This window comes from Pagrus major, chromosome 11, assembly GCF_040436345.1.
Source record: "Pagrus major chromosome 11, Pma_NU_1.0".
NCBI classification, from domain to species: Eukaryota; Metazoa; Chordata; class Actinopteri; order Spariformes; family Sparidae; genus Pagrus; species Pagrus major.
Window position 1 is genome coordinate 35,259,863 of NC_133225.1, and position 144,179 is coordinate 35,404,041.

Consider the following 144,179-nt stretch of genomic DNA (forward strand, 5'->3'; position numbering starts at 1 on the left):
TGATTTATAAGGAGGGTTTATAATTCACTTACAGGAGAGTGGCAAGGAGTTGATATGGGGGATAATGTTAGTTTGCTTTGTTAGGTGCTTTACCGCATGTACAGGCTCCTTTCTCAGCAGCTCTGCTGCCATGTGGGGTTTATATTACCCTTTTTTTTTGGGGAGGGGGGGGCAAAGTAGGGAGTTCGAAGGGTATGTTCTATCAGTTTGGTTCACGTTGTACTCATTTTTTTTGTTTGAATACAATGGCATCTTCCTTTTTTATGTGGTAGCGGTGTCATGAGTGGCCCAACGAATGATCATAGGAATAACATTGTTAATCTAACTTCTTGGAATGTCAGAGGTTTAAACAACCCATCAAAGAGAGCCAAGGTATTTTCTCATTTACGTGACTTGAATGCTGATATCTTATTTCTGCAAGAGACACATATTAGACACACAGAGGCCTCAAAACTTAGGTGTAGCTGGATAGGACAAATATTTCAGTCAACCTTTTCAGCCAAGGCACGTGGTGTGGCAGTTTTAATCAAAAAGAATATTCCCTTCCAACACATTTCAACTAAATCAGATCCAAATGGTCGTTTCATAATTGTGACTGGCAAAATTTTGTCTGTTCACGTTACCCTCCTTAACTTATATGCACCAAACTTTGACAACCCTGGGTTTTTTCGAGGTGTTTTCCGGCTGATACCTGACCTAGCAACAACCAACTTGATTGCAGGTGGTGATTTCAACTGCGTCTTAGACACCATTTTAGACAGGTCCTCACTTCGCCCAGTTAATCCTTCGGACTCCACAAATATGCTGAATAATCTAATGAAGTCGCTTAATCTGCTTGATATCTGGAGGATTCACAATCCCACAGGGAAAGAATATTCCTTTTTCTCACAAGTTCACAATACATACACAAGGATTGATTACTTCTTAATTGATTCTAAGTTGACAGCATTTATTAAGTCATCTAAATATCACAATATCTTAATTTCAGACCACAGCCCAGTTTCTGTAGGCATGGACTTCGGATGGAAAAAACCACACTATAATTGGCGATTCAATCCAAATCTTCTTAATGACAAAATATTTTTGGAAAAATGCTCGCTTTCGATAAAGGACTATTTAGCTTTTAATGATACAGGTGATGTTTCAGATTCAACACTGTGGGAGGCCTTTAAGGTTGTGATAAGAGGTTTTGTCATATCCTATGAAACTGCACAAAAAAAACAGAGGAGACAGAGATTATCAGTTATAGATCCACAGCTTACCCTCCTTGAAAAACAGTATAGAGAGGCTCCATCCTCACCTTTATTGAAGGAAATCGTTAAGTTAAAGCATGAATATAACTGTATTCTCTCTCAACAAATTAATACTTTGTTGTTGAAAGTGAGGCACAAACATTTTGAATTGGGAGATAAACCTGGCCCTCTTCTTTCACGCCAGCTACGAGGAGCACAAGCTAGCAGGGCTATTCACGAAATTAAAAGTCAGACAAGCTCTATTGTTACAGACCCTGTTGAAATTAATAAGTGCTTCAGGGACTTTTATGAAAATTTATATAAATCCCAAACCTCCGCAACAGAAGGGGATACTCTTCAATTCTTGCGCTCCCTTTCGCTTCCTAAAATAGACTGTGATGCACAAAATGAACTCAATGCGGAAATTACTTTACAGGAGGTTATCACGGCTATAAAGGATTTTCCGAGTGGAAAGTCACCTGGTCCTGATGGCCTGGGCATTGACTTTTATAAAGCATTTATTGATGATGTGGCCCCTCTATTATTGAGAATGTTTAAAGAATCGATAAGGAATAAAAAACTACCAGACTCATTATATACGTCAAACATCTCTTTAATATTGAAAAAGATAAAGATCAGACTGATCCATCGTCTTATCGGCCTATTGCTCTTCTCGGGAGTGACCTCAAAGTCTTTTCCAAAATCCTAGCTAATAGATTGAATAAACATGTTGCAACTATTATACACCCAGACCAGGTGGGGTTTATTCCCAGGAGATTTTCTTTTTTTAATGTCCGTAGATTACTGAATATTGTATATAGCAAACAAAACAAGTCAAAATCTGCAATACTTACACTTGACGCGCACAAGGCATTTGATCAGGTAGATTGGAAATATATGCTTTTAACAATCAGAGAATTTGGCCTGGGTGAAAGTTTTAGCTCATGGGTAGAGATGCTTTATGCGTATCCAACTGCATCAATCCTTACCAACTCAGACAGATCTCACCCTTTCAACCTGCACCGTGGTGTTAGACAGGGTTGCCCCCTAAGCCCTCTGTTGTTTGCTTTGTGTATTGAGCCCCTTGCAATAAGTATTAGATGTAATCCAAAAATTATCCCTATACATCTGGGTAAATTAGATCATTATATAGCGTTGTACGCTGATGACGTGATCCTGTTCTTGTCGCAGCCTGAAAAATCTTTTCCAGCTTTATTGGATCAAATTAAAACCTTTGGTAAGCTATCAGGATATACTGTAAACTGGCAGAAATGTGAATTTATGCCTCTGAGTGAGGACTTAAATCCCAACTTTCTCAGAAATCTACCCGTAAAGGGGACCACCCATGTTAAATATCTTGGCACTACAATCCCCAAACAATTTGATCAGCTCTATACACTGAACTACAAGGCTCTGATTGATAAACTTAAAACTGATATTGAACTTTGGCGAACACTGCCCATGTCAATGATCGGCAGAATTAATGCTATAAAAATGGTGACCTTACCTAGATTCCTATACATATTTCAGAATGTACCCATCTTTCTGTCTAAAAAATTTTTTAAAACATTGGACTCAATCACTATGCCTTTCGTTTGGGGATACAAACCACATCGAATAAGTAAGAAGCACCTCTGTAAGCCAAAGGAACTGGGTGGACTGACGCTCCCTTTATTTCAACATTATTATTGGGCAGCTAATGCACGAGCACTTGTGTATTGGCAGCAAGCTTATCCGACAGAACTTAATGCTACTACACCATCATGGCTTGCCATAGAACAGGACGTCACTGGTACCTCCCTCCCAGCACTACTCAATACAGCAAAGAGAAGGCCTGGACCATTTAAAGGGATTGGGGTTATAGTAGAACATTCATTAAAGGTGTGGTACCAGATTAAAAAAACATTTAATTTAACTAACACTTCTATTTTTGCCCCCATTTGTCACAATCATGCATTTCGCCCCTCTCAGTCAGATTCTGTTTTCTCTTCCTGGAGAGGGAAAGGTCTGGTTACTCTGAAAGATTTGTATATTGACAATGTTTTTGCCTCATTTGACCAACTTAAAAGAAAATTTGATTTACAAGCATCTCACTTTTTCAGATACTTGCAAATCAGGAACTATACTAGAGCAAACATCTCAAACTTTGAAACCTATAACTCGCCAGATGAAATCTACTCTCTTATAACAAAGAAACCTGAGACCAAAAAGCTGGTGTCCATGTTTGTAAATGTGTTTGCAGTTCAAACTGCTCCAAGTACGCAATATCTGAGAGAGTCCTGGGAGAAGGATATAGGTACCACCATTTCAGAAGATGCATGGCGTAAATGTCTTCATAGCATACATACATGTTCAGTTAATTCAAGACATCAGCTAATACAGTATAAGGTTATACATAGACTCCATTATTCACGTGTTAAACTGCATTCATTCTATGCATCCACTTCACCATTATGTGTAAAATGTAAACAGACTGATGGTACACTGGCACACATGTTCTGGTTTTGTAACAAACTTGGTAGATTTTGGCATGATGTTTTCCATTTCTACTCTGAGGTTTACGGATATGATCTCACGCCAGACCCAGAGACAGGTATCTTTGGCTGGTCTCACCAGCTTGATACTCTTAGTCGCTGGAAAGCCTTATCAATACAGTATGGAATGGTTGTTGCAAAGTCTGGAACAAAGAAACATCCCCATGTTTTGAAGCCTGGCTCACTGAGTTCTCAAATATTTTATATATGGAAAAAATTCGATTTGAGTTATTAGGAAAATCAGACAGATTCCATCAAATATGGCAACCATTTCTTGATCACATCACACAGCTGAGAGGACCCTCATGACACCTTGATTTCTTGATTATGTCTGAGTATTTATTTGTCCATAATTTACACAAATGTATATAATTGTATACAGTCATGGATGGCCATAGAAACTGTAATACAGTAGAGTACAACTTTCACCCTTTTTTTTTTTTTTTTTTTTCTTTCTTTCTTCTTTTTTTTTTCCTTTTATCTGTCTTTTTTCTTTCTTTTTCTCCCTAACCTACTTTGGGGGAGGGGGGTGGGAAAGAAGGGGTAATTGTTTGGGTTGTTATGTACCTGGATGTTTTGAAAATGAATAAATAAAGTACTTAAAAAAAAAAAAAAAAAAAAAAACTCAATAAAAATGCACTTGTTATTAGTGAGAATACACTCATTTTGAGGTATTTGTGTGTTCATTGAGGTTAGATATTTTTACTTGTTTTGGAAAGTCTTGTTTTCTTGTTCTGTTGGCAGATAATTTTGCTCATTTTAAGTAATGTACACCTAATTTTACTAATCAAACACATCGATTGAACACATGTGCATTACATCAACCAGAGTTAAAAGTCCTGTGCTTAGCCTTGCTATGTTATGCTGTGTGCTATCTAGGCTCAGTTCAACGTAACCAGTCTTTGAAGAAAAGGTGCTGGTGGTTCCTTGTGTTGGAACACATCTTATGTGTTAATGCCTCTTCTCTGGGATATAAATTAAGACCTTGTTTCTCTGCAAGGTAAACATTTTTAGCAAGCTGACCCTGTGACCCCTTGTACCAGGAGGCGCCATCTAGTCTACGACCATCTCTCTAAACAGAGAAACTTTATTTTCTTAATAATAAAGACTTCACTTCGGACACTCCACAGCCCTGCTATTTCCCCTTTCGCATACATCTGGAGAGACCCTTGTAAGTTGATTTATGACTGCTCACCGGAGACACTCACCCTTTCCCTTTCGTTGATCAAGTTAGATTCAATTGATCACAATCGCTTATGAAATATGAGTTGGTGTCCTGAATTAGTGTCTTTGAGCTTAGGAGAAATTTGGTTAGGGCTCTGTTAGCATTAAAATTGTTCTCTTAATATTTAACTGCTTTCACCCTACCCACAATTTCACCATCTGCCCATATTTCATTCATGAACTCATTACATTAGCCATCACAGACTCAGCATCTTTCTGTTACCTTTTAATCTTTGTTTAATTTGCCATCTAATTTATTTATTACTAACTGTGTGTAGAAGGCACTACTTCAGTTATAAGATTGAATAAATTGATTTGAAATTTATTAGAATTGATTGATATTGATTTAAGTTAACCTTGTCTAGTCGAATTTGACTATTTTCCTCAGGATTAGTCAAAGAGATAAAAGAACGGAGGTGGTGCCCCTATTCATGAGTGCTTAATTAATCTCAAGTGATTAATAAATTAAATTATAAGTAGTGTTTCTCCTACACTTGGCTGATGAGCCACGGAGAAGGTTGTAATTCCAATGTTGAACAATGCCGTTCTTGCTGTGCAAGGTCTGATGAAAGACATGGAGGAAACTGGTTGCTCCATTCCTTTGCAAGAATAGCAGCTTGGTGCTAACTTGCTCGGTGTTCCTTGGATTGTGTAGTTAGCTGGTAATCTTTGCATTGCAGCTGCTGGTGCTAACTAAGCTGGAATACTAGCAGGATATAGTTCTTGTGGCCTGCTGGAAATGCAGCTGGCAACTCTCAGCAGCTGTTAGGCCCAGAAGAATCCAGGAGAAGAGAACTTGAGGGCAGGCAGCACCATGGGGAGAGAGGTGGAGAAGAGAGAGAACAAAGGAAGGAGCTGGAGTTTTGACTATCTGATCAAGGTTCTGTCATCCTGACCAATAGTAGCTCAAAACTGAATTTGCACCTAGGTGTGAAGACTTGGGAATGCTGGCAAACTAGGTTCAGAGTCCATTTTGAAATCCACAATGAACGACTTCATCTGTGGGTCATGTTGTTAATAATGTGATTTTTAGCACTGATAGATTAATTGTTTGCCAAATATTGCTGGACAATGTCTCAGCTGACAACATGAAAATGTCTTTTACTTAATTTTTGAGTTAAAGTCAGCAATACTACATTGAGAAGGTGACTCATCAATTTATGACAACTGTCAGCATCTATTTATTGGGCCTGACGTTCATATAGGGTACGTACGACTATCCTATCTTTTGAAGACAGAATGTCCTTTATATTTTTCTTCCACAACTATGATGTACTTTTATTGCATGGTTTTTAAAATAATCCAGGGTCAAAGTCCATCAGAACAGGCATTTTCCTCGAACTTTGAGGTGCAATAAAAATATTGTCCTCCATAAGTACTTCATGAAACCAATATTTCAGGAAGCAGTACTTCCTAGGCAACTTGCACACTGTCACTTGTCACTGTAAAGTACTTTTATTGTGTAGTTTTTAAGTATTCCACGGTCAGATTTCATTCCACAGGAATCAAATAGGCATTTTCCTCTAACTTTGAGGTGAGATAGAAATATTTTCTTCCATAAGTACTTTGGTTACTTGGACAAGTAGAATGAAGTACTTTTACTGCACAGTTTTTAAATAATCCAAGGTCAAAGTTCATCAGAACAGGCATTTTCCTCTAACTTTGAGCTGAGGTAGAAATATTTTCTTTCATAAGTATGTCATGAAAACAATATTTCTGAAATCAGTACTTTCTGGACTATTTGCACAGATACTATGAAGTCCTTTTACTACATAGTTTTTAAATAATCCAGGGTCAAAGTTCATCAGAACTGCATTTTCCTCTAACTTTTAGGCAAAATAAAAATATTTTCTTCCATAAGTACCTCATGAAACTGATATGTCTGGAATCAGTACTTCTTACACTACTTGCACAAATACTATTGTGGGAGAAAAATATAAATGTCCAGGACATTCTGTCTTCATAAGATAGGACGTCATACATACCCTATATGAACATCTGGCCCGATAAGGTATGGATGAGGGCATAGTGAAATCTGCTCTATGAGTTTAAATCTCTCATGGTCTTTGCAAACTTAGCGATTTGAAGCTGTGTAGAAATGTCTACAGAACAGATCCACGGACAAACCAAAGCAAACCAAAGCTGATTGTTTGTGTAAACTCCATTTTCTTTCTATTCCTCACTCGGCCAGAGGTGAGAAGCTCTGCAGTAACTTTTCCCTTGAGGTGTATGGGCTGTCGTCCTCGAAAGGTGTCGGCGTGTAGTATGTTGATAAAGAAATTCTGCGGAGGCAAGGCTGGGTGCATTTGACAGAGCAATCTTTATTGAAACAGATTTCAAGCCAGCGTCCGAACCAGAGTGTGGCCACTCCCTGGTATTCTCAAATCTTGGCAAAGTGATGCCCAAAATACTTTGCCCTCTGCTCTATCAGAACTCCTCTCCGACCCTCAGTCTTAGGAGATCAACCAAAATCACCCCCGTTCTCTGGTGTGTGTGTCTTTTTAGAGTCTATTCGCTCAGGCCCGCCTGTTTCTCCAATTGTTTACCTTTTTGGGGAACTGAGGCCCCTCTATCCTATTAGAAAAGGATGGGTCTGCATAACATCTCTCTCTCAAGGGAATATGTGTACATGGAGGTGTGTGCGTTACTATGTTGATGTTAGTCTCTGTATACTTAAATGGAAATGTGTACATTAAATCAACCCTGAACCTCTTCCTATCCTTAGATGGAAATGTATACACTGAACCTCTGAATTCCTCAGTCCTTGGTGTGGGCCTCTTCCTTTAGCTATTCGCTGAATCACACTACAGAACTAATGTGTTGTTATCCTGAACATGAGACCTCTACATTGTCTTCTTCCCAAATATACTTAAAGGAAAGCATTTGATCCTGTCCCATCCTGTCCTGTCACTCAGAGCTCAGGAGGTATAAGAAACACTCAGACACTACACCCTTCTTTGTTGTTAAACAGAGAACCATGTATGGGAGGGATGCTTTCTGAGCTGTAGATATAATCTAAATATTGGAGAGACTCAAGAGGATTAACATGACATCGCACTGTGCAGACAGATGTGCTGTTATTTTGTTCCTCCTTGCAAGTTTGTATAAACTACTTCAACGTAAGTCATCAGTGTCTCTGAGTCTTCTTCATCTCTGCAACAAATTGGCATCACGAAACAGGATTTCAACACAACAAAGACTGGTCAGTGCAAAATTCTTTATTTTTGCCCTTGCTATGTCTGAGTTTGATGAGATCTAAAAGAAACTGTGTATTTTGGCTGTAATCAATTCAAGCTTGCCGAAAGTAGAAATCAAACTGCAAATTTGAACCAAAAATGACTAAATTTTGAATATTGGAAATGACTAAACTGTGTAAAGCACATTGAATATTGGAAATATTCTGAAAAAGTTATAGCAATTGGTCTGAGTTGGGCTGAAAAGACTGGGGGTTGATTTCGATCACCACAGCACTCCTGCGGGGAGCATCAAGGCTGTGCCCGACACAGAGGGAGCAAACTGTGAGCCTATGTCGGTGGGAAGACATTCTGGAATAGATTATTGTGTAGAATCTATTTCGATATATAGGCAAGATCAGATGGTGTGTCCGTCGGGAATGTAAGACTCTATAGGTCAGTGGCCATAGAGCGATATATTAATGCACGCGCAAGATAAATTACTTTTGATTCAATCAAAAAAAAGAGCCTTAACTCAGAGGTGTATAAATAACAAACCCAATTGCTGTTCAAGACTCATAAAGACACTAGATGCTGTGAAGTGTTTATGTGTATGTTCGTCAAATGTTTAACATAATCTAATCTGTGACAAAAGTGATCATCAGTCCAAAACAGTCAAAAATAAATTGAAATTGGCTCCAAAACTGTCTAATAAACACCAGAAAAGAGCAAGAGTTAAAGATAAACATGAACAATGCTTGAGGGAAACTGCTAATCTAAAAAGACATGATTTGAGCTCATCACAGGAATGATGATTTGTGCATTGAGGTCGCTGCCCTCGTGGAGGGAAAAGGAAAAAGAGAGAGCCAGATAGGTCCTCACAGAGCGGTGTTCAGGGACAGCATGCAGTGAATCAGACACCTCTGAAAAAGGAGAAGGAGCCTTTGATCAATAATGTGAATTCTAATCAGGATTGTAGTGCTTCATGCAACATTAATATGGAGTTTTGGGTTAAATTTGGCTGTCAATAATAATTAACGATTATCAGGGATAATTATTAATTATGATAAATAATAAGATCCAATTTAAGATGTAAGAGGTTCCTTTATTGATCCCCCTTGGAAGAAATTTGCAGGTACCACAGCATTACAGAAGGAAATAAGTAGCAGCACAAGAGTAAGTCTCAAAAATAGAGACAATAATAAAGAGATATTGGAAAGAATAAAATAGCAATTTGAATAAAAAAATATAATAAAAAACTATTCGAATAAAGATAAACATACTATATACAGTAACAGCCTTGTGTGTACATGACGTGTGCAATATGTGATAAATGTGCCTGTGCAAATGTGCAATGTGCAGGGTTCCTGAGATAATAAATACAACAAGAACAAAAAAAAAAAAACAAAGTGTATGGTTGAGGCCTTAATCAGTGAAGAACGGAGGTGTTGGGAGCTGTGGTGGTGGTGTTGTGTAGTCTGATCGCTGATGGTATGAAAGAGCCCCTGCAAGCGCTTTGAGGCAAGTGGTTGAATGAGTCTGTGGCTGAACGTTCACCTGAGTTGCCTCAGCTTGGTGTAGAGAGGGTGAGAGGGATTGTCCATTATAGCTTGCAGCTTCACTCTCATCCTCCTTTCTGTCACCGCCTCCACACTGTCCACTTTCATCCCCACCACAGAGCTGGCTTTCCTCACCAGTTTGTTCAGCTTGATGGCACCACTGCTCCCGATGCCACCTCCCCAGCACACTGCTGCTAAGAATATGACACTGGCTACCACAGACTGGTAGGACATTCGTAGCAGCCTAGTGCACACATTGAAAGACCTTAGCCTCCTCAGAAAGAACAGCCTGCTCTGTCCCTTCCTGTAGAGGGCCTCAGTGTTGTTTGACCAGTCCAGTTTATTGTTCAGATGCACCCGGAGGAAAAACCTGTAGGTGTCCACCATCTCCACCCCCCCACCCGTTTATGAAAACAGGTGTTGGGGGACTCTTCCTGTGCCAGTCTACCACTCCTTGGTTTTCCCGATGTGGAGCTGAAGGTGTATCCTGCCACACCATCCTACAAAGTTCTTGAACTTAGCCTGCCTGGACCATGTTGAAAGCAATAGAGAAGTCAAAGAATGTGATCCTCACCATGCTTTGTGGCCTCTCCAGGTGCGTGTAAGCTCTGTGAAGCAGGTAGATGATGGAATCCTTCATGCCGATGTACGCAAATTGCAGTGGGTCCAGGCAGTCACGCACCAGGGGCCTGAGATGCTGCAGAACCAGCCTCTCAAAGGTTTTCATGACATGTGACATCATCATCATTGTGGTTTGGAGCACTGGGGCATCCCTTCTTCGGCACCGGGACTATGCCGGATGTCTTTCAGAGTGTTTACACCTTTTTCAGCCTCAGGGAGAGGCCAAAAATATGCGTGACACTCCTGCCAGCTGCTCCGCACCAACCTTGAGCACCCTCGGGCTGATGTCGTCCAGTCCTCTGGCCTTGTTGGTCCTTGTATATTAGATCACCTCGGGGCACCACCCTTGAAGAAGGGGAAAGATAGCCAATTCACCAAATCAGTCTCAGAAAAAGTTAACTTAACTGTCAGTTTGTAACTCTGATTAATAATTAACCTAATAACTACAACCAATATTACCATAACAGCTAGTAATGGTGGAAACTTTTGGAGTCCTTGAGTAGAGGTTGGCAACATTCACTCTTGTACAATATTAAATGGACAGCATGAAGGTTCAGAAGTCTTTTATTTAACGCAAAGATGAAAACACACAATCTAACTAACACGTACGATATACAGGTGTGTGTGTGTGTGTGTGTGTGTGTGTGTGGGTGAGTGTGTGTCTGGGAGAACAAAGAAACAATGGTGGTTCTTGCTTCATGTGCTCTCTGATATCACATGCGAGTGTGATGCTCCAGGCTGAATGAGTATGTGTGCATGTGACGTGATGCCAGGTTAGAGAAGATGTTAACTGCATGCTGTAGGAACACATGTCCATCGCCTCTGCATTTCACTGAGGTTCTGTTTCTTGCATTAATTACTCCTTTCATCTGCAAGCTGACTGTTGTCAGGAAAGAGGCCCTTGGAGCCTCTCCCCTCTTCACCTGGCAAGGAGGACGTTGTTGTCTTTACAATAAAACCATCGAATAGATGATTCCCAGGAGACCATCTACCGTTATTTACAACTTTTAACACCATTTGTCCTCCCCCCGGAAGATAGATACATTCCTTTCTTTCAGGTCAATCGAGGTTCATCATCAAATGAATCCACTCTCCACACATCAAGAGTAACACAGAAATGTGACAATCATGTGTTATAATCAAATGTCTTTGCAATTGTACATGAGATTAACAATGGCTGATTTGTTATGTTCTCTCCGGATCTAAATTAACATACACACACACTGTCATGACTCAGTGTCTGTTTTGTTTATTACTGTCATGATTCAGTGTTTCGTTTATTACTGTCATGATTCAGTGTTTGATTTATTACTGTCATGATTCAGTGTTTTGTTTATTACTGTCACGATTCAGTGTTTTGTTTATTATTGTCATGATTCGGTGTCTGTTTGGTTTATTTCCTGTTTTATTGTGAAATTGTTCCCTTGTGTGTCACATCCTACTTGTCACTTCCTCCTGTGTTTTTCCACTGATTCCCTCACCTGTCCGTGTCCGTGCTGACTCCACCTGTACCTCGTCTCGTCATTAGTGTCTCTGTGTATATAGCCTTTGTTCACCCTCATGTCTGAGTCAGATCGTTTTGTTTCTCTCCTTGGTCCATGTTGCTCCATGTCTTGTACTTCGATGTCCCGCTCCTGTTCCCGTGACTTCCCTACCTTCTTTGTGTTAGCCTTCGTGTTAGTTTGTAGCTTGTGTTAGCCTCGTCCGTCACCCTCCGTCTTGGTCTGTCTCCCCCCGTGTTTGCCTCCCAGCTTGGTCCTCAGTGTTTCCTCGTGTCTCCAGGGTCTCCTCATGTTTCCAGTTTTGGTATGTTTGTAGTTTGGTTTCTCTGTTGATTTTGTACTTTGCTTTTGTTTAAACTTTGCTTAGCCTTTAGTTTTTGTCTAGTTAGTTCCCCGTGTTTACTCTGTTGGTTTTTGGCATTCAGCTTATTTATTAAAAGCTCGCTTTTTGTTTCCCCCTATTCTGCCTCCTGTGTATGTGTGTGTCTGCATCTGGGTCCTCTCCTCTATTTAATAAATATCCCGTTAAAAACCGTGACAGAACGATCTGACCCAGACATGGACCCAGCAGACATCACTGCACTTAGAGGCATCATAGACACATGGTCTGCTTATCTTGCTGGCAGGGTAGGGCTTGAGGATGCGCTTCAGGTTCTTTTAGACTTTGAAGAAGAATTGTTAGATAGGCCCTCATTTTGGGAGATTCCGGGGACTGTAGGAATATTAGCTGAGGCAAAGAGACTGAAGGGGCTTATGGAGGAGTGGCAGGGCAGTGATCCCTATTTAGTCGCCTGCCTGTGAGCATCTCGTCAGCCCCGGGACTAGCTAGCCGTCAGCCAGCTAGCCTCCTGTCAACTGCAGGATCTGGCGGTGGTTCTCAGTCGGCGGCCCTGCCGGCGCCTGACCCTGTCCCTCGGCCGGAGGTCCGACCGAGTCCTGTCCCTGCCTCAGCCTCAACCCCAGACAAGCCCCCAGTGGATCCATTCTTGGGAACCCGCCTGGCATACAAGGTGTCTCCCCAGAGAAGGCGACGTTCTCAGCCACGTCATGGCTCCCTGATGTCTGGCGCCCTGTTCTGCGGTTTCTCGCTGCAGCCCGGGGCTTCGGAGCCGAGCCTGCCCAGAGCCCCAGTTCCGGTATCGGCGGCCCGGTCGACACCAGCCAGTGGCTCCCAGTCGGTGGCCCGGTCGACACCAGTTCCTGCTTCCCAGTCGGCGGCCCGGTCGACACCAGCCAGTGGCTCCCAGTCGGCGGCCCGGTCGACACCAGCTCCTCTGTCGGCTCCCAGGCCGACTCCTGCTCCTGCTCCTCTGTCGGCTCCCAGGCCGACTCCGGACCCTGCTCCTCTGTCGGCTCCCAGGCCGACTCCGGACCCTGCTCCTCTGTCGGCTCCCAGGCCGACTCCGGACCCTGCTCCTCCGTCGGCTCCCAGGCCGACTCCTGACCCTGCTCCTCCGTCGGCTCCCAGGCCGACTCCTGACCCTGCTCCTCCGTCGGCTTCCAGGCCGACAGCAACCTGTGATCCTCCGTTGGTGGTCCTGCCGACATCCAGGAGTGTTTCCCAGACGGCGCTTCGGCTTCCAGAGGGTCACAGCCTTCGCCTCCGCCGCCGGCTTCCAGAGGGTCACAGCCCTCGCCTCCGCCGCCGGCTTCCAGAGGGTCACAGCCCACGCCTTCGCCGTCGGCCTCCAGTGGGTCCCAGCCCACGCCTTCGCCGTCGGCCTCCAGTGGGTTCCAGCCCACGCCTTCGCCGTCGCCGCCGGCCTCCAGTGGGTTCCAGCCCATGCCTCCGCCGCCGGCTTCCAGTGGGTCCCAGCCCACGCCTTCGCCGTCGGCCTCCAGTGGGTCCCAGCCCACGCCTTCGCCGTCGCCGCCGGCCTCCAGTGGGTCCCAGCCCACGCCTTCGCCGTCGCCGCCGGCCTCCAGTGGGTCCCAGCCCACGCCTTCGCCGTCGCCGCCGGCCTCCAGTGGGTTCCAGCCCACGCCTTCGCTGCCGGCCTCCAGAGGGTTCCAGCCCACGCCTTCGCCGTCGCCGACGGCCTCCAGAGGGTTCCAGCCCACGCCGTCGCCGTCACCGACGGCCTCCAGAGGGTTCCAGCCCACGCCTTCGCCGTCGCCGACGGCCTCCAGAGGGTTCCAGCCTTCACCGACGGCCCCCTGAGGGCTTTTGCCGTCGCCGACGGCCTCCAGAAGGTTTCTGCATTTGCCGCGGGCCTTCTGATCGGCCCCTGCCCCATACCTTGACCTCCTGGTCTCCCCCTACCCTGACTTTGGCCCCCCTCCGGACCCCCCTCCACCCTCCCGGCTTCATTTGGACTCTCTTTTTTGTGGTTGTTGGGGGGCATCTGGAATCTGCCCCTTGAGGGGGGAGTACTGTCATGACTCAGTGTCTGTTTTGTTTATTACTGTCATGATTCAGTGTTTTGTTTATTACTGTCATGATTCAGTGTTTGATTTATTACTGTCATGATTCAGTGTTTTGTTTATTACTGTCACGATTCAGTGTTTTGTTTATTATTGTCATGATTCGGTGTCTGTTTGGTTTATTTCCTGTTTTATTGTGAAATTGTTCCCTTGTGTGTCACATCCTACTTGTCACTTCCTCCTGTGTTTTTCCACTGATTCCCTCACCTGTCCGTGTCCGTGCTGACTCCACCTGTACCTCGTCTCGTCATTAGTGTCTCTGTGTATATAGCCTTTGTTCACCCTCATGTCTGAGTCAGATCGTTTCGTTTCCCTCCTTGGTCCATGTTGCTCCATGTCTTGTACTTCGATGTCCCGCTCCTGTTCCCGTGACTTCCCTACCTTCTTTGTGTTAGCCTTCGTGTTAGTTTGTAGCTTGTGTTAGCCTCGTCCGTCACCCTCCGTCTTGGTCTGTCTCCCCCCGTGTTTGCCTCCCAGCTTGGTCCTCAGTGTTTCCTCGTGTCTCCAGGGTCTCCTCATGTTTCCAGTTTTGGTATGTTTGTAGTTTGGTTTCTCTGTTGATTTTGTACTTTGCTTTTGTTTAAACTTTGCTTAGCCTTTAGTTTTTGTCTAGTTAGTTCCCCGTGTTTACTCTGTTGGTTTTTGGCATTCAGCTTATTTATTAAAAGCTCGCTTTTTGTTTCCCCCTATTCTGCCTCCTGTGTATGTGTGTGTCTGCATCTGGGTCTTCTCCTCTATTTAATAAATATCCCGTTAAAAACCGTGACACACACATTCCCAGAGAGAAGGTCTGGTAAAACCCCCCTCTTCGTTACTGATCTGGGTCAACAGCTCAGAAATTTACGACCATGCTGGTTCTTATCTGTGGCATTCCAATGTTGAGTTCACTACACTCATCTAGATTTCAACAAGGTTCTAAATAGCTATTAACCCTCTAGGCGCCAGAGTTTATTTAGGAAAATATTCCGTTTGGATTTTAAGATTTCAAAAGGCTGTAGCTTGGAAGTGGTGAGAGATAAATCCATAGTGTAAATGAGAAAAATATTCATAATGACATAGATCCGGCTAAATCAATAATAAATGTCCGACACAATCCTTGTTCCCCGGTGAACTGTGCTGGCGGAGCCAACTTACTGCCAGATCCGACAATGGGTGTTACTGGAGTCGGTACTGCTGCTGCTTCCGCTGCTGCTGCTTGAGGCGGGGCTGTAGTGGTCGGTCGGGCCAGCTGGCTCATCATGTCTTGTAGCTGTGATGTGAGTTGACCCAGGTGTGACGCCATCACCGTCTGGAACTCCTCCTGATGAACGAGGCGAGCCTCTTGGGTCCGCAGTATCTCCGACAATTGCTCCTTTTCTGCTAAGTCCATACTGGCCAGAGTGTACTGTCAGGCCTGGACTAGGAAGGAGGACTCAGGAGCAGATTTAGAGCAATGAGGGCAGGCTTTTATTGGGAAATTTGATTTCTTCTCTTGAACTCTTAAACAAGGTGACAAATAAATAGGCTATGAATCTCAATCTAATCTGCAGGCTGGGAAAACAAGAAACGAGACTACAACTAAACTCAAGGCAAAACGACCTCAAAGCAAAAGAATAATGAAACAAAAAATCACTCCTGAAGAGGCAAAGAAAAAGGGCTAAGAACTAAACTACACTGGCACATACGGCTAAAAAAACTTGTAACAAAAAATCACTCCAATCAGAGGAAAAGGAAAAGGCTATAAACAAAACTACTCTTTCAACTGACTATGAAAACGAATGAAACAAAAGGAGGCACTCCACCGGAGGCAAACAAAAGGCTATGAATTTATCTTGAAACACACTGAAAACAATTACAAACAAAAAGTCACTCACTTAGGAGGATAAGTATTAGAAATACAAACTTGGAATTCGTGGCTTTGAAAAAGGCTGTGGACGAGAGCTGGGGTGCGTGACAAACACAACACTCTGGCACAGAACAAAGGGAGACGCAGACTATAAGACACATCAGATGAGGGAACACAGGTGGAAACAATTAGGGATTAGGGGAGACGTCAGACTGGTGGCACATGAGGAAGGGCAAGTGACCTGAAACGAGAGGAGAGTTACTTTTCAAAATAAAACAGGAAGTTCACGAGACAGAGAAACCCCAGGACAAGACACCCCTCACTGTGGTGTGACACCAGAGAAATCTGTTGCAAAGCTTGTCAAATCTTTTAAAATATTTGAGTGGAATTCTAACTCGGAGGGCCTGGAAAATATAATTAAACTTAGGTATACAGGTCATTTTTAAAACATTGGCTTTCCCAAACAGTGACAAATAAAGTGGAGCCCATCTATCAATGTCCACCTGAAGTTGGTTCAACCAAGGTTCTATATAAACCTTTGCTAAGCCATGAGAAATTGCCTCTCCTGAACAATGACTTGGGACAGTGCAAAGACAAGGGAAGAACCTCTGATTTCGACCAATTAACTTTGTAACCTGACAGATAAGAGAATGTGTCTATAATTTTGAATAGTGCGGGAAGTGAGTGCTCAGGCTAAGAGATGAAAATGAGGATATTGTCCGCGTACAACATAAGTTTGTGGACTGACTGGCCAATTTGTAAACCTGGATTTGCCGGTTCCAAGCGAATGGCTGTGGCCAGGGCTTCGAGGGCCAGGGCAAACAGGCCCAGGGAGATACCGTCGCCTTGCCTGGTACCTCTGCTAAGCTCAAGCCAGGGCGAAATCAGGCAGTTAGTTAACACTGCCACTCTAGGATGAGTATACAGCAGCCAAATACAGGTGATAAATTTGTTGCTGAAACCAAATGACTCCAGGGTGAGAAATAAATAGAGCCACTCAACCCTATTGAACGCTTTTTCCGCATCCAATGAAATGGCGGCTGCAGGAGAATCATTATTACACGCCCACATAATGTTAATCAAGCGTCTTAAGATAGGATAAAACTTTTTTCCTTTTAATAGTCGAATTGAGCCCCTTTACATTAAGGCTCAGCTAACACAGACACTTATTATGTGATTGCATATTTTGCGTATGACATGATCATGTATTCTTTAATCTCAACATCTGCCAAAAACTTACGTAAGCTACACACAACATAGAAAAACAAAAACACACCAATATAACATTTAGAAGAACATCCATATAATGCTGTGAGTGAACTGTGAGCTCTAACACGCACATCAACACTGCAATGAGCTTTAAACTAAACATACTATGGTCCGTGACTCATAGGGGAAGGCTGCCTTCATAGATCAAACCATCGTGGCCTGTTGCAGCCAGTAGAGCGACTCCCTGTAACGGTCAAGCCAAAGTACACATTGGGACACCTGCTCTCGGTTATGAAGTGAAAATACTAACATAAAGATTAACACACCCGTCCTGGGTCAGCAGGTGGAAATTGACATTAACATATTAAACAGCTTTTTAGTATACTGGCCCTAATAACTGTTAACACCAAACCAGCACCATGGAAAACTACATGCAATGTTGTTATGGATTACGTATTAAAAGAACCAAAACCTTTGAGGCTCTTTAGTTTATAACCAAAATCAGGGTAGTTAAGTGTGTAATACAGCAAAGCGCCAAAAATCTGAGCAAACTGGCCCGCACCTTCAGGACATATTACAATGGGGTAAATTTATATGCTTGTAAACCAGATTCATAGTGTAGGGAAAGACGGTTACCCATATTTAGTGCAGTAACTAACAACAAGATGGAAAAAAAATTAAAATAAAAAAATACCAAGCAGAGCTGAACATACCTTGACAGAAATATATAAAAAAAACGTTTGTTCGTCCTGGAGGGGGAAGGCAGAGGAAAACATTTCATATCCCTGTTATTATGTTTGCTCAGTGGATGGGTGTCATGGGAAGCATCAGTCACAATGTCCCGATATATTCCAGGGCTTTCTGGGGATCATTAAACTCCCAGCGCCGTCCACCCTCACCTTTGGGGTTGATGACCAACACAGCAGGGAAGCACAGGGAAAATCCTATGCGGCGTTCATGGAGCATCGCTTGCACTGTTTGAACCATTTGCGTTTATCGTTAACCGCCCTGGAATAGTCAGGAAAAATCATGATATGGTGTCCTCTCCATGTCAACTTTCCCTTGTTTCGGGCTGCTTGCATAATCCGGTCCCGGTCTTGGTATCGTCGGAACCTAGCCACTATGGCGCCGTCCGCTCTGCGTGCGGCAAGAGCCCGGTGGGCTCTGTCTATTTCCAAGCCCTTGGGGAAGTCGAGCTCTAAGATGTCTGGGATCACTCTGGCTAAAAAGGAAAGGGCACCAGTGTCCTCACAGGATTCAGGGAAGCCCACAAAAACCAAGTTGTTATGGCGGCTTCTGCAGTCAAGGTCGTCCACCCGCTCACGGAGAAGCTCTAGCTCAGCCCGAGTCGCAGGAGGGTCGGCAGTCAGCGCCTTATTGATGTCCTCCAGGAAGTCCAAACGGCTTTCAACATCTGAGAGGCATGTGGTTATAACAGTCAGTTTGGACTCCATGGATGTGGTGGCTCTGTGGATTTCGTCCAGCTTGTTGTTGTGTCCGCTTGAGATTTCTGAGAGAACGCCGTATATTCTAGTGATATCAACGGCTAGGCTGCCTGTCTAATTAGCTGCAATTGCTGTTACATTCGCGCAGCTGGCACGACCGGCGACATTGTCGCTTGCTATGTCTGTTGCCGTTAACCATTCTATTAGTTTCGTGCCAACAGCTCAGTCGGAGACTGTGTCATTCACCGTGTCTGCAGCGGACCTGGCGCCGGTGGTTCGGTCGGAAGCCGTGTCATTAGCTGTAGCCGCTGATAGCTTAGCGCTGCTAGCACGCTCTGTGATAGACACGGCGGTAGCCCTCGAACTCATGTTTCTTCCCACGGTATTCTTAGTGTTTGGCATTTTGGCTGAGTTAAGTTTGTCTTTGGTTCCTGGTGTACACGTATTGTCATGCTCTAATGTGGATTTTTTCAAAGATTATCTGCCACGATAGCTAGAGTCAATTTTCAGGCAGCCATCTTCCAGCGCATGGTCACGTGACTCCACTTCAAACACTTTTGAATGAATTCAATAAACCAAAAACAAAACAAAAACACCAGTAATCACTTGAACGCTAATGACACATTTTTACCATCACATTTTTTAAGTGTTGGTGTGTGTCATAACTGTTATTTTAATTTATTGTATTATTTTCTTTTAGAATTATGTAGTGTGGTGGAAAGTGAACAAATAATAGATGATGTCAACTTGCCCGAGCAGCCAAGGCGACCAAATGAGGAGATCCAGACAGATGATGTTCAGCACGTGGTTTTTCCTTTATTTTATGTTCAGCACGTCATGTTTTACCAACATCCTAACCCAACCTGATCCTCCTCCAACTGACCCGCTTAAATACCACAGCACCTCCTTTCACTCATTGGCATGTACCATTCCATTCTACACACCCACCTAAACATACAATAAATAAACAAATATTTACCTACACTTCCCTACCAAATACAAATACAATAAATATATAAACCCCTGAAAATCACCCAAATAATTACCCATAATAATTTACACATATTTACATTGAAACCCAGCAATTAAACTCCCCTCTACCTACTACCCACTTGGTATCTCCCGCTCAACCTAGTGGAACTAATAAAAGGTGTTCGCATCCCCGGGGAACTCTTTTGTCTGGTCACACCCTGGGATGTAGAGAAGCGGCAGAGGTAAGTTTATGCTTCACATAATTATACCCAATCAGTTCGCCTAACAGATCTTATACCTTCTTACATACTGCAACAGTGCCTTGCTGATCACTGGCTTTCTCTACTCGCAGGTGAACCTTGATGGCACAAGTAAACTGCTGATCCCGCAATCATTATATCAATAAACGATTTAAACTTAGCTGTGTGTGTGCATCTCATTTCACCTCCTATGTCTATATGTATATACATACCTACATATTCCCACATGCCTCCAATTAATCACAATTCCGTCAGCTGACTCATTACCAACGTAACGGCAGTCCGTCGTTACAGATGATTCACACAAGGTTGTTTTTGTGTAATTTAATAAAGTGGTAAAAGCAAAGAGCAAACAGAGTTAACCAATTTCAGTTGAAAGGCCAGCCTCATCCACCAAGCAAACCCTGGCAGAGACTGACAAAGAGTCACAGACAAAGTTACAGTTTATAGCACACTCACAGATACCGCAAAAGTAAGTCAAAGGGTTCACACTTAGGCCAGGTCATAATTCACAGTGCTAAAAGGTGTAATAAACCATAAGGTTATAGGTCAATACATGACATAAAACAATATGTGTGGTTAAATGCAAATGATACATTTCGCTGTCTAAATGCTTGGAGCATAACATTTTGTAGCATTGTGGAAATGTATATTGTGCTATTTTAAAACTCTGAATCAAGACACACCATTAACGAAACAGTTAATCCTACATGCTAGGTAGTCAATACAGTGTCACTTTAGCCACAGCAATGGAAGAACTCGCACAAATATAGCAACAGCACTACATTACCAAGGTGACAATAAGCCCTTAGCTACTGCCATCTCTCTGAAGTGGATGGCACATGGTTGCTCCTCTCCATTTTACAGTTCCCCAGTCCTCCTTGCCATGTCAGGTCCTCCTTATCTTGAAGTAGTCCCTTAGTAAAGCATGTGGTCGTAAAGCACAATCTCTTTGTAGTATTTAATTAAATTTACAACGTACACTCATCTTTGACAATTTTAAGAGATCTGGTTTAGTATTGTTTTTTTTTTGTTTTTTTACACTTTTTAGGCAAATCCACAACACCTTTTACAACATTTTATATTTAGGTTGCTGACTTACCATACTCTTTTTGCAGCATGTTCAGAGTCGGCCAGCTCTTTTGAATTTACCGCTGGATCCACCAAAAAGACTGAGCTTATGGCAGGAAAAATTTACTAAAAAAATTAGACATTTTGAACATAAAACATCAACCTTATAGAGATTAAAGTAAAAGTAAAGGAATTTTCTTACAATTAGATCATGGGGTTTCATTTAGTTTATTAAAATACATCTGAAAACCCTGTCTAAGTAACCAGTTACAACCTGTACACATGCAAGTCACCATTTCGCACTTCAAAAATAATTTTGGCTCTACAAGGCATCAAAACACACATTACCTTTGATAAACCATGCCGACTGAGCTGGGTACATTCTCCAAAAAGTATAACACCTGCTGTGTAATGGTTAAGAATGTAAATGGTGTTGGCAGTGTTGAGTTGGCTGGCAGAAAGATGGAAGAGGGCCTCAATAACTTAAATCCGAGAATTGAGATGAAGACAAAAATGTAAAACGTGACATTTCAATATGTGAGTGATTTTTCAGTAGTGTGGGTAATATTTTTTTAACCCCAAAATACCTCGCCTAGTAGCCACTGATGAGGTCTAAGTGAGCGTAGCTCGCTGGGGTGGATCACAAAATTGTTCCCTCTTATCTGGGAGGGGAGCACAGCAACTACAACTTCTGTATCCTTCTTTTTCCACAGTGATGTCAGCTGTAGAAGAACTGCAGAACAACAAACACTGTCTTAATAAGATTCTTCTGTTTTCTGTCTTACAATGGATTTACTTTAAAAAAGGAATTATGCACACAAAATCTAAAAATATATTACACAAAGTTATTCATAATTACAAAATATATATTATATATAATGTACATCCTCAAGTATTGTATCACTGATCGTATGCTTAAAGTACATATATGATAAAAAATTACCAACTGTGTATTGACATAGTGACATCTACATAGCAGGCCAATATACAGTATTAATGCTATTTCAAACTAATGTTATCAGTTATGGATGTGATTCCTATATGTATCTTTTCTGAGACCATCTGACTGGCTTTAGCAGTGGGTGGTGCAAGTATCTCTCTACAGGCTCTTTCCATTTCCTTGACCGATGGATTGTCATTGTTCACAAGGTGAACAGTGAGGTGTTCCTTTTTAAATGTTGTCTGGTCATGGAATTCTTTCACAGTGTAACCATAGAGTCAGCACACTGCGGCAAGGCGAGGTTGAATATGCCAGAACTTATAGCCAGAATGGTACAGACCGCAAACAATGAACAATGAAACATTCTACATAGGGTGAGAGAACACCCTATGTAGAATGTTTCATGCAGGGGCCACTGGAGATGGATTTAGTTTGACATGTGGGCCAACTGCCAATGATCTTCTTGCAAGGTAGATTACCAGCACTGGTTATGATTGCCTTTCCAGTTTTCCATTTTCCATGTTGTCGAATGTGGAGGTGACTGTCTGCTTGGATCACTAGCCCTCCTCAGTGTACTCAGAGCTAGCACAAAACCGCCACAATGCCGCAGGTACTCATTGGCAGCATTGACAGTACCATCAACGATGAATGTAGTTGGATCTGCCTTCCATACACATACTTTGAGTCTTTCAGACAGTTAAACTGACAATATCCTAACTTGGTCTTGTGTCCTTTTTTCTGCTGATGAAACCAGATCTTCTTTTCTTTCACTTGGTAACAACAGAGACGTGCATCTTCCACTGAACTGACACCAGACAGTCTCGTGATGCCAGTTTCTTCTGTATCAAACTGTACACATGTTATAAATTAGTTTATAATAAGTAATAGCATTTAAGATGCAGTGTAAGGCTAATATATATATATATGTATGTATGTATATATATATATATATATATATATATATATATATATATATACATATACTTGACCATATTTTCCTACACAACATCGACCTAAACATAACGAACAAAACTGAATTTCTCCAAGCACACAGAAAAATACACAAACCTACAGGACAACACTTAAGAGCTAAATATGGAATTTTATAATTCACCAGAGGATTACCTACAGCAAAGTCTTCCTCTGCCATGCCTGAGTCATCAGTAAGTCAACTCAACATTTTCACCACTGCATGGACTTGAAAACAGCAGAACAGCACTAACCACTATGTCATCAAGCTGTTTCAAAGAGGTGGCCTGGGTCATCAGCCCGATCATGTGCATACAGAGATGGTAGTGTTTTGCAGAATTGCCAGAATTAATATTATCAATTTGTCACTGTAGTGTAATTAAATAAAACAAAATCATATTTGGTTGAAGACATCACTCACTGTTTTTTGCAGAGGTCCTTTGCATTCATCAGAACATGGCTCAGGCACCTATGTAGGATAGGAAGTGCGCATTTTCCTTCCCTTGCCCTGTCACAATGCTGTAATACTGTGACAGCAGTTCATTGAGACTGAGGCCACAAAGGTTCTGAGCAATTGCCTGCATCAGGACTACAGAGCCATCACATATATGCATTACTGGTGTTCTGCGAATGTTTGTCCCATGCCATCTGATACAGTCAGTGGTGAAGGAGCCAAGAAAGTTAGAGATAGATGCTGTGGTGTGGTCACTTGTAACATATGTGGCAACAGGGACAAGGGAGCATCCTTTGGATGGATTTCTCACTACGAGTTCATAGATGTAAAAAGGTGTGTTCTCCCCTTTAGCCTTTTTCACAATGCTACCAGTGGTATCAAGGTAGACAATGTCCTCCTTGGATCTTTGATGAAATAAATATATAGTTTTGTTTGACCACAGCCTGACCCCTTTTGGCAGCAGGATAATCTTCCGGATCAACTGGTCTTCTGTCTGTTTTTCTTCCTCAGACATCAGTTGCAGACTGATCGTGTCATTCCTGTGCTGCCTTAGCTTTCCTTTTTCACTCCAGGATAATGACTTTAACAACCCTGTTGTCAGCACCTCATCTCACCTCAACAGATCTTCTACTTAGACGTTTACCTGAACACTGCAGTCAAGGTGCAGTGCCCAGTGCAGGTGGGCTGTTCCTCCTTGAGCCAATTGCTCTTTCTGTGTGCCGTTTAAAAGCAAAACTACAAAATGGATGGACACTTCCCTAGGCAATTTGTGAGTAAAGTATCTGGTAATACTGCTAGTCCTCTGCAAACACAAGTAGAAAAACAGAGGTTGATGAGAAACTGCATGGCACAGCACAAAATGTGCATTCATACCAATCACTTCAAAGATTTTTATAATAGGAAAACTAGTTTAAATTATTCACATAGAACCAACAGAAGTAATTTATTTATAATTGATATGTAAAAAACAAATCCATAATTCAAATGCATTGCAAATATCATCATACAATGTAAGGACAAGAAGACTTTTCTGTAAAACTATCCGTCATGACTTGAGAATGTCAAATAAGACTTCACAATACTCCTAAAATTCTTATGTTTAACAACAAATATATATATTCAACACTTTTGAAAACTGGGAATCAATAATGTAAGTGTAAAATGAATAGCTATGACATTATTGTATGTTTTAACAATTCAACCTAACCCATTTAAATGCATTCACTTAACTCATGGCCCACTTAAATATGAACTAAAGTTTTTATATCTATTACACATTTACCTCTTGGCTATCATCCACAGAGGATGATTCGTTGATTCCATTCTTTGAACCTTCCGAGCTACCTTCTGGTATCTTTTCCACCGAGGGCATACAGCTGTCAGAGTCAGTTTCATTTCATGATTTTTCAGAGCTGGCTTCAGTTAAATCACCCTGTGGGGAACATAGCTGGATGCTGCAGGCCCTACTTTGTGTGGCACGACCGTCAATGTGTATTGTACATTATCCAGTGGGGCACACAGTCACAGTTAGTTTAACTTTGTGACTTTTCAGGACTCACTTCTGCTGTTTGCTGCAATTGGGTGGGAGTTGTATGAGAAACACTACTTATAATTTAATTTATTAATCACTTGAGATTAATAAAGCATTCGTGAATAGGGCCACCACCTCCGTTCTTTTATCTCTTTGACTAATCCAGAGGAAATGAATCAAATTCGACTAGACAAGGTTAACTTGAATCAATATCAATTAATTCTAATCAATTTCAAATCAATTTATTCAATCTCATAACTGAAGTAGTGACTTCAACACACAGTTACCATTGGTTCTCCACATTAAAAACAAACCTCCACAGACAACGACGTACGGTTAAATATATTTATTTGGCTAAAGAGTTGAGAGTAAATAAATGAGATGACAAATTAAACAAATGACAAGATTAACAGGTAACAGAAAGATGTTGAGTCTGTAATGGCTAATGTAATGAGTTTATGAATGAAATATGAGCAGATGGTGAAATTGCTGGTAGGGTGAAAGCAGTTAAATATTAAGAGAATAATTTAATGCTTACAGAGCACTAAACAAATTTCTCCTACACTGCAGGAAGCTAATTCAGAGCCAGAGGTCAGCAACTCATATCTCATAAGTGTGAATCCAGCAGGATGAAGGAACGCGTAAGATTACTTGTCTGGAGCGTTGTCTTGTGGAGTCAGCAGGCTGCAGCTTTAGTCTCCAGGCTGTCTTGGCTGTCCTTCAACTGCAGGATGGCAGTCTCGATCCAATACCCAGCGGGTGGCACCGCTCTGTTTCGTTGGGGGTACCTGACAAGGCAGAGCCGGTTCTGCACCAAAAAAGCACCATTTCACAGCTTTGGTCGTGTCTAGACCACATCAGACCAGGCCCAGATCCAAAACCACTTTACTTAGACTGGTCAAATCTGGACCACAGTAAGAAGGAGACTCCAGAGACTGAGATTTGTGAAACCTAATGTTTTTCTAAAAAAATGAAAAATAAAAATTACACAATAATCTTAGATTTACAATTTACAACAAGGGGCGCTTTGAAAAAAGCTGGGAAATGGCCCTTTTTTGCATTTTCACAAATATAATAAAGGTTTCACAAATATGAAACTGTATTTTAAAGAGTCTTTAACCCCTCTGAGACAATGTAGTCCAGAATTAATGAGTCTAAGTATTGTGGTTTTTTGATCTGGACCAGGGGCCAAATGTACAAACCATGCATACACACAAAAAATTTACTTACGCCACTTTCTACGCAGGTTTCCAAATGTATAAAAATCTACGGGTGGTGAGACTGCATACTGGTACGTAACTTTTACACCGCCACTTTCTACGCAGATTTCTGAATGTATAAAAATCCACAGAGGGAGAGAATGTGCATACCGGAACACATCTTTAACACCATGCGTACCATGCACGCAGTCTCTTCAGTCTGATTAGTGTGAATAAGGGTGATGTTTTATTTAGAGCTGTTTTTTTCACTACATAGTGTTAGGATTACATCTATAGTTTTAAAACCCTTTACTCTGATGCCTTTACTCAGTGATGAGGACATTGCCAATGGCAATTTAGACTAGAGCAAGTTTTCAGGGACCACACTGATGTTCTGGCCCATGGTGATGACTGCTCATCAAGCGAAGAGAGCGCGGGGATCCCCTCTCCTCCTCCAGGAGCTCACACACTCACTGTGCACAGAGATGCACTTCTTGGCTTCTTGCTTGAAATCAGACCACTTTTCCTTAACTCCTCCAAAGTCTGTGGCTCTTAACTTGTGGTGTTCACTGCTTTTTTATAGTTTATATAGTACAATGTCAGGATGATTGAGATGTATGAGGAGAAGACACGTGGGAACAGACATACGTGGGGTTTTAAAATTCTGACGAAAAGGCTGCATATGCAGTTTTCCTGTTTCCTGTGTACACAGATTTCTACACCTTAATGTACAGAGTTTTAGACATTTGGGCCGTGATCTCATGTGGTCTTTTTTACATGAAAAAAGCTGTGAAATGGCACTTTTTTTGTATTATCACAAATAGAATAAAGGTGAGCAGGTAGAACCACGGCAAGGGAGGTAGGAATAGGAAGGAATAGAAATCAGACATTCAGTCTGATTTCTATTCCTACCTTCCAGACTGAATATCAGTTTACAATGAGCAAGGACAATAAGAAAATAATGCTATGTGGCATTCATTTCCCTTTTTTTGACCTGAGCATAAAATCGAATTATGCGAAAACAAACCGTTATTTGTTTTTTTGGTATCAGATTCATAAACAAATAACGAAATAACGAATCATTTATTCATTTTCCGATTTTGGATTCCCAATTGAATATTAAAAGAATGAATGTCACGCGGATTGGTTTCACTAAAGTCTTATAATAATTTTTTTACATGGCTCAATCATAATTTCTCCAATTCAGTAAATTAATTGTAACAATAGCTGCACCATTTGAAAAAAAAATATTTTAAAAAGTTGGAAAGTTGGACTTGCTTCAAGTACATGAAAAAAACACTGACAGTTGACAAAGACAGTATGCAGTTTTTAGATGTATACAGCCTGAAATTACATCTGTTTAAAGGTAACTAATTAAACTAACATTTATGATTAGTGAGCTACACTTCTTACTGGTAGTTATTTCAAAAGTTAAGAGAGTCTAGGGGAAAAGGTGGTTTTAGGGAATCTTGAAACTGTACAACTGTACATGCCATGTGTGTGTGTATTTTTCATGGAACAGTGGTGACAGAGTTCACGGGGATCTTGACACTGTCACAAGAACTGTCTGTGTTCCCACCACATTTGCCCTGGTTCCCACATGGACAGGCACCTGCTGGTCTTTGATGGGTCATGGGGGAATCTTGAAACAGTCAAAGAGTAAAACAGTATGTATGGGTGATCATGTATGGTGCACATAAGGAACAAAAGTCATACAGAGGTTAGGGTGGGGGTACCTTGACACAGACACAAAATTTGCACCTGCAAGCACAAGCACATGCAATGTAACAAAATGATCTAAAAATTAAGGTTCAACACCTAGTTCTAAGTGCTGTATTTAGAATTACCATGACCTGGATGACTGAGAAGCTTCATCAACACGTTTCACACCTAGATGTCACCTCTGGCTGAGCTACTTGTGGTCAGTGGTGGAGGACTTTGGGGGAGGGAGCCCCACGATGTATTGGTTAATTTTACTTTCATGTTACTAATAATAACATGAATGTGCAAAATAGTTACTAAAGTTGTCAAATAAATGTAGTGGAATAAAGGTGGACAAAAATGCACAACACAAAAAGACAGGACAAAAAAAGAGCTTTAGGTCAATTTCAAATCAGTTTTATTTATATAACACTAAACCATAACAAAAGTTATCTCAGGGCACTTTTCTTCTTTGTCCTTGAAAAACCAGACAAGTTGAACGGCAATAAAGCCAGGAAGAATCTCAAAAAATAATGATTCATTGAACAGATTCATGAAGAAAATATTTTTTTTATCTTACCTCGAAGTTGGAGGAAAATGCCTGTTCTGATTATGTCTGACCCTTAATTAATTAAAAACTACGCAATAAAAGTACTTCATATTACCTGTGCAAGTAGCCTAGGAAGTACTGATTTCAGAAATATGAGTTTCATGAAGTATTTATGGAAAATAATGATTTTATCTCACCTCAAATTAGAGGAAAATGCCTATTTGATTCCTGTGAAATGAAACTTGACCCTGGACTACTTAAAAACTACATAGTAAAAGTATTTCATAGTATTTGTGCGAGTTTCATGAAGTACTTATGGAAGAAAATATTTTCATCTCACCTCAAAGTTACAGGAAAATGCCTGTTCTGATGACCATGGATTATTTAAAAAGATACGCAGTAAAAGTACTTCATAGTATGTCAAGTAGTATAAGGAGTGGTAATTCATTAGCCTTAGTGTCTGGAAAGTATTTTCTGTGACATCTGTCCTATACCTGTGAGACTGTACTCTCTTACAATTAGGCTACCGTAAGTGTTACATAAATAGTGCATTCGAAATATAGGTGCAGCTCATTTGACCACGCAATCGCGAATGACGGCTGGCTTGACCGCAGTCCACACTCCATCCCATATTAATCAGAATGATAGTTCTTATGACCTGTCCTGTCCGATCAGAGGACTGAGATACGCGCACCACATGACGCACACAGAGACGCACCGCAGCGCCCCAGTTAATTTGAACTTGCTTCTTTCCTCTGTTCAGCACCATGCATTTTAAAATCCTCCTTACTGAACACATACAGATCACAATGTCACCACCATGCTCAATGACAGCAAAATCTCGCCCTGTCTCAACCCAAGAATTAAGTAGACCTTAATCAAATCATGTAAACGAGATATAATAACAATATAAATGATCACGTTATAACCGGAAACTTATCAGGTTCGTACAATGAAGTTTTCACAATAGTGTTTTTTCCCCTTGTGTGGCAGCAATACGCTTCCGTAGGCGATAAAAGAATGACAACGTGACATTAAATGTTAGACGCAGGAGACTTCGGGTGTGATGAAGCAGTGAGCCTGTGAGCAGCTTCTGTTTCCTGTTGACGTGTAGGTTACTTTCACTTTCAGTAAGCAGCCTCTGGAGGCTGCAGCCTCATCTGTCCGTGGAAAGGTAATGAGCTTTTTCGACACTTTCTCTGTGCTTACGGACTCTGCTCTTCTCGTTAGTGATGATGATCACTGCTGTTTGCTTACTGCAGTAAAAACAGCAGAAATGTTTCGCTTCTGACTTTGAGAACGGTCAGCTTAGGGACAACACCACTGGCCCTCCGCCATGTTGGAGGGAGTGATCGATGGAATAAGACAGGTAGAAATAGTATAGTTGTCATTATTACTGTGCAGTATCACCACTGATGACTGAAAGCAGCTTTTCTGCCTGTGCAGCAGACTTCGGTAAAGTTGGAAATATATTCATAGATTCGAACTTCCCGGATCAATAACTCATAAGCGAAACATTGTTAAAACAGAAACGACGACTCTTTCCTACCATAGTAAGGTAGACAACGAGCTACAACCGTATTTTCATCAAAACAAGCGGTCCTGCGGCCACCAGCGCTGGCTGGACAAATAACATTGGTCTCTGTGGTCAGCTGTCTGTGAGACGAGAGCGCAGGGACCGTCTACGAAGTGCAACACCGAAAAGAGATACTACAAAAAATATTCAATATCTTCACTAATATTCAGTGTAGTGTCACCAAAATCACTCCACACATCAATGGTCTCCTGTTGGTTATACTACAACTGTTAGTTCGGACAAATGTGGTTTGGCATAATTTTGAGGAATTTCTATTGGGAAAAATATTCAATAACTTCACTGTTATGCAGTGTAATGTCCTCAAAATCACTCCACACATCAATGGTCTCCTGCTGGTTATTCCACAACTGTTTGTTTGGAAAAAATGTGCTTTGACATAATTTTGGGGAATTTCTATTGGGAAAAATGTCCAATAACTTCACCCTTATACAGTGTAGTGTGCCTAAAATTAGTTCAACCACCAGGGGTCTCCCTGTTGGTTATACTACAACTGCTAGTTTAAGAAAGGAGGTTTTTCTATCATTTTGAGGAATTTCTATTGGGAAAAATATTCAATAACTTTACTCTTAGAAATAGAAATACAATCACTTCTGACAGGTGTTGTCCAATTCTCTTTGTGGTGAGGATTTCAAGTTACATTGGTATAAAGTCACATGATTTGGTCATACTGGTGCAACTGTGGAGTAATGATCTTCTGTATAATGTTGATTTATAGTATCACATAAATCATTTAATTGTCATGTATATATACACATATACACACACATATACGTATATAGGCTATGTACATTTACACATGACACACACACACATATATGTGTATATATACATATATATGTATATATATGTATATTTATATATGTATATATATATATATGTATATATATATATATATATATGTATGTATGTATGTATGTATCCCCTTATAAAGGCCTAGATTCTAAATTCACACAACCAAAAAACAAAACATCTGTGCAATGACATTCTGTCACTGAAAACAGTGGCCTTAAGCCATGAACCGAGACTGTGAAACAACCTTCTGATTACTTTTGATACAGTAAAATTATATGAAAATTTAAAAATAAATATGGCCATCTTACTTATTAATGAATAAATCCACAAGAGCATGAAGAACAAAAAGAAAATTTGTGACTACATTTATCGGTAAGGACAGAAATATTTAAGATCTCTATCAAGAATCTATCATTACATGAAAAACTTTTTGTTTCTGTTGCAGACATTTTGCAGCACAGTTTTTTTGTAGCTTTTTTTTTTTTTTTTGCTTCGCTTCATGCTTGTTTTGAGAAACTTTAGCTTGACTTATCCCTGTTTGAAATCACTTGTGGCTGGACTAGATTTTCCCTGACATGCTGTTTATAAGTGTAGTTAAAAATGCAAGATGGCCATTTTGATATAAAATAGGAATCTTGCATTTTTAACAGCTTTTCATTGCTACATAATCCAGACCTAAACCCTCCTATCTCTGGTAAGAGGCCTGTTTAGTCAGGGCTGTTGCACAACACACAATACCAAGGGGTATCTTTGTTTGATATTTGTGCTGTCATTCCAAGGCACTTTGTGTGAAACCATCTTGTACAAGTTCCACACTGAATCTAAATGGGGATAAATACATTAAACATATTAAGAAAGTTTAAACTTTAGGAAACATGTAATGCGTAAAAGTATTCTATATCTGATTACTTTATTGTTATCCGTTGAATTTCACTCCAGTTTATGGACAGATTATCTATTGATGTAAACAGCATCCACTGCAGTTCTGGGCTTCATTCAATCTGCCTTTTCAATGAAAGCAGCACATGAATGGAATGCTGTGCCAGTCCACATCAGGGAACTCACCACTTACAGGCCATTTTTTTAGTCAGTTAAGAACATGTCTTGTAAGCAACTAACTCTGTCAGCGCTAGTTTGGATGCCATCATCATTTGTATTCATTAATATTTCTCACACTATTGCAATTGTTGTGTTGTCTAAATGGGGTTTTTTTATAGTTGATTTCTTAAGTATCTTATGGAAGATTGATTCAAACAGAACTGTGTCCTGGGGTGAACACACCTTGGTTGTGATACAGCTTCCTCACTGATACTTAATGCTTCTTAATGCTTCCTTAACAATGGTGTTATAGCTCTGGAAAGTGTTAAGTGGTTTCAGGCCCTAAAAATTACAATTACTTGATTTTAATCAGTTTAGGGCATATATTTTATTTTAGTGATCAGCAAAAAACTACCTCTGTTGCAGGCTCGGACCCTTCACTTGTGAGGTCATTGCTGCTGTTCTTCTCATCTGTGCTCTTCGAAAGATCTTTGCCAGTGTTCAGAGTTGACTTTGCTCTCTTTGGAACTAGAACTGTGGTTGGAGCAGTGTAAAATTTGGACCTGGCAGTGTGGGGCTTTGCTCCTTCTCTCTTTGCCCAACCCTCCCGAGATTGAGTGATGTCTTTTGGTAGCATGGGTTTAAGGAGTAACTGGTCAGATAAGTTATGAGACATGATGTGTTCTTTGTATCTCCCCTGTAGAGAGCCGTACATTTTCCTGACAAAGGTCCCTGGCCTCAGTCGCCTTTGCTTTTTCAGAATTGAGTGTTTAACAATTCCAATCCATCTCTCCACATGGCAGTTTGTGTCCCTTGTTTTACTTAGGCCAAATGTGTCATCTTCTTTGTCAGATGCATACCTTTTCAAGTTCCCCAACAGCAGACCACTCCAAAGGGGATTAATGCCTAGGTAGTTCTCAAAAAGGACATCAACAATGCCTGGGCAGAAGTATGGATTTTCGTGGGGTCATCCTTTTCAAGCTCTCCCTGTACCTCCTCCAAGACTTTCTTGAATTCATATGTGAAGCGAGATTTGCCAACAATTGTGTGGGCATTTCTTCTATCTTCATCATCTTCTTCCTGAGCTAAGGGACTGTCTTGTACTTTGTCTGTTTCTTTCATGTCGGGAACCTTGCATTCTTTTATTAAGTCCTGCATGGCCTTCAGATTAATCTGGACATTATTGGTGTTGTGTTTGCCAAGCAGTACGGTGCACAGTGAGCGGAAGATTTTGAGTACTGTGGTCATTGAGGTAGTGTTTTGCAACCTGGCAAATGCAAATGTTGCAGGTTCCTTCAAACCTTTGTCTTTTGTGTTTCTCCCAATTAACTGAGTGACAGCTTTGAGCACGTATTCAGAGCATATGTGTAGCACTGTAAATATTCTGATATCCTTCCATGTCTTCAGTTTTGAACAGATAGCAAAAGCCCTGTCCAAGTAGCTGACAATGCTCTCCCTGTTGAGTGACAGAAGAACACTTTGGAATAGTGCCCAGCTGTAATCTGTTTCAACCTGATGTACTTGTAGTTTTGTGTACTGTGATAGTTTTCGGAGGAACTGCATTAGCCAGAATGTGATTGGTGGTATAGAGTGTTCATTTGACAGCATTTCACAGACTGGGAGGGGAGGTGCATTCTGACCACCTCCAGGAAGTGTGAGAGAGTAGTAAAGGAGTCTTTTGGTCTGACTGGGAACTTTGGATGCAACATTCCCTGTAGCATCTAGGTAAAAAGTCAGTGGGGTCTTTCTTTCTCAGGTGCACAACTATGCTTATTCCTGTTTCAGTATACATATGTACACCAAAAGGGTCAACTTGAAAGTGTTGTATGTACCTAGGCATTTTGTGAAATTTGGAGTCACATTCCTTCATGATGTTTTGAGTGAGGTACATCTCCATGAAAACATCATCATGAATTCTTTTCTTTTTTCTAAGCTCTGAACTAATCACTTTAAGAACATACTTCAGGTTATGTTTCCTGAAATCAGTTCTCTCTCTTCTCGTATTTGCTGCTGGTCTGGATTTTGTTTCACTTGTTTTGTGTGCCATTTTCCCTCTTTGTAGCACAGATATCTTAACCGGGGTGTCTCCCACTGGCTCACTTTGTCAGGCCGAGACTCAATACAGGACTCAATTGCTGAGGTGTCAGTGAGCAATTTTTATTGTTTTTAGGCAAGGCTCTCGAGAGAGTGATTTCAAAACAATATTGCTATGAAAATTACTCAAAGAGAGTCTATCGGGAGGGAAAAACTAGGCTAGAACAAAAATTCACTCCAAGGGAGGAAAAACTGGCTATCTAAATCAAAATCGCTCTTAAGGAGGAACTCGAAGTACAAAATCTATCTAACTCAAAATCACTCTTAAGGAGGAACTCAAAGTACAAAATTTATCAAAATCAAAATCACTCACAAAGAGGAAACTCGAAGTACAAAATCTATCAAATTCAAAATCACTCACAAGGAGGAAATAAAAAGGCTTCAAAACATTAACCATAAATACAATGAACAGAAAATCACTCACGAAGGAGGCTGACAAAAGAACAAATCTAACGACTATGAAAACTTAACAGAAAATCACTCACGAAGGAGGCTGACAAAAGGACAGAACTAACAACTATGAAAATTTAACAGAAAATCACTCTCACGAGGAAACAACAAAAACTCACGAAAACGCTTTGGCTTGATTCAGGACTATGGTAGGCTTCTGTGGTCGGACATGGAACGAGACACTTTGGCACAAGACAAAGGGGAACGCAGACTTTTAACCACATGAGGGAAAAGGGACACAGGTGGACACAATCAGGAATCAGGGGAGACGGGCAGGTGACACAAGAGGAAGGGCAAGTGATCTGAAACGAGAGGAGAGTTAGATTTTCAAAATAAAACAGGAAATGACCAGACAATAACCCAAGACGAGACAACCTCACCGCGGTGTGACACACTTTTCCTTTTGAAGAAGTATTTTGCACTGCAGGAAGGGTATGTACAAACTGCACTAATGTTTAAATAGGGACTATTAATTTTCCGGCTGTGAGGAGCTTTGATATGCTGGCTCTTGAAGGCAAGGGTACAACAGGGATTTTTCTTCCGAAAATTGTTGTACAACACGTTGCTCCATGGTTGCCTCAGTTTTGTTGAACTGGGGCGTGGAACAATTTTTTGCCATTTATTTCTATTCACTGTAATTGTGAACTTTTTAAAACAACTGGTAACTTTCTCCATTGTTTTTTGTTCAATGTCTTTCCATGTTCAGGTTGGACTGTCTGCACTGACATCTTCTGATGACTTTTCCTGTTTACTAATCAAATCCCTCACTCCGTTTCGATTTCTGGTCCATATGACCCACAGCCAATGACGGTTTTTCTTATGATCTTGACCAAATAGGGTAATAGAGGGTTCAGACCATATTTTTGAGGAATAACCTGTATCTCTGTTTATAATGTCAACACTCTTAATTGTTCTGACCAAAGCTTCCATTCCACCAGCCAGTGCCCATAGGTCTTTCTCTGAGCTCTGTTTATTTTTTTAACTCTTCCCATTTTCTTCAAAATGCCTCTAACCTGAGGGAAGTGGGACAAGCACAGCTAGCACCTTTTGTCAAGATAAAGTGAGTTTGTGAAGTAAACTCTTCTGGCAGTAAAAAAAGGTGGCCCAGTACCTAAAGCTAAGGCTGACACTTTAAATAACCTGTAATTGTACATATAAATACATAAGTAAGAACTAAAAGAACGGTAAAATCCCATTTCCAGTTTTACACAAATCACTATCCGTAATTTGTAATTAGAGTAATATTTAAACACATGGTTAATGAAAGGTTAGGCACATCATGTGTCTTTGTCTTCAATTTATACTATATTGATACTGATACTGTTCATGTAGAATGAATAATATATTTGGATATTTTTTTTTTGAACATTTCATTAAGTCAAATATGCACAAGATCCTACTATCCTACTATACTCAATTTTTAATTTCTTAGTCTGAACAGGTATTCAAGCATAGCTCAACAATGTTTACTACAATTAAAAGACAATGAAAGCAAAAGATAACTTACATATAACCATGCAATGGGTCTGGAGGCAAATTTTCAATGGAATCTGAAGCATTGAGTATTGAACATTTCGGTAACACTTTATATTAAGGTACACCTATTCACCATTAATTAGTTGCTTATTAGCACACAAATTAGTAACATATTGGCTCCTAATTAGTCATTATTAAGTACTTATTAATGCCTTATTCTGCATGGCCTTATTATACAACCAGTAAGCCATTAACTAAGAGTTTTCCCTCAATAACCTCAGAATTATTGCTTATTAGTAGTAAGTAGGGAAGTTGTTGTATATGAATTACGACCTCAATATGCTTTGCTTAGTATAGACTTTATAAGGTGGTAGTACCACAAGAATAGTTATTCTCCCTTAATAACACTTAATGAATATGGTCTGTTCTTACATAACAAAACACAAAACTACACAAGTGTTAATAGTGTCCAAATAACTCTAAATTAAGTCTTTGTTACTTAGAATATGTTCCCCATACTAAAGTGACATCTTGATCATTACTAATTCACTAGTAGTTGAACACTTATTAACCAACACATGTTCCCGAATCTAAAGTTGCCTCCTTTTCACACTTAGTTAATATATTATAGCACATAACTACTGCAATGAACAAGTGATGGGTTACACCTTTGAAAAAAATGGATCTATCTATAGGTTCCCTCTCATTCAGTGGTAGAATAACAAAGACAGCACAAGTACAAATACCTCATTTATTAAACCACTGGTTCAGGTTTTCCCAAGGCTGACAACAAATACTGCCCAAACTTGCTGTGTAGTTTAACTTACAGGTAATGGGGTCTGCCTGAAAATTCAAACACTGACAAGTATCAGTGTATATAAACATGTCATACAATATGGTATCAAATGTATAAGCAGGTCATACTGTATGATAATACAGGTACTCTATTGTTGAAAATCTGTGTGATCCTTTAACCAAAATCTGCCTGCTTACAAAAAAACAGCACAATATAAAATACTGCACAATATTAAGTACAAAAATACAAAAAATTGCACAATCTAAAAAATATAAAACCTGCATAGCTCAACATGAACTTGCTCTTTATCAGCTAAACGACACTTGTCAAAGCTTAGAACAAATGTACTGAACTGTACAAACGTTGCACTTTCACAACCTAAACTTGCTCTATAATTACTACATCAGGTGATTTATTTCCCCTGTGCACTAACAAGGATAAAACAAAATCTGCACAGGTTAATATTTCACGTTTCCAATACAATACAACCAATTTTTAAGTGAACAACGCAGCTCACTTAAGTCTTAATATTTCATCAACAAGGGGAGGAGTTGGCCTTTGGCCTTCAAGTCCTCTATAATGCTTTTCTTCTCAGGGGTAATGTGGGTTGCACACCTCTTAGCAAAGGACTGCAGGGTCTCAGTTGCAGGATCATACTTCAGGGTCTTGAAGGTTTCAGGATCCACAATGTTGAACTCTGCAATTGCAGCAGTCATCTTGATGGTTACCCAGTCCATGCCATTGAATCTGAAGGCTTCAGTCATGGTGCGGACTTTGCTTAAGCTTTTCAAGCCTTTTTTATATCTGCTGATAACCTCAGCTGGCCCTTTCGCTGAAAAATATATAAAACAAAAACAAAAGAACACGAGAAATGAGCACAAACAATGGCTTAAGGTCAGCTGAAATTGCTCAAACTGGTCACTTCTCTTTTGATAAAAGTATGAAGCATATTCTAGAATGGGACAATCTGCTCATCTCCTGATATGATTCCACGCACAATATGTGGTTCAGAATTCAATACAAAAATGATACTCTGTAAGATCTGTTTAGTTGGTAAGTCTTACGGTTCAGAATTATGTTTACTTCTGAGAGACAAATCTTTCTAGCAATACATTTGATGTTGAATACAAAATAAAATGGAGCTTTATTCTTGATGAAAGCCACATTTTTGACATTATTTTTTATCTATCATCAAATTCCTAGTATATTCAGAATCTAGAACTGAAGATCTGTATTTTTTTTTTTAAACTTTATTTTTAAGAAGTTTTACAATATATATGAAAGAAAGAGACAAGAAAAAAAAGAACAGTAAGGAAAGGCACAGATGGAAAAAAAAAAAAAAAAGTACAGAGGGAAAATAGATCCATATGATGTGTACATTTTAAGAGATAGGGCTAGGTCCAGGTTTTAAAGACATTTAATTTTTTTTTGTTTTGTTTTTTTGTTGTTTTTTTTGGTTTTATTTGCCCACAGTCTTTCCTTCGTATCATAAAGCATAAAGTACTCAAAAAAAAACCCAAAACATAGTCAACCACATTAGAGAATGCTAACTGTGTCCTGATGTGATGAGAGACCACTTATTCCAGATGAGTTGTCCATTTCCTCCAGTATGTAGAGAATTTATCCATGCGAAAGTTCAAGGAAAAAGTCAGTTTTTCCATGTCATATATTTCTTTCACAATTGCAGTCCACTCCTCCTTCGATGGGGACTCTTTTGATAGCCATCTCCTTGTAATAGCTTTTTTACTGGCTGCCAACATTATCTTAATCAAATATTTATCAGTAACATTGATTGAGGGGGAGATGTTACCAAGATAAATTGTGCAAAAATCGTGTTCGATCTCAAAGCCTATTACTGATTTAATTTTCTCCACTACATCCTGCCAGTAGGGTTGTATAATCGGACAGTCCCAAAAGACATGGAAATGATCCGCCTGGGCATTTCCACACTCTCTCCAACACCTTCCATAACTAGGGCGACCTTTCTGATGTTGTTTAATTTTGGGAGTAATAAAAAATCGAATCATATTCTTCCACGAAAATTCCCTCCAATGACCAGAACTAGAAGTGCTCATTTGAGTTTTACAGATGTTTAGCCAGTCATCTTCTGAAATGGTTATTTTTGCTTCTTTTAACACTTAATGAATATGGTGTTATGAATAATAACAAAACACAAAACTACACAAGTGTTAATAGTGTCCAAATAACTCTAAATTAAGTCTTTGCTACTTAGAACATGTTCCCCATACTAAAGTGACATCTTGATCATTACTAATTCACTAGTAGTTGAACACTTATTAACCAACACATGTTCCCTAATCTAAAGTTGCCTCCTTTTCACACTTAGTTAATATATTATAGCACATAACTACTGCAATGAACAAGTGATGGGTTACACCTTTGAAAAAAATGGATCTATCTATAGGTTCCCTCTCATTCAGTGGTAGAATAACAAACTTAGATTTGTATGCGTCAATCAAAATGTTAATTAACTCAGAACTACCTTCCTCTGTTGTTTTTATATCACAGTTAAAATGAGCTCTAACTTGAAGGTATCTGAAGAGGTCTTGGTTTTCCAAGTTATAGTTGTCTTTAAGTTTTTGAAAACAGTCTAGTCTCCCTTTATCAGAAATAAGACAGTACATGGTGATACCTTTCCACAGCCACTGTCTGAAACGCCCATCCATTTGGGCAGGTTTAAAATCCTTGTCATGTGCCACCCATTGTAATATTTTGGTATGATTTTCGAGTTTGTTTTTATGACATTCTGCAAACCAAATGTTTAAGGGTGTTTTTGTCCAATCACTTTTTCAGTTTTGTTTATGCAGTATATACAGATTTTTATCTCCAAGCAAGCTCTGAAGGGGAATGTCCAATTGGCTTAATTCTAGATTTTTCCATTTAGCATTATAATATGGGTCGCACCAATAAATCAGGTATCTAAGCTGAGCAGATTTGTAATAATTCTCTATGTTTGGAAGAGATAATCCACCTTTTTCTTTGGACAATTGCAATGTTTTGTACCTGATCCTTGGTTTAAGGCCTTTCCATATGAACCCAGACAGCATTCTCTTCCACTCCGTTAATTGTTTTTCAGGCATTTCTATTGGTATTGACAGAAAAAGAAAAAGCAGTCGCAGTAAGATATTCATTTTAACTATGTCTATTCGGTTATGTAAGTCTAGTGGTAATAAACTCCATTTATTTAAGTCTGTCTTTATCTCTTTGGTAATTGGCAAATAGTTAGTTGCATAAATGGTGGATAAATCCTTTGGAATTTTTATTCCTACATATTTGATTAGGTCATTCTCCCATTTGAAGTTGCACAGGTTATTTATTTGTGGTGAGGGGATATAATTAAACAAAATGATTTGTGTTTTATGAATGTTTAACTTGTAGCCCGAATAAAAACCAAATGTTTTCAAGGAGGACATTAATTTAGGTAAACTCAAATCTGGTTGTGAAAGGGTGATCAATATGTCGTCCGCATAAAGGCAGGTCTTATATTCAGTGTCTTTGAAATAAATTCCTTTATGTCTCGGTCTTCTCTAATAGCCTGAGCCAGAGGTTCGATAAATAATGCAAACAAGGCCGGACTTAAGGGACATCCCTGCCGGCAGCCTCTTTCGAGTGACACAGGATTGGACAGACTACCGTTTATTTTGATTCTGGCTGAAGGGGAATGATATAATTTTTTTAGATATGAGATCATTTTAATATCAAAGCCAAATCTTTGTAATGTCAAGTATAGGTATTCCCAACTAACTGAATCGAATGCCTTTTCGGCATCAAGGCTGAGAGCAATGGATTCATCTTTATCTTTGCTCATATACTCCATCAAATGTAAAGCCCGTCTTACGTTATCTTGTGTCTGTCTGGTTTTAAGGAACCCAGTCTGGTCTTCATCTATTATGTCTGGAATGATGTTTTCTAATCTTTTTGCAATTATTGACGCAAATAATCTGTAATCTAAGTTTAAAATCGATATCGGTCTGTACGAACTGCACTCAGATTTATCTTTGCCCATTTTAGGAATTACAGAGATAATGGCATGTCTCCAAGAAGCTGGTGTTTCACCTCCATTAAGCGTGAAGTTAAAACATTTCAATAATGTTGGGGATAATAATTCTCTAAATGTTTTATACCATTCTGCAGAGTATCCATCCTCACCAGGCATTTTATTTGTTTTGAGTCTCGAAATAGCATTATCCAGTTCTTTTTGTGTTATTTCATTCGTCATTATTTTGTTCTGTTCTGACCCAATGGTTGGTAGATCCAGTGAGTTAAGAAAATGTGTAATACTCAGGGAGTCTGCTCTTTTCGGTTGTGTGTACAGATCTTTATAGTAATCTTCAAAGGATTTTTGTATTTCTTTTAGTTTATGACAAATTTTTCCAGATTGCGTGTCCTTAATTTTATGGATGGATCTTTCTTCTTGTTGCTTTCTTATCCTCCAGGCTAACAGTTTTTTTTAGCTCTTGGTCCATTATCATAGTACCTTTGTTTGATGAACTTTGCCTTCATCTCCTCATAACTATCTTATAGTTTATTTAAGTTTTGTTTAATAAGTTTTATCTGATCTAATAATTTGGTATCATTAATTTCCAAATGTTTCAATTCTAGATTTTTTAGTTCCTGTAATAGGTCTTTTAGTCGCTTCTCTTTTTCCCTCTTTTTAATTGAGGACCACAATATAAGTTTTCCCCGTATTACTGCCTTAGCGGCATCCCATACAGTACCTGGAGACACTTCACCGGTATCATTTTGTTCTAGATATTCTTTGAATTCTTTATGAATAAATTGATTACATAAGGGATCATTTAATAAGCTTGTGTTAAGCTTCCATGTTGTGTTTTTAATTTCAGTGTCCAAATGTAGGGATAGATATATACCTGCGTGGTCTGAGATATCTTTGACCCCTATTTGGCACTTTAAGATTCTGTGTCTTTCCGAATGAAACATAAAAAAGTAGTCGATTCTTGAATGAACATTATGGGGATGGGAGAAAAAAGTAAATTGTCTTGCTGATGGGTTTAATTCCCTCCAAACATCCATCATACCTGCTTCAAGGAGAAGCTTCTTAACAGTATCTGTCTCAAAATTAATTCTCTTCGTTACATTAGTGGAGTCAAGAGAAGGCTGTAACTGGATATTCCAATCTCCACCACAAACAAGGACCCCATCAGCCTCTTGAGCAATCAGATCAAATATTTTCTTCATAAATGTTTTATCATTACCTGGGGGCTATACACATTTAAAAGTGTTATCTGTTTATGATCAATGTAACCTTTCACTAGAATGTATCTCCCTTCGGTGTCCTTTATCTGTTTAGAGACTTGGAATACAACTTTGTTAGAGATTAATATTATAACTCCTCTTTTTTCCCATGTTTATAGGATGAGTAGTATGCATTTTTAAAGCCCAAGTGTTTAAACTTCTCATGTTCTTCATCACTAAGGTGGGTTTCCTGCCAAAAGATAATATGTTGTTTTTCTCTTTTCATCTTAGTGATCAACTTGCTCCTTTTGATAGGATTTTGCAGACCATTAACATTCAAAGTAATCTTATATTCCTGATTTAGCATTCTACCTCTTAATTTTAAAGCACATATTTCCCACCTCCATTACTGTAAGCATGTAAATAAAAAACATCTGTGCTGGTCATGAAAATAAAACAAGAACAACCTCCAACAGTGAAGTAAAGTAACAACTTCTGAACAGGGAGGGGAAGCCTCCAAAGGAAGGGCCCCTCCAGATGTGTCCTAACATCATCCTATAAGCGAATTAAGTACGCACAAACAGTGGTTTGGTGTAGTTTAAGTCACCGGGTGAAACAGTCCAACCAGTATGTTTATAATGTTCTTAGCTTAGAGCTGTAACATTCAACAACATTCAACCGTGTTGAATCAAAAAGGAGATATCACAGTTTTACTTTCCTCTCATTGTCACTCACGTATGCACCTCAGGTCATACTCTCCTGAGCTCGCTGGAATCTCCGGAGCTTCTCTTTAGCTCGCTCAATGTCTGTGGCCCGGTTCCAACATCTTGGGGAGCCGCTGGTCTGCCATGCGTTTTCTCCCAGCTTCATGCGGAGTGTCACGGCTGTCTAGGGCGCGTCGCCAGGTGTATTGCTCGCGTTGGTTCCCTCGTCGGCTGTTAGTATCCCCTTCTTCAGCATATCCTCCGTCGCCTCATCCGCATTGTTGTATGTGGCAGGTCCTTCTGGATAAAAAACTCGGAGTTTAGCGGGTGCAGGTGTTTGGAATCTGAGTCCCCATTCTTTCAACACCTTTCTCAATGGCGCATATTCCTTCCTCTTTTTGATGATTTCTGCTGGGTAGTCGTGGTCAAAGTAGACTCTTTTCCCGTTGATAAGTATCTCTCTTTTTTTCCACGCCAGCTCAGCAAGAGTTCCTTGGTTTTGTACATGAGTTAATATGTGATCATGGATCTCGGGGCTGCTTGCGGTGGTGGTTTTGGTCCTAGTGACCGGTGGCACCATTGTATTTTGAGGTCAATGTCCGGGAGTTGCAACTCCGACTTAATGAATTTCTCCAGAAACTCACATGCGTCATTCCCCTCCTCTCCCTCGGGGATCCCGAAGATGCGGAGGTTGTTTCTGCGGGAACGGGTTTCTAAATCCGTTAACTTGGACACAATGCGCTCTTGCTCCTTCAAAGCCAGGAGAAGCGCGTCCTTCGCGATCACACTCCACTCCTCCACCTCGGCCACTCGGGTCTCCACCCCCTCCATCCTAACCTCCGTGTTCTTGAGTTCTGCCCCGATCTCGCTTAGTTTCTGGGTAACTTCTTCTTTAAAGTTTCCGGGCTCTTCCCTCAAGTCTCTTTTAATTGTCTCACAAAATCCGCTCAGTTCTTTTTTCATGTCCAGGTGGCTTTTATGTCAGCGCGGATAGCATCCAAGCTAGCTTGTAGGGGGTCCATGGGAGCATGCATGTTAGCTTCACCTGTATCGACATCTCCTGTCGCCATATGCTCGTTTTCTTCACCGTTTGAACTCGTTGTGGTCTTAGCGTTTCTTAGTTGGTATTTCCCCATAAGAAATCACAGATTTAAACAAAGTAGTTACTTTAAAACAGGGGAAATGTCGGACTGTTCAGGGAGCTCTCGAACTACACCACCAACCAGATCGCCGCCATGACCGGAAGTCGAAGATCTGTATTTTTGCCTCATAATTACTTCAGAACATATTTTTAACAGCTCTTCCAACGCTTTTATTAATGATTACTTTTCATGACCACTTGTTGCTAACAGGGCAGGTGGTTCAAGTTATGCCATTCTTACCTCTCACATGAGCTTTTCCAGGCACAGCCACAGTTGCAGAGGCAGGTGGCTGTGTCCAATGTGTCTTCCGTCTTTGGATGACAACATCACTGTCCAAGGACTCACTGATGTTTGGGGAAGATGGGGAAATGATGTCATCTTCATCCATGTTGCCATCGTCATCCTCGTAATCGTCCTCCAAAGTAAATACTTTTGGTTGAGCTTTGATCAAATAGAGGATAGATGAGACAAAGATCAGATTGTTATGAAGATATATCACACCTTTCATTACAATTACATTACATTTTTCAGATACAAGTTGCTCCCAAATCACTCACATGATTTCTTCTTTCCCATGATTTGCTCATGCAGGAAATTGCGCTCTTGCTCAAGATCCTTTATTATTTTTTCTTGCCATTGGATCTTGGCTTCTAGGAACTCCACTTTGGAGATTGATCCTTAAAAAAGAAAATGAGAGCAGGATACAAAAAAGATTATGATTTGACAGTATTGAGTGAGTGAGTGAGAGAGAGAGAGAGAGAGAGAAAGAGAGAGAGAGAGAGAGAGAGAGAGAGAGAGAGAGAGAGAATGACATGCATGCAACAAAGGTAGTGGACCAGATATGGTGTGTGCCTTAACTTGATTTGTAAGTACATGTATACTGACAAAATCTGCCAACAACTTTAATCTCAGGCAAAAAAATCACTAGCAATAAATGAAACTCTGTAATTTTAGACAACAAAGACACACTGCTAGAAAATGAGAAATCATTACCTGATCCAATGCTGCTTATGCTGCTGCAACTTGGAGCAGAGCTTCCTTTATCTTCAGGGCCTACAGTATGGCATAGGTACAACAAAATCAACATATGAATAGAGGACTTTAAATGTTTAAACACATTTGGACAAGCTAATTATTTAAGTATTAAAGTTACTTGAAAGTTGACAAAGAAAAATTTACCATCCAGATCATTTTTGGCCACCTCTGTCATCGAGTCATCTTTAGGGACTTTTAGGGACATTTCTTCTTGGCCTTAGGCTGTAAAAATATAAATAAATTCATGTCACTATAACCGGCAAAAAATGAAACTTAAATAATCTACACAAGATTCAAAAGCTCTTCTTGTTCGAATGACTGCATAGTGCATAATTTATTTTTCATTACAAAATGTGGTTCATACTAAAGCATTACATATGCACCTACATTCACGTTTTATGTTTATGTTACTGTTTCTTTCCTACTATTCACCGAGCTCAAGTGCACACTCACGCACTCAGCTAGCTTAACATTACATTAGCTAATTAGCCTACACACTGCATTAAAATAGGAGGGTTTACTACTTTTTAACTATGTAAACAGCCCGGGGACGGGTGTTATGATGTGCTTACAAAACTCAGGGGGGGTTTCAATTAACAGGCTAGCGCTTAATTTACCATTTTTGTTACACGAATTTCCCTCTTCACTCTCCAAGCGGTGAACGAAACGGCAAATAGCCACCTTCTCCAGATCTTTGACGTGACTAGTGGCTCCCTTTGGATGATTGGCTGAGGATGTCACATGACATGATTGGTAGATCGTTATGTCAATCATTACTCTACAAAGTGGGTCACTTTGCCCCATTTTTTGATGCAGGACTGCCAGGCTGTTTACACAACACCGTTTAGACATAAAAGAAGAAGGGTGCGCGGGGCAATATTATGATCTTTGAATCTGACATTATTCCATAGGTATACAAATATGTTGTTGTGTTACGAGTTTTTGAGTCGAATACATTTTAGACAGTGCCCCAAGGAAAACTACAAGTTCACCAGATGGTTAATGAAAGAAGGCCTACTTCGAAAATGGATGAAATGCCCCTCTTGCTCTCATGTTACGAAGTTGAAACGGCCCTACGGCAGAAAGGAGGCAGCATGGTGAGTAGAACAACTAGACATGTGCCTTATTTATTAATTTTCTATGTGTGTGTAAGCATAGGGGAGTGTGCAGCATGCAGCCATCCAGTTATATCTGCTAGAATTCAGTGCCAAATCCTATATTTTACGACAATTTTTTTAATACAGAAGCTATGAGTGGTGTACACACAAAATATGCTAAGTCACATCTAGAAAGTCACAATGCAAATCACACACAGCTGCAAATTTTAATTTTTAAGTAAGCTACTGTTTATTTGGTAGAGGTAGGGGTGTTAATGTTTCCACGAAGTTCTACATGTGTACAAAATCTGAAATGAAAAATGCCTTTTTAACAATTTTAGATCACATTCCTGGTCATATTGTTCACCTATTTAACAATAAATGCTACCAATCGGTTTGACTTTAAACTTGTACAAGCACAGGGATTAATTGAATGATATCACCCTTTTCATGCTGCGTGGCACGAAAGCACAAGTGGTGACAAGTAGAGTAGAGTAGACACAGCTAAATTGACTCAAATGTCTAACCCAATTTAAGGTGTAACAGTTGTACATATTAGTAGGCCTAGAAATGGGACTGTTCTGTTGTGCTTTGAGATTGCATGGGGGGAGGGAATCACAAGGACTACTAAGAGTACAAGTGCACCTTGTTCAATCCCAATCTTAGCTGTTTCAACACCTATACGTAAACATCTGTGTCCCCCTCTTCATCTTCATTTATGTTACATTTCTATTTAGTGAAATCAGCACAGTATCGTAGGTTTTTATTTTGTTACATTAACCTTTGGATTTAATCATCAGGATATGCCGAAATTCCTGTCACAAAGGGAAAGCGGTGTTGAGGTCCATCCGAAGTGGCTCCATGTTTGAGAATTCTCACATTCGACTGCATACGTGGATGCATTACATCTACAGGTGCGTGGTTTTACATTGTATAATAACAAAAGCCATCAAAGAGAAACTCTAACTTAAACCATAATGTTTTCTTTGAATGTTCTCACTATACTGTTAGTTGGGATGGGTCCTATAAGAGCCAATGCTTACGAGACATGAGTCTATACAGTATATGGTAAGAATTCTGAATATTGGTCGAATTTATCAAGTATGTGTAATTCTATAAGTACTGGGTTGTGAAGAGTCCAATGTAGTACAAAGGTCTTGTGGATTTTAAGGTTTTAGGTGGTTCCCGGAAATTGTCTCAAAAGTACTCAATTCATTGAAAAAAAAAACCCACACAAGTTCAAAAGAACTTAACTTTTCTAAACAGACACTTCATTGTGCTAATTTACTCAGCATCCATTTTTTCGGTTGTTTCTTAAAACTCTTCAAAGATACAGCAGATTTAATTTGTTTACACTCTTGTATTCAGGCTATGAGTATCTGCTGTGTCTGCAAATGGGACTGCAAATGAGAAATTGTGGTTATAATTATGGTTATAAAAAGACCAATGACAACTTAAGAAATTGGTTTTAACCCCCCACTTCTAAATTGTGTCATTGAAATATTTATCTGGTTGATCTATTACAGATTCGCCCAAGGCCTTCGACTGAGACAAGTGGACATGCTGCAGGAAGGAATTACTCAGAGTTCTACAACTCTGAGTAAACTTGCAGACAAGCTGCGGAGAGTTTGTAAATCGAGAATGAAAATAATGAGAAGAAGAGACAAGCAGACTGTTGGACAAAGAGCAGAGATTGTTATGATAGATGAAAGCAAATTTGGCCATAAAAGAAAGGTATGAAAGTTACTTAAACACTTATGAGTATTACTTTGATGCCAAATACATGTGTCTAAAATGTGTATTTGATGTTGGTTAAGTCTGTGCTTAACTCAGCTACTGAAAGTAGAGACAATATACATACATTTAAAACCTGTTTTTGCCTGAGGTGCTTGGAGGTGTATCTCCTTTATCTCGAGAAGTAACTACTGCATTATGGAATAAGATACATTGTAGTTCATTGATGCAATAGAGGGGAATGTCGGTTTTAGAAAACCACATTAGTCCTACACGCCAGAACAGTTCAATATTTGTAAACAGGCACCACTACTCCAAAGCTAGAGAGAACTTTTACATTTTTGACTTATGATTTATTCTCTCCCATTTCCCACCATTATTGCAGAATCATTGTATTGTGAGTGCCATTGTCCTCATTTTGAAATATTTGCTCTTGTGAATTTCAGTACAACAGAGGACGGGCAAGCAACAGGAGTTCCTGGGTGTTCGGAATGCTAGGGATTAAGGATGACAGGAGGAGACCCATTCTTAAGATTGTGCATCACCATTCAGCCAGGCATCTCTTGCCTTTAATAAAGAAGCACGTTCGTCGTGGAAGCTCAATCATTTCAGATGGGTGGAGGTCTTACCGCCGTCTTCAGGATGAAGGTTACAATCACCTGACTGTCAACCATCAAGACTTTTTTGTTGACCCTGTTACAGGTGCACATACACAAAACCTGGAGAGATTTTGGGGTATTTGCAAGTCAACTATCTGGAGACAAAGAGGGAACCGCACACAAAAACTGTTGAGGGATCACTTAGATGTAATTGAGTGGACTTATTGGCGTGGAAACCATCACAATAACAGAACACTTGGAATGCTTTTGCATGACATTAGGAAAAAATATCCAGTATGAAACCTGTCTGAAATGTAGATTCAGATATCAAGTTGATATTTATACTACGAGTCAAAAGTTTTGACACACTGAATGTACTGTTACCTCTGAGAAAAAGACTATTATCATGGACATGAAGGGCAAAGGCCAACTCCTTCCCTTGTTAAAGTATTAAAATGCAAGTGAGCTTCTTTGTTCAGTTAAAATTCTGTTATATTGTATTGGAAAAGTGAAATATTTGTGCACAGGGGAAATAAATCACCTGATGCAGTAATTATAGAGCAAGTTTAGGCTGTGAAAGTGCAATGTTTATACAGTTCAGTACATTTGTTCTAAGCTTTGACAAATGTAGTTTAGCTGATAAAGAGCTATAAAGTTCATATTGAGCTGTGCAGGTTTTATATTTCTATATTATGCAGTTAGATTTTTTTGTAAGCAGGCAGATTTGGTTAAAGGATCACACAGATTTTCAACAATAGAGTACCTGTATTATCATACAATATGACCTGCTTATACATTTGATACCATATTGTATGACATGTTTATATACACTGATACTTGTCAGTGTTTGAATTTTCAGGCAGACCCCATTACCTGTAAGTTAAACTACACAGCAAGTTTGGGCAGTATTTGTTGTCAGCCTTGGGAAAACCTGAACCAGTGGTTTAATAAATGAGGTATTTGTACTTGTGCTGTCTTTGTTATTCTACCACTGAATGAGAGGGAACCTATAGATAGATCCATTTTTTTCAAAGGTGTAACCCATCACTTGTTCATTGCAGTAGTTATGTGCTATAATATATTAACTAAGTGTGAAAAGGAGGCAACTTTAGATTCGGGAACATGTGTTGGTTAATAAGTGTTCAACTACTAGTGAATTAGTAATGATCAAGATGTCACTTTAGTATGGGGAACATATTCTAAGTAACAAAGACTTAATTTAGAGTTATTTGGACACTATTAACACTTGTGTAGTTTTGTGTTTTGTTATGTAAGAACAGACCATATTCATTAAGTGTTATTAAGGGAGAATAACTATTCTTGTGGTACTACCACCTTATAAAGTCCATACTAAGCAAAGCATATTGAGATCGTAATTCATATACAACAACTTCCTTACTTACTACTAATAAGCAATAATTCTGAGGTTATTGAGGTAAAACTCTTAGTTAATGACTTACTGGTTGTATAATAAGGCCATGCAGAATAATGCATTAATAAGTACTTAATAATGACTAATTAGGAGCCAATATGTTACTAATTTGCATGCTAATAAGCAACTAATTAATGGTGAATAGGTGTACCTTAATATAAAGTGTTACCAAAATTTCCTTCCTCATCATAGTGGTTTTGCAGTAAAAACTGAAAAATGAGCACTGCAGGTAGAGCTTAATTAAAAGTTGCTCCTGATCGGCTGGTGACTTAGTTACCCAATGCATCCTTCATTTGATTGGTTCAAAGGCAGTGGCCATGAGGTAGCCATGACATTATACAGTTGTAGAATAACCAGCAGGAGACCATTGATGTGTGGAGTGATTTTGAGGACACTACACTGAATAATAGTGAAGTTAAGCAGTGAAATGGGTCTATACGATGTGCAATTGGTAGGGGACTTATTGGGTTTCAAAATAAGTGTTATCTGCTCGTTCCTCAGGGAATCTGGGAGACGACCCTGTTGAAAGGCCTCCTCATACATAGCTAAAAGAGGTTCAATTAATTTATCTTTAAATATCTTATAAATATCAACTGGTAGACCATCAGGGCCTGCAGCTTTACCTCCCCTCATATTGGTAATAGCATCAGCGATTTCTGAGGCATCTAGTTTCCTATCAATATGTCCTTTAAAATCATCTGGTGTGGAAAGAATATAAAGATCGTCCAGGAATTCAGATTGTGTTTCCAAATTTTCTGTGGATTCGGATGTATATAATATTTTAAAGTAGATGGAATAGGTATCATTAATTTCCTGAGGGTCTGCTGATATTGCTCCACTATGAGTTTGAATTGCAGTAATTGCCCCCTTCTGCATCCAATTTCTTTATTCGCCAGGCCAACAATCTCCCCGGTTTTTCACCTTGATCATAGTAACTCTGTTTGAGCCGGATTAAACTAATTTCTGCTTTCGATGTGGACAATTCCTCGTATTGGGCTTTAAGTAACGTTAATTCTTGTTTTGCTTTTGTGGAGCCATCCAAAAAGGTCTCTCTTTCCAATTGTCTAACTTTGTGGTCAAGCTCGTTCATTTTTAATTTGAGTTTGTTTTTGAACTGGTATAAGATATGATCATGCAGACTTCCGGTTCCAGCAGGCATGGAGTAAGCGTGTTTCCGAAGGGCTCCACTCAACCCCAAACAATTTTATCAATAATTATCTGAATAGAGTCCCATATCTTTGTGTTTGAGGCATCCGAAGCTACATAGCGGAAAGCCAACTCAACAACAATGCCGAATAAACTGAAGAAAAGTGAGAAAATGACGATGGAGGGTGCCGAACATTTCAGAGCAGACCACGATGCTAGCGAGGGAGGCGGCAAAGCTAGTACCAGTCCACCTAGCATTCAAGACATCATGGAGACGTTTGTTTGATACTATTGCGCAGACCTTAACACAAGTGAAGGTGTCTTTGACTGACATCCCCGACAGACTCACTGAAACGGAACAGGCTGGGCGCACACGAAACCCAAATCGCTATCTCGGAGACACGCTACATGGAGCTAACAGCAGAATGCAAGAGGCTACGGGAGAAGACGTGCATTTTGGAGGCTCGCTCAAGACGTAATAACATATGTATAGTTGGCATCCCAGAAAAGTCAGAGAAAATCGGCTGACAGATTTTGTAGCAGAGCTGCTCCCAACACTCTTGGGAAAGAAACTTTGCCGAGGCTATAAAAATAGACAGAGCGCACCGAACATTACAGAAGTCAAATAATGAGAGACCAAGAGCATTTGCTGTGCGTATTCATCACTGCCAAGTAAAGGAGCGCATTCTGAGCCTAGCAAGACAGTTGACGTTGGATTATAATGGGAAAAGAGTCTACATATTTCCTGGCTGAGGATATACTGAAGCAGCGACATCGCTTTGACAGCATTAAGGCTAAATGCAAAACCAAGGGTGTCAGGTATGGATTCCGACATCCTGCCACATTTATTGTGACAGCAAAGGAGGGAGGAGAAGCCAAGATGTTTGAGACACCTGAAGCTGCGGAAACTAATCAGAATGCGAGTGGACCCCTGCCTGGTTGCTTGGATTTCCAGCTACCTAACCGACAGACTGCAGTATGTCAGGCTAAAGGACATCAAGTCTGACACTGTGGTCAGCAGCATAGGAGCTCCGCAGGGGACTGTGCTGTCCCCCCTCCTCTTTATTCTGTACACAGCGGACTTCTGCTACAACTCTGAAACGTGCTACATCCAGACATTCGCGGATGACGCAGCCATCATGGGGTGTATCAGAAACGATGAAGAGGAGGAACACAGGAGCCTGGTGAGGAACTTTGTTGTCTGGTGCCACACAAACAACTTGCAGCTCAACACCTGAAAGACTAAAGAACTGGTCATCCACTTCGGGAGGGACAGACCCAGACCGAGACCAGTTCTATTGGGAGCAGAGGAGGCGGAGGTCGTGGAGACCTATAAATATCTTGGGCTGTGGCTGGACAACAAGCTGGACTGGATGAGCAACACAAAGCAGCTGTACAGGAAGGCTCAGAGCAGGATGTACTTCCTGAGGAGGCTACGATCCTTCAACATCTGCAGGAAGCTCTTGTGTATGTTCTACCAGTCTGTGGTAGCCAGTGTTCCCTCCTATGCTGTGGTGTGCTTTAACTTTATTCTTACAGTGTTATTTCATATTTATTTATGTATACTTTTTTATTTATATGTATGCTTTTCTACTGTGTGTGTAACAGTGCTGTGAGTGACATGGAGCTTCAATTTCCCTGAGGGAACCTCCCAAAAGGGTTAATAAAGTCGTCTGAGTCTGAGTCTGAGTCTGAAAGCTACCTGTCTGCTACTGTTGACAATTGGCAGGCTGGACATAGAGCGATCTCGTATGACATAAAGGAGGAAAGTGGTATGGTTGCCGGATCCACGTCGGAAATAAAAGTGCAACGTTTTGGGACATTTTAATTACACCGTTGAAATATATGTGAAGGAATCACTTTTGGACTAACGGGGTGAGTGGGATGTGTACTGTGTTGCACAAAGGGGACGAGGAACAACGACGTTGCATCGGGCATAAGTAAACCAATGTGAACGTAAAATGGTGACGTTTTCACCCTTTGGAGTGAGTGTTCATGTTTATGTTCTTCGTTGAGGGGGTTCAGGGAGCACATTTCTTTGTCACAGATGTTCTCGTGGGGCTTAATTTTGACAGAGAGGTTTTGGATGTCACAGACTGTACTGCAGATGATACAGAGAATATCAAATGAGTGATATGAATAAGGCACACGGGGACGGCACAATACGTTTGCTCAGCTGGAATGTACGCAGATTGAATAATCCAGTTAAAAGACATAAGGTTTTTACCGATGCCAAGCGTTTACAAGCTGACATTCTTTTTCTTCAAGAGACCCATGTTAAACATACGGCAAGAGTGCTTATAAAACCAGTGCGGGCAGCCCAAGTATATCAATCAAATTTCACTACAAAGACGAGGGGAGTGGCCATTTTCATTAGGAAGCATGTTCCATTTATTCATAAACAAACTATATCGGACACAAATGGCAGATACATAATTGTTATTGGGGAAATAAATTCAGTTGATACTCTGATTAATTTGTATTGTCCGAAGTATGACGATCCTTTGTTTTTTAAAAAGGTAATAGACAGTATTCCTGACCCTACTTTGTCTAAAGTAATTATAGGTGGGGACTATAATTGTGTCCTGAATTCATTAAAAAATGCACATCCAAGTCGCACCGTTAAAAGTAAATCAGCAGCCATGTTAAATAATTATCTAAAGAATCTTAATCTGGTTGATGCGTGGAGAAGCTTACACCCGCTAGATAAAGAATACTCCTTCTACTCAGCAGTACACAAATCATACTCCAGAACTGATTTATTTGTCATTGACGCCAGATTATTGCAGTTAGTAAAGGCTGTGGAATATCATGATAGACTGTTTTTCTGACCATGCTCCCTTATCATTGGATCTCAACTTAAGAGTAGACAAAGGCTCATACAGTTGGCCATTTGATAATTCATTACGGATTGATAAAAAAAGTTTTTTACAGAAAACGATATAGGCAATGTGACAGACTCAGTCCTATGAGAATCATTTAAAGCTGTCACCAGAGGGGATATGATATCCTTCCGGATAAGAAAAAAAAAGAAGAAAAAAGATTAATGGAAATTGAACATCTAATTACAGATTTGGAGACAGACTATAAATCAAAATTGGACCCAGAAACGCTAAAGAAAATTATTTCACTTAAAGGAACTTGGGGCAGGATCCGTGAAAAAATAAACATGCATTTTAAGTTTTTTAATGCTAATGGGTGATGAAACGTTCAAAACCAAAAAGAATGAGCCCACCCATGTATTTCTCCATTGCCTTGAACAGGCTGTGTGCTGCATAATATACTGCAATTCGGTGTCCGAATTTTCCGCGCAGTCTTGTGGACGTGACGTCAGATGACGCTGAATGTGCATCCTTGGATACGGGAAGAAGACAAGCACGGTGGACCCAAACTAGTGTTTGGGTAGTAATGGATTCTGCTACGGCCAGCAAACGACCCACCACCACACAAAGTCCACTAAAAAGTCATACTAAGAAGAAAACAAAGGTTTTATCAGCGGCATGTCATGAGTCGAAACAAAATTATGACCAAAGCCGGGCTGGCACCCAAATAAACATTGGATATGCATTTGACTCATGGAGGCAGCTTCAACTTGATTTGGGACTGAAAACATATGCTGACATGGCTCATTTCCTAGTAACCAGGTAAGAAAACATTACAGGTCATGTTTAGAGCTTGATTTGAAAATCATATGAGATCACCGAGGACTCGGAGTGACCTAACGTGCAAAGTAGCGTTAGCTACAAACATGTAACTTAGTCCACCGCTACACACAGCAATCCCGTATCAGAGACGATAAATTTGTCCCCCAATATGCTGTCTTTGCTTTCGCCTGTGCCTTTCAGACTGCATCAACCGTAACGGTAAATTGCCGCGCTTGTGTGTCGCTACACACAGCGAGCTGGCTTCCCGGCTGCTTCGTGTGTGTAGGGGATAAGGCATCAGCTGCACTGCTGTGAAGAGTTTATGTGTGGTCCCGCTCCATGCTGCAGTTACCCTAATGGAACCAACGTCCGTCGTGTCACTATTGAGTCTTATTTCTTGATCCTGCCCCAAGTTCCTTTGAAAGTGAATATAATTCAATTCTTTTTAAGACAATCAAAGTACTTCATCAGGTTAAGCAAAAACATTTCGAATTGACAGACAAACCCCACAAATTAGTTGCCCGGCAAATTAGAAAATTACAGGCGACACGAGCTATACATAGGATCCGATCAAAAGATGGTTCTATTTCAAGCCAAAGCTTTAAATAATCATTCTGTTGAATTTTACAAAGTATATAAATCGAAAGGAGAGATAAATGCTGCTGCATTAGATACGTTTCTGACGAACACTGATCTTCCTAAGTTAAGTGAGGAGGCTAGGAATTTATTAGAAGGGGATATCAAATTGGAAGAGATAAATGAGATGATCACTCAGTTGCCTAATAACAAATGTGCGGGACCAGATGGTTTTAGTGCTGAATTTTACAAGGCATTCCGTGTGACACTCAGTGTCATATTGCTTCACATGATCAACCATTCCATACTCCAAGCAGAACTTCCACCAACATTATACAAGGCAAATACAGCTTTAATACCAAAGCCAGGAAGGGATAAGCTGGAGGTCGGTTCTTATCGCCTAGTGTCCCTTATTCCCATTGAAACTAAAAAAGTGAGTAAGGTTTTGGCAAATAGACTTAAAAAACATATATGTTCAATCATACACAATGATCAAACCAGATTCATGCCAAACAGACACATACAATCCAACTTAAGACATCTTTTCAATATTATATATAACAAACAGGACACAGAGGCATGTCTGATCTCGCTCGATGCTCAAAGAGCATTTGACCAAATTGAGTGGCCATATATGTTTTCAACCCTTGAGAAATTTGGATTTGGAGATAATTTTATGAATTGGGTGAAAATCTTATATGCAAAACCAGCGGCTTTAGTAATTACTAATCAGACTGTATCAGATCCTTTTAGGTTACATCGTGGGACAAGGCAGGGATGTCCCCTGTCCCCCTACTTGTTTGCAATAGCTAAGAAGTTTAAATTCAGCCATTCTGGGAGAAAATATTTGACTTTCTGTCTGTCTATGAAGCCAGATCCACTAATAACTGTTTTGGGGGCCACACTTAATAAAGCTGATAAATTTCAATCTCAAGCAGTTTTATTTATTATGGTATTGGCAAAAAAGGCTATTCTTAAGATGTGGAAAGAGTCGGTACCCACTTTTGAGATGTGGCTTAGGGAACTGAGCAGTGTATTACATCTGGAAGAGCTCAGATATCATTTAAACAAGAAGCCTGAGTTATTTACAAAAAATCGGAATCCAATTAAAACTTTTATGACTAGCAATGTTTGATAATCTTATAATTTACCAGTTATTTCTGTTTTCCAAATATAAATTTACCTTGCTCATGTTAACATCATTGTATTATTGTAGTGAGCCTTCTGTTTGCCTTTGCCCCATGTGCCTAAGTGCCTAAGTGCCTTTGCTTCGTAAACATAACCAACATGATACGTCTGACATCCAAATACCAAAACACTCTCTCGCTTTTTTTTTTCTTTGTTCTCTTTTTTTTGGCAATTTGACATCATTGGTTTACATGTTGGTGTTGTGTTCGTTTATTTTTAATGGTATGTTCTTTGTTAACTTAAAACAGTGTTAGAGGAAATTTGTATCGTAATGCAGAGGGTACAAGGAATCCTTGTTTTGTTTGTTTGCCTGTAGCTACCTTTTTCCTTGATAACCACTTGTACTCAGTTTGACATGCTGAGAATTTCGTTTATACAGTGATTGAGGGGTGGGGGGTATTCTGCAAGCACAATTTCTGTTTAATTTAGACACATTTGTGTATTTTCGTTAGTTAAGTATGAATATGGTTGGTCAAATAACTTTATTTGAACTACAAATTACAGGACCAGCCATATGAATGTTCACCCTGCTGTAAATGGTTGTTTACCCTTTTGTGAAAAAACAATGAACACGTTTAAAAAAAAAAAGATATGATCATGCCTCTGATGTACGCCTTAAAGGCCTCCCATCTGACAATAGCAGAGGTCTCATCTGTATTTGTAATTAAGAACGACTCAATTTGTGCCTCTAAAAAATTGCAGGAAATTCGAATCGGAAAGCCATCTGGGATGAAATCTCCATCTAGGAGTGCCTTTAACTACCCCTTGGGCTCTGAGTTTAATCTCCTCCAGGGGTCACACAAGTTCAAATCCTTTACATACTGTAACAGCTTCTTCCTACTTTGTATATGAGAGAAGTCCACCCCAGTTGACCGGTCCAATTTAGGGTCTAAAGTGCAATTGAAATCACCTGCTGTGAATAACAGTAAATTGTTTTAGGCTGTCACCTCAGCCTCTCTCTGTGTTGTGTCTGTTGAGCCAGTAAATGACCGTGGACTGCCATCTAATGGCCAGTCTTGGTGAGGGTAGCAAGGTATAAAAAGGAGGAGACTATGAGCCCCATAAGCTCCACCTGTGCGTATCCTCACCTGTGTGCATCTCCATCACCTTTCCCCTTTGTCTCTGCTGGGTTGGTGCGGCATCTGTGCTGCAGTCTCTTTGTTTGGATTATGCATGGTTCTCCGAGTAAGTTTGCCTTTAACCACGTAATGCAATCATGTACCATCTTATGTTGATAAGGTTGCTGCGGTCTGTTTTAAGTTTGTTTTATTGTTATTAGGAGGATGGTTTTCCAGACGGCACCTTCAATATAACAAACAATTAGCTCCCTTGGTATAGTGGAACGAGGTATGTGGACTCGAATTTTGGGCTACTACTTATTTATTTATTTTGAGGGATGCCGCCAATACTGTTTTGACATGGTCGATCGAGTTAATAATGATTTTAAACGTTTTCCAATAAATGTATCTTTATTTTTCTATTGAATGAGGGTTTGGAAATTGTAAATTAAATGTTTATGTATTTAATCTAATCTTTCTTTTTTTTCTGTATTTCTCTTTCATAGTTTTCACGGTGCTACAGCAGATAATAAAATTTAAGCACCCGTTCGAATCTCTCCGCCTCATTTATTGACGCCAAGGGTCCGCTACACCTGCTATAAGAGCCTGACGAATCACACAATAAACAAACCCCCCCACTCACAATCGGCTTAATGCAATAAGTGAATAAAATATATGTAGGCTATATGCGTATCTGTCTGGTTTGTGGGATTAAAACCACGTCAGCGTATAGTGACAATCAGGTTCAGCCTAAGAAAGCATTGTTACCGCGTGCATGAAACAGACAGTACCTTTCCTTAGTAGATGCAAAACATAGATCAGCTGAATGTTCACGCCGTCTGCTGCCGTTGAAAAGTTCAGTCACTGACAGTGGTCATCCCAGTTTAATCCCGCTAGCCGTGGCCAGCCCGCTAGGTTTCCAGTTCTTTGATGAACGACTCCACACCTGCAGGATCAGCAAACACACAAGGTTTCCCTTCGTGGAACAGCCTGAGTTTAGCGGGGTAAATGATGCCGTAGTCTATCTTCAGGTCCCGTAGTCATTGTTTCACACCGTCGAAGCCCTTTCTTTTCTTGTGCAGCTCAGTGGAGATGTCTTGAAAAAACATGACATGGTGGCCTTCATACATGATCTTGCCCTTCCTTCTAGCCGCTTGCATGACTTGGATCTTGTCACCGAAGTTTAAAAACTTCATTATCATGACTCGCGGAACAGAGGATTGTGGCGCACCTGGTAGTCTATGTGCTCTTTCGATAACCAGCGAGGCAGGGAAGGTCTTGGATCCCAAGACGTCGGGTAGCCACTTTTCCAGAAAAGCAGCTGCATTGCCCTTTTCAACTTTCTCTGTGAGATTCACCAGTCTGAGATTTGAACGACGGCTCCTGTTTTCCAGGTCATCCACCTTAGAGGTGAGCTCAGACACCTGCTTCTCCAGTATCGCTATTTTGGTTTTCTCACCAGCAATATCATCCTCTATGTCACCAATACGATCCTCTGCTTGTTCCAGTCTCCCTGAAAAATCTTTAAAGTCCGACTTGATCTCAGTTATTGCAGTCAGAACTCCGTCAAATTTGGAGCCGAAGTCGTTTTTTTCAGGGCTGCAATTGCCTCTAAGATCCCCGCTGCTCCAGGAGTTTGCACATCGGTGGTTAGCATGCTAGCATCCTCCCCTTTTTCCTCGAGTCGGTCTGTCTTATTCTGAGCCTTTTTCTGATGGCCCGAGGTGGTTTTAGGTTGTTTGGTCGACATGTCTTAGATTACAGATACACTTAACTTCAGTTTGATGAAGGAGTGTGTTCGCTTTTAACTCAGGATAATTAAATTTAGCCAATTCCTACGGAGAGCTCAAAAATGCGACCGATCAGCTCTGCGCCATAGCCACTCCCCGAACAGGTCCTTTCTGAATAATTGCACATCTCTCTCTGTCATTGAGATCTTTTGGCCACAGTGCCGCAGCTTCACATTTTATTGAACTCTGGTGTGTTGATCCTTTTCTTGTTGATAGCTGCTAGTTTTTCCAGCAGCTTCTGTGTCTCACGATTAAAAGGAGAATTTCTATCCCTGGTGGTTATTCTCTCAAACAGTATGTATGCGAGACCAGCCTCTGCTGAACCTGGACCTGAGCCCAGCTGTGTGTCCTTCAAGAGTGACCAGTCAATTGATCATTTCATTGATTTTAAAGGGGAAGAAGCCCTCGCTGCTAAAAGGTAAGCTGTTAATAACATTAAAATATCACTGATCTGTGTTTTAACTGCTATTTATCTAACCTGTATGTTTGTTTCAGCATTGATCTTCTTCACTTCACTTCAATTATACTAGGGATGTCCCAGTCAGGTTTTTTTTTTACCCCGATCCGGATCCGAGTCATTTAATATTTAGTATCTGCCGATACCGAGTCCCGATCTGATACTTAGCACTAACTAATATTTTCCTAGATAATACAGCTGCATTAACCCTCTAGGCGCCAGAGTCACATTATTGCGACAGGCAACATTGCTGAATAAAACAGCCCATATCTTTAAATCTATTGCCTTGTGCTGTTACTGCTTGCTACCACTAGATGGCCACTAGATTCAGCTTCAATCCTGACGTCATTTGTGGGTGTGTTTCTATGCAAAATATCTGAGAAAAAAAAGTTTGAAATCCGACACCAGCTGTCAGAGCGGCGGCTGAGCGGCAGATCGGGAGAGGAGAGAGCAGCGGAGCAGTGGCAGGAGCGTGTTGGACAGATACAGAGACAGATGGTGATTTTTGTAATAAAAAACAAAATGCCCAGAGGACTTTACAGTGCGGATGAGGTGCTTGCACAGATCTTTGCTGATCGCGATTCAGAAGGGGACAATTTGCCCTCTGATGACGATCGCTCATCAGAGACGAGTGACTCTGATGATGCTGCAGCTGCACACACTGACACTAGAGATGCACCGATTGCAAAATTCTTGGCCGATACCGATTTCCGGTTTTAGAGGGGGTCTGACCTGTCAAAACCGTTTTTTCCGATACCGATTTTCTATCTAAGAAATCATTATAATCATACAATAGACACCATATTTGCTTGGCTTGAGAATAAAACATCAAAAATAAGAAATAGTGAGTTTCAACAGTGCCCCCTGAGCAGATTTATTTTGAACACTGACCATAACATTCAGTCCAGTTTACAGGTCAATCACTTAACTTATATTCAAACAGTCAGTTCAAATAATATAGGAAAAAACTAAAATATTAATACAAACAAAAGATAAAGTGCACCATACGTACTTGAAAACTGGTTCTCTAAGTAAACACATCACATTTTAGGCCTTTGATTTCTTTTCACATTTCAAAATAAAAGTGCAGGATTACATATAGGCCTAGGATAAAATAAAGTGCATTACATGTTCTTGTCAATTGAAACTGGTTCTCATAACATATTTTTAACATTTGCATTTGACCTCTCTTGACATCTCTAAATAAAAAAATAAAATGAAATAAAAAATTTTTGAAATAAACAGGTAGCTTTCAGTTGTGAACAAAGTGCTCTGTACCACTCCCAGTGCAATCACTTAACCATCAATGGCAGGTTCTTCTTCACAAACAGAAGCATTTCTGCCTTCTCCCCAGAAAGCCTGTTTCTTTTCTCATCAATGACATTACTAGCCAAGCTAAACAAGCGCTCACTATCAATGCTTGTACATGGAGCAGAGAGGTAGGCTTGGGCTAGCGGGGCGAGTGCAGGGTAGTGTGTTTTGTTTTCATGCCAGTATTTCAGTACATCATTTACAGTTTCATCCTCAGATCTCTTGATGGGCAACTCTGAGAGGTAACGCTGTAACTGAGCAGATGCAGGGCGGCCCAGCAGGTGTTCCTCCTCATTGCTAGCATTCTCCATCAGTATCTCATCATGCACAGAAAGCAGTAGGCTTGCCCTTTTGGTTGGAGGTGCGATGGCAGGTTCCTCAGGAGGCTGATCAGGTGTGGGTCTGCTGGCACTGGTGTCCACTCTGTCCAGCATGTTCATAAGTACCCTTTTCACTTCATTTTTTGCTTCTGCTGAGAAGTAGCAAGTTTTGTATCTGTATCAACAGACAAAAGGAATTTTATTTTTATTACACGGCCACATTAGCCAGACAATACATAAATATTGTGCACTCTGTACATACATAAGCAGGCACTAAAATGGCAACACAAATTTTATGTTTTGATAAATCCATGCAAACATGAATCAAAAGCTTATGGACAAATGCTTATTGATTTAAGATTAGTAGTAGTAATAGTAGTTTATAGTAGCCCCCCCTCTCCTTTTTACCTCATTGTACATATGTTTCTGTGTTTATCTATTTTTATTTTTGCGTGTACTTTATGGGAAAGCTTAAATGTCATTGTACCTGTATAAAGACAATAAAGGCTTTCTATTCTTTTCTACTGGGCTAATAAACATCGTTAGTAGTAAGTTGTTACTTGCCTAGGATCCATAGCAGTGGCCACAGCGTACAGTGGATTCTTCTCGATGTCTGCAAACCGTCTCTGGACCGCTTCCAACAGCGTGGCCTTGGCAGTGCCCACACCACGGTCGGTGTCTGCTGCTCTCCCCAAAAGGCGCTTAAGTGCAGTGATTTCAGGGATGACGGCTGCGGCGGTGGCTGACGAGGAGCTAATTGTCTTTGTGAGTTCCTCAAAAGGTTGAAGGATGCTCAACACATTCTCAATTAAATCCCACTGGTGTGTGGTGAATATGGTCGGCAGCTCGTGTTCTGTTGCGTATAAGCCCAGGGCGCGTTTTTGTTCCAACAGCGACTGCAACATATAAAACGTGCTGTTCCATCGTGTGGGAACATCTTGTTGCAAGCGCTTCTTGGGTTGACCCAACTCCGCCTGGATAACGTGGAGTTTCGAGTAGGCTAGCGATGAGTGTTTGAAGTGCGTGACTAGGCTCCTGCCTGTTGCCACGGCGTCGGTGATGGCGCGTTGAGATCGCAGTCCCTCATTCACCGCTAACTGGAGTGTATGTGCCATGCACGGGAGACTGGGGAAGTTGCCATCATCCAGTGCCTTGGTCATATTCCGAGCGTTGTCACGCAACACGACATGAACCCTCTTCTTGTCGATGTTCCACTCCGCCAACATTTTTTCAAATTTGGCTCGTAAATTGTCCGCAGTGTGGGAACCGGGGCTTTCTTCACAGTGTAGCAGGACTTGATGTAGCTCAAATTCATCATCCAGCCACTGAGCGGTCAGACTCAACATTGACATTAAGCTCACGTTAGAAGTCCAAATGTCCGTCGTGAAACTGATAGGAGATTTGGTGGCGTCGAGTAGCTTGCGTATATGGCTTGAAACATTCTCAAACAACTCTGGCAGCGCTTTATCAGAAAAGTATCACCTACTTGGTAATTTGTACCGTGGACTCAAGTGTTTTATCCGGTTGACGAAGCCTTTATCCTGCACTACGCTGAACGGCTGGTCGTCCAGTGCCATGAACTCCATTATTTTTCGAGTGGTGGCTTTAGACTTCTCAACACTCGTGTCGAACATAGGAGCGATGGTGGGGTGTTGTTGTAGTTGCTGTGACTCAGGTACATCCCTCTTAGCAGCCGTGTCTTCTTTATATTTGCTAAACAAGCCCGGGTGCTTCTTTTCCAAGTGGCGTATTAAGTTCGTTGTTCCAAACGTCTTAGGCGTTGATCCTCCACGGCTTACTTTAGACTTACAACCATTACAAATAGCCTGTTTCGGTTCGTCCTGGCACACGGTAAAATATGTCCAGATCAACGACATCTTTTCGGCTGCTTTGGTTCATCTGTCCGCGTTGAGCTGCTGCGCATGCGTATCAGCGTGACCGGCCAAAAACCGGAAATTACGACAGTGACCAGCCGGTGACCGATTGGGCCGATTGGATAGAAAACCGGCGTTTTTAATCGGCGGCCGATTGACCGGTGCATCTCTAACTGACACACAAGCAACACACACTGATCACGGTGAGAGTTTTCTCCGCCATGGTCATGGGAGAAATCGGGCAAGGAGGGGACGTGGGGGTGGCAGAGGGGGTCATCAAAATAGGGCTGTAATTGATGGTGATGGCTGGGAATATTTGAAAAAAATCTACTGTGTAAATATGTTCAGAATTCCGTTTTAATGAATTTTACCTGGTGATATACAAATTAGATTAGTAAATTTACTCCAATCAAACTCCTGTTCCTTTATTTTGAGGATGAGATGATAATATACATTTTTTTTGTGTGTAAATATGTTCAAAAATCAGTTTTACTGAAAGTTACGTAATCCAATATGGCTGCCACCTGGTGACGTCACAATATGCAAATTAGATGAGTAAATTTACTCCCATCACAAACTTTAGGTCATTATGTTTTATTTTGAAAAGTAACTCTCCTCTCGTTTCAGGTCACTTGCCCTTCCTCATGTGCCACCAGTCTGATGTCTCCCCTAATCCCTAATTGTTTCCACCTGTGTTCCCTCACCTGATGTGTCTTATAGGCTGTGTCCAAATTCAGGGGCTGCAGCCCACGAAGGGCGCATTTGAAGGCCAATTACGTCACAACGCTGCGCGAAGGCTGTCCAAATTCGAAGGCTGCTCCACATGCAGCCCACAAAATGCAGCCTTCCCCACCCTCGTTTAGGACGACGCACCGCTACTATCCTTCGCGGCCTCACATATCCCAAGATCCTTTGCGCACCGCTGCTCAGTCCCGAAACAGAAGAGGAAGCAAGAGAAAATGGCGACATCAAGTGGCGCAGACATGACATTCAAATTTAAGTAATGGGTTTATACTCGGTTTTTACTCATTTGAACATCCAACGCCAGATATGTTAAACTTCAAGGGACTATAAAACCTCCAAATTTCAACTTTCAGTTAAAATACGTGACGCTGGTACTGCTATGGTAAATATAGTTGTTATTCACCAATGGGTTAATGTTTATTTTGTAATGTTGATAATTCAATTTAGATTTGACACATTGTACACACACAAATAAATGTACACGTTTGATAGATTTGAACCAAAACAGACTTTAATGCATGAACACCTGGTGACGCAACCAGGAAATGCTCCGAAGGCTGGACCGTCCCATTTAACAACGGTGGACGCGGCCTTCAAGGTCTCTCCGAAGGACCCGGCCTCCGTGGGCCGCAAAGGCCACGTCCTTGAAGGCTGCAGCCCCTGAATTTGGACACAGCCAAAGTCTGTGTCTCCCTTTGTTCTGTGCCAGAGTGTTGTGTTTGTCACGCACCCCAGCTCTCGTCCACAGCCTTGTTCAAGCCACGATTCCAAGTTTGTATTTTTTGTACTCATCCTCTTAAGTGAGTGACTTTTTTGGTAAATTGTTTTCAGTGTGTTTCTAGACAAGTTCATAGCCTTTTGTTTGCCTCCGGTGGAGTGCCTCTTTTGATTCATTCGTTTTCATAGTCAGTCGAAAGAGTAGTTTTAGTTTATAGCCTTTTCCTTTTCCTCCGATTGGAGTGATGTTTTTTGGTTTTGTTACAAGTTTTTTATAGCCATATGTGCCAGAGTAGTTTAGTTCTCAGCCCTTTTCTTTGCCTCCTCAGGAGTGATTTTCTGTTTCATTATTCCTTTTCTTTGAGGTCGTTTTGCCTCAAGTTAGTTGTAGTCTTGTTTCTTGTTTTCTCAGCCTGCAGATAAGATTGTGATTAAAGCCTATTTATTTGTCACCTTGTTTAAGAGTTCAAGTGAAGAAATCAAATTTCACAATTAAAGCCTGCTCAAATTGCTCTAAATCTGCTCATGAGTCCTCCTTCCTAGTCCAGGCCTGACATCTTAAAATCCAAACGGAATATTTTCCTAAATAAACTCTGGCGCCTAGAGGGTTAAGAATGGGGGTTTTTGTTGAAACAAAGTAAATACTTTTATATGGCTCTCTTATTCTGCATATCCCATTGGTTTTCATTTGTTTTTTTAACAAAAACAACCAAGTAAACAAAGTCAGTAACTAAACCCTGATCCTCTACCAGGGAGATGGGCTGGTTATCCAGAGCGATGAAGTCAATGACCTTCCCTGTAATATTTTTGGCCATGTCGCTGTCTCAAGGACATTTCTCCTTCCTTTTAAAAAGTATCCGTGAGTGTTTGTTTCGGTGCCTTTGCCTGTATTGCTTGAGTGAACTCGTTGTATTCCTTTGAGTGTTTGTTTTTTATGTGCCGTATTAAATTTGTAGTATTAAATGCAGCTCTTTTGTTACCCCCTCGCGAAACGGTCGTATTGCAGATGTTACATGTAGCCGTTGGACTGCTTTCGCTTTCTAATTTAGAATATTTCCACACTGCACACATTTATCCACAGCTTTGCCAGAGTAACGTTATGTGTGCGTCTGCGTTCTGCCACAAATTGTGCTACGGTGTTTATGACAGCTGACGTAAAAGTAATCGGGCTTGGGTCCACGTTCAAAATTGCCGATCCCGATCAGTGAAACAATGGCCATATTGGCCCCAATCCCGCAGATCGGCTCAGGTTCCTCCATCAAAGTAACGTTTTCAGTAATGTCACAAAATAGACGTGTCAGTGTTAACAGCCAGACTGTGATCAGCTGCCCTAAAACACGGAATGAACTATCAGAGGAATTTTGAGGAAACACACACTTGGTTTCTTGCTGATGCTGCTGATGGATTCACAAAAGTAATGTTTAACACTGACAGTTGTGTCACGACGTTCGACGTTCAGGCTGGAGTTCTGCCTCTGTGAAGATATCTGTCTATTTAGAGAAAGGTGTTATAGATAACTATACTATACTGATACTCAAAGAGGAGACAATGCACACCTCTACCAAGGCTAAAATATGTTTGGTGTTGAAGCAGCAAAGAAAAAAAATACATGTCAGACATGTATGAAAGAAACAGCCATACCAACTTCTATGAACAACACCTGTGCCTGTAGCCAAAAGAAGTATGCTCTTGAAGGCTGCACAGGAATGTAATCTGGACTGTTGATTCACAGTGCTATCAACAATACAACTGACACTTTAATGTGAGGGGAAACTATCTGATTTAGTATTGTAATCAACACTTTAACTAAAAGGACCTTTACCTTGTGTTTGTCTCTGTGTGGACAGATACAGTATAACATGAGCTAATTCTTCTTGAAACCTCCACAGAGTCGACCAGGAGAGCTCAAAGGTTTCCAGTGATCAGTCTTCCCAGCCGGATCAAACACACCTGGACTCTATATTTACGGTCTGTACATGTACAACAACTACTTTAACATATTTTCTGTTCCCAATAGTTTCTATTAGACAAGTAGATTGTCAGTCCATCCAGCATGGATCTGATATTTTTTTCCATGGTTTATTTGGCTGTGTCATATAATATTTTTTTTTCAGCTGCTGGAAGAGGACATTGTCACTTTTGTGAAGACTGAACTAAAGAAGATCAAGACGGATCTGACTTCAGATAAGTCAGAATGTTTTCAGAGTCCAATGGAGGATGAGGAGGTTTTGGATCGTGAGGATGAAGAGCAGAGAAGGAACAGCAGAGAGGCATTTCTGAAGATCACGCTCCACTTCCTGAGGAGAATGAAGCAGGAGGAGCTGGCTGACTCTCTGCAGAGCAGTAAGAACATTTCTCTACAGATGCTAAATAGACAAGATATAGACGAGACTTTATAATAGGAAATTAAAAAATTGTCATATTGTGTCATGTTTGAACTTTGGTTATGTTATTTCCTGTTTTATTTTGAAGTCCTGTCCTCACGTGTCATGTTTTGCTTTTCTTTTCCTCCCTTTCTCGGTTTTCGCACTCTTTGTCGCTCCTCAACTGCGTTCTATTACTTAAGCACCCCTTTGATCCTATGTTCCCTGAAGGCAACATGATAGGGGAAGGTCTGTAGCCTTTTGGTTAAGCTGCCTGTCATGATTCCACACCCCTCTCAGTTGATGCCACGCCCCCCACGCTAGATCAGGGTCAAAAGTCTGAAACTGAAAAAGAAAGATCTGAAACTGAAAAAGAAAGATCTGAAACTGAAAAAAAGATTTGAAACTGTAAAAAAACTAAGATCTGAATCTGAAAAGATAAAACATGCAACTGAAAGAAATAGGATCCCAAATATCAAAACATATGAAAGTGAAAAATGAAAATAAATGATTTATTCAAAAGAATTACCAGAGTTGATCATAATTATTTTTAACCTGAAAAAACTTTTTGTACATTTATTTTTATTTTGAATACGTTGATGTATTTTTCAAAATTCAAGATCAAAACTTGAAATTTCAGTTTCAAATTTTACTTTTTCAAATACAAAACATTTGACCCGATTTAGCTCCATAAGTGAACAATTACTTTTTATCCCTTCATCACTTTTTACTGTTTGTTTGTGAAACGTGCAGTAAATACAACTTTGTACCTGTCATTTTCATGTCCATTCAGTTGATCTTTTTTTAAGTGCCCTTAACTGTTAAATCAGTTGCTGTAGTTGCTGTGAAGTTCGCAGACTTTCCATTCAAAGACCTGTTTATAGCGAGCATGTTTCTGGAGCAAATGCATTGGAACGCTGAAATTCTGACTTCCAACTTGCAATGGAATGCACCAATGCACCAAGTCCTTTCCTTCCCCTCTTTCTTTGTCAGTCTGTTTTATTTTGCCCGTGTGTTCCTGTGTCTCCCTGTCCCATCTTTCCGTCGTGTGTTTCCAGTTTTTGGTTCCTGAATTCTCCTCTTATTTCTAATTTTGTTCTTTGTCTTTTGGTTTGTACTTTGCTTTTTTGGTTTATACTTTGTTTTGCACTTGTTTCTTGGATTTCTCCTGTTTTGTCATCTGGCTTAGATGCAACATTTTTGGATTTTGGATTTGTATTTTCAGTTTTAAGTTATTAAAGCTTGCTTTTCATTTGAATTACTAACCTGCCTGTGTGTCTGTGTTTGGGTCCCCTTTGTTTAACCTAACCTTGTTGATCTTAATTATTGTGTATTCTTTCAGAAAGTCACTCTGGAGATTGTCAGCTTAAACTAAAATCTAACCTGAAGAAGAAGTTCCAGCATGTGTTTGAGGGGATCGCTAAAACAGGAAACCCAACCCTTCTGAATCAGATCTACACAGAGCTCTACATCACAGAGGGAGGGACTGCAGAGGTCAATGATGAACATGAGGTCAGACAGATTGAAACAGCATCCAGGAAACCAGACGAACCAGAAACAACAGTCAGACAAGAAGACATCTTTAAAGCCTCAGCTGGAAGAGATGAACCAATCAGAACAGTGATGACTAAGGGAGTTGCTGGCATCGGGAAAACAGTCTTAACACAGAAGTTCACTCTGGACTGGGCTGAAGACAAAGCCAACCAGGACATACAGTTCACATTTCCATTGACTTTCAGAGAGCTGAATGTGCTAAAAGAGAAAAAGCACAGTTTGGTAGAACTTGTTCATCACTTCTTCACTGAAACTAAAGAAGCAGGAACCTACAGCTTCGACAAGCCTGAGGTTGTGTTCATCTTTGACGGTCTGGATGAGTTTCGACTTCCTCTGGACTTCCACAACACTGAGATCCTGACAGATGTAACAGAGTCTGCCTCAGTGGATGTGCTGCTGACAAACCTCATCAGGGGGAAACTGCTTCCCTCTGCTCGCCTCTGGATAACCACACGACCTGCAGCAGCCAATCAGATTCCTCCTGAGTGTGTTGACATGGTGACAGAGGTCAGAGGGTTCACTGACCCACAGAAGGAGGAGTACTTCAAGAAGAGATTCAGAAAGAAAAAGCAGGCTGGCAGGATCATCTCCCACATCAAGACATCTCGAAGCCTGCACATCATGTGCCACATCCCAGTCTTCTGCTGGATCACTGCTACAGTTCTGGAGGATATATTGAAGACCAGAGAGGGAGGAGAGCTGCCCAAGACCCTGACTGAGATGTACATCCATTTCCTGGTGGTTCAGGCCAAAGTGAAGTCTGTCAAGTATGATGGACGAACTGAGACAGATCTACACTGGAATCCAGAGAGCAGGAAGATGATTGTGTCTCTGGGAAAACTGGCTTTTGATCAGCTGCAGAAAGGCAATCTGATCTTCTATGAATCAGACCTGACAGAGTGTGGCATCGATATCAGAGCAGCCTCAGTGTACTCAGGAGTGTTCACACAGATCTTTAGGGAGGAGAGAGGACTGTACCAGGACAAGGTGTTCTGCTTTGTCCATCTAAGTGTTCAGGAGTTTCTGGCTGCTCTTCATGTCCATCTGACATTCATCAACTCTGGAGTCAGTCTGATGTCAGAAGAACAAGCAACCTCCCGGAAGTCTGAAAGAAGAAAAGATGAAAGTGCAGAGACACACTTCTACCAGAATGCTGTGGACAAAGCCTTGCAGTGTCAAAATGGACACCTGGACTTGTTCCTCCGCTTCCTCCTGGGTCTTTCACTGGAGACCAATCAGAATCTCCTAAGAGGTCTGCTGACAAAGACAGGAAGTAGCTCACAGACCAATCAGGAAACAGTCCAGTACATCAAGAAGAAGATTGAAGAGGGTCACGCTGCAGAGAGAGGCATCAATCTGTTCCACTGTCTGAATGAACTGAATGATCGTTCTCTAGTGGAGAAGATCCAACAGTCCCTGATTTCAGGGAAACTCTGTACAGATAAACTGTCTCCTGCTCAGTGGTCAGCTCTGGTCTTCATCTTATTGTCATCAGAAAAACATCTGGATGTGTTTGACCTGAAGAAATACTCTGCTTCAGAGGAAACTCTGTTGAGGCTTCTGCCAGTGGTAAAAGCATCAGAGAAAGCTCTGTAAGTTGGAATTATTCACTCATATATACAGTGCTATCTTTAAGTCCGGAAATAAATTTTCCTACTTGTTTTTTTACTGTCTCTCCAGACTAAGGGGCTGTAACCTATCAGAGAGAAGCTGCAAAGCTCTTTCTTCAATTCTCAGCTCCCAGTCCTGTAGCCTGAGGAAGCTGGACCTGAGTGACAACAACCTGCATGATTCAGAAGTGAAACTGCTGTCTGCTGGACTTGAGAGTCCACACTGTAAACTTGAAAGTCTCAGGTCAGGATTCATTCAACCAATCAACTGATGACCATTAAAAATGTGATTTACATTAGTTGATAAACAGCTGACGTGTAGGATTGTGTGAAAATTTGTTGAAAGACCTTCAACTACACTTGGCAGTAGTTTCTAGACCACACATGGGCAAAATACTGCCCGCAGAGCATCTCAATCCAGCCCGCGAAATCCTTAAAGATAATAGGGTCAATGAATCTCGGGGCAAATAATTACAGTGAGTCTGCATTGCTATTTAGCTTGATTCCAACAGAGGGCGCTGTCTACATTTCGATTGACAATAGACCTCAAGTTCACTTTGCTTACTCACCTCATGCGACAAGTTACAGTAGCGGTTGCATTTAATGTAACGTCCTTCAGCAGTTGTCAAGATGGAGACATAATTGAACTTCAAGAAATCACATTACAGATGATGACTGACTGATGAGCACCTGTCCTTTGTACTGTGCATTTCAACTTCAGACCGATTAATTGCTGTAGGCATTGCTATTCATTTTGCCATTCATAAATATGTACCAGTCATAATTCATTCTCATAGGTTAGTTACAGTTTCATATGTTAAACAGAAAAATGAGTTAATGTGGTCTCAAACATGAAGTATAAGACCAAATGTTTGTTCATGAATAGTTAAAGGAACTTGGGGCAGGATCTGTGAAAAAATAAACATGCATTTTAAGTTTTTTAATGCTAATGGGTGATGAAGCGTTCAAAACCAAAAAGAATGAGCCCACCCACATATCTCTCCATTGCCTTGAACAGGCTGTGTGCTGCATAATGTACTGCAATTCGTGGTCCGAATTTCCCGCGCAGTCTTGCGGACGTGACGTCAGATGACGCTGAATGTGCGTCCTTGGATACAATAAGAAGACAAGCACGGTGGACCCAAACTAGTGTTTGGGTAGTAATGGATTCTGCTACGGCCAGCAAACGACCCACCATCACACAAAGTCCACTAAAAAGTCATACTAGGAAGAAAAAGAAGGTTTTATCAGCGGCATGTCGTGAGTCAAAACGAAATTACGACCAAAGCCGGGCTGGCACCCAAATACACATCAGATACGCGTTCGACTCATGGAGGCAGCTTCAACTTTGCTGACATGGCTCACTTCCTAGTAACCAGGTAAGAAAACATTACAGGTCATGTTTAGACCTTGATTTGAAATTCATATGAGATCACGAGGACTCGGAGTGACCTAACGTGCAAAGTAGCGTTAGCTGCAAACATGTAACTTAGTCCACCGCTGTGTAACACTGAATAGTTACAGACTGCACGTTTTCCACGGTCCTTTAGTCTGAAACCGAATAGTTAGAAATATGTTCCTTTATATATGGGACCGAAAGCCCGACCTGTTATCCGGGAGGTGACATTAGCAGCTGGCTGTAGCCACAGGCTAACGGTTTGTTTGTGTCTGTGTAGCAACATTAGCCGCTTACACACAGCAATCCCGTATCAGAGACGATATCTCTGTCCCCCAGTATGCTGTCTTTGCTTTTGCTTTTGCCTTTCAGACTGCATCAACCGTGACGGTAAATCGCCGCGCTTGTGCGTCGCTACACACAGCGAGCCAGCTGCTTCGTGTGTGTAGGGGATAAGGCATCAGCTGCACTGCTGTGAAGAGTTCATGCACGCTCCCTCACTGGCTTGGCTGATGGCTGCAGTTACCCTAACGGCTGCAACGGCCGTCGTGTCACTATTGAGTTTTATTTCTTGATCCTGCCCCAAGTTCCTTTCATATAAGCCTGATCTTTTCTTCATTCAGTGCTGCATTTGGTACTGAGAATTAAATTAGCATAATTTCTATGTGTTTAATGTTTTGATGGAATTGTCCAATTTGTGGCCCTGTACTTGCATTTTGTAAGTCAGTATGACCCTCTGGGAAAAAAAATTACCTACCCATTTTAGACTCTGAATTACTATTCATGAGCCAGATGAGGCAAATCTGGTATCTGAACCGAAATTGACCTCAATAAAATTTATAAAATGTGTGTGTGTGTACATGTATATATATATTATTCAGGTCAATTTTGGTTCAGATACCAGATTTGCCTCAGTTTTTTCATATATATATACTGTATATATATCGAAGTATAGCAAAGTATTCACAGGAGTGTTCCTCAAGCTTTGGTTGCAAGCTGAAAAGCAGACTTGTTTCCTCTGGCTGGCGGCTACTTTGATATACTATGAAAGTTATATTTTTCTTGAGTGCACACAGCACTCTGCTCCAAGTACTTGCCTTTATTCTCCTTTCTGACGAAAGTTTAACTCTTCATAAACACATTTAATTTTTTGAGGCTAGCAGCATGGCCTAAGGTATGGTAATGTGACCAATCTTTTAGTTGGTCTTCCACTTTGGTCAAGACTGACATATCTCAGCAACTATTGGATAGATTGTGATAAAAGGCGGTTGACATCTGTTTCCCTAAGATGAATTGTAATAAGTTTAGTGATTCTTTCACTTTTAATCTAGCACCATCATCTGGGGCCTCATGTACTAAGACTTGCGTGGATTTCCTACTGAAACATGGCGTACGCTAGAATCCAGAAACTGTCATACGCACAAAAAAAAATCAGATGTATCAAAGTGTGCGTACGCATGGATCCAAGCACTTTTCCTTTGTACATCCCAATCAACGTGGAATTGAGCGCACATGTAGAAGTGCTAAACTCCTCCCTGTCCACGCCCCTATTTAAATATGCAAATTAACTTAAATAGGGCCTGCACCGGGGATTCCCCTCTCTGCACCATCAGATTTACACCATGAGTAAAGGGAAGAAGCGCAACTTCACCGAGTCTGAGCTCGAAACACTATTAAATGAAGTCGAGACATGAAGATCTGTATTATTTGGTAGCCTTTCATCAGGGATAAACACCAAAAAAAAGAAATGTGAGTGGGAGCGTGTGTGTGAGGCAGTGAACGCTGTGGGGTCAGAGCAGCGCACACTCACTGGAAAAAAAAACTAAAATTTATGCATAGATATATATATACATATATATATATATATATATGCATATGCTACCGTCAGTGGGAAACAAACAGAAGGACAAAACAACTTCATTACAAGGATTGACAGGACTGATCGCACTTATATTAACTGTACGCACGCATTTATTGACACAAATACTGAACACAAGGAGACAATAAAGGGCTTGTTAGATAGCTCTGCTGCTCTATTTTCACTAGGGAAAACCAATGCACATCTTTTGAATGCACGGGCCCAAATGGGCATTGTGCTGGTTTACATTCGGGGCGCAATTAAAGGGATACATTATTTACTCACTGAGAAGCCACCCATCGCGCACCGTGCCAGCCTCCAGCCTGTTACCAACCATGCTATTGGTAAGAATGAACGAGTCATGCGTTGAACAAGGCCACCTTGCCACGATGTTGGTGAGCTGCATTTGCGCATCACATATTATTTGAACATTAATTGAATGAAAATGTTTCCTGTTGACAAAAACAAATTCATCCTGTGATGGCGCTTTTATAGCAACATGTGTGTAGTCAATAGCTCCGATTACATTAGGGAAACCGGCTCTTGCTGCAAATTGCGCTTTAATGTTGGCCTGTTCAACAGCATTGTATGGGAATTTGATGTACCTGGATGACATTCTTATGATCCCGTCCCAGAACAGCTGGTATGGCAAGGCTCGGCTCAGAGTGGACTGGTGCACTCCTGACCGGTCGGCCAGTTCCCTCTGGAAGGCTCCTGTTGCCAGAAACCCCAGAGTGGTCAGCACCTGTGTGGGCACGGACAACCCCTGGCTCCTGGCTCTGTTTCGTTCTAGGGCCGGTCGCAGCTCTGCGCACAGCTCCAGTAACACTGGCCTCGGCAACCTAAAACGACTCATGAGCCAGTTGTCGTCATTTGCCAATGACAAATGAAGGGCTGTGGCTCAGGTGAGAATTTCTGAGCGCGGCGCTTTGCGGCGCTTAGGCGTCCTGTCTGAACCTGGCGTAACTTTGATTTTTTCCTTTTGTTTGTCGAATATAACTACTTACAAACTTGAATTGGTGGTGGGGTTGAATTTACTGAAATTGTGTGCTTATTTCACCTGCTCTGCTGTTGTTTACCACTGTGTTTTGTATTTAAGAAATGCATTTAGGGGTATGTGTGTTTTGAACACGTGTCCTTTCTGGGGTTTGATGTGGATAATTGCTTTAAATTTGATCAAACCGCTACAACTTAAAATTATTATTTTTTCCTTAACAGTGATATCTACCGTAATGTACAGCGCCAGTAAAGGAAGATGACACACATGAATCACACAATGCAGAAGGTATAGTGCGGCAGCAGCCATTTAGTGTAAACAGGAAAACAGGATATCAGGGCAGCGTAGGGCAGGGTTGTCCACATCCTCATCAGACGCAAGGTCCTCCGGGAGAGCTCCAGAGGCCAAATCAGGACCCTCCACCTTGTAACAGTCACCCAACCTAACCCTGTAGGAGGTACGACAGAGTTGAGTCCCCGTGAACTTCTGGATATTGCACCATGACCCGTCCACGCTTGAGACAAGGTACCTGTCACGTGCTCTCGACTTGTTCCTATCGCCGTACAGGTACACCAGGTCACCGGGCCGGCGACTGTTCAGGTCGGCCGTGGCGACAGAGAGTAACAGGGGAGTAACAGCCCTACAGTTAGGCTTGAGACGCAAAATCTCCCCCTGGATCTCCTGAATGGCTTTCTCCGCCACCGGGTTCATGCTGACATTCTTGGCATTCCCCACTTCAACAACGAACCTGTGAGCGGCAAGGCCCGTGTCCCCCGCCAAAGCAGCAAAACCATGGGCAGGGTCAGTCCTGACTACAGCAAAGGGGCCATTGAGAGGGCACAGGCCCACACATAAGCGGGTCAGGGCGTCCCTGAGAGTCTCTTTACATTCGTCGTCAATGAGACAAGACAGTGTGAACGATGTGACACACTCCCGGACAACCATAATGAGCTCGCGGTCCCGCCTGAACACATCAGCGGCAAACGAGGAGCCGACAACTTCCGGCGGGTCACACGTAGACTGGTCAGCCACAAACACAGGGGCTTTCCGCAGTGGTGGCAGCCGCTGGAGACACGTTGTACGGCAGCCAGGAGCTCTGGTTCTGGCGCAACTTCGCGCTGAAGTAGCCCGCGCCCCTCACAGTGTCCTTGCAGGTGATATACAGCAGAGCACCTAGGCCCAGTTCCCTGACAGCACCATCAGTTACAATCCACAGCTGGTCGGCAGGCCGTGGAAGTGTGATAGCACGCGCTGAGGATAGCGCTTTCTGAGCAGAGTTGAAGGCGCTATGCAGCTCGTCCGACCACAGGATCGCGTCCTTCGACTCACGCCCGGCCACCGCGTCGTCCAATGGGGCCAGCACTGCGGCGCAGTTCCTCAGTACGCGAGCCAACACTTTGTATGCGCCAATGAATGACCGCAAGCCCATCACAGTCTTAGGTGGGGGGCACGCAGAGATGCGGTGAGGGCTGGCCCGGATTGTTCCCTGGCGCCAGACCCAGCCCAGGATAGAGGTCTGTACAGGGGCAACAGTGGTCTTGGTTGCGGATAGGTTCAGATCACAGCATTGTAGGGCAGAAAGAACACGCCTCCAGACAGTTAGCAAGTCCTCGAGAGTGTCCGCGCTCCAATACAGGTCAACTCCTCCAGTGCCATCTCGGACCCTGGCATGCCCATAGCACTCCGCACGTACACACGGACACCCTTGAAGGGCGTGACGACCCAACAGTACTTCCATGAGTCTCTGGACAAAGGGATCTGGTAAAAGGCTTTGGTTAGGTCTGTGGCGATGATGTACTTCGATTGGGCTATGAGGCGCAAGGTGGAGTCAACATCAGGCATCAGGGAGGATTGGAGTTTACTGTACCGACCGACATCTACGAATGCTGTGACAAGGTGAAAACTACCGCCAGGTTTCTTGATGAGGAATGAAGGATTGACATATTCCACTGTGATATCGACATCCTTGGGCTTCCTGAAAACACCCATGCCCTCCAACACGTCAAACTGAGCCTGGAGCTCTTGCAGCTGACCCCTGGAGTGCTGTGGGACCCTCCCCTTGCATTGTGGGGGTAGGACAGGTCCCATGTTCACCCTGGCCTGGAATGGGCCCACGGTGCCATTGTATCCTTTAAAGTGGGGATCGAACACGCTGTCAAACTCTCTGTGTAGGGCGCGGAACTTATCCCTGATGTCAGGTGGCATGACGTCATCAGGGTCAAGAGTGACAGGGCCAGAGGACAAGGCTGATTTGGTTGTCACGGCCAGCTTGGGGGGGTTGGCTGGCGCAGCGGCGTCACTGAGTGAAGGGACATATGTCGCACGGACACGGCATAGATGGTCGCTCTTCTGAACCAGCTGTGGCTCGCCAGTGAGATTTGGGACACGGATCTTTCCTGATACACCCCGCAGCAAGGTAGGAGTAGGCCACTGGCGTGTGCCTGACTGGTCACACGAGAGGTCCACGTGAGGTTCAATAGCCAGTTCACAGTCCACATCACACAGTTCAGGCAGCAGCTCGAGCTCAATGTACTCCCCTGGCCACACACTATATTTATCCAGGGGACGGAGTACGTGTGCACGTCGCACAGCGTGCCTGTCCATTGGTGTCTGGAGGGTGCCATAGCTGTAGGTATCCTCACCCAAGCATATTTGGTGTTTGGCTGGTCTGATGGAGACTTCATTCTTATCCATGAAGGGAATTCCAGCCAGGATGTCAGAGTCGAGATATTCAACTACAAGACCCTCGAAGTAGAGGCTGTGGCCGCCTCTATGGAAGTGGGTCCGTGTCTCTCCCACAACCTTCAAAACGGTTGACCCATCTGCCTGGAACGCAGACTGCGTACTTCCTGTGATGGTAACGCCCAGCCTAGTTGCGCATGAGGCCTTCATAATGTTGCCTGTAGGCCCACTGTCAACGGTGAGACGCACAGGACAGTGACCATGGAATGCATCCAAGTAGGGGGACTGTTTGATAAGTACACGTTTCACGCCACTAGATGGTGCTGTCTCCTCACTAATGCACTCAACCACCTCATCATCAGTCTCAACCTGCTCACCCATCACTTGGCGTGTTTTAGCCATGAACATCCTGTCTTGGGGGGGCAGGAACGTGCATCTGCTAAGGAAGTGATTATCAGGCCTGCCAGCACATTTGCACAGGGGACATGACCTCCTCGGACAGGCAGGTAGGGTTTGCTTTGACCTGGGGAGCTCAGAAACAGCTGCACGCATAGCTCGGGCATCCTCTGAGGCCTGCAACTCATCCAGTAGTGAATCAAGGGCTTGTGAGATTTCTAGTTTAATGGATGCCAATGTGTGGGACCGCAGTTCAGTGCCATACCTTTGTTTGACGAGCTTCGGCAGATCAGTGTGTATGAGGCGAAGCTACATGAGGACAACAAAGTTCTCAAGTGAGGGCGTTAACTCCTCATCCTCAGTCACAGCGTCTCCCATGTGACTGATGCCGGAATCCTTACGCAGTAAGTTGTCGTCAGTAAAGGCCATCAGGCGTTGATATAAATCCTTGATAGCTGCAAAGTCAATGAAGTGGGCCCCAGTGCACTGAAAGCCGTAATGTAGGCGAATAGCTTGCCATATGCTGTCAATGGACGTGGAGTGTCTGACAATGCTGTGACGAGAGATGACAGGACAGTAATTAGCGATCTGTCCCAGCATGAGTTCTAGCATGGCCGCCTTACGTTCTTTAGTGCGACGTTGGACAGCTGGAACCGGGTCGGCGTCATCTGTAAATCCACGGCAATGGGATGTCTTGGATTTCTTCTCCCATTCTGCACCGTTGAGCAGGAACGGGGCAAACTCACCATCAAGTGACAGTGTGTACAGCAGGTTCTGGCGCCAGTTTTCAAAAGAGTTCACAGTTTCAATCTTGGATAGACACCACCTACGTTCGGGAAGCACTGCCACCACGCCAGTAAAGGATGACGACACACATGAATCACACAATGTAGAAGGTATAGTGCTGCAGCAGCCGTTTAGTGTAAACAGGAAAACAGGATAAACAACGGGACAAACTGGAGGTGACGCACGGTTACTATGATAACTACAAACAATACTGATGCAGTAAATGTTTGAGTACACATGAACAGGTTGTCTGCCTGACAGCTGTCTTTGTGTTCAGTCATAGTGTTATAAAGGACAATGTATAGATGTCATTCTTAGCTGAGGAGAATTCCACAATGTCCAGAGATCACTATCTATGTCCTTGCATTGATGACAGATTGATCATCAAAGTGTCATTTTAAAGATAGTCCTTGGGTAACAAACTATTATCTAAAGGAGATTTTGATGTTTCTAAAGATGGAAACTTCTGCAAATAAATGTGTTCTGATTTTATAGTCTACTTGCCAGGAATGTGAACCCAGAAATGTTGAGTACACCAAAGTTTTATGTTAGAAATGTACAGTATAGGTCCCCAGCATTAAGAAACTGCTGGATGCTAACTTGCATATGTTGGGCAATTTGCATAATTAGCATTAATTAGCATAATCACCTATATGGGCAATATTTCAGCAACTGCTTAGCCGAATTTGGAAAATATTGGAGTGGTTTGAGGGGTCATTGAGGATGCTGAATCCATTTCTGACATTTTCAAAATTCAAAATGGCAGTTTAAACCAAAAGTGGCTACATTTCAACTCCCGATGGACCGATTTTGGTGAGTTTTGAGTCAATTTAGAAGTTTCACAGGACGCTGAATCTATAAATATAAATTGTAGGATATTTATGAACACAATTATCCAAGTGATGCAGAATATGTACATTTTATTTCACATAACATTACACTCTGAGGTGACATTGGAGGTAACAAAGGCAAGTACCATATCAAACTAGAATACTATGATTATGGCTAAATAATACAAGAAAGGACTTGTATAATACAAGTTACAGGTAGAACACAAGAGTCCTGGAACAGGTTTTAAAACACAAGTATACCCAAAATTATCAGAGCAGAAAACTCTATATGCACTAGTTACACAAGGTGTTACAACTAGAAAACTTTCATCAAGCAAGAGTGCCTTGCACTTCTGCTACTCTGCACTATATAACCATATCTTCATCATCAACGTCATCGTCTGCTCTGTCTTCATCTTCTTCTTCAGACTCTACATTCTTGTCATCTTGCTGAGAATGTGGACAGTTTTAGCACCACGCCTGGCTGCATCCAACATGTATGAGATGAGGGAGATGTCAGCCTCGTCATGAGTGACAATACTGTCTGCTCTGCTGACCATCTCGATGTGATCTCCTATGTTGTGTATGCACAGGAGCTCGCCTAGCCTACGCTTGTTTGTCTTGTTCTTCATCAGTATATCGCGGCTAGGTAGGGGGATTGTCAGTGAGAGTTGGTAATCGGTTGAGCTCTCCCCGGCTCTTCTCTGCCTCTCGTGTTCTTTGGCAAAAACTTGCTCATACTGGTCAAAGATAACAAATGTTTAGGTGATGTAGCGATCAAGCCAGCGTCCCATGCTGGCTGCGAGGTCAGCCACAGTGCCTGACGATGGCCACACCATGTGGTAGATGAGCTGCGATGCATCAATGAGTACAACATCTGGTGGGTGGGGATTGGGAACAAGGATTCCAAGACAATCACAGACTTGTTACCCATTCTGAAGCATCCATACTCATCGATGATGGATGTAGGGACCGGGCCGAGCTCGTAGTTAAAGAGGGTAGAGAGCTCCACTCTTCTCTTGCTCCCCACCACCAGCAGCCGAGCAAACAACGCCTCAAGGTCACACATGATCTTTCCATTAACCTTCACTCCTTTTGTCTTGAATTTCATTGTCACCACCTTATTTGAGATGGGTGCATGAAATCCCCCAGGAAGCGATAAAGAGAACAGTGTGCTCATTTCCTGCCCGATCTTCAATGCATCTTGCACATTCACCTTTCCATCCGCCACCTGGCCATTTATGATATGGCGAGGGTAGTAGTCTCTGTGGTGAGTGGGTGAGAGCTTTCCCATAGCACTCTCAGGAATTTAGCCCGATCCTTAACCCAACTTACTTGCATTGAGATGATATGATCCAAATATAAAAAGCTCTGTTTTGTCGGTCTTTCCATCAAGCCAGTATTCTGCCTGACGCAGTAACCACAGCAGCAATGACACAAAGTTGCGCAGCCAAAAAAAGCGAGCAGACCGAAAGAAATTTGAAGAAATATTACGTCTCAACATTCACACCAATGACATTGTGCTCTCTTGATTCTGAAATGCAGGTCCAATGTATTAAGCATATAAATAACCTCAAAATCAACTCAAAATTCATCAAAATCGGCCCACTGGGAGTTGAAATATGGCCACTTTTGGTTTAAACTGCCATTTTGAATTTTGAAAATATCAGAAATGGATTCAGCATCCTCAGTAACGCCCAAAACCACTCCAATATTGTCCAAATCGGCCAAGCAGTTGCTGAAATATTGCCCATATAGGTGATTATGCTAATTAATGCTAATAATGCTAATTATGTAAATTGCCCAACATATGCAAGTTAGCATCCAGCAGTTTCTTAATGCTGGGGACCCATACTGTACATTTCTAACATAAAATGCTTCATGCTTCAAGATCAGCAGGAGGGGAGGAGTCAGATACAAACTCAGTTTGTTGAAGAAACCTGCCAGTGAGCAGGCTAGGTTCACAGAGTCAATTACCTCTTTCTGGAACGGAGACCCAGACACTCTCTCATCTCAAGCTTCACAAGTTTTCTCTATCAGAATCAGAAATACTTTATTATCCCTGAGGGGAAATTGTTTGTTACAGCTGCTCCCATTCAAAGTTCAGAATATGCAGAAATACCACTACTACTAATAATATAATAATAATAATAATGATAATAATAATATCAACAAAAACAAAACAAAAATACAAGAAATGTACATATATACAGAGCAATAATGCCACACTCAGAGCGAGGAATTAACCCTGTAAGACCCACTGTTGCAAATTTACCACATCACTTTTAACAATTCTAAAAAAATGCCTGCAAATTATTTTTTTTTTCTCAAGACCACATTTAAATAGTTAATGGGTCCTAATGTTTGTCCTCACAATGCTATTGGATAGAATAAGTGTTTATAGGTTCGGTCATCTGGCCATGAACTCACTCTACCTGCCAACTTCCCGCTGAGCTCATCTCCTTTTTTTGCATGACTGGATTTGCCAGGATTAAAGTAAAATTCCTTAGATATTTTTTTTTTGTGTTTATTACAATGTCTAGAACATGTACATATTTAGTTATTTTGGAAAACACTCATCAAATTTGATTTAGAGCTTTGTATGTCTATGTTGCAATTCTACAACGTTGGATCAGAGTGGTAGTCAAAATAGCCTGTGCTCCTTACACATTACATAAGGACACTGCACTTCTCACATGGTCACAAATTGAAAAAAAATGTAGTAGAAATTTAAAGTGTTAGATGATTCATTGTAACTAAGCTCTAAATGTGTTTTTCTGTTAAATTTTTACTTAGTTTAGCTTAGACCATAATTAAACACATGAATAAATTGTATGGGGTATTTGAAACTCCATCATCTATAGCACTATTTGAAACTCCCTGTATCTTTGTAGTTTCTTGTTTGTTTTTTAACTTCTAAATGATCCTGAGCTATTTTTCTCAGTGTTGCCCAAGTAGCAGTTTGTAGCATTAGGAGATAGAAAAACAGGTTCTGAATGTTCTGGATTTGTTGGGGGGGATGCCTGTTGCATTGTTCAGGGACAGGTGTAACTGGTCTTGAATGTGAACCTGTAAGTGCTCTGGGGGGATGCATGTGTTCCTTTTAGTATGATAAGTAGAGAGCATAATAGGCCAGCCAGACAGTATTGTTTGAATGTAGTGGAATTTTGATTAGCATTTGTATTGAAATGATAATACTTATGGACAAACTAATGGAAATACTTAGATCTCTACCCTCGACACATGGTCTACCACCCTGTCTATTCCAAAAGTTTGTGACAGAAGACATGATTGAGGCTCTGACAAGAAACACAAATGAGTACAGCTTGCAAAAAAAATGGAACATCTGTTAACACCAATAATAAGGAAATTGAGAAAATGCTTGGCATGCACCTGAAGATGGGCCTAATGCAAATGGCTGGAGTCCGTATGCATTGGGAGACAGACACACGGTACACCCCTGTTTCTGATGTGATGTCCCGCAACAGATTCCAATCTCTGTTGACTTCATTACACTTTACAAACAACTTGACTGTGTCAGAGATGGAAAAGAAGGACAAACTCTGGAAACTCAGACCATGGCTACTTAAATGTTCTGTATATCTGTTCAGACAAAGTGAGTACAAACACAGAAATTCTGCTCCCAACTATTCCCAGTATTGCAAATTTGGACATTTCCCTAAAAACTTACTAAAATGTAAAACATTTGAAAACTCTTTAATTTCTACATCAGAGGCCTCCTAAAACAATATCTGAGAGGTCAAAAAATGTTTTGCTCATTTTTTTCTATATCTGGGTCTTACAGGGTTAAACAGTTTGATAGCCTCAGGCAGGAATGATTTCCTGTGGCGCTCTGTGGTGCATCTTGGTGGGATTGGTCTAGTGCTGAATGAACTCCTGTGGCTGACCACCACATCACGGAGTGGATGAGAGCCATTGTCCAAGATGACATGTAACTTGGACAGCATCCTCCTCTCTGACACCACCGTCAGAAAGTCCAGCTCCACTCCTACAACGTCACTGGCCTTGCGGATCAGTCTGTTCAACCTTTTTGCATCCGCTACCCTCAGTCTGCTGCCCCAGCACACAACAGCATAGAGTATAGCACTGGCCACCACAGACTCATAAAACATCCTGAGCATAGTCCGGCAGATGTTTAATGTACTCAATTGTCTCAGAAAATAGAGACGACTCTGTCCGTTCCTGTAGAGGGCATTTGTGTTCTTAACCCAGTCCAGTTTATGATTAATGTGGACTCCCAGATACTTATAATCCTCCACAATGTCCACACTGGCCCCCTGAATGGAAACAGGGGAGAACGGCACCTTGGTCCTCCTTAGGTCCACAACCAGTTCCTTGGTGTTTGTCACATTGAGCTGTAGATGGTTCCGCTCAAACCATGTGACAAAGTTGTCCACAGTAGTCCTGTACTCATCCTCAGCACCTTCACTGATACATCCAACTATTGCTGAGTCATCCGAGAACTTCTGGAGATGACAGGTCTCTGTGCAGTAGTTGAAGTCCGTGGTGTAGAGAGTGAAGCGGAAGGGAGAGAGGACAGTCCCCTGTGGGGCCCTGGTGTTGCTGACCACTCTATCTGATTCAGTGTTGTAATCCACCTTCATTGCTGTCAGCTTCTCACCCAGTAGAGCCAGATGGATGGTGTTGAATGCACTGGAGAAGTCAAAAACATGACTCCTACAGTGCTCGCTGGTTTATCCAGGTGGGTGTAGACATGGTTAAGCAGGTATATGATGGTATTCTCAACTCCAAGTTTGGGCTGATAGGCAAACTGTAGGGGGTCCAAAAGTGGTTTGACCAAGGGCCAGAGCTGCACCAAGAAGAGTCTCTCCAGGGTCTTCATGATGTGGGAGGTCAGATCCACAGGTCTGTAGTCCTTGAAGCCACCGGGACGCGACATCTTTGGCACAAGGACAAGGCAGGATGTCTTCCACATCACAGGGACCCTCTGTAGACTCAGGCTCATGCTGAATACATGGTGAAGTACTCCACATAGCTGGGGGCACAGGCTTTGAGCACCTTGGGGCTGACACCATCAGGACCCGCAGCCTTGCCCGAGTGGAGTCTCACCAGCTGTCTCCTAACGTGATCAGCTGTGATGTTCACTGTAGAGGTGACAGGTAGGGGAGGGGAGGTGTAGAGTCAATTGGTTGTATTGTGTAGTGAGTTTGGAGACCAGGGGAGGAGGAGTGGGGAGGGATCTCACAGGAGGGTGAAAGGCTTCAAGGAGGGGGAGGAGGTGGAGAAGATGGTAGTTGGTAGACAGCAGTGGGATTGATGGTGGTGTTATCAGGGGTGCAGGGGTCTCAGTATCAAATCTGTTAAAAAAAAAAAATTGAGTTTGTTGGCCCGGTCCACACTGCTTTCAACTCCTCTATTGCCAGCTGACATAATTCCAGTGATGGTCCTCATTCCTCTCCAGACCTCTCTCGTGTTGTTCTGCTGAAGTTTCCACTCCAGCTTCCTCCTGTAGTTTTCTTTACCCTCCCTGATCTTCACCTTGGTGACCAGGTGTCCCTGTATAGTTCTCACCTCCTCCCTGTTGCCAGCTCTGAAAGCCCTCTTCTTTTCATTGAGGATTTCTTTGATGTCCTTTGGTACCCACAGCTTGTTATTTGGGTAACAATGCACGGTTTCAGCCGGAACAGTGGAGTCTATACAAAAGTTGATATAGTCCGTGATGCACTCTGTGAGCCCATCAATGTCCTCTCCATGCGGTTCACAAAGTGACTGCCAGTCCGTGATCTCAAAACATCCCTGAAGTGTCTCATAAGCTTCCTCTGACCATCTCCTCACTGTCCTTGTGGTCACAGGGCTCTTCACTAGAGGCACATAAACCTGCTTTCTTAAATAAAAGCCCAGTACCCTCAGATGATGTGCCATGTGTGTTATTCTGTGTGTTTGCAGGCTGTCAGGGTGTATGATCACAGAGAAAGGCTGTATTTCTCTGGCCTCAGCTGTGAGCTCCAACCCTTCCCATCTGAGAGAGTTGGACCTGAGCTACAATCATCCAGGCGTCTCAGGAGTGAAGCTGCTGTCTGCTGGACTGCACAATCCAGAATGGAGACTGGAGACTCTAAGGTATGAAGACGCCTGCTATAGCCATAGACAATCATTCTGATGGAGGAAGGAAGGCTGGAAACATTTTCTCTGTGTTTTTGATCAATGGATAGTGTTAAATGAAAAATTACATAGTAGGAACCTTTTTCTTTTTTTTGTGATTATATTTTTATTTGGAAAAGATACCATTTGAGCATACAGAGTTTCTACAATTTTTCATATCGCTCTTTTCCAGTTTTTGTTTCTTACATTTGTCTGCATATTTACAGGAAAATAATCTGGAAGCCACAGTCCTCACGAGCTGTAGCTCAGTCCTTAGAAACCATACAGTCCTTCTCTTCCAGAGATATGTATTCAAGAGAAACTCATCACATTGGCTCATCTGTTTACAACTACATAGCATCAAATATACATATATAGCTATACAATCATATATACTTTCACTGTCCTCTGCCAGGCATTAGGTGTGCCACTTTCATACATATGCTCATCCCTTATTCCAAGAAATTGTAACTATATACAACAGGACCGAAGGGAGTTTGAAACGTCAATGGAGTCATACAAAGTCTGCTCGCACTGGGGTGATAAATTCAATCCATTTGTTCCAAATTTGGTAAAATTTGTCTTTTTGAGTCCTTTAAGAGTAAGTCAATTTTTCCATCTTAAATATCTCTAAAATGATGCCATACCAATCTTCCACTGTGGGCGGTGTTGTATTTAGCCATTTTCTCGTGACTGACTTTTTGCTCGCTGGCAAAAGGGCCTGCAGCAGCTTTGTATCCCTCCTTTGTTTCAGAAACACAATGTGGCCTAAATAAAGTGTCTGCATGTTCATGGGTATATATATTTTGAATACCGTGCACAATATTTTGTGGATACCATTCCAATATGAACTCAATTTAGGGCATTCCCAGAATATGTGGGAGTGGTATGCCTCCGTCGATCCACACTGTCTGCAACACATTTTTAATATATTTTTCCTGGTGTGGGGTTTTAAAATATCTTTTTTTTTGTCAATGTATATTTATTGACCTTTTTTTTTAAACAGAAACAAGACAGCAAACCCTCAAAACAGGAAATAATTCAAGAAGGGAAAGAAAAAACAAACAAACACATTATCCAAATAACAAGACAGAAAAAAAAAAAAAACAAAAGAAACAAACCCAAAAAGTCCACAGTGGTCATACAAAAAACAGATGCAAAACATCTTATTCAGAGTCAAAATGCATAGTTAGTCGTTCTACATGGGAAATAAATGGACGCCATGTCAAATCAAACTTGGTCACTGATCCATTCAGTGTATATCTTATTTTTTCAATTTTTAAAAAAAACATAACATCACAGATCCATCTGCCAAACGAAGGGGAGCGGTCATTTTTCCAATTTAAAAGAATAAGCCGACGTGCGAGAAGGGAGGAGTAGGCCATACAGTTCAATTGCGGCTTCCTGAGGGAAATATTGTTTATTGATACACCAAAGAGTCCAATGAAAGGGCATGGGTGAATGGTAGCTCCAAAAACTGCTGAATAAACTTCAAAAATTGAAGACCAGAATGCCGTTAGGCTAGGACATGGAGAATTCAAGAATAAAATCAAGTGGTGACTTTGGTGGTATTGAGGGAAACTGAATAAAATAATTCTTTATGAAATGCCTGACTTGTAAATATTTGAAAAAATTATGTGCAGGTAAAGAGAATTCTTCTCTGACCTGATCAAAAGACATGAAAATACCATCCCTGTATAACATCTTAATATTATGAACCCCATTCTTCTGCCATAGATGGAACGCCTTATCTAGAAGAGAGGCCGGAAACAAGTGGTTGGCTGTGACAGGGGAATAAATTGACATGGGGGCTAGCCCATAATGTTTTCGGAACTGAGACCAGATTTTAAGGGAATGGCGTACTACTGGATTCTGACAGGCCTGAGGTGTAAGTAGGGGAATAGAGGAGCACAAGAGAGCTGAGAGTGAGACAGGACAGCAGGAGCTAGATTCAATTTGTAACCAGCCTGGAAGGTCTTGGGATGATGTGTCCCATCACCAACACAATAAGCTTTTTATATTGGCAGCCCAATAATAAATTTGAAAATTTGGTAAGGCCATCCCACCATCTATTTTAGGTCTTTGCAAGAACAGTTTCCTGATCCTGGGTGTCTTATTGTTCCAGATAAAAGATGAAATAAGACTATCAAGCTTTGTAAAAAATGTTTTTGTAAGGAAATAGGGGATACACTGAAACAAAAACAGGAACTTGGGAAGGATATTCATTTTAATTATGCTGATTCGCCTGGCTAAAGATAAAGGCAAAGTAGACCAGCGGGTGAGATCCCGCTGGGTATTCTCAACAAGCGGAGTGAAGTTAGCCTTAAAAAGTTGGGAGTGAAACTTTGTGATGCACACACCAAGATAATTAAACCTATCATTTGTCACTTTAAAAGGTAGAGAGTTAAGTGGGAGCTGACAAGCAACCTTAGTGATGGGCAAAAGCTCACTCTTGCAAAGTTCAGCTTGTACCCTGAAAAACTACCAAAAACTTTAAGGATTTTAAGAACATGTGGAATAGATGTGAGAGGATCTGTTACATACAAGAGGACATCGTCCGCATATAAAGAGATTTTATGTTCCTGGTTGTCTCTGAAGATCCCTTTGATATCAGTACACTGTCTCATAGTAGCAGCTAAAGGCTCCATCACCAAGGCAAAAAGCAATGGGGACAGGGGACAGCCCTGTCTGGTCCCACGCTGGAGAGGAAAATATGGTGAATAAGTGTCATTGGTTCTAACAGAAGCCAAAGGGGAAGTATACAACAATTTGACCCAGGAAATAAATGTATCCCCAAACCCAAACCGCTTAAGAACATAAAACAAATAATCCCATTCAACACGATCAAATGCTTTCTCAGTGTCCAAGGCCAAAAGTGCCTCTGGACACTGAGAAGAAGATGATGTATAAAGTATATTGAATACACGCCTGATGTTGAAAAATAAATGTCTGTTTTTTATAAACCCAGTCTGATCCGATGAAATAAGGGTGGGCAAGACAGATTCGAGACGAAGAGCTAGCACCTTAGCCAGTATCTTCACATCAACATTGAGAAGGCTAATAGGGCGGTAGGAGGAACAACTATGAGGATCTTTGCCTTTTTTAGGAGAAGAGATATAGATGCCTGGCGTAGCATTTGTGGGAGACATTGGGAATTTAAACTGTCATTGAATACATCTTTGAGCAAGGGGCCTAATTTTCCAGAGAACTTCTTATAAAATTCACTAGGAAAGCCGTCTGGACCTGGACATTTCCCACTTTGCATACATGAAATGGCATGGTTTTTTTCCTGCAAAGAAATGGGGCTATCTAAGGATTCCCTAAACTTATCTTCCACAGTAGGAATATCCAGACCTTCAAAAAAACTATCCATTAGCCTCAGATCAGTGGGAGGTTCAGAAGTATATAAATTAGAATAAAACTCACAAAACTGTTTATTAACATCCTCTGGGTCTGATAGCAGTCCTGACTCAGATTCAATTTGATCTATTACATGAGTAGTGGTAATATGCTTAAGACTGTAGGCAAGAGCCCTGCTTGGTTTCTCTCCGTATTCATATAACCTATGTTTAGATTTCAGCATAGCTCGTTCAGCCTGGCCAGTTGAAAGCATGTCAAATTCAGCCTGATACAAAACACGCTGTTTATACAATTCTGGGGAGGGGGCATTAGCATAGGCGTTGTCAACATTAGAGATGAGACCAATAAGTTCTGTTTGTCTAGCTCTTCGTAATTTATGAATCGATGCATTAAGGGAAATAATCTGCCCCCTCAAGTAGGCCTTTAGGGTCTCCCAAAGCAGGGATGGGGAAGTTTCATTATTTAAATTAGTTTGTAAAAATATGTCTATATGGGGGGGTTTTAAAATATCTTATTATGTTTTTCCAACTGTGCTCCCTCCACGCCATGGAATTAGTTGAAGACCACTGAAAGCTGCATATTTCCCCCCAAGCCTCCTCTGAAATCCCTACTCCTGCTTCTTTTTCCCATTTTTCTTTTAATATACAGCGCGTTTTAGCAAGCATGAGAGCATTATACAGCTTAGAAATTGATTTGCATGGAATTGAACTGAGGGATGACCTAAGGATCCCATGGAACTCAGATTATACTATTGAAAACTCAGTTGTTATGCGCTTCTGATTGAAATGATGTCGCACTTGGAGGTACCTGAAGAAATCAGTCTTCTCTAGTCAATGTACATCCTGTAAATATTGAAAACTCTGTAGTGTGTTTTTGTGTGTAAATGAAAGGAAAGTTGTAAATCCTTTCCTTACCCAGGATTCAAATCTTTTGTCCCCTCTGTTCGGGAAGAAATTCTGTGTCATAAGCACACCATCTAAAAAGTTTGAGCATATTATGGATTTCACATGATTTAATCACCTTTTGCCATATTTTCAACGTAAGGTTTATCCAGGGGTTATTTCTCTCGTCGAATTGAACCATCAGTCTTTTATCCGCAATTACGGCCTGCAAAGGAAAATTTTAACTGATTTCAGATTCTAGTTCCTTCCATCTAGCCTTATACTCACTGTTGCACCAATACAGCAAAGGGGTTAGCTGTGAGGCATAGAGATATTTTCTTAAACAAGGAAGTGCCATTCCTCCTTTTTCTTTTCTGAATTGTAAAGTATTAAATCAAATTCTAGGTTTTTTCCTTGCCAGATAAATCTAGAGATCCATTTATCCCACCCCCTAAATTGGTTGTCAATTATTCCCACTGGTAAAGTCCGAAAAATGTATAACAATCTTGGGAGACTGTTCATTTTAATTGCACTAACCCTTGAACTTAGACTTAGAAAGGGGATAAGATTCCATCGGTGCAGGTCTGATTTATCTTCAAGGATAATGGTCCATAATTTGCTTGTGATAATTTTGAAAGGTCTTTTGTTAGCACTATTCCTAGATATTTTAAGTTTCAAGTTTATATTTGTCTTGCAGGCTCTTTGGTGCAGTAAAATTTAAAGTCATAACCTGTGTCTTTGATATGTTGAGCTTATACCCTGATAGATTCCCAAAGTCAGCCAACAGTGTCTTTTCTGTGATTTTTCTGGCTCCCCCAAAAGAACTAAAACATCATCTGCAAAAAGTATTGCCCTCTGTTTAATCCCTGCCACCTCAATGCCTCTAATATTGTCACTCTGTCTTAAAAATTGGCCCAAGGGTTCAATAAATAAAGCAAAAAGAAGGGGTGATATCAGGCAGCCCTGTCTTGTTCCTCTCTAAAAGAATCGCAAAGGTCCCCGTTAATTTTCATCCGCCCTGTAGGCTTATCATATAGGGTCTGAATTACTCTTATAAATCTATCTTGAAAGCCAAATTTTCCTATAACCTTATACAAAAATAACCACCTAACTGAGTAAAAGGCTTTTTCTGTGTCTAAACCTACAATCATTGATTTTTTCTTATCTTTCTTTATCTGTTCTAAAATATGTAAAGTCCTCCTTATGTGGTCCAGGGTCTGTCTGTGTTGGATAAATCCCATCTGGTCTAAATGGATGAGGTTGGGTAGGAGTGTTTCTAGTCTTCGGGCTAAGATAGATGTAAACAGTTTGTAGTCCATGTTGAGGACACCGACAGGTCCTCAACATGGACCGCATTCTTGCTTGTCTTTTTGCTCTTTGGGAATGACTGAGATAATTGCTTCCCTCCAAGAGGGTGGAAGTTCCCCTTTCTGTAAGATCCAGTTAAATGTGTTAAGTAATAATGGTGATAATTGTGGCTTCAAAGCCTTATACCATTCTGTAGTAAAACCGTCGGAGCCCGGGGACTTACCAACTTTTAGTTTAGCATTGACTAAGTTCAATTCTTTTGCAGAAATTGGTTGTACAATACGAACTCAGACATGTATCAATATGGGTTTCATCGGAGGCCCGGGGTTGAGAGTATAGTTCCCGGTAAAATATTTCAAAGCTCTCTTGGAATTTGGGGGGGGCAACTAACCATCCTCTGGTTGGATAATAGTCCTATCAAGATGCTTGATAAAGGGCCTCCAAGTTCTGTTGAATCAACTGCTTGACTCTGCAAGTGAAAATCTGATTTTCTCAAGTTTGATATGGCTTAGGATCTCCTTGAGACAGCTGTCGTGCGAAAGGAGGGTGTGACTGTTTCCACCTGAAAAAGATGAGGCATCGCGCCAATAAAGTTGTGAAGGCTAAGACATGCTGCTTAGTGGCTGAGAGGTTGAGTACTCCAGGTGGTGGGACTCCAAATAGGGCTGTGAGTGGGTCAGGTTTGAGGGTTGTATCAAATACTGATCCCAGTGTATTGAAAATCTGTCTCCAAAAGTCTGTCAGGTGCGAGCAGGACCAGAACATGTGGGTGTGGTTAGCAGGTAATTTATTGCATCTGTTGCAGGAGTCCTCAATACTCGGGTAAATTTTTGCCAGTCTGACATTTGTATAATGTACTCTGAAAAGGACCTTGTATTGCAGTAAACCATGCCTGGTGCAAATTGAGGCTTTGTGGACAAGGGCAAGGCTTCAGTCCCATTGGTTATCAGAAATGGGCACACTAATTTCCTGCTCCCAAGTCTGCCGCAGATTAGCTGTCAGGTCTAGGTTGAGGGAGTCAATGGAGCTGTATATCACTGAGATGGAGCATTTCTGAGTGGGAACTAAAGTGAGCAGGGAGTCAATAGGAGATCCAGGTGTGTGGTTGGGGAAGTGGGGATATTTAGACTTAATAAAGTGTCTAATTTGAAGGGAAATGGAAAAAGTGTGATTTGGGCAGGTCCAGTCTGGTTGATAGCTCTGAGAAGTCAGTAAAAACACCTTCCTTATAAAAATCTTTGATGTTGAGTAGGCCCTTGTCTCTCCAAGCATGAAAGATGGGATTGGAGGAGGAAGGGAGAACAGGTGGTTTCTAAAAACTGGGGCCAGAGTCGAGGGTTCATCAAGTCCAAAATGTTTGCGAAATTGCAGCCAAATCTTAAGTGAAGGGCATGTCTCACCCCTGCTATCCAGCCAATAGCATAGTTTATCGATGTTGCATGCCCAATAGTATTGGATGAAGTTGGGTAGTGCCAGGCCGCCAGAGTTTTTAGGGAGCCGTAGTACAGCTTTCCTGATACAGTGAGGTTTATTGGCCCATAAAAATGAGGACACCATCTGATCCAGGTGTTGAAAGGGCTTTTTGATAAAAACCGGAATGTGTTGAAATAGGTAAAGAAACCTGGGGAGGAGAACCATCTTTACTAGATTGGCCCTACTGATGAGGGACAAGGACAGAGAAGACCAACGAGTCATGTTCAGTTTACAATTATCAGAATCAGAATCAGCTTTAATGGCCAAGTATATGAAACACATACAAGGAATCTGACTTCGTTTTTTTCTTAGCACCCGATGTACATAGATGTAAACATGAACATAAACATAAACATAACATAACAAACATTCAACTAGAAAGAACAAGAACAAAAAAGAACAGTAGGAAAAAAGTGTCCAGAGGTCTGGTCTATTATGAATATATATTTAAGTATACATATATATATATATATATATATATATATATATATATATATATATATATATACGTATATATATATATATATATATATACATACACATTATATTATTTACAGTGAGGATTTATGTATAAGGTTAGGGTTAGGGTTATAAAGTGCAATTTAGTCTGTAAATGTAAACTCATAATCTCGGTAATACTTTGGATCTAGTCTGTACAAAGGATATTATTGCTGGCCTCCCTTCTATTCTTCAGGTCCCGGTCTCGGATCACTCTTGTGTCTTTTTTAACCTTCTCACGCATGCAGACTATTCACTCTGAATCTAACCCTCACTCTTTTCGTTGCATTAACAACCATGTTAAGTCCCTTCTAGTTTAGTGATCATTTGCCCGATAAACTTGAGTCATTCTCCAACACGGCTATGTCTGTCAACAACCTTACAGATGGCCTAAACAGTGCACTGTCAGAATCGCTCGAGTCCTTTACTCCTCTTAGAACTAGTAGAGGCACTCGAACTAAATCTGTGCCTTGGTTCTCCGACCTCACTTGCTCTTTAAAACGGGCTTGTCGTAGACTTGAAGACAGACGGGGCACCTGTAAATCAGAGTCCTCACACCTCGCCTGGACTCTTAGCTTTAAACGTTATAAACATGCACTTTCTGCTGCCAGATCTTCTTATTTCTCCAACTTGATCGAAACCAATAAGAACAATCATCGGGTCCTGTTTAATACTGTGGCCAGGCTTACACACTCTTCACCTGTTCTGAGCTCTTCTTTCACAGCTAATGATTTTCTAGAGTTTTTCACTGATAAAATCTCCCAAATAAGGAACAATATCATTAGCCAGCAGCTCTCTAGTACCATGACCGGCCAGTGCTCTGTGTCCTGGTCCACGAGTTCACTCTCTCAGTTTAAACCCATTTCTGCTGAGGCCTTGGCCTCAATGGTTGCCGCCTCAAAGCCAACAACGTGTTCACTAGATCCCATCCCTTCTGACCTCTTTAAGGAACTCTTTCCTATTCTGAATGCCCCTATACATGCTATCTTGAACACTTCCTTCTCTGAGGGGTGTGTGTGGTTCTTGCCAATTATCGACCTGTCTCCACTCTCCCTTTCTTATCTAAAATACTTGAGAGAATTGTTGCTGATCAACTGACTGTCCACCTTTCTGCCAATAATCTCTTTGACAATTTTCAGTCTGGTTTCCGCTCCTGTCACTCTACTGAGACTGCCCTAACTAGAGTAGTTAATGACCTACTTGTCACTGGTCTGGTGTGTCTTCTTGTTTAGATTACTGTAATGTCCTTTTTTCTGGCCTGCCCATCTGTACTACTAGGAGTTTTCAGCTTGTGCAAAATTCAGCTGCCAGACTTTTAACAAAAACAAGTAGATTCTGTCACATAACTCCTGTCCTGGCATCATTACATTGGTTGCCCATTCAGGCTAGAGCCGATTTTAAAGTTCTTCTCTTAACTTATAAGGCATTAAATGGACTTGCACCATCTTATTTAACTGAACTACTTTCTCCCTACATTCTGCCACGTCCTCTTCGTTCTCTTAGTTCGAACCTCCTTGTCATCCCACCAATCAATAAAAAGTCAGCTGGTGGCAGGGCCTTCTCCTACCATGCTCCTTTTCTATGGAATGGCATCCCACTAGATATCAAAGAAGCTACATCCACTGCAATTTTTAAGTCCCGTCTTAAAACATACCTCTTTACTCAATATTTTGGTTTAAATTAATTCTTAACTGTTTTATCATTTTCCTGTGGTGTTTTAATTAGAGGTCGACCGATTAATCGGTTTGGCTGATTAATCTGCGCCGATAGTAGGTTTTACAAACTAATCGAATCGGCGGAACTTGGCTCCGATAGTGGCCGATGGCTGCAGTTTTTTTCCACAGCGCCATAAACCGCGTCTTCCCTGCGCTGCTCTCTGTCTCTCTAAAAAAAAAAAGTTCCCTGTCGCTCTGATCACTGAGGGGCATGGGAGAGAGAGAGATGGGCGTATGCAGTGGCAGCAGAGAGGGGAGAGAAGTGAAGAAGATAACTCGAGACGACGACACGTGTTATTGTAAGTGTAATAAAACCTTCACGAGTTGAAAGTCAACAAACATAACCTCCTTGGCGGAGGCAACAAGTACCACTTGTTCAACAAGCATAAATGTGCATCATATTTCAGCATAAACAGCGACATTTCCACCGGCATGTTTTAGCCTACATGACCGCAGTGCTGGTTAAGCTAACAATTAACAGCTTGTTAAGAACATGCTTAAATGAAAGCTGTCTGTGTGTAGTCTGTTCATCTTAGTTTGCCATGAATCTTAAAATTTGGCAATTTCTTGTAAACTTTAGCTGCTGGCTGAGACAAACCATCCCTATAGCTGGTTAATGGTTACAGCCTGACTATGGGAGGATGAGAAAATCACAGTTCAAATCCCTTCACTATACGCCTTGTTTAACCAGTGTTATTTTGTGATTATTATTTTTTATGGCACACAGTGCCATCACTCACAAACATGTGAAGGATCACTTAATTTCCCCCTATATTAAAGTGCAACTTAAATCATCCATGTAGATTTAAAGAGATATTGAATACATACAAGTTTAAATTAAATATATTAATATTATATAATATTAATTATATATGATCAGTTCTAGATTTATTTATTAACCACTTTGAGTTTGATGTTCAGTTCTATCCATCCATCCATCCATTATCTGCCGCTTATCCGGGGCCAGGTCGCGGGGGCAGCCGCCTGAGCAGGGACACCCAGACTTCCCTCTCCCCGGACACTTCCTCCAGCTCCTCCGGGAGGATCCCAAGGCGTTCCCAGGCCAGCCGGGCGACATAGTCACTCCAGCGTGTCCTGGGTCTTCCTCGGGGTCTCCTCCTCCCGGTGGGGCATGCCTGGAACACCTCCCGAGGGAGGCGTCCAGGGGGCATCCGATACAGATGCCCGAGCCACCTCAGCTGACTCCTCTCGATGTGGAGGAGCAGCGGTTCTACTCCGAGCTCCTCCCGTGTGACAGAGCTCCTCACCCTATCTCTAAGGGAGCGCCCTGCCACCCTGCGGAGGAAACTCATTTCGGCCGCTTGTATCCGGGATCTTATTCTTTCGGTCATGACCCAAAGTTCATGACCATAAGTGAGGGTAGGAACGTAGACTGACCGGTAAATCGAGAGCTTCGCCTTTCGGCTCAGCTCTCTCTTCACCACGACATACCGATACAACGACCGCATTACTGCGGCCGCCGCACCGATCCGCCTGTCAATCTCACGCTCCATCCTTCCCTCACTCGTGAACAAGACCCCGAGATACTTAAACTCCTCCACTTGAGGCAGGAACTCTCCCCCAACTTGGAGGGAACAAGCCACCTTTTTCCGGTCGAGAACCATGGCCTCAGACTTGGAGGTGCTGATTCTCATCCCAGCTGCTTCACACTCGGCTGCAAACCGCCCCAGGACATGCTGGAGGTCCCGGCTCGAAGGAGCCAACAAGACAACATCATCTGCGAAAAGCAGGGATGAAATCCGGTGGCTCCCGAACCAGATCCCCTCCGGCCCTTGACTGCGCCTAGAAATTCTGTCCATAAAAATAATGAACAGAACCGGTGACAAAGGGCAGCCCTGCCGGAGTCCAACATGTACTGGAAACAGGTCTGACTTACTGCCGGCAATGCGAACCAAGCTCCTGCTCCGGTCGTACAGGGACCGCACAGCCCTTAGTAAAGGGCCCTCGACCCCGTACTCCCGAAGCACCCCCCACAGAATGCCACAAGGGACACGGTCGAATGCCTTCTCCAAGTCCACAAAACACATGTGGACTGGTTGGGCAAACTCCCATGAACCCTCCAGCACCCTGCTGAGGGTATAGAGCTGGTCCAGTGTTCCACGGCCAGGACGAAAACCGCATTGTTCCTCCTGAATCCGAGGTTCGACTATCGGCCGAATTCTCCTCTCCAGTACCCTGGAATAGACTTTACCAGGGAGGCTGAGGAGTGTGATCCCCCGGTAGTTGGAACACACCCTCCGGTCCCCCTTTTTGAATAGAGGGACCACCCCGGTCTGCCAGTCCAGAGGCACTGTCCCCGACTGCCACGCGATGTTGCAGAGACGTGTCAGCCAAGACAGCCCCACAACATCCAAAGACTTGAGGTACTCAGGGCGGATCTCATCCACCCCCGGTGCTTTGCCACCGGGCAGCTTCCGGACTACCTCGGTGACTTCGGCTTGGGTGATGAATGGATCAACCTCCGAGTCCCCAGCCTCTGCTTCCTCTATGGAAGACGTGTCAGTGGGATTGAGGAGATCCTCGAAGTACTCCTTCCACCGCCCGACGATATCCCCAGTCGAGGTCAACAGCTCCCCGCCTCCACCGTAAACAGTGTTGGCGGGGTGCTGCTTCCCCTTCCTAAGGCGCCGGATGGTTTGCCAGAATTTCCTCGAGGCCGACCGGTAGTCCTTCTCCATGGCCTCCCCGAACTTTTCCCAGGCCCGAGTCTTTGCTTCCGCGACAGCCCGTGCTGCAGCACGCTTGGCCTGCCGGTACCCGTCAGCTGCCTCAGGAGTCCCCCGAGCCAGCCAGGCTCGATAGGACTCCTTCTTCAGCTTGACAGCATCCCTTACTGTCGGTGTCCACCACCGAGTTCGGGGATTGCCGCCACGACAGGCACCGGAGACCTTACGGCCACAGCTCCGAACAGCCGCGTCAACAATGGAGGCGGAGAACAAGGCCCATTCGGACTCAATGTCCCCAGCCTCCCTCGGGATCTGGTCAAAGCTCTCCCGGAGGTGGGAGTTGTAGACCTCCCCGACAGAGGGTTCCACCAGACGTTCCCAGCAGACCCTCACAGTACGTTTGGGTCTGCCAAGTCTGTCCAGCTTCCTCCCCTGCCAGCGAAACCAACTCACCACCAGGTGGTGATCAGTTGACAGCTCAGCCCCTCTCTTTACCCGAGTGTCCAAGACATACGGCCGGAGGTCAGATGACACGACCACAAAGTCGATCATCGACCTCCAGCCTAGGGTGTCCCGGTGCCATGTGCACTGATGAACACCCTTATGCTTGAACATGGTGTTCGTTATGGACAAACTGTGACTGGCACAGAAGTCCAACAACAGAACACCACTCGGGTTCAGATCAGGGAGGCCGTTCCTCCCAATCACACCCCTCCAGGCAACACTGTCGCTGCCTACGTGAGCGTTGAAGTCCCCCAGTAGAACGATGGAGTCCCCAGTTGGAGCACTCTCCAGTACCCCTCCCAGGGACTCCAAGAAGGCCGGGTACTCTGCACTGCCGTTTGGCCCATAGGCCGAAACAACAGTGAGAGACCTATCCCCGACCCGGAGGCGCAGGGAAACGACCCTCTCGTTCACCGGTGAAAACTCCAACACATGGCGGCTGAGCTGGGGAGCTATGAGCAAGCCCACACCAGCTCGCCGCCTCTCACCGCGGGCAACTCCAGAGTAGAAGAGAGTCCAGCCTCTCTCAAGGAGTTGGGTTCCAGAGCCCAGACCGTGCGTGGAGGCGAGCCCGACTATCTCTAGCCGGTAGCGCTCAACCTCCCGCACCAGTTCAGGCTCTTTCCCCCGCAGCGAGGTGACATTCCATGTCCCCATGGCTAGAGTCACCGTCCGGGGATTGGGTCGCCGGGGCACCCGCCCAGGACAGCCACCCAAATCGCACCGCACCGGCCCCTTCTGAACCCTCCTGCGGGTGGTGGGCCTACTGGAGGGCGGGCCCACGTCGCTCCTTCGGGCTGTGCCCGGCCGGGTCCCGTGGGCAAAGACCCGGCCACCAGGTGCTCGCCTGCGAGCCCCAACCCCGGGCCTGGCTCCAGGGTGGGGCCCCGGTGACGCCATTCCGGGCAACGTACACTTCCTCGATGTAATTTCAGTCATAGGGGGCTTTGGAACCGCTCTTAGTCTGACCTGTCACCTAGGACCTGTCTGCCTTGGGAGACCCTACCAGGGGCATTAGGCCCCGGACAACATAGCTCCTAGGATCATTCAGGTACTCAAACCCCTCCACCACGGTAAGGTGTCGGTTCGGTTCTAAATATTCATTTAGGTGTTTATTACTCTGAGACTGATGTTCAGTTATCCAGATTTCTTTATTTATTTAGGTATTTATTACTTTTATGTCCAGTTCAAGTTTTATATATTTATTTTGGTATTTATTACTTTGAGTTTGATGTGAGATTTGAGATTTTATATATTTGGATATTGGATATTTATATTTTATATTTTGCTAATAAAGTCAGATTGTTCATTTCCAACAGTGTTGATTTTTTTCGCGATTTTTTATATCGGCCTTTAAAAATCCACTATCGGTCGACCTCTAGTTTTAATATTGTTTTATTGTCTGTTATTATTGTTGATTGTTGATCTTGATTTTATTGTAAAGTGTATTGAGACCATGTACCATGGTGATTTTACACTTTAAATAATAAATTGATTGATTGATTGAATTGGAAGTGTTTATAAACACCCCCAGGTATCTAAACCCCTCAGGGAGAACTTTTAAACGATAGGAGGACTGGGGTATTTGCTTGGCTAGATCATTAATGGGGAGGAGCTAACTCTTATAAAAATTTTGTTTGTACCCGGAGTATTTGCCGAATTGTGTTAAAATATCTTCAACAATCTGAATAGATGAAACTGGATTGGAGACGTACAACAAAAGATTGTCCACATATAAGGACAGCTTATGCATAATGCCCATCCTAGTGATGCCCTCAAATCTCTCCTCCCCCCGGAGCCAAATGGCAAAGGGTTTGATGACTAGTGCGAACAGAAGGGGAGAAAGAGGGCACCCCGTCTGGTACCACGGCGAAGAGGTAAGGGGGAAGATCTAAAACCATTTGTGAGAATGCATGAGACAGGGGAGCTATAAAGCAGTCTAATCCAAGCAATGAAGTCAGAGTTGAAGCCAAATTTGTCCAGTATATAATACAAGTGCTCCCACTCAACCCTGTCAAATGCTTTTTCGGCATCTAGGGATATTACTACCTCAGGAGTAGCAGGGTCAGGGGTGCTGATTATATTGAGGAGTCTTCTAGTGTTATGAGAGGAGGCTCTGCCGGCCATGAAACCAGTTTGGTCTGTAGAGATGAGGGTCGACAGAACCCTTTGTAAGCGAGAGGCCAGAATCTTAGCGAAGATCTTTTGGTCTACATTTAGGAGTGATATAGGCCTGTAGCTGCCACAATCAAGAGGATTTTTACCTTTCGTTAATAATAAGCATATAGTGGTTTCGGATAAGGGGGGGGGAAGCTGACTGCTAACGAAAGACTCATTGTAAACCTTAGCTAGAAGCGGGGCAATGGATTTTGAGAATGCTTTGTAGAATTCCACTATATACCCATCTGGGCCAGGGGATTTGCCATTTTGTAATAGTCTAATAGCCTCTTGGACTTCAGCTGTTGAGATCGCTGATCCTAACTCATTTGTAAGGTTCGCTGGTTATTGTGAAATTGGCCCCACCTTCAATCCAAGACTTTTGTGAACCTCATACCAATTTTTTATCAGATGCCTCAATATAGGGTTATCTGTCCTGTTGTTTACAGTTCTAGAATTGTGCTTATAAATGAAGTCACTGCAGAACTTTTCATTCAGGGGGTGCAATCCGATTTGTGTCCAAGAAGGGGCGTCACTGCCCTCAAAAAAGGATGAGATTAACCTCAGTTGAGCTGCCAGGTAGTAGTTTTTAAAACTTGGCAGTCGAAGTCCCCCCGAGCCATAGTCCCATGTAAGCTTCTCCATAGATATCTGGGGTGCTTTACAGTTCCATAAAAATTGCCTTACGTATCTAGTGAGAGCTTTGAAGAATGATATTGCAATCTCGGTTGTACATTCATTTTAATACAATTCACTCTTCCAATCAAAGTGAGAGGCAAGCCCATCCATCTACGTAAATCATCTTCAATCTTACTGAGCAGTGGGAGGTAATTCAGTTTGTACAGGTTTTTGAGGTCGTTGTCTACAAATATACCAAGGTATTTTATACCACCCATAGGCCATCTAAATTGACTTGTTCGCTGGAGTTCGGAGTGGTTAAAATTTGTCAATGGAATAATTCACCTTATAGCCTGAAACACTACTATAAGTATTTAATACAGTTTCTAATTTGGAAAGAGAGTTATCAGGGTCTTTTAAGTACAGAATAACGTCATCTGCCAGCAAATTAATTTTATGAACTGCCTGACCCACCTGAAAGCCTTTTATATCAGGATCTTGTCTAATTGCTTCGGCTAAAGGCTCAATTGCTAAGACAAAAAGTGCTGGAGACAAAGGGCATCCTTGTCGACTTGATCTGCTTTAAAGGAATGTAGATGAAATCTGTCCATTGGTGCTGATTTTTGCCTGGGGTTTATGATATAGAGTTTGAACCCAACTAATAAATAATTGACCGAACCCAAACTTGGCTAACACTTTAAATAAGTATGGCCACTCTAGCCTATCAAAGGCCTTCTCAGCATCTAAAGCCACAGCTATACTGGGTTCCGTTTCAGATTTTGTTAAGTGAATAATATTAAAAAGCCTACACAGGTTATTAGCTTAGGAACGCTTTGAAATAAAGCCACACTGGTCTGGGTTTATTAGTTGTGGCAGGTATTGGCCAAGTCTGTTAGCCAGGGCCTTGGAAATTAATTTATAGTCTGTATTTAACAATGAAATCAGCCGATATGAAGAGCATTTCAAAGGATCTCTATTTTTTTTGTGAATAACAGTAAATTATGGCTGTAGAGAATGACTCAGGGAGTGTTCAAGTCTTAGAGGCCACGTTGATGACATCCATGAGAAGTGGGAGGAGTAAGTCCTTAAATTCCCTGTAAAATTCTGGAGGGAACCCATCTTCTCCTGGTGATTTGTTTGCTTGTAATGAGCCCAGAGCTTTTTCAATTTCTTTTTGTGTAAAGGGCAGATCAAGACTATTTTGATCTTCTTGGCCAAGTTTGGGCAGTTCAATCATAGACAAAAACTCATCAATGTCACTCAGATTCTCTGGTGGTTCTGATGTGTGTAAATGTGTGTAAAATTGTTTGAATGCATCATTAATTTCTGTTGGGTTATATGATACAGAACCTGTTTCAGTTTGGATTGAATTAATCGTCCTAGAGGTTTCTTCTTTTCTCAGTTGCCAAGACAGAATTTTGTGCGCCTTCTCTCCCAATTCATAGTATCTCTGCTTGTTTCTTAGAATGTTTTTTTCAATTTTGTAAGTATGCAAAGTATTGTATCTAAGCTTTTTATTTACCAAAGACTGGTGTACATCTTTAGACCTTGATTGTTGAAACTCCTTTTCCAGTTTCAAAATGTCTGCCTCCAATTCTTCTATTTCTGCCATGTATTTCTTTTTGATACCTTTGGTTTAAGAGATTATTTGTCCCCTTAAAAAGGCTTTTAGTGTGTCCCATAATATAAAACTATTGGGAGAAGAAGCACAGTTTGTCTCACAGAATAGCCCAATCTGATCTCTTACAAATTTGCAGAAATCTGGCTTTTGAAGGAGAGTAGGGTTCAGACGCCACCTATACATATTAGTAGTTTTTTCAGGCATATAAATGGACAGGGTCAGAGGTGAGTGATCTGATAATGTTCTAGACAAGTACTCAGATTCTACTGCTCTGTGGATCAGCTGTGTTGACAACAGGAAAAGATCAATCCGAGTAAAAGAGTTGTGGCGACCAGAGTAAAAAGAATAATCTCGGGTTTGAGGGTGCATTTGTCTCCACACATCAGTTAAGTTTAATTCCTTCATGAATTCTACAGTGATTTTGGCTGCTTTAGATTTGGATACCAATAGAGCTGACTTATCTAGAACAGGATCCAGGCAGAAATTAAAGTCACCCCCTATAAGAATGTTTTGCCGTCCTGCCGACACCTTCAGGAATATATCCTGAACAAATGACTCATCGTCATAATTGGGTGCATAAAAATTTAAGAGGGTCCAGGGTTCTGAGTAGATCTCACAATTCACTAAAACATATCTCCCCAATGTATCAACAATGGTTTCTCCAATTGTTACAGGTGTGTTCTTATTTATCAAGATGGCCACTCCCCTGGCTTTAGAGTTAAAGGATGATGATATTACATGCCCTATCCAATCCCTTTTCAATTTTCTATGCTCCAGGGGCGTCAGATGGGTTTCCTGTATAAAGGCAATGTCTATTTTCAATTTTTTCAAATGTGTTAGTACTCTCTTCCGTTTAATAGGTCCGTTTAACCCATTCACATTGAAGCTCACAAATTTCACCACCCTGTTCATCAATAGCAAATGATTTTACAGAGATATTGCCCCTTCCATAAGACAAATGTGTCCCCTATGACCAAGTAGTGTAAAGTAAAGCACTGACCATATGAAAAACAGTAAAAGACAAAAAAAAAAGAGAACAGTAACATCCCTCCCCTCCCACCCTGCCTTGTGCCTCCCCGAACCTGGCACATAGCATCCCGTATTCATCTCAAAGGAGCTACTGGGCAAGTTACTAGAATATGTTACCACTAGCCCCCTCCCCGTGACAATATAGTAACATTATTTATATGATACCGTGATATAAAGCAATTAAAGCAGTGAAAGTATAAACAGTATCAGCACCTCAGGTTGTGCAAACATGTCAGCAGTTCAAAGTGGACCGTTGTAATAAAGTGTATATAAGACAATATGCAAAAAGTCCCAGTGCTGCGAGCAGCTGGTCAGCTGCTTTGAACAAATAGTTGCCTCACCTCAGCGCAACCGTGAATTAAATGAAGAATGTCAGTGTATGGATCTACCCCCTTCTCGTACGTTATTCCTTTCCAGGGACTTCGCCGCTTCCTTCGGGTCCGCGAAGATCCTGGGTGCTCCGCCATCCCGGGGGTAAACATAAAGCTTGGCCGCAGAGTGTGCTTTATTCCATCGTTGCGCAGAGCCTGCTGCACTTCTCTGAAGGCGCAGCGCTGAGCTATGACCTCGCTGGTGTAATCCGGGAAGATAAGGACCTTGTCTCCCTTGTACTCCATGGACTGCTGTCTGCCGAGGCGAAGAATCAACTCCATCTCCTGAAAGTGATGGATGCGCGATAGGATGGTACGCGGTCTGGCGCCGGCAGCCGGCTTCGGTTGGAGGGAGCGGTGCGCCCGGTCGACTTTTACTGGATGCGGAAAGTGTTCTTCGCCGAGCAGTTTAGGGATTAATCTGGAGACAAATTCCGTGGGTCTACCGTCCTCCTCACCCTCTTGGATCCCCACAATTTTGATGTTGTGCCTCCGAGAGCGGGTCTCCAGGTCAAGCACCTTGGCGTGAAGCTGAGTGTTGCGTCCCATCACCTCAGTGTATTTAGCTTCAAGCACTAGCATGCGGACGTCAAGGTCGCTAGTAGCTTGCTCCTGGTTAGCTACACGGGCTTGCAGTTCAGCCTGCGAGGCTGCGAGTGACTGAAACTTAGCCTCAAAGGCGTCGAAACGTTCATTAATGCAGCGCAGGACTGACTCTGATACCTCTTTGCACAGCTCCTTACACATTTCATAAGTTTTATCTGGAGGCATGTCCAACCTGGTGGGAGAGTCGCCAGCAGGGCTGCAGCTACCGGTAGCACTAGCTCCAGCTCCGGCAGCTTGACTGTAGGTGGATTTGGCTTTGCTGGAGATGTTTGGCTTCAGCATTTTGGATTTTCAGCTTGATAGAGTTCTTAGGGAGTTATATACACACACACTTGTGGTCTATGGGCAAAAAAGACGCGGTATAAAGATGATTTTGTAAGTTGCGGAGAGGAGCGCAGACTAAACGCGTCTACATCCTTTGCATGCGCACTAGGGCCCCCGCTGTGTCCCTTGTTAGCAAATGCTGTGCAAATCTTGCTTATTAACCTGCCATCCCTCTCCATCCCACCGAGCCATTACTATGGATCCCATCACTGTTGGTACAAAACCCACCTTGCTCCTCTTCTGATTGGTTGGCTTTGTTGGTTGCATACTCTACACTTGACACAGTAGCTCTGGTAATGTCTGTTTTCGTCAGTTTCTGAGCTGTAGTTTAGCGAGTAAACACACAGACCTTTTCGGCCTCTCTCCCGGTCCTCTGCCGCTCCTGTCAGCGTCACTCATCCTCTAGAGCCACTCTACACTGCAAGAGTGTATCTGGGCTCGTTAGGTAGAGTGGACAGGTTGGGTGGCGGAGCAGCAGTGTGCTCTGTAAGGCAAGGCAAGTGTATTTATATAGCACAATTCAGACACAAGGCAACTCAAAGTGCTTTACAGGCGCATAAAAATTACATTAAAAGCATTTAAAATACATTAAAACAAAACATTAAAACAAGAAATCTTTTCTATGCCAGCTTCCTGGTTTTTGCTGGATTTACCTCCCATTGTTCTACTTATCACTCATCCCAGTGCACTTTATATGTATCCTTAAGACCCGGTCGTCACCGTGAATTCAGTTTGTTTAAGCTACAAATTCTGAAAAAAAGCAGCCAACCAGCGGTGATAACCTTAAGAGACCCCTTGTCTCCACCTGGTTCCACTCAGCCCTGAGTTGGCCCCCAATCCAGCGGTTAAACAGCTTAATAGGAAAAAACACCTTTTCTTCCTATTAGCTCCGGCGTTCCCAGAACCTGGTATTACTCTGCCCTGAATTGGTCGGAGTCGCCCAACTATCACAATGATCAACAGAAGTCCAGCAAAAATTACTATTCAATTATTACATTAAAAGCATTTAAAATACATTAAAACAAAACATTAAAACAAGTTAAGAAATCTTTCCTATGCCAGCTTCCTGGTTTTTGCTGGATTTACCTCCCATTGTTCTACTTGTCACTTGTCCCAGTGCACTTTATATTTATCCTTAAGACCCGGTCGTCACCGTGAATTCAGTTTGTTTACACTACAAATTCTGAAAAAAAGCAGCCAACCAGCGGTGATAACCTTAAGAGACCCCTTGTCTCCACTTGGTTCCACTCAGCCCTGAGTTGGCCCCCAATCCAGCGGTAAAACAGCTTAATAGGAAAAAACATCTTTTCTTCCTATTAGCTCCAGCGTTCCCAGAACCCAGTATTACTCTGCCCTGAATTGGTTCGAGTCGCCCAACTATCACAATGATCAACAGAAATCCAGCAAAAATTACTATTCAATTAAAAAAAAAAGAGAGACAAGAATAGAAAATAAAAGTCACAGTGCAGTTCAAAGCCTTAAAATTGCTTCAGTGAAAGGCAGTGGCAAACAGAAAGGTCTTCAGCCTTGATTTAAAAGAGGGAGAGTTGGAGCAGACCTGCAGTTTTCTGGGAGTTTGTTCCAGATATGTGGAGCATAATAACTGAACGCTGCTTCTCCATGTTTAGTTTTGACTCTAGGGACTGAAAGCAGACCTGTACCTGATGACCTCAGAGGTCTGGATGGTTCATAACGTGGCAGCAGATCAGAAATGTATTTTGGCCCGGAACCAGCCATTGCTTTATAAACCAACAGCAGGATTTTGAAATCTGTTCTTTGACAGGAATGATAGGAAACTGTGTAAAGATCTGAGAACTGGAGTGATGTGATCTACTTTTTTGGTTTTTGTTAGGACTCGAGCAGCAGCATTCTGAATCAGCTGCAGCTGTCTGATGGATTTTTTAGAGTTCTGTAAAGACACCGATACAGTAGTCAAGTCTGCTGAAGATAAATGCATGGATAAGTTTTTCCAAATCTTGCCGAGACATAAGTCCTTTCATCCTGGATATATTTTTAAGATAATAGTAGGCCGACTTTGTAATTGACTTAATGTGGCTGCTGAAATTCAGGTCTGAGTCCATGATTACCCCGAGGTTTCTTACTTGGTTTGCAGTTTTCAACATTACAGATTGAAGCTGAGCAGAGACTGTTAGTCATTCTTCCTTGGCTCCAAAAACAATTATTTCAGTCTAATCTTTGTTTAACTGAAGAAAACTCTGACACATCCAATCATTGATTTGTTCAACGCATCTACTTAGCGTTTGTATGGGATTATAGTCCCCTGGTGATATGGTTATGTAAATGTGTGTGTCATCTGCATAACTCTGGTAACATATTTTGTTTTTTTCCAATATCTGAGATAGAGGAAGCATGTAAATGTTGAACAATAGAGGCCCCAGAATGGAGCCCTGGGGCACTCCGCTTGTCGTTTTCATCCGTTCAGATGTGTAATTACCAATAGACACAAAGTAGTCTCTATCATTTAGATAGGATTTAAACCAGTTTAGTGCTGTACCAGAGAGTCCCACCCAGTTTTCCAGTCGGTCCAGTAGTATGTTGTGGTCGACTGTGTCAAACGCAGCACTGAGATCCAGTAATACTAAGACTGAAATTTTGCCACTCTCTGTGTTTAAATGAATGTCATTGATGACCTTGACTAGAGCGGTCTCAGTGCTGTGATGTGGTCGAAATCCTGATTGGAAGACATCAAAACAGCCATTTACTATTAAGTAATTGTTCAACTGTTGAAAAACAGCTTTTTCAATGATTTTACTTAAAATAGGGAGGTTTGATATGGGCCTATAATTATTCATTACTGATGTGTCTAGATTGTTCTTCAGGAGTGGTTTAATAACTGCAGTTTTCATGGCTTGGGGGACGATGCCTGAAAGAAGAGACATGTTGATAATCTGTTGCAGATCTGGAGTCAAGCAGTCTGAAACTTTTTTGAAGAACCCTGCTGGTAAAATATCCAGGCAGCAGGAGGAAGATTTCAAATGTTGTATTATTTCTTGCAGGTTTTTGTCATTGATTGGAATTAACTGTGTCATGGTGTTAGAGTCTGTTTTAGGTGGACACATGGATAACACACCTCCTATACCTGGTACGGTGGCACTGACCGCTTGTCTAATTTTCTGAATTTTGTCACTGAAAAAGGATGCAAATTCATTACAGGCCCTGGTAGATAGATGTTCTGAGGCTACTGACACAGGAGGGTTTGTTAGCCTGTCGACAGTAGCAAACAGGGCACGTGCATTATTATTGTTTTTGGTGATAAGGAAAGGATGCAAATTCATTACAGGCCCTGGTAGATAGATGTTCTGAGGCTACTGACACAGGAGGGTTTGTTAGCCTGTCGACAGTAGCAAACAGGGCACGTGCATTATTATTGTTTTTGGTGATAATGTCTGAAAAGAAGGACTGCCTTGACTTTTTCAGTTCTAAAAATATAAAGTCTCTGGTAAAATTCAGTATTATCAGTCTGGTCCGGTCTGAGTTAATATCAAACCGATTTGAAATTCTTTATCCACCCTTAGTCTTTGCTAAACAAACCAACGTAACTCAGCTTTAATCATTTATTGCCTCTGCCAAGGAGGTTATGTTTTCACCCGTGTCTGTTGGTTGATTGTAAGTGTCATATATTTACAACCAATGTTTGTTGTATATGTAGCATGTAGCATTTGAATGTAGCATTTCAAAAGTCCTGCCCTGGGGTTGTCAGACTCAAGTCCAATTTTTTAATTAATGTAACTACTTTGGAGGTATTGGAAGGTTTACTTTTTTTGTTGAAATAAGTTGAAATAATACAAGTATTGGTTCATGTTAACTATACAAAGTAGAGGGGCAAGGATGACGTCTAAATTTAAGGGTAAAAAGCCTGCTCTGGACTCCGGCAAAAACAACAAGGGGCAGCAACACGATGATGCTAAGGTTAGCTCCCCCTCGGCTAGCCATGACAGCAACAATACAGGAGGAGGGGAAGAGCCGGTGAACCTGACCCTGATCCAGAAAACAGTTTGAAGACATCAAAGGGGAAATCACAAAGACTAACTTGAGGTTGGACGAAGCCGAAGCAAGGATCACCTGAACAATAAACTGGACTGGACTGATCACACTGCAGCAACATACAAGAAAGGTCAGAGCAGACTCCATCTGCTGAGGAAGCTCAGGTCCTTTGGGGTGCAGGGGGCACTCCTGACAACTTTCTTTGACTCTGTGGTGGCATCAGCCATTTTCTATGGAGTAGTCTGCTGGAGCAGCAGCATCTCGGCAGCAGATAGGAAGAGACTTGATAAACTTATCAAGAAGGCCAGCTCCATCCTGGGATGCCCTCTTGACCCAGTGCAGGTGGTGGGAGAGAGCAGGATGATGGACAAGCTGTCATCGCTGCTGGTGAAGGAGTCCCACCCCCTGCAGGTCACTATCACTGCACTGGTCAGCTCCTTCAGCGACAGGTTGATACATCCCAAGTGTGTGACGGAGAGGTATCGCAGGTCCTTCCTTCCTGCTGCTGTCAGACTGTACAACCAGCACTGCTCCCAGTAGACCTCACATGTGCACTGTGCAATACTAAACTCTACACATATCCGCACACTTTCTGGTTTGCACTAATTGGACAATTTTTTAATACCCATATTTATTATTTAATGTTTGTAAATAAAAATACCAAACTGCTTATACTTACACTGTTCATATTATAAATACTATGTCATATTGTAAATACCAAGTTCATATTGTAAATACTATGTATATACGAGTTAATTCTATTTCTTATCTCTATTATATTGTTTATTTTTTACTTTTTATTATTGTTTAAGTGTGATACTGTCCTTTGGCTGCTGTGACTAAGGAATTTCCCCATTTGCGGGACAAATAAAGGATTTCTGATTCTGATTCTGATTCTGATGGAGAATGCAAAATGCGGAAGAGGCACTAGCAGAAATTCTAAAGCTACAGGAGCAGCTCCAATCGAAGTTGGCAGACCAAGAGGGGCGCTCATGGAGGGAAAATGTGAGGATATACGGAGTACCCGAAGGTGCAGAGGACATGCCCAGAGCAATGATTCCCTTCGTGGATAAGCTGCTTAAAGAGAACCTCGACATACCGGACACAAAGGATCTACAGATAGAGAGAGCCCACCGAGCATTAGCACCGCAGCCCCCGGCAGGAGCCCAGCCCAGGTCGATCCTTGTTAAATTCCTCAGTTTCAGAACGAAAGAAGAAGTGCTTAAAATAGCACGGCAAAAGAAAGGGTTCATGTGGAGAAATTGCAAAATCAACCTTGACCAAGATTATGCACCGTTTATCCTGGCCAGGCGAAGGGAATACACAGAGTCAAGGAGGCTCGAAAGAAAAAGATATAAAGTTCCAATCCCTGTATCCCATACTCTACACTTGACACAGTAGCTCTGGTAATGTGTTTTCGTCAGTTTCTGAGCTGTAGTTTAGCGAGTAAACGCACAGACCTTTTCGGCCTCTCTCCCGGTCCTCTGCCGCTCCTGTCAGCGTCACTCATCCTCTGGAGCCACTCTACACTGCAAGAGTGTCTCTGGGCTGGAATTGTAACAGCCTAAATGATTGGTGTGTTTACCAACTACAGCTCACAATCTACTGTATCACCTCCACTGCTGGCAAACTAACTGTGAGAAAAAAACATTAACACCAGACAGCTACTGAACATACAGTTAGGAAATAATAATGCATCTGTTCCATGGAAAGAGATAGTCATGGTCCTGATAGTCCGCTGGACAGCAGGAGGAGTGAGCTCAGTGGGCCATGATAAATTTAGTGTATAATTAGGCCATAGAATAGACAAGAATTAGCTATCTAGCATGCTAATTCCTAACTGTATGTTCAGTGGTTGCCTGGTATAAGTGAAGCACCCCTGAGGGCACAGGAAACTAAATATTTAATATGGCACTTAATCATAATGCAAGTTTGAAATTGTGAGGTTCTGAACCTTGGCATGGTTTCACTAATTTGGCCTATTTGATGTTAAATTTTCTTCTCTTCGACAAATTGCCGACTGATTATCAGGACACTGAGTGCACAACTCTCAACTCTAGTACAACATAATTGTAGACATATAGAGGCAACCCCCTTTAGCACTGAACTAATTGGCTGCCCCAAAGCACCTGCTAACTCACTTCATGCTGCTAGCTCTATCCACCGAAAATTAAACCTGACAAACACCGGTTCAGTCAGTCACATAAAATCAAACCTGGTTAAGCTCGTACACCAGACAAAAATAGGAAACGTACTCATCCCTAGTCAAGGGGGAGCCATGTGCACAAATTGTGTTAATGTGTATGAGAGTAATGTAATGACCATGTTTGCATTGAATGAGGATGTGCTCATCTAACCCCTCCTTCTTTCAGGATGGAGCCTGGTGGAGTCCAATGGTTGACACCAGGTCTGAGGAAGTGTAAGCATGTTTCTAATTAAATTCCTCAGAACAAAGTAGCACACATTCAACCATCTTCAAACTGGGACAACACTCATTCAACTCTCTGATGTCATCATCAAACTGTCAATAAATTAACAGATGACAGATTAATAACTGCAGCTGTGTTGTGTCATTTTCTCTCCATCAGATTCCTGTGAACTCGCAGTCGACACAAACACAGTAAACAGAAACATCAAAGTGTCTGACAACAACAGGAAGATGACGTATTTGGGGGAGGATCAATCGTTTCCTGATCATTCAGACAGATTTGACCCCTGTCCTCAGTTGCTGTGTAGAACTGAACTTACTGGTCGCTGTTACTGGGAGGTTGAGTGGAGAGGAAGAGTTTCTATATCTGTGACCTACAGAGGAATCGGACGGAAAGGAGACAGTGATGACTGTGTGTTTGGAGAGAATGATCAGTCCTGGAGACTGATCTGCTCAGATGGTGGTCGTTACTATGTCTGGCACAATAACAGTAGAACATCCATCACCTCCTCCTCCTCTGTCTCTAACAAGATAGCAGTGTATGTGGACTGTTTTGCTGGCACTCTGTCCTTCTACAAAGTCTCCTCTGACACACTGATCCACCTTCACACTTTCGACACCACATTCACTGAGCCTCTTTATCCTGGCTTTGGCTTTGGTTTCCAGGCTGGTTCTTCAGTGTCTCTGTGCTCTTTGTAATAGGGAAAGTCTTCACTTGTTAGACAAACATCATCACTGCTGGATAGATCAGTGGAGTCTGTACATCATCACAGTTACATACTGTAAGTTCAAAAAGTCTAAAGCCACTCATCAAAGTACTTCTATTTTGGAATTGTTTGGAATGTAATGCTGTTTTTCTTTTTTATTACAATTGATAATATCAGCTTAAGAGTTTGAGTGAAAAGTTGAAAATTCAAAAATATTCAGAAAATCTTAGTATTTGATATATCCCCTTTTGCTTTAATTACAGCATGTACTTGAGCTGGCATGGACTCCACAAGCTAGTGTTAAAGCTGCTGCTGATGAGGTTATCCCAGCATGATTTGACAGTGACCCACAAAGTTTCTTGGGATGTCATGATGATGGGGTGATTACACTTTGGAAAAAACTGATGCAGTTCCTGTAAACGTTTTAGAGTTTAGCACTTAGAAACATTTGCTTGCTGACCTAGTCATGCTTTGACACAACTTTATACTGCAGCAGGATAATGAGTCCAAACAGACCTCAAATCTTTGATAGAACTTCTTGAAGATCGAACAAGACTAAGGAGTCTTGACTGTCATGGACTTTCCTCCACAGTCAACTGACCTCAACCCCATCATCACAAGAGGCTTTGTGGAACATTGTCAAATCATGCTGGGAGAACAGCAGGTTTTACACCAACTTGTGGAGTCCATGCCAGCCGGAAGGGACTTTGGAAGTCCACCCATCAATTGACCCAGTCAATGTCTGAAATGGCAGAAGGGTTGGAAATTCAACAGCTGATGAACAAAGATACTGTTACGACTGAGATGAAAGACTTAAGTTTAAAGCCTACTGTATGGTGATTAAACAAAACATCAAAACAATAATAGAACAATCCAATAAACTGGAGAGAGCAGATAATAGAGTACATGACATTGAACTCAAGAGTTGGAGAAATAGAGAATCAGCAAATAATCTGAGAGAAAACAAAGGGGTATTTGACAACCAGGATCAAACAAATGGAGACACAGACGGACTGTCTTGAAAGTAAGTCTTGACAAAAAAACTTAGCATGAACAATATTGCAGAGAGTAACAACATGATAATAAAATCTTCAAGGAGGCACCAGGCTTTTTTGGGGGTGGGTCTCTTACGTGAACATAGACACGTCAGAGACAGATTTATTTTCAAATGGACTAAAACACGAACAGTTGCTATATAAACAATGAAACACTTAGTCTTCCACAGTGCACAGTGCTCTCCTCTTTAATTATTATGTTTAATGCTCTCATATGTATATATATTCACAGGACTTCCCTCCGGAGCTGGAGGTCATGTGGTATTTGTGAACAATGTGTGATAAGTGATTTATTTTTTATTTATGTAAAGTATGTACCTAAACGTAGGTAAATGACGTAACTTACATAACTTTACATATGTGAGTCCTAGTAACTGAAGTTACCAGAAAGAACATAGCTATTTTAAACTCAAAGTATGATCTTTTTCTAAACCTAACCAAGCAGTTGTAGTTTTGGGGCCTAAACCTAACCAAGTAGTTTTGGAGCCTAAACCAAGTGATTTTGGAGCCTAAACCTAACCAAGTAGTTGTAGTTTTACAACCATTAATCTAACAGGTTAACAAGTGAATGTAAGAGGAGGAAAAAAATGTATTATGTCTATTGAAATACAAATATATGCAAATATTAAACTACCAAATTACTTTATGTTTGTAGTTACTATTTGTTTGAATTTGTTTGTTTTTATTTTCAATTGACAGATGAGCTTATTTATTTTATTGGTTTACCTAAGAATCCATCTTTCCTCATTTTATCTTCCTGTTTTTTCTTTTTCTTTACCATGTTCATTTCAGTTATGACAAGACAAAATGCATATTTGGAGAAATAAGGTTTAACAACAATTGATAAAGGGAAAAGTATATATGTTGTTCCTTGAATAGACACGTGACACAAGAGGAACATAAGAAGTATGGCAGGATTGCAAATGCTCACATCTTTTCCTCCTCATATAGTTCACTAAGGAGAGGAGTAGCTACTCTTATAAAAGCTCACATGCCGTTTCAGAAGATGATGCAGTTGCATAGTATAGATGTTAATAGTCAGAACTACATCTATAGTATGCAAATGCGTCTCTTGAGTAAAAGCTATTGCCGTTTGGAGCTTTGTAAATTGGGATAAGGACTTGTTGGATTATTGATTATTTATTTATTTATTATGTTGGATTATTATCCAAAATTATGGATTATTTCGGCCCTTAAATTCCACATGGTAAACTGAATGTTCCTGTCCCACTGATACAAGATAGCTACAGTATATCTTATGATGCAAGTTCTAAAACAGCTACAATAGTCTGTTAAATTTAGAAAAAAAATTACCATAAACTGAACAACTACATGGTTTCTCCCCAGTACGAATTCTCGTATGCTGCAACTAAAACTTGCTTTACAAGTGAGCCATTGACTAGCATTTTAGGAGACACTGCTGGGTCTTCTTAAACTCTCCTCTCAGTTCACCAAACTTGGAGAATTGTGTATGACTTGCAGATTCCACCATAGCGATGGTTCAGTGTTACAGCAACATCTTAAAGTTGTTAAGTATGAGCACAAAATGAAGTTATTTGTCAAAAAATATTTAACAGTGTGGCTCATCAATATTGTCAGGAAAGCACTCAGACATTGGAGTGGGACTGAGGTCAAATTTGCACATCTTTTACCATAGGTAGAACACACACAGATAGAACAGCTGAAAGGTTTCTCCCTTGTGTGCATTCTCATGTGTTCCCTCAGGTTTGTCTTTTCTCTAAATCTTGTGCCACAGACAGAGCAACTGAAGGGTTTCCCCTGTGTGGACTCTCATGTGCTTCCAAAAATTTGCTCTATGTTTAAAAGTTTTTTACAAACTGAGCAACTGAAATACTCTAGAATCTGGATCCTGCAGGTTTGCCCTCTACAACATCTGCAGGATCCAGTCCTTCCTCACAAAGGAAGCAACGCAACTCCTGGTTTAATCGCTGGTCATCTCCCACCTCGACTACGGCAACTCGCTATTGGCTGGACTCCCAGCTTCTGCAACTAAACCGTTGCAACGTATCCAGAACGCTGCAGCACGGCTCGTTTTCAATCTACCCAAATTCTCCAATGTGACCCCCCTCCTCTGGACCTCCACTGGCTTCCTGTTGCAGCCCGCATCAGATTCAAGACCATGGTGCTGGCCTTCAAGGCCGTCAACAGAACTGCACCTGTCTACCTCCAAACACTGATTCAGAGGAACTTATTGATGTTTCTCCAGCATTACATTTCAGGTCACATACAGGTACATTGTTTTGCAGAAGGTTTGAAGCTGACTTAAGTTCTGTAGCACACTTGAATGGGTTCCCCCCGCGCTTGGAGTTGTATGTTGTTTTCTTCTGTAAACATAGACATATAGCAGCATTGTAAAACATGCACTCCTCTCTGAGCTTCATTGGAATAACACAATGCATGTATTCACTTGCTAACTTATTCAAACTTACATCAAGACACACTCTTAAATACACCAACACAAAAGTGTGGCACAAACCATCAAATTATATGAAAATAAAAGTATTGTGGCTCCTGCCTACTGGCTACATTGTTTACAGGTTTATAGTTCAAACAAACAAAACAACACACGTACTACTGTGGGGTCCTCTTAGCATGTTAGCGATTAGCTTAGCTGCCAGTGCGGCATAACTAACACCTATGACTAAACATCAACACAACAACAAAGGAGTAAACAGCCAACTTTCCTTACACTCTGACCCTAAGAGACACTAATTCATAGTTACAGATGTGAGTTTTTGTGGCTTGCTTACCTGCAAACATAGACATATAGCACCATTGTAAATCATGTGCTCTTCTCTGAGCTTCATCAGAACAACACAATGCATGTATTGACCTGCCTGTCCAAGAGCGACTATAAACCACAAACTCCCTCTTGTGGTGAAACTCTGGAATTACAATGCCTAAATCTTTTCCTTTGAGCCACAATAATTAGTTGTAAATAATACATAAACAAATTAAACAATTACCAAACAGTAAATATCAAAATAAATATGTAGGGGGGTGTCCTTTTAAGGCCCTGTCCCACAGTTCCCTGGTCTCCTGCCAATCAAAACTGTCATCCACCAATGAATGAATGAAATGAACAGACCAATGAAAAGATTTAGTCACATATGACTGATTTTTGGAGCATGTGGTTATGTGCGACCAAAGCAGTCCAACCTTGAAGCCCTGAAAATATTAAAGTACCAACAGTAAAAGTGCAGATTGGCCCTTTTGAGAATAATATATATATATATCATATTACTGAATTTTAATTAATGATCCATTTAAGTGTTAAATTAAAGATGGAGCTCATTTTAACATCTATATATGCTGCAGGACAGTTTAATCTATAATCCCACCCTTTAATTCATTTTTATTTTAGATTAATAATCCCAGGGCCTCTGGACAAGGGCTCTGCTCAAAAATGACATTGCTAAAATGAGGGGTAAACCATGTGATACCAAGGAGTGTAGAGGGCAGGAGGGAGGATGAGTACAGGCACCTGGTTGGCAATTTTGTTAAGTGGTGTGGTGAGAACCACCTGCAGCTGAACGTGGCGAAAACGAAAGAGATGTTGGTGGACTTCAGGAGGAACAAGCCCCCGCTTTCTCCAGTCTGCATTAGTGGGACAGATATTGACATTGTGTACTCATATAAATACAAATAATAGGTGTGGTGCTGGACAATAAACTGGAGTGGTCTACAAACACGGAGGCAGTCTACAAGAAGTGCCTGAGCCGGCTTTACTTCCTGAGGAGGCTCAGGTCCTTTAATGTCTGCAACCGGATGCTCCAGATGTTCTATCAGTCTGTTGTTGCGAGCACCATCTTCTTCGCTGTGGTGTCCTGGGGTGCGGGCATCAAAGCAAAGGATGCCAACAGACTGAATAAACTCATCAAGAAGGCAGGGTCTGTTTTTGGCTCTAAGCTTGTCTCCCTGGAGGAGGTGGCGGAGGACAGGATGCTGGCAAAACTGCTGGCAATCATGGACAATGTCTCTCACCTCAGGGCTCCACAAAACTCTGGACAAGCTTAAGAGCAGCTTCAGCAACAGACTCATTCAACCCCGCTGCCTAAAGGAACGGAACAGGAAATCATTCCTACCTGGTGCCATCAGATTTTACAACGCTCACCCCACAACACACAAATAATCTTAAATTATTATTAATGTAGTTAAATTATTATTACTGTAAATGAAACTGCACCTTATCCTCTTGCACCTTATGTTCCACTTACCATTACTCCAGCAGCGCCAAGATTGAAAAGTGGCTGAAGGTATGTCAATTGCTCCTCAGCGGCATATACCGATCCCTGGACTGGTATACCGATCCTTGGAGTGGTATGCCGCTGTTGTGCCGCTGGTATTCCAACGACACATGACAGTATGTGGCGCTTGAGACTGTTATGCCATTGAAAGACTGTTGGATGAGTACCGTCCCCTGATGAATATGCAAATATAATGCCACTGGGCTGGTTTAACAACAAGTACTGCTGTAAGGGGGACTTCCGGTATGTGCAGCGCCATGTGAAGACGTAGTTTTGCTGGGCTCCTCACGGGACTCCAAAAAAATATCTCTTTTTCTTAATCCCTCTTCTTAAAATACTCTCTACGACCCTACACACATCTATAAACAAGTTTGGTCGACAAGACTTTGCAACTGCGGAGAAGAAAATGCCAAGAAATCGCCAAGGAAACAAGTCGGAGCTGGAGGCTAACGCTAATGCTGACGCCAGCGCTAGCTTAGCAGATGATGCAAACGACGACAGCCAGCAGGCAGTGCTCCTGGCTATCGAGTCTTTGAAGCAAGATCTGATGGCGAAAATAGAAGAAAAGGCGACAGCTCAGTCGGCAGAACTCCGGGGCCAGGTTGGCCAGATTCAGGCCGAATTACGAGGTGCGGTGGAACAAATTGATAAACGAATGGAGGCGACCGAGAGCCAAGTGTCTGAGCTAGAGGCTGAGCTGAGCGGTCGCTCGGACTCGTTCGCCGCTATGGAGGCAGATGTCAGCGAGATGAAAAAAGAACTGGCCACACTGAGAGACCGCTGCGAGGACCTGGAGGCGAGATCGCGGCGCTGCAATGTCCGCATAGCGGGAGTGAAGGAAGGCCGTGAACATGGGAAACACCCATCTCAGTTTGTAGCTGCCCTGCTTAAAGAAGCTCTGAATCTCGAGAAACCCCCGACCATAGACCGGGCACACCGTACCCTCCGCAGCAAGCCAACGCAAGACAACCTCCCTCCTCGGGCGTTTGTGGTGAAGTGCCATTACTTCTCCGAAAAAGAGTCGCTTTTGAAGAAAGCCATGGAGATGAAGTCAGTGACTACTGCAGACGGCGACCATATCCGAATACTGCCGGACTACACCCAGACCGTGCGTAAACAGCGGGCAGCCTTCACCGAGGTGAGAGGGCTGCTTCGGGCATGTGAGGGAGTCCGCTACGGCCTGAGATACCCCGCGACACTCAGAATAACCACAACAGATGGAAAAGAGGCAAGTTTCAAGGATCCGAAGCTGGCGAAGGAGTTCGTTTTAAAGAGGGTGATGCACAAGACGTCATAATGTACTTGTTTCGGTAAGTGGCCACTGACTAAAGTACCAGTTTTGGGCGAAGGCGAGACACATCAAGGACAGTCTCCGTTACTTTGAAAAATTCTGCTGTCAACAATTCAATATGTACAGACTAATGGAGGAAAGCTAAGGCTTCTATTTTGTTATATTGTTCCACGTTCAAGACTGCTCCATTCCACTACTTGAAAAACTCTGATTCCCATGCTGTCTACACACGCTCAAAAAGAGTGAATGAGCGGAGTTTGAATCTCTTATTATGGGGATCCAATTATGTGGGACACCTTTATTTTTTTTATTTCGTGGTACTTTGTCTTTAGGACTGTTTAGCTTACTATTCGGAATATTTTGATATTCTTGTTGAGTGAAAAATAACCATTTCGTACTACACCAAAGTTAATATGTGTCAAGATGAATGGGTCGACTTTTGTTTTGCTTTGTTAACATACTACATTATTAGCATATCCAGCTTTAATAGATACATTCTAAGAGTTGAGAAATGTGTTCAGTTCTTCATTTGTTCCTGTGGGGAGCTCACATGGAATGCAGTGTAGGAGAAGAGGGTGACTGGAAGAGCAGGCAGTCTCCATGCGAGAGACAAGCGATGCTATGTTCATGTTTTTGTTTGCAATGTTTAAGACTGTTAGGGTCACATGTTGCCTGATGGTCTTTGGATGTGTGTTTTTGAATGTGTGTTCAGGTACTCTCCCCCCCCCCCCTCTTTTTTTTTTTTTTTTTTTTTTTTTTTTTTCCTTCTGTTGGCTATTATTCTGTCATCAAGCTCAGGGAATCTCCATTGAAGTATTTTCAGATCCACCAACAGGTCATAGAGATGAGGCAGTGCATTTTGTGAAAGGTCAATATAATGGCGTGGGATAGAAATACGGGCAGGGCTGACACCATGTTGGTGAGTTGGAATGTAAGGGGATTGAATCAACCGGTTAAGCGAAGTAGGGTATTCTCTCAACTAAACAAATTAAAAGCTGAAATAGTGTACTTACAGGAAACTAAACTGTTAAATAAGGACCAAGCAAAACTCCGCAGAGGAGGATTTACGCAAGTTTTCCACTCTGATTTCGGTCACAAAAGTAGGGGGGTGGCTATTCTCCTGCATCAAAATGTGCTGTTTGAAGTGTCTAACATCATAAGGGACAAAAATGGTCGCTATGTAATCATTCAAGGGAAACTGTTCAACAGGCCGGTGGTGCTGGCAAATATTTATGCCCCCAATTGGGATGATGTTGACTTCTTCAGGAATCTTTTTTCACTTTTACCGGGTCTGGATTCATATGATTTAATACTGGGGGGAGATTTCAACTGTGTTTTGGATCCGAAGCAGGACCGCTCCAGTACAAAGGTCACGTCACTTAGCAAATCAGCGCAATGCATTAATACTTTTCTTCAAGCCTATGGAGTCATTGACCCCTGGAGATTTAAGTATCCATCATCCAAACAGTTCTCTTTCTTCTCTCCGGTACATCAAACCTACTCTAGAATCGATTATTTTTTAAAAGACCAAAAACTACTACCCATGATCACTCAAGTTGAATATGATAGTATAGTCATTTCAGACCATTGCCCAGTACTTTTGAAGCTTCGGTTTCCAGAAAACATACTTCCTAAGCGTACATGGCGCCTTAACTCAAGATTACTTGCCGATAAAAAATTTGTTGATTTCATAAACACACAAATAGACTTATTCCTAGTAACTAACGAATCTCCTGAGATAAGCTATTGCACGCTGTGGGAAACTATGAAAGCGTATGTAAGGGGACAAGTGATATCTTACACTGCTGGTGAAAATAAAAAGAGATCCAAAAGGGTTACGGAGTTGATCAACAGGATTAAAGTAGTGGATCAACTACACTCAACATCACCCTCTGAGAATCTCTACAGAGAGAGAATTTTGCTTCAGACTGAATTCGATTCTCTGACAAATGATAACGCTATAGATCTTTATTTAAAAGCTCGTCATGATCTCTATGAATACGGGGAGCGCGCCAGTAAACTATTGAGCCACCAACTTAAACAGTCAGCAACTGCTGGTTTTATATCTGCGATAAAGGACGTGGAAGGTAATATAGTTACAGACCAAAGGGACATTAATGCTCAATTTAAGTCTTTTTATGGAAAATTGTATACCTCAGAAGCAGGCAATGGGGAGTTGGTAGAGAATTTCTTCAGTAAACTGGAAATGCCCTCCTTAGATGAATCAGACAAATCAGAACTGGAAAGGAATATAACCCAAACGGAGATTAATAGTGCAATCAGAAAAATGAAACCAGGAAAGGCACCTGGCCCTGACGGGTTTCCAGTAGAATTTTTTAAAACATTTGGTCCTAAATTAATTCCATTACTATCAAGGGTGTTTGAAGAGGTTCTGGTTAAAAAAAGTCTTCCCGAAACTATGACACAGGCTTCCATTTCTTTATTATTAAAAAAGAATAAAGATCCACTAATATGTGAGTCCTATCGTCCGGTCAGTTTATTATGTTGCGACTATAAAATTTTAACCAAGGTATTGGCTGGCAGGCTGGAGAAAATTATGCCTAAACTGATTCATCCAGATCAGACGGGTTTTATTGTAGGCAGACAACTATCAAGCAATCTTCGCCGAGTGTTCAACATTATTTACCAACCCAACAATACTGAGCCAGAGTTAATGCTGTCATTGGATGCACAAAAAGCGTTCGACAGGATTGAATATAACTACCTGTTCACCGCACTAGAGAGGTTTGCATTTGGTCCTACTTTCTGTGCATGGATTAAAATTCTCTATCGGGCGCCTCAAGCCTCAGTAAGAACGAACAAGATAATATCATACTATTTCCCTCTCTCCCGGGGGACAAGACAAGGGTGTCCCTTGAGCCCCCAGATATTTGATATTGCCATCGAGCCCTTGGCAATATTGCTAAGGGAGACCACTAAGCTGGTAGGAGTGCGAAGGGCAGGACATTTACATAAAGTATCACTTTATGCAGACGACCTTATTCTTTTTCTCTCAGACCCTTGTAATACTATACCAATTGCTCTTGAGCTCATCACCAAGTTCGGGCAAATTTCAGGATATAAGTTAAATTTAACTAAAAGTGTTTTATTCCCCATAAATGATAAGGCACGCCAGATGTCATTCCAGGACTTTCCGTTCTCTGTTAGTAAGGATAGTTTTACTTACTTGGGTGTTTGTGTCACTTACAAGTATAGGGATCTTTTTGACAGCAATTTCAAAAAGATGTCCATCAAGGCAAAACAGGATATGGAAAGATGGTCAACCCTCCCATTGTCACTTGCTGGAAGGATCAACTCAGTAAAAATGTCTATAATGCCCAGATTTTTATTTCTGTTCCAAGCAATACCAGTCTTTATCCCTAAATCCTTTTTTAAGGACTTAGATAAGTGCATATCTACTTTTATTTGGAATAGAAAAGTACTTCGAATACGGAAGGAATATTTGGAAAGACAAAAAGCAGATGGCGGGCTGTCTCTTCCTAATTTTTTGTATTACTATTGGGCGGCCAATATCCACAAACTGATGTTCTGGGTCTCTGATGTATCAGATGATGACTCTCCAGTCTGGTGCCGAATGGAACAATATTCGAGTAATCCTGTTTCACTTCGCTCTTTAATTTGTTCTCCACTACCCCTAAGTAAACATTGTTGGACGAACAACCCAATAATTTCTGGCTGCCTGAAGATATGGTCGCAGTTTAGGATTCACTTTAAACATAAGCAAGCTCTTGCCAGTGCCCCTATTCTAGCAAACATTAATTTTGCCCCGTCTCTCACGGACCCATCTTTTCAATTGTGGCATAGGAGAGGGATTAGATGTGTGATGGACCTTTTTAAGGAAGGGCACTTCATTTCCTTTGAACAGCTAAAGAAAGACTTCAGTATCCCTCAGTCACATTTCTTTAGATACTTACAGGTGCGGAGTTATGTTAAAACACACTTCTCTTTAACAACCCCTCAGAGTGTATGGATAGATGAATGTTTGAACATGGATCCAGTTGACAGAGGTCTGGTGTCTAGGTTATATGATAATATCCAGAGGGCTGCCTTCATATCACTTAACCATTTAGCAAGGCTGTGGGAGGAAGAATTAAAAACCACCATTTCAGATATAAATTGGCAGACAGCAATTACATTGGTACACTCTTCGTCAATATGTATCCGACATGGGTTGCTGCAATTTAAGGTTCTGCACAGGTTACATCTATCTGCAAGTAAGCTAGCCAAACTCTACCCTGGTTTAGTCTCGACTTGCATTAGATGCAGGCAGGACCCAGCTAACCTCAGTCACATGTTTTGGTTCTGCCCGAAACTGGCTCTATTTTGGACACGTATATTTGATACATTTTCATATATGTGTAATAAAGTTGTCAGTCCCAACCCATTGACTGCATTATTTGGGGTAGTCCCTCAGGAGACACCAATAACTGGGCACCAGGCTGAGGCTATAGCATTCTCCACTCTATTGGCTCGACGTCTGATACTCCTTAGTTGGAAGAAAGTTACCCCCCCCTCTCATAGGCGTTGGGTGGAGGAGGTGATGTCTCATCTCAAACTTGAACAACTTAAATACACTGCCCGGGGCACTACCCATAGATACTATAAAGTTTGGCAACCATTTCTATCGTATTTCGTGGATGAACTCCCTTCCCTCAATATAGTGTAGCCTAAGTTAAACCCCCCCCCTTCTTCTTTTTTCTTTTTTTCTTTTTTTTTTTTTTTTTTTGTTGTGTGTGTTTTATATGTAACTCTGTATATGCAGTTATGTGTGTATATACTGTATGTATGTATAGATACTTGTGTATACTGAGCAATGTCTCTGGTTTATTCTCTTAATCTTTTATTTATTTAGTTTGTATTACTTTTATTTTCATTTCCCCTTGTCTGGGGTATCGAATACTACTGTGGGTGTATAATGTGAAAATCAATAAAAATATTTGAATAATAACAAGTACTGCTGTAAGTGTATACATTTTTTTAGTCTTTATTGACAATGCTAACTTAGCACATTGCCGTAAATAAAGGAATGTATGTATTTCTGTTGTATGTTATGTTGTTGGGACATAGGCATATAAACAGTACACTTGGGATTCTTGCGATATGATAGTCTGAATTTATCAGCTTCTATTCCACATTTGACCTCACACTCTCCCCCTCTCCACCCACCCACCAGGCCGGGAACCAACTTGACCTTGTCTTCACAAGGTCCTGTAGTACCTCGGCACTCTCTGTTACCCCGCTCACTGTGTCCGACCACCACTTTGTCGGTTTTTCTCTCCCCTTGAAGTCCACTGCTGTCCTCGCCCCTATGGTCACCACCCACCGCAACCTAAAATCCCTCTCTCCCTCCACTCTCTTCTCAACTGTTCTCTCCTCGCTACCATCCACAGAACAGTTCTCTCAGCTGTCCTCCCTCTCCTCCTCTTTAAACACTCTCTGTCCCCTCACCTCCCGAACAGCACGATCAACAGCGTCGCCTCGACGCAAGCTAATCCTGACATTGCTGCCCTCAAGCTCGAGTTGCTGGCTTCGCTGCGGAAAGATATTGCTGATATTTTTAAGAAGGAACTCCAGGATACCCTCGGCGATGTTTTGTCTACTATCAAGCTCGACCTGCAAGCGGTGAAAACACAGCTGGCGAATGATAAAGCTGCTACCGATGCTACGGTATCCAAGCTAAAAGGTACAGTCGGGGAGATGGAGCACGCACTCACCGAGTGCTCCGATGACATCGCCGAGATGAAAACTACTATCAAGTGCCTCACTGCTAACGTAGCCAAGCTGGAAAATAAATGTGAAGACTTGGAGTCGAGGTCACAGCGGAACAACGTTAGGATAGTCGGAGTACCGGAGGTTCCTGACACCTGCACCACTGCCGCTGTAGCCGCCTTACTAAAGGAAGCATTTGACCTGGTAGAGGAGTCGCTTTTGGACCGGTCCCACTGGACCCTCCAACTCAAACCCAAGCCCGGTGAGCGTCCACGAGTCATTGTATGCAGATTTCATTACCACAGTGACTGTGTTGACATTTTACGCCGAGCTAGAGAGCTCCGTCAGATTAAAGTCAGAGACCTGGCCATCTCAGTCTTCCCTGACCACACTGCCAAGGTAGCCCGGGCTCGGGCTGCATTCAACGAGGTCAGACGGCAACTTCGTGGCATTGACGGTGCTCGGTATGGTCTGGTTCATCCAGCGCGACCCAGCATCACATACAACGGTGTTGAGAAGGAATTCGTTTCAGCGGAGGAAGCCAGCGAATATGTCAAAACCTTGATTTCTGGGTGAGCTCCATTAGCTCTTCAGTTCTGTGTTGTATTATTGCTTAAAACACGTGGTCTTACTAGCCTTAACTCTTTACCTGTGTGGTTTTCTGGTTTGTTGCACTAACTAGTTTAGTGTTACTATTGTTTGTTTATAGCAGGCAATCTGTCCCTCTTCTTTACCGGACACTGTTATATAACAAGGCTATACCATATTTGTGTTTTTGTACTTCAGATCAGATCTGCACTACCTCATTTTATGCTCTCTGCATTTATTTGTACAGAACGTATTTGTTAACTTGTATTTTAAGTACTTTGCTACTGTATCCATCTGATCTATGTGGAAATTTGATTTGTGCTAATAAGGCGATCATCTTTATTGGTTTTTTTTTTAACGTTCACCTTTAATTGAAACAATATTTTGTATTGTGAGTTTTTTTTTTTGTTTTTTTTTTCCAATACAACTCACGCGTATACTGTTAAACAGAGTTGAAGTCGGCGGGAGTTTTTTTTCTCTTACTTCTGTTTGTTCTGCTTAGTCTCCGGGTTGTTCACACTATTGTGGACAACTTTTGGTTATTGTGGGAAACACTGCTGTCTCCTTTGTTCTGTAGTTATATGGGGACTTTGGGTGTATTTGTGTTTTGGGGTATTTTGGGGGGAGGGTGTCCCACCTCGGCTCTCTATGACCATTTGTATTTTTGTTGTTTTTATTATTTAAATGGTTAACGGCAATATAAATCCCAGCATTGCTGGGTCAGGTACACCTCTCAGATTTATTAGTTGGAATATCAGAGGTATGGGTAATCCTGTTAAGAGATCTAAGGTTTTTACATAATTGAAACGTTTAAACTCTGATATAGTATTTTTACAGGAGACTCATCTTCGAATTACAGATCACCATAGGTTACATTGCCCTTGGGTAAGTCAAGTCTTCCACTCAAACTTTAACTCAAAAGCTAGAGGAGTCGCCATTCTCATTAATAAGAACGTTCAGTTCTCATCCACTGATGTTATCGCTGATAGGAATGGCAGATACCTCATAGTTGCTGGTACCCTAATGCATAAAAAGGTTTTGTTAGTAAATGTATATGCCCCGAACTTCGATGATGTTGAATTTGCTAACAGATTGCTGAGTAACATTCCCTACTTGAATACTCACCTGCTGATCTTCGGAGGGGATCTAAATTGTGTTTTTGACCCAATCTTGGATCGGTCTAATCCTCGTAATCTGACTCAATCTGCTATGTCTAAAACATTCTCAGATTTTATGAAACAGAATGGTCTTAATGATCCGTGGAGATCTCGTAACCCCTCTATTAAAAAATATTCTTTCTTCTCTCAGGTGCACCATTCATATTCTAGGATTGATTACTTTTTTATTGACAGTACTCTTAATTCATGTGTAAATTCTTCTGACTATTTAAGTATCGTTCTATCTGACCATTCACCTTTGTTATTAGATATTCAACTTTCTACCTATAAACGTAGTCCACCACTTTGGAGATTCAACTCTCTTCTTTTGGCAGATAAAGAATTTTGCGAACTCATTTCAAATTCTACACTGTAAATTGTAACGTGTTGTTTCAACTTAAAAATACGAGTGAAAGGGCTGCCTTAAAATTTCAAGTTAAGTGAAAGAAAATAATTTGTTATCTCGGTTAAATATTCCTTGTTGGGTAAACACCTGTGTTAGTTTGGGTTGATTTATCTTTCATAATTGATTTAACTCATTCAAGTAGTTGTTTGAATCTGAAATGGTCAGTTGTGTAAACCTTTGGTTTCAGTTAAGTTAACTTGGATTTGTCAATAGATTGAACTATTTAGGGTAGTTGTCTGAACTAGCAAATGTGTTTCATTTCAACTAAAATTGTGAGTTGTGTTAATCTTTTGTGTCAGTTAACTTGACTTGGATTTATTAATTGATTGAACTGCTTGGTTGTTATTTGAATTTGCAAATCTATCTTAGTTTAATTAAAGTGTCAGGTCATTTGAATTAAATTAATCAATCATTTGAACTTATCCAAGATTTCTTTGAACTTTGAGCGTGTTTGCTTCAAAGAGAAATATGACAAAACAATTAACATGCAGCCAGTTAAATATTTATTGGAGCACACACCTGTCACGATTTACTGAACCTCCTTAAAATTTACAGCATTGCAAGCATTGTGACAATACTGCCATACAAGAGAACAAATGGCTTTACATAATGCTCATCTGGCTGTCACCAAAAATGAAAATGTTGTCAGTGGAGGGCCACAAAGATCAAGGATAACATTCTTTTTCAACACCACAGGACATATTTCAACATATTAAGACTTGCTCTAACTCCTTCATACAATCAAAAACTGAACATTCCAAGTATCAATTTGTCGATACTAGGGGTGTGACGAGATCTCGTGCCACGATTTGTGAGCTATACAAACCTCTACCCCTGTACCTCTACCAGAGAAGCTGGCTCTGCTTCTACCAGAGAATTTTGACTGGCTGTGCTTCTACTTGTGACCTGTGGGGGAAGTAATGCGCCTTTGCTACGTCTAGCCTGCCAGAACCTAAAGAAGGAGAAGGAAAAGAAGAAGAGGAGGAGAAGGAGGGGAAACAGCAAGCAGCCAGAATGACGTCGGAAAATACCGGTATGACCATTGAAGATGCCCCCGCCACTTTTAAATCGTCTGTTTGGCAGCATTTTGGGTACCCGGCGGAAATGATAAATGGCAGTAGAGTGACTGATAAAACACGGACAATATGCAAACATTGTATGAAAATAATGCCGTACACCGCGGCTAATACAAGCACGATGCAGAGACATATGCAGCACCACCACAGCTCGGTACTCAAATCAGCTTCTGCACCTGTGAAGAAAACACTAACAGGCCAGACGACGCTGACAAATGCATTCGGACCTCAACTTCCACAGTCAAGCGCCAGAGCCACAACAATAACAAGAGACATAGGTGTTTTTATCGCAGCAGATATGAGGCCATTTTCTGTGGTAGAAAATCAAGGATTTCGGCGACTCATCCACACACTAGAACCGAAGTACAACATCCCATCACGCACGCATTTTACCCGCACAGTGATCCCGAACCTCTATGAAGAGTCCAAGAGCAAGGTTGTACAGGTCCTGAAAGATGCAGAAAGCATCGCCATAACAACGGACGGCTGGACATCGAGAGGTACGCAAAGCTACATCACAATTACAGCCCACACAATCAACAATGACTGGGAAATGCAAAGTGTTGTACTACAGACTCGCCCACTTTTCGAGTCCCACACAGGGGCAAACATAGCTGAGGTTTTACAGACAGCTGTTACTGACTGGGAGCTTAAAAAACCCAACCACGGCATTGCTGTTGTTACTGACAATGCACGTAATATGGATGTGGCCGTGCGCGAGGCGGGATTGAAGCCGCACATTAAGTGTTTCGCGCACACTATAAATCTTGCAACCCAAGCTGGCCTTGGTGTTCCCCGCGTTGCTCGTTTGCTCGGGCGGGTGAGACGTGTGGCTGCTTTTTTTCATCGGAGTTCAACGGCTACCGCGGTGTTAATGTCCAAGCAGAAACAGCTACAATTACCATCACATAAGTTAATCATGGACGTTACTACGCGATGGAACAGCACGTTGGATATGCTGGCTCGTTACCTTGAGCAGCAAGCTGCCATAGCAGCAGCTCTCACCAGCCCAGAGATAAGACAAAACGCCCGAAGTATTGATACACTTGACAGCTGCGATGTCAGAGATGCTGAAGACCTTGTGAAGCTGCTGCATCCTTTGAAGACAGCCACCACAGTGTTGTGTGAGGAGAAGAGTCCCACAGTGTCTCTCATTGTGCCACTTAAGAGCATGATTGAACAGAACATGACACCAAATGATGGAGATTCCACCACTGTGGCCAACACAAAGACTGCAATCCTCACGAATATTGCAAACAGATACAGTGGGGATGCCTTCAACTATCTGCTGGAGTGCACGATACTGGACCCAAGGTTCCGGACTCTACCTCAGCTAGACCGTGACCAGTGTGAGGCCGTCTTCCTGAGGGTACAGAACAAGGCAGAACAGTTGCTGCAAAAACAGGTATATATATCAGTGATGAAGTGTGTCTGTGTGTGTGTGTTTGTGTCTGTGTGTGTGTCTGTATGTGACATCTGTGTGTGTGTGTGTCTCTTAGCTGCTTATCAAAATTAACACCAGTGTTTCTTCTGTTTAAAGACCACAGCTGAGGAGAGGGAAGAAGGGGCAGCAGGTGGAGCTCACTGTCCCACACATGGTAGAGAGGAGGCTGTGAGAGATGATGAGCCCGAAGTGACAGAACCTACTCCCAAAAAGACAGCACTTGAGGACCTGTTAGGAAACTCTTTCTCTACTGAGCCAGAGATGTCCAACAGTTCAAAACAGGCTGAGAGGGAAGTTGAAATCTACAGAAAAGAGGCCTCTATCCCTCTCAGTGGCTGCCCTCTTAAGTGGTGGCAACAACACTGCTCCCAATATCCTTTGCTGTCTCACCTTGCCAAAGCGTGCCTTTCTGTCCCTGCTACCTCCGTTCCAAGTGAGCGCATCTTTTCAACAGCAGGAGACATAGTCAATGCGCAAAGATCCCAACTGCTGCCAGACAATGTGGACATGCTAATATTCTTAAAAAAGAACATGGCTGTGTAGTTGCAGCATGTTGTTACACTTGGTCAGGCTTTGTTTGCACTCTGTATTGACAGATAATGATTTGGTTTTGCACATAATATTGTTTGCACTTTGAAAAGAAAAGGAGGAAATATTTAATTTTATTATTTTTTTATTATTGTTTTAACTTTTATAAATTTTAGTTCTAGTTTCAATTTGTGAAAGAATAAGTTTATTAACAGTTAAAAGAACATGGCTGTGTAGTTGCAGCATGTTGTTACCTTTAATACTTGGTGCATGCAAGTTATAATAAAACATTTCAAAATGCTTGTGCAACTCAGTAAAATAAAAGTCTGTTGGTCCAGTCATATATTTTGTCATTGTGGTTTTCCTAAAATCTCGTCTCGTCTCGATCTCGTGAACCCAATCTCGTGTCTCGTCTCGTCTCGTGAGCTGAGTGTATCGTCACACCCCTAGTCGATACAAATAAATGAGTAGCTTTAGATGTGTAACATTTTCTTGAACTGCACACATGCCTGTCACCATGAAACTGAAAATGTTAAATGCATAAATGTGCACACTACTCAGCATCTCACATTTGTTGAATTGAATTTCTCAACCAAATCCACTGGACTAATTGTTTAAATTGCTGTGTCTTGAATACAAAGACAACACTTTTTGATGCAAAATTGTCAAAAACCAGATAGAAAAAACAACCATGAATGATCGTGAAGATCTTCAAATAACTACAGTATACTGTATGGAGCTCTGTTCCTTTGCAGATGAACTGAGTGTCATGGAAACCATCTTTTGCCTTGAACATGGCACTTTGTAAACTGTCTGCAGGTCTATCTGTATGGAAGACCATTTTTGCCTGTGAAAAGAGAAAAAATGTTCCCATGGTATTCAGGGGACGCTCTGACCCTCGTAATTTTTTACATTTTTAACTCAAATTTTAAATTTCATAATTTGGACATTTTCTCATCAATTTGACTTTTTTTTTAAACACAAATTTGGCTCTGGGGAGGGGGGTCTTTTCTCTTTGACTGGCAGAAATGGTCTGCTGTGTTCCTGCTCATTTAACAGAAAATAGCATTAGCAAATGCTACAAAAAATAGACAGCAAAATATGAACTGACTTGAATACCAGACAATTTTAACATGAGTCCGGAGCTAGACGAGTCATCCGAGCACAATCTCACATGGTATTCCGCAGGAGTCGGTTTCTGAAACCATGGACAAGTGAGGAACACTGTCCTCCACCGATGTTCATCAGGACTTTCTGAATGACCTCAAATGTGTACCTTAGTTCCTTTGGATAGTCTATGTTTAGAGAAAAAAGCAGACCCATCAGCAAAGCAATGGCACGTGGGATGTCCTTCAGTTCAGACAGGATCACTGCTTCCTCAAGGACCACAGCGGTGTCAATAATTTCTTCTCCATCCTTCACCATCACAACACCGACTTTCATCCCCTTTGTGAACGTGTCCTCTTCATCTGTGGCCTACAACACAAGATTTCAAATAAAGCAAAAATATCTTTAAATGTTCTATCATGTATATATGTTGGCATCTCAGACAGGATTACCATTTCAGACATGTCGATACCAATCATTAGCTGACTAAAGGGCCACAGAACAAAAAGTTCAATTTCGTGATTTGTGTAGAATGTGAATCAGTTTTATCTATGCTGAACAGATCTTTTCAACCATTTTTGTGAAGGAATGGTGTGCATATTTTTGTCTAATACCTACAGAAAGCACATTACATAATTGTTTTTATAGGCATCACTATGCAGGCCCTACAAGTCATTGTAACTTAAAGCAGAAGTAAGTGATATATTTGTGTTAATCTAAGTCTTAAATAGTTGTATCTTCCGACAGCAATCACTTCTATAGAGTGTTTGGTCTGAAACACGGGTCTGTCAGTCACTCTGCTCTGCTCTGAGCCCAGGAGAAAACATTTATCGTATCCTACAGTTTTTATCCAATGAGGAGAGAGAACGGCATGCAGGGCTGTGTGTGCAGCCAAGGGACGCCGTGAATGTGGCGACGTAGGGACGAGGACTGTTATGGTGCGTTCAAGGCAACTCGTAACTTGTGTTTTTCCGACCTGTGAAGTCGTACCAGTTCGATCTGGTAGAGTTCACCGGTCGGAAGTTACGAGTGGCCGTTATAGTGACTTTCACAGGTAAAACAGGTCGGAGAAACACGAGTGGGTTGCCTGGAACGCTACAAAGTCGTAAGTCGTGACTTGAAGCTGTAATTTACGGTTTCAAAAGCCTGCCTGGAACGCAGCATTAGCCAAAACGACCGGATCGCTTACTTCTGCTTTAATTTATTCTTGACCACTGCAATAAAGTTAAACAATGTTTACCTCGACAGTCTTAAAAAAACCGGACGGATCCTCCTTGAGAAAGTGAGGAAGGCCCAGCAGAAGAACTGTCCTCTTGTCTGATGACTGGGAGCAAAAAGGAGTCATGAGCAGTGTTTGACTCATCCGACTGAGGGTCAAACAGAAGCATGACAGCAGCAGCATGTCTTTCTGAAAACTGCTAAAGCGCCCTTTCATCAGAACTAAGGTGTAAGATGTCTTTACGTTTAACATTTCCAGCAACAATGACTTTAAACTATCCGAGGTGTCGGGGTGAGACCTTTTAGCAAACTTCGACAGGTTTAAATCACGACGTCACGGCCGAACAGTTGGTCCTCCGATCGCAACCTTTTTGGCCCGTTTGCGCAGCATAAAACCAGAAGAAACAACCACCAGGAGCTGACAACACGACACACTTGTGTAACCTTTCAAGGCTTCTCTTGCCAAATGCAGCACGATTGCTGGCAGGTCCGCACCGCCTGAAAGCTTCACTTAACAAGTCGAATTATGCCTCCTTGTGCGGGGAGAGGAACCCGCTTAACGCAGACCAAATGACATTTTGTGAAATGTCATTTTCACTGGGGATAAAGGAAGGCGATGAGGGTATTCTGATCAAAGTGAAATTGCATTCCTCCTCCTCCTTGGAGGAGAAGGAAACACGTCAGCTGAGAAAACGCTTTCGTATGAGGTTTGAGATGACGTCAAACGAGACGAGGGGCGCGCTGGAGAAAACTCCAGACTGGTAAACAGGTAAACTGAGTTGCGGAGGGCCCTTTTTATAATCACATGCTGGAGTGAGGAGTTAATGTCATCCCTCCTGTGATGCCAATAACCTTTATTGTAATCATCAGGCAGACACAGAGGAGCAGTCCTTTAAGCTGCACATACCACTCCTCCTCTCCCTCCACACCCTCACACAGGCTGATACATTATTTCTATAGTGGCTGCAAATCACTCTATAGCCTATTAAGCCTCTCTCTGTCTCTGTCTGTCTGTCTCTTCTCTTGGCTTATGCCTCCCCACTCCTCCTCCCCCTCCTCCTCCCCCTCCTCCCTCTCCCTCTTCCTCTCCCCCCCCAATCCTATATCACCACAGCATCAATAACCTGTGCATGGTTCACTGCTGAAGGAAAACACACTAATCATGCCACTAAATTACTCGGAAATGCAGAAATATTTGGTCCAACATTTTTCATATGCTTCACAAATGAGGTAACTAAATCAGCTCAGTTTGTCTCAAATCTACAAAATGTGTTTTTATTATTTCGGGAAGTTGCTTCATGGATCAACTGATGTGCTGCATGTTCACACGCTGAGAGACACACTTAAAAGGATCGAACATTTACACACACACACACACACACACACACACACACACGCATGAATCCTCAACAACTGGTATTTGGTATCACCTTGTAAACAATTAAGACCTCTCAAGTTAAAATAAGACATAAAGACTTTCTGCCAGCCACCTCGACATTAATAGATAGGACAAGTACAAATCAAATAATTTTTGTTTTTTTAAATTAGCTACTTGATGCAACAAAAAGCAGGTTTTAATGTCATGACTGACAGCTCAACTCTGCTCATGACTGAGTCTACCAGCTGTATGGGCAGAAACTTTACACATTTGTATCTGTACTGTATATGATCCTTCCTGATCTGCAGTACCATCACAAATATGGTGTGAAAGATGCTAACAACAAATGTGGGAGACATGGATGAGGAAAATATAATTTAACACTTACATCATCATTGAGACATCTCATCAACCTGTTCAGGCCCACTATGCCACTTTTTGCTTTGTACAGCTCAAGGAATCTTGCCAGATACTGGTCCAGCCCAGCAAAGAAGGAGCCCTTCAGATCAACAGATGTAAGGCGAGCAAATTCTGCTTCAATCTGTGGATAAAAAACAAAACAAAAAACAGTCAGAGTATGCTTTTAATTAATACTCAAACTGGACACTTTGGGGGGTATGCTAACTAGCATCTACTGTAGCTACTACACTGACTATGAATAAATACTTAATACAAACCCACTTCAAATAATCAAAACTATCTCTGTAGACTTAAATAAACTCAGTTTGGAGAAGCAGAGACAAGCACCACCAACAAAAAGTGTTTAAAAAGGTCCATCATAAAAAAAAAACAGCCTTTTCTGATGGGAGATCCCACAATACTGTATGCAATACAATGACTAGGATAAATATGTCTTAGGAATCAGACTTTGATTAATCCAAAGTATCTCTTTAGGAGCAACATTTCATTTGACTCAAACAGCACTTTACCTGCCGTTCAGCAAACAAGGCTGGCCACCTGTCTTTCACTTGTTCCACAAGGGGTTCATCCTCAACAATTTCTTTCCTCCGTTAAGGGGAACGTGTTACTCATCATCTCACCAATTTGGTTCCAATCAACCTTTCTTTTCTTCATCTCGCTGACCATGGTAGATCTCTCTGTCTCAAGGTCACTTTGGGCTTTCCCTTCTGGAAAATCTGGCAGGAAGTTCACTTCTGACTTTCTGGCCCTCTTTAGTCTTTTTGAACTTGTTGATCCAGAGGTACGTGCGTTCACTCTGAGCTCGGAGCAACCAGCCACTCGCATTTTCTGCCGGAAATTTCCCATTTTGAACTTTAAACTAAACTTCCAGCAATACCACCCACCGACAGACCCTGGTTCCCTTCAGACAAGGATGCTTGTTGATGAGAGCTTGGGCCACATGATCATAGTCCTCTACGTGATGGGTAGGGATTGTGAGCATATATGGCTTCTGCTAACTTGTCTAAGATGTCCCGATTTCATGTCTTTTGAAATGTCAAGAAGGCTCCCGTCTCTATGGAAGGCATCATTCCCTTGCCTCAGGTTTCAACTCAACATCAAAAGAAAAAGCAGGAATGACGAATGGTTGAGGCAGCTGACGAGTTTGGGTACCATGGGGGCTATCCTCAAGGGAAGATGATGACAGGCTTGCCGTGTCTAGAGTTGAGTCTGTGTGGTATTCAGAAGACTTGGTGTGCACTTTCAAAGTTGCTTTATCTTTAGGAAGCTCCGACATGCTACTTAAATTGCACAGTTCATTGTCGAACTCGGGGCCCTGATACTGAATCACAAGGTCGCCCTCCAGTCCCAGTTTGGTCTTCAGGATTGAGCAGAAGTCATGAACAGTCTCCGGCAAGGTGTCAATGGTAACCTTTCTTATGTCATTTTCGCTCAAGATGATGCGCAGCAGCATGATGAAACTGAAATGAAAATAAAATCCACAGAAATTACATAATTCCACAATTAGTTTGAGTGTGGTCACATTAATAGAATTCAAAATATGATCAGGTCTTTGAAGTGTCTGTTATTTATTTGTGCATTGAAGTATCATTCTGAACTCATAACTTGTTAATATGTGCACTGAAATGAAAAGGGGTACTGGTCAGGTAGGCAGTGTGCCTCAGGTGTATATCATTCCATGAATATCACTTTGGCCCCACGACGGACATTTTGTCCAATGAGGGAAATTTTAAATCATTTTTTGGCCATAACTTTCCACTGAAAAACTTACCACTATTTCTAGATTTTTATAGCCTAATTCTCTACAAAAGAAAAGACTCACACTCTGCTTCTTGCTTGGCATCCCCGCATTTAATGAATCACTGACGTTTCAAGTCACAAAACGAAACGTCAGCCACCATTAAATGGTGATGCCAAGCAAGAAGCAGAGGGCGGCCTTTTCTTTTCTACAGACTGCAAGCCACATTAAACTCTGCACCTGCAACACAAGACATGGATGTGCAAATATCCTCTTCAAAAAAATAACCTAATTCTCTCCACTTTTCTAGATTATCTTCTTTTTAAAAACTATTTTTTTGGAGAAATTCTACCACTTTTTGTAAAGAAATGTTTTACTTTTCTTTCTTTTCTGGAATTTAAAAAAAAATGTTTTCTTTTTTCAAGAAATTTCTCTACAATATTTCCAAAAATGCTTGCCATTCATGCCTATTTTGAATGTACAGAAAAGTTTGTAAATTCAGTCTCAGAAAAAAAAAAGTGTATTTCTGGTGAAAAGTGTTTTCAAGGTTTTGTCCAGTGGGGGTCCCATGGTCTACTTTGTGATTGATTTAGGGGTCACTGATGTAAAAAGGTTTGAGAACCACTGGTTTAAAGGATGGACGATGAAGTGGGGCCAAAGGGCTAATTACTGAATTGTAATAAACTACTATAACATACCTTTATCTGCCTATGTGGTGGCTCAGCAGAAACATCTGTGAATAAGTCTGAGGATATGTGGAAGCTTGAGTTTGTGTGCGTAAGTGTGTTAATGAGTGGTGTGTCTTCTAACCAACCTGAGAGAGGCCTACACAAGCAGACAGATCTTAAGTGGACTTGTGACTGCTGGTTTTCTTCAGCTCGATGGAGTTGATCTTGGACAGGATGAACTAGCACCGTCTTGTACTCTGTTGTTGACGTCTGACTGAAACACACACACGACAGAAGCTATGAGCTGATGCTCCAAACTTTAACTTTGAAAAAAATAGAAATTACATTTTTAACAAACTGAAAAACATGTGTGCAAAAGTGGGGGGCTTAAGAGCTTAAAAAAACAACAATACCTTAATGTACAAGAAATCCCTGAAACCACAAGTCGGCCTTGCACAGTGTATGCTGACAATGGGGATGTAAGTGGTTCAGCTACCGTCAGTTGAGCAGGGTCTCCCTTGCAGACTTGAACCGTCTTGTACTCTGTCGTTGACGTCTGACAACACACACACACACACACACACACGACAGAAGCTATGAGATGATGCTCCAAACTTTAACTGTGAAAAAAATACAAGTGACATTTTTAACAAACTGAAAACCATGTGTGCAAAAGAGGGGGGCTTAAGAACTTAAAAAAACAATACCTTAATGTACAGGAAATGCCTTCGGTGAAACCAGAAGTCGGCCGTGCACGGTGTATGCTGACAATGGGATGTAGTGGTTCAGGTCTTCAGGTTCGGCTACCGTCAGTTGAGTAGGGTCTCTCTTGCAGACTTCGTAACATCGTAGGTGCTCCAAATACCAAGCTGAGAAAGGTTCCAGAAGAAAAAATAGCTTGTTGCATACAAGCAACACATGTATAATCTTACAAAAATCAGGAAGCCCACTTGTGCTTCCAACTGACAAGAACATTCCCTTGGTGTATCTTGTCCCGTGAATGTATGCGGTTGTGGCCAGAGATACACTGCTCAGAGTTCTACATTTCTTCTCAATCACTTGTTTGACAGAGGGGGCCAGAATGTCCAGGGAAATATTTGATACTCCTTTTAATTCCACTGTTGGTTTAAACAGGTTGGGCGTGTCCAGGTAGTATGCCAACATAAGTTCATGTCTGAGGGACAGAGTCAATAGAATGTTTTTGAAATTATTGACATCACGAACCACTTTTTTGAAGAAACTATGTTTCGCTTCGAATCGTAACGTCCAAAACTCTACCAGTGGTCCAAAGCAGCGGATCAAATGAGTGTAGTGTTCAATAAAATGATGTTTAGGTTTCAGTTGCAGTCCTGGAAACACAGTCAGTAATAGTTTTCTGTGCTCACTTATTTTGGCATCAAGATAACACAAGCTTTCATCTGTAAAACTGGAGGATGCCAAAAGTTCCACAATGTCTTTAAGTTCCAGAATTACAGCCCATGCATCATCATTTTCAGGAACAACATCCCCTATGAACAGAGGCAGCAACCTCAAAAGGGTCCAATTTTCATGGCCGTTGCCTCCTATAGTTTTACTTTTAAGTACCTTTTCTGGAATTCTCTGTGGACGGTTAACACTGTCAGAAAATTTGTAGGGGAAGCGCTGTATGACAGTGTTCAAATAGTCCAATGTAAAGTACTTCTGTTGAATTAATTTTTTCAAACACAAACAGAGTTCAAAAGGTACAACACCTTCTAACAGGTCATGTAAGAAGTCAGGAGGAAAACCTTTTATACAATGAAAGTAAGATAATTTGTTCAATACACAGTCTCTTTTCACTCCGTCAACACTTTTCAAGCACTCATTCTCCTTCAGCCTGGAAATATTCTCATTGTAGGACTCATTTGTTCTCAACAAAAATGACTTACTTTGCACAGAACAACTCTGAATATCACGACGACTGGCTAAACAAAAACGACAAAACTTGTCAACATTAAAGGACTCCTGAAAACCAGCAAATGAATGTGCTCCCAAATTATCAGATGATACATATAACACTGTTCCCTTTAGACTGGTTCCCAACCTGTTTATGTAAATCCCTTGGTTTTCAAGCAATTGGAGATCTTTCAACAGTGGTTCTACAATCCTGTCATACCCAAATGTTTTAACATCAACACTTTTACACAAGAGAGCAAGATATATGCTAGACAATGATGCTCTGTATTTAACAGGTAAATTTGCTATTACCCAGTATATTGCACACAATTTATGTTTTTTTCTGGAGGTGCCTAGAGGATTACAAACCTCGAAATCATCGATATAAAGACCTAAAGAAATTGTTTGATCTTCCCCGGACAGAAGTGGGTTGTCTTTGAAATATGATCCATCAAATGTGGTCTTGTAATGTCCAGGTAGTGATTCTGTATTGGCTTCCTCTAAAATTTTGTCAATAACATCACCCCTATTTAACAATCTTTGCAGTGTTTTTAGAACTGGGACATAAACAAAGGTTTTCTTCAATGACAAGTCTAACACATACTCAACTGGGTCTATGACACCAAACTTTTCTTTGAAATAGGACAACCTTTTTTGATCTGACCCCAGACACCCACTCTGGGAAATGGAGCTGAGTGGATTGAGGCCGTGGAGGGCGTTTGTTACCAAAGTTACAGTGTTTTCATCAATGTTACAACTGTGCTGCCTTAAGACCTTTTTTACTGTATACTCGTTTAGTTCACCAATCACAACGCCAATGTCATAAAATTCACTGACTATTTCTTGAGTGGCTAATTTGGAAACATGCAGGACTGCTTGCATTCGCAGAAGTAATGATGCAAGCCTTTCCTGAATTTTTTCAGTGGTGTCATGGTACTCTGGTTCATTATCAGAATTATCCTCAAGTGGCACATGAAAATCACTGTCATCAGCAACTTGTGACTGTGATTCAGCCGTTTCACATTCTGCCAATTCACATTCTTGGACAGTGATCTCTGTCTTTAAGTCTTTTAAAGTACAAAGTGGGTGACAACGAGATTTATGTGACGTAAAACTAGAGAAAACATTTGATTTGAAAAGACACTGATTAAAAGGACAGGTAACGGTCTCCCTATTCCTCAGGTGCTTACCTAGATGAGCAGTATATTGTTTTAGGCCAACTGCCTCTTCAAAGTCACACAACAAGCATTTTACTTTAAAGCCAACAAGTCCACTACTCTGCTCTATGAGTCCATGATCTCTCAAGTGGACCTGCAAGGATTTTTTAGATCTGAAATACTGCGCACAGTCTTTGTATATGCAGGGTAGTGGACAATTTCTTCCGTAATGTCTGTGGCTACTTTGGTAATGTTCAAGGATTCTCTTACGATTTCCACAAAAAAACGTACAGAGTTTACAAGTCCACTTCATTCAACAGTATAAAAAAAAAAGATGAAACAAAGGGCAGGAGAAAGCCAGTTGTCATCATGGACCTATGGAAAAAGATTATACAAAACCAACACACACCCTGGGGGTCAGAACGTGATATTCTGACCCCCAGGTTAAGAACCGCTAACACAATGTACTGACAAACATCTTAATTAATCATTTGTTGTTTACATATCTTAACATTTCATCCATAAAACTTGGATGAAAGTTTCAAGAGCACTTTATACTACTCAGAGAGAATTCAGATTATTTGAAGTGTGGTTATCAGGTACTTATATAGTCGAGTATTACCTTTCATGGATGACATTCAGCAGGGCCCGTAATGGAGAAGCAGCACGAGTACTGGTGCAGGAAGCTCCGCAACTTACTGCTGAGGACAGTCAATAACAAAATGTATTTAAAATCTTAAGAGATTAAGTTTTAATTTTTTTAAAAACAAAAATGAACATAAGCTAAATAGATATAGATCAAATTGAACATTCACAATAATAAAATATTACAAAACTTCTTATCACCTATGAAATATTCTTTACTTTATTCCCCCATTAGTCCATCCAAAGCGTATCATAAACTGTGGTAGCCTATAAGAAACTGGAATATCACCATTTGACCTCAGCAAGAACAGAAAGCTGCTGTTGCTTTAGCACTGCTAATGTTAGTCACACTCGGCAAACACACAAACAAAAACAAAAAAAAAGGCTTTTAATACACACATTTTTCTCCCAGATGTTCTTACCCCTGTTAAATAAATCGTGCTCATTTTGCTTAACTTTATATTTTACTTTTAGACTAGTTGACCAGACATTCACATTTTTCCACTGCAGGCATCTTGTGTGTGTGGAGCGCACACCTCCATAACCCCACCACAAGCTGGACGAAGCCAGTGTAAAGTTAACGCGTTCAGCACAGGCATGCAGACTCTGGTGCTATTAGCACTGCTAACGTTAGCCACGGTTTAGAAACAATGTGATTAAGACTAACTTTTAACAGTTGAGTAGACATTTACACAATTTTTCCACTGTGTCTGTGCAGAGTACCGACCCACACACACACACCACAGCCTAGACACCCCCTCCCAGCACTGCTCACTTTGCTAATTTAGCTACACCTGAAAAACACACGGTTCTTTTTCTACACATTTGTACTCGTCACATCGTTTTTTCCCCCCGCTGCACACACACACCTACCCCCCCACACCACCCCACCCCACAGACACACACACACACACACACACACACACACACAGCCCGTTAATTTACGGCAACTGAATAAATACCGAGCAAACTCACCAAACGCCAAAAATATAATTATCCTCACACTTATATCCCTTATCAAACAGAAAACTACAACAGTAAACCTGTTGAATTCAAGTTTCTCCCATGCACTTATCAAAGACTAAGTTAGCTAAAAGTTAGCTTTAAAACCATATCACCTTGTTAAACCACATAACTCGACAGAAAAACAAAAGAAAACTCACCAAATACTTGTCGACTCGTTTTCTCCCCCACCGCTCTGTCTGTGTCGTCGGAATAAATCCTGAATTCACCGAGTGAAAGTTTTACCTCCGATGAAACATGCGGTCGACGATGCCCTCCAACTTGCGTCCAAAATGGAGGAAGGGAGGAAAGGAGCACATGTTCACCTGCTCGCAGCTGTATTCCCACAATGCATTTCAAGAAAAGCGTGATGACGCAGGCGTTTTTATCTCCAAAGTCAAGTTGACTTACATTTCTAATTCAGTTGGGCCTGGATTTTCAAATTGGCATTTATTTTGTAGTTGAGACGTTTTTAACTAATAATTTCATGTTATTATAACAACCTCAGTAATCATGTGTCCTAATGACATAGAATAATATGTTAAGATAACAAACAGACAAAATCACAATTTACAGTGTATTGATGAGTTCTTGTTTTTCAATCAAAATGATTCCTCTTCTTATTCATTGCTATGGGAGACACTTAAATGTTTCCTGAGAGGTCAAATTATTTCTTACTCTGCTCTATCTAATAAAAAGATTAATGCTAGGCTTAATGAACTTACATCTGCGATTAGTAGCCTTGATCAAAGTTATGCACTAAACCCCTCTCCTGAACTACATAAGCAGCGTCTTGATTTGCAAGCAGAATTCAATCTCATTTCAACTAAAGAGGCAGAGCACTTGTTACTACGCACTCGTGGCTCATATTACGAACATGGCGACAAGGCAAGTCGTTTACTGGCACATCAGTTACGACGTCAAGCCACTTCTCGTTTGATACCTAGTATTAAAAACACTTATGACACTGTTACTACAGATCCCTTGGAAATTAATGCTACATTTAAATCATTTTACTCTTCATTATATAAATCTGAATTTCCTACAGACAACACTAAAATTAACGAATTTCTTCAGAACCTTTCGAATCCTGTCATTGATACTAATACTTCCAGGCAACTGGACTCCCCACTCTCCCTTGAAGAAGTATCAAATGCAATTAAAGCTATGCAATCTAACAAAGCCCCAGGCCCTGATGGGTTTCCGATTGAATTTTTCAAAACATTTATTGGTATATTGGCACCACTACTTTTATCCGTATTCAATGAATCCTTAGAAAGTGGTTCATTACCACCAACTTTGACACAAGCCACTATAGCTCTCCTTCTCAAAAAGGACAAAGATCCAACCTTCTGTAGTTCCTACAGACCATTATCTCTGCTTAATGCTGATGTAAAGGTGTTGGCTAAAGTAATTGCATCTCGTTTAGATAATGTGCTTCCTTATATTATATCTGAAGAGCAAAATGGTTTTATAAAGGGTCGTCAATTGTTTTTTAATACCCGCACACTCTTCAATATAATTTATTCGAAACATTCGGCTGAACTTCCCGAACTTGTGATTTCTTTAGATGCTGAAAAGGCATTCGATAGGGTAGAGTGGGAGTACTTGTTTGCAGTTTTGAAGAAATTCGGATTTGGTGATACATTTATTTCTTGGATTCGCCTTCTTTATTCGTCCCCTAAAGCCAGTGTCCATACTAATGATGTTCATTCTGATTATTTTGCTCTTGGTCGCGGAAGTCGCCAAGGTTGTCCTTTGTCACCTTTGCTCTTCGCCATCGCTATCGAGCCTCTGTCTATTACATTAAGATCTTCCCCCTTACTCAAAGGAATCACCCGTAATGGAATTGAATATAAATTATCACTTTATGCGGATGATTTGTTGTCGTACATAACTGATCCTACACTCTCTATCCCTGCTGTTTTAAGTATTCTGGAGAACTTCAGCACCTTTTCAGGTTATAAATTAAATCTGGGGAAAAGTGAGTGTTTTCCCATTAATACTGCAGCATGTCATCTTCAACAGTCAGATTTACCTTTTCAGTTTTCTCCTTCGGGGTTTAAATACCTAGGTATTAACGTGACTCGTTCTTTATCCAGCCTTGCATCAGCTAATTTCACTCCCCTTATCTCAAAGCTTACAACTGATATTCAAAGATGGGGTAACCTCCCCCTCTCATTAATCGGCAAGATCAATGTTGTTAAAATGAATATCTTACCAAAATTTCTATTTTGATTCCAGTCAATTCCTCTTTTTCTGCCAAAACATTTTTTTGACTCACTGGACAAGATAATTTGTTCTTTTATTTGGGGTGGGAAGTCACCTAGGGTTTGTAAATCTTTACTGCAGAGATGCAGACTTAGTGGAGGACTTGCATTACCTAATTTTCTAGCTTACTATTGGGCTGTTCACATCCATAAACTTTGCTACTGGTTAAAATCTCCTGGATCTTCTTGGTGTAAATTGGAACTATCATCCTGTAAGGGATCTTCCATACCTGCTCCACTTTATTCCTCTTTACCTACGAAACCCTCTTTATACACTGATAATCGAGTGGTTCTTAATACACTTAAAATCTGGTTTCAATTTAGGCGGCACTTTAAATTTGTAGCTGCATCTTCCTTGGGTCCTCTAAATAACAACCATTTATTTCCTCCATCACTTTCGGACTCAACATTTTCAGTGTGGCATGACAAGGGTATTACACAATTCAAACATTTATATGTAGATGGTGTCTTTGATAGTTTTGCCAATTTGTCATCTCGCTACGGCTTCCCTGCTACTCATCTATTTCGCTATTTTCAAACTCGCAGTTTTGTTACTAAGTGTTTCCCTAATTTCCCCTCTTTACCGCCAGAACAGCAGTGGGAAACCATGTTATCATTTATCCCTCATCACAGAGGAATCATTTCAAAGTTGTATGATATTATCTTGGCTTTTAGCAACCACTCAAATGTTAAACTTAAGTGTACATGGGAAGGGGAACTGGGAATACAAATACATGAGGAGTCCTGGGAACAGGCCATAGAGAGGGTAAGATCTACCACCTCTTGTGCTCGTCTTGGACTTATTCAATTTAAGGTCTTACACAGGGCGCATTTCTCTAAGTCTAGACTATCTGTACTATACCCGGAAGTGGAAGACGAATGTGATAAATGCCATGGCTCTCCTTGTCACCTTAGCCACATGTTTTTTCTCTGTCCTGATCTGAAAGGTTTCTGGGTGGGTTATTTCACTATTATGTCGACTGTTCTTGGGGTAAATCTTCAACCTTGCCCTCTGATTGCTATATTTGGGATTCCTGACCCCTCACTTGCACTCAACTCTACACAAAAGGATATTATAGCTTTCTCATCCTTACTGGCAAGACGTTTATTACTGTTACATTGGAAGTCTGCTAAATATCCTTCTATCTCCCGGTGGCTGCAAGATATCATGTTTTTTTTAAAGCTTGAGAAAATTAAATATACATTAAGAGGATGTACAGTCAAATTTTTCCACAAATGGCAACCCTTTATTTCTTATTTCACTAATTTAAAGGTACTACCTGATTGAATGTCTGCCTGTTACTGTTGTACATATTGTATGATTAACCTGTAGTATGCGTGTTGGTTGTGACGAGCTGAGTGGGGGTGTGGGTGGGGGGGTTGTTCACTGTTTTGTTTTGTTTTTTTGTTGTTTTTTTACACTGCACCCTGTAATTTAATTATTTTTCTTCTACATTCTTATCAGAGTGCTTTTGTTTTGTTTTCTTTCTTTCCTTTTTGCTCATTTTCATTTGTTTATGTGTATATGTGACTGTTTACATATGCATATATGTATAAAAGAAAAAAGAAAAGGTTAATTGTATCCCTGTAATTGGAAGTATCTTGAACTTTTCAATAAAAATATTTGAAAAAAAAAAAAAAAGATCAACTCCTCTGCCTCCAACCCCAGGAAACTATTCTCCATATTCTCTTCTCTCCTCACACCTCCTACCACTCCCCCTCCATCCTCCCTCACTACTGATGACTTTGCAACTTACTTTACGAAGAAAGTAAAAGACATCAGCTCCTCATTTACTCCGATGCCCTACC

General features: G+C 41.6%; 1 protein-coding gene across 1 annotated transcript; it reads left to right on the forward strand.

Annotated features, from left to right (window-relative positions):
• The first annotated feature begins 51,661 nt into the window (after positions 1–51,661).
• Positions 51,662–111,493, forward strand: LOC141004318 (protein NLRC3-like). The gene is made up of 10 exons (XM_073475749.1): positions 51,662–51,928; positions 51,986–52,224; positions 59,296–59,418; positions 66,313–66,391; positions 66,538–66,766; positions 68,129–69,932; positions 70,021–70,194; positions 84,824–84,997; positions 110,548–110,594; positions 110,764–111,493. Exons 1-10 carry the CDS (start codon positions 51,662–51,664, stop codon positions 111,300–111,302), a joined length of 3,675 nt encoding a protein of 1,224 aa, XP_073331850.1. The 3' UTR covers positions 111,303–111,493.
• Positions 111,494–144,179: the final 32,686 nt, after the last annotated feature.

Coding starts and splice junctions, on each gene's coding strand:
- LOC141004318 (XM_073475749.1), top strand. CDS start 51,662: ATGCGAGTGGACCCCTGCCTGGTTGCTTGGATTTCCAGCTACCTAACC. Junction 51,929..51,985: donor AGGAGGAACACAGGAGCCTG/GTGAGGAACTTT, acceptor AACACCTGAAAG/ACTAAAGAACTGGTCATCCA. Junction 69,933..70,020: donor AAAGCATCAGAGAAAGCTCT/GTAAGTTGGAAT, acceptor CTGTCTCTCCAG/ACTAAGGGGCTGTAACCTAT.